This window comes from Aegilops tauschii, chromosome 5 (genome assembly GCF_002575655.3).
Source record: "Aegilops tauschii subsp. strangulata cultivar AL8/78 chromosome 5, Aet v6.0, whole genome shotgun sequence".
Taxonomy (NCBI): domain Eukaryota; kingdom Viridiplantae; phylum Streptophyta; class Magnoliopsida; order Poales; family Poaceae; genus Aegilops; species Aegilops tauschii.
Window position 1 is genome coordinate 500,257,474 of NC_053039.3, and position 144,179 is coordinate 500,401,652.

Here is a 144,179-nt window from a genome sequence, read left to right on the forward strand (position 1 = left end):
GAAAAATTCTTCTATGATTTAAGACACTACTTTTGGGATGACCCACATCTTTATAATGAAGGAGTAGATGGTATTATTAGACATTGTGTACCTGAGCATGAACAGGGACAAATCCTACGGAAATGTCACTCCGAAGCTTATGGAGGGCATCATGTTGGAGACAGAACTGCTCACAAGATATTGCAATCTGGATTTTATTAGCCTACTCTCCTCAAGGATGCCCGTAAGTTCGTCTTATCTTGTGATGAATGCCAAAGAATAGGTAATATCAGTAAGCATCAAGAAATGCCTATGAATTATTCACTTGTTGTTGAACCATTTGATGTTTGGGGATTTGATTACATGGGACTTTTTCCTTCCTCTAATGGGTATACACATATTTTGGTTGCTGTTGATTATGTTGCTAAATGGGTAGAAGCTATTCCAACCAGTAGTGTTGATCACAACACCTATATTAAAATGCTTCAGGAAGTTATTTTTCCTAGGTTTGGAGTCCCTAGATATTTATTGACTGATGGTGGTTCACACTTTATTCATGGTGCTTTCCGCAAAATGCTTGCCAAGTATGATGTTAACCATTTGCATCACCTTATCATCCTCAGTCTAGTGGTCAAGTTGAACTTAGCAATAGAGAAATAAAATTAACTTTGCAAAATATGTTAATAGGTCCTGGAAGAATTGGCCTAAGAAATTAGATGATGCACTTTGGGCTTATAGAACAGCATATAAAAATCCTATGGGTATGTCTCCTTATAAAATGTTTTATGGAAAGGCTTGTCATTTACCTCTTGAGTTAGAACATAAAGCATATTGGGCAATTAAAGAACTCAACTATGATTTTAAACTTGCCGATGAAAAGAGGTTATTTGATATTAGCAAATTAGATGAATGGAGAACCCAAGCTTATGAAAATGCCAAATTATTTACAGAAAAAGTTAAAAGATGGTATGATAAAAGAATTCAAAAGCATGAGTTTAAAGTCGGAGAATATGTTCTTTTGTACAACTCTCGTTTGAGGTTCTTTGCAGGAAAACTCCTCTCCAAATGGGAAGGACCCTATCTTATCGAGGAGGTCCATCGGTCTGGGGCCATCAAAATAAATAATGCCGAAGTGACTAACCCGAAGGTTGTTAATGGGCAATGAATAAAACATTATTTCTCAGGTATGCCCATTAATGTTGAAAGCAATATTATCCAAACTTTGACACCGGAAGAACACATAAAAGAGTCCTTCCGGAACACACCAGAATCGTGAAAATAAGGAGGTACGTGATACGGTAAGTAAACGGACTCCGAAAAATCCGCAAAAATATTTTTTGTTAGTTTTGGAATATTTAGAAAATTAGGAAAATAAGAAACTTCCAGGAAGCGTACCCTGGTGGGCACAAGACACCAGGGCGCGCCTGGCTGGTGGGTTGTGCCCACCTGGGGCACCTTCCGGACTCCATTTTCTTTCGTTTGCTTGTTTCCAAGATAAAAAATCTTTATATACCTCCCAAACCTATTGACCACCGTATCGCGGAGAAATCTTCTGTTCTCTTTTCTTGCTATTTTTTGTCAAATCTGTTAAGCCAAGCATCATGTCTTTCCCCTCTTCCAACAATGGAGAAGACGATGCAGGGTTAATGCAGGAGGAGCTAGAGGGCGAGGAAGTTCAGGAAGTTACCATGGAGGAAGATGAAGGGGATTCACTACAAAAAAATACACTTCCGTGATGATACGTGTTTGTCACAGTAGGTCACGTTTTCTGTCATGCATGTACATCCATGACAAATTTATGACAGAATCAAGATAGTCATACCTGTGCTGTCGTAGAAGTGTTCCATGACATTACCAAAATTATCATCACGGAAGTGTCCACTTCCATGACGATAAATCGCGCGTCACAGAAGTGCTTTTGTCAAGGGTGACCGGCACATGGCATCCACCGTAACAGAACGCCGTTAAGCTATCGGGTCCGGTTTTGGATCCGATAACCCGTTAATAGCCCGGACCAATGGGGATTTTCCACGTGTAAAACCATCATTGGCCGGAGCAAACACGTGTTGCCTCACCGTTGGGACATATGTCATCCACTCATTGGACAGGAGGCGCCTATGATAGGTCGACACATGGCACGGCCCAACAGTGGCCCATTCCGGTGATAAAGGCCAGCCCATATAAGGCCTACTTGTGTCAGGTCCATTTAAGCCCACGGCCCATACGAGATGTGCCAATTCGGCCCGTCAACGGCCCGTTACAGACTTGACACCATTGCAGCCCATCGTCAATTCGAGCCCATTAACAGCCCGCTATATATATGGGCTGAATATCGGCCCGATGAGATTTCGGCCTGTTAACGGCCCATTCAGTGGATGGGCCAATTTTCATGATGTACATCTTTTGGCCTTTTAGCGACCCATTTAAATGTTGGGCTAATTTCCGGCCCGGTGTGTCTTTCAGCCTGTTGACGACCCATAAATCAGTTGGGCCATTTGTAGTCGGACCTGAGTTTCTGCCTTTTAGCGACCCATTTAAGTGTTGGGCCAATTTCCGGCCCGGTGTGTCTTTCAGCCTGGTGACGGCCCATATATCTGTTGGGCCATTTGTAGTCGGACCTGAATTTTGGCCTTTTAGCGACCCATTTAAGTGTTGGGCCAATTCCCGGCCCTGTGTGCCTTTCAGCCTGTTAACGGACCATAAATGAGTTGGGCCATTTGTAGTCGGAGCTGAGTTTTGGCCTTTTAACGGCCCATGCCCTTCATGGTCCAATACCAGCCCGGTTTCTCTTTCGGCCTGCTAAAGGCCCACAACACAGTTGGGCCATTTACAATACGACCCGACTTTCGGCCTCTTAGCGGCCCATGCTCTTCATGGTCCTGTACAAGCCCGATGTCTCTTTCGGCCTGCTAAAGGCCCACAGTATAGTTGGGCCATATGTACCCCGAACTTAGTAACGGCATGTTAACGGCCCGTGAAATCAATTGGGCCCACCTGTTTCCCGCTTCGATGTCAGCCTGTTAACGACCCGGGAGTTAAGAGGGCCGACCATTAACTTTCGGCCTGGTAACGACCCATGAACTTAATGGGCCCACTAAAGTTCGTACATGTCTTTAGGCCAAATTAGATAATTTGAGCCCATTACGACGAGCAATTATGCACAGGACCAAAACCGATCAAGCAAAGGTACGGCATACAGGGAAAAACATTGCACATCCAGCATATATTATAGGAAATTACATCCACTGGGCAATCAAAGATCAATGCCAGTGCAAATAAATGAACAGAACCTAACGATCTACAACGTCACAATCTGCAACCTCAGCACGGATGACGCCCATAAGCATGTGGGCAAGTTCTTGCTGCTATGCTACACTGTCTCTGTAAACATTGATCAGTTGTTGTGTCGCATGACTCTGCACCTCTGATTCCTCCACCATTCCCATCATTCCTTCAGCCATTAATTGGTTCACAAACATACATTTTTTCCTGTTGCATTCGAGACAGAGGACACTGAACAGATTCAGATGGCGATTTTGGTAGGCTTGTATTATTGATAGTGGAGAGTGTCTCGACCACTGCATCATAACATAAACTAGGAGGGGAACCAAACAGATTAATCATGAGTTGTTGGCATATTACCTGGCCTAGATTTATTGGAAAGAAACAATGGGGTTGCCTTGCTGTTTTCAGAGTTTGTCTTCTTATCTTCAGCAGCCTGCACCAAATTAAGACACTAGCATTGCTACCATTGGCCAAGTCAGATAATACGAAAGCAACATTGGCACAACGAACGTTTGGGCAACTAGCCAACACCAAATTAACACAATATGGCACAACTATCATCAGCCAGGTAAGGTAATACGAAAGCAACATTGACACAATGAATGAATGGGCAACCGGAGCAACACTACAATTTAGTAATGTGCATGATATGAGATAGTACACTCATGCAGCTCGGTATGCAAAGCTACCAGGCAGTTTTCTTTACAAAAATCAACATTGGCGCCTTTAACATTTTGCTACAACTAATTTTAGATCAGATAAAGGTTGGATTCACGCCGATTAACAAAATACATGCTGATGTAAAAATATAGTGATATACAACAGGTACTTACATCAGCATTGGAGCACAGAGAATTCCCGCAAGATATTTTCCTCGGATACAATCCCAATGAAGGAAGTCTTCTATCATTTAACCTTATTTTCTAAAAGAGAGATGGGTAAGAAACATGTAGAAAATATGATCAGAATGCTATAAAATTTCATGATGCGAGGATACGCACACGCTTCTTAGAATGGAGTTGACATTCTTTTGCTGGACTGGAGCGGACTAGTTCTTTGGCCACTGGAATCTGCTTATTATCAGTGGGAGTTGGGTTTCTCTGTGCTGGAGCAGTATCTATGAAAAATGGAGTTGGTTTATTATCTCTTGGCGTTTGGATCTTTTGCAAAGACCTGGTTTGTTACCCTTCAGATTCTAACATAGTCGTCTTCCCCTTGCATTCCTTATATAGAAGAATGGTGCTTTAATTATAAAACATGCTACAGCAGAGATGGAATAGGTACTGAAGAATAGAAAGGCATGACATATTGACATGTATTCCCTCCATTCAGAAATAAATGGATGGGTCTAGGCGTATTTCAGTTCTAGATACATCCAGTTTTATCCATTTCTGTGACATGTAATCCGGACGGAGGGAGTATGATGTAAGAGCTAGGGATACGACAGGAAAACACAGTAAAAAAACACTGAAACCCCACTGCAGAACCAAAGTAATCAAACCCACTGATATGAGATAGTACACTCATGCAGCTCAGGATGCAAAACTACCAGGAAGTTTTCCTTACAAAAATCAACATTATGGCCTTTAATCATACATTTTGCTACAACTAAATTTAGATCAGATAAAGGTTGGATTCACGCCAATTAACAAAATACATGCTGATGTAAAAATATAGTGATATACAACAGGTACTTACATCTGCATTGGAGTACAGAGAATTCCTGCAAGAATCTTTCCTCACAGACGATACCAGTGCAGAAATTCTTCTATCTGTTAAGCTTATTTTCTAAAAGAGAGATGCGTAAGAAACATGTAGAAAATATGACCAGCATGCTATAAAATTTCATGATGCAAGGATACGCACACGCTTCTTAGAACGGAGTTGACATATTTTTGCTGGACTGGAGCAGACTAGTTCTTTGGCCACCGGAATCTGCTTATTATCAGTAGGAGTTGGGTTTGTTTGTGCTGGAGCAGTATCTATAAAAACTGGAGTTGGTTTATTATCTCCTGGCATTTGGATCTTTTGCAAAGACCTAGTTTGTAACCCTTCAGATTCTAACATAGTCGTCTTCCCCTTGCATGCCTTGTATAGAAGAATGGTGCTTCAATTATAAAACATGCTACAACAGAGAGATGGAATAGGTACTGAAGAATATAAAGGCATGACATATTGACATGTATTCCCTCCATCCAGAAAAAAATGGATGGGTCTAGGCGTATTTCAGTTCTAGATACATCCTTTTTTATCCATTTCGGCAACATGTAATCCGGACGGAGGGAGTATGGTGTAAGAGCTAGGGATACGACAAGACAACACAGTAAAAAAACACTAGTTGAATGTAAAACTGTATGCTAGCGGAATACGTACAGAAAAAACTAAGGCAACATACACGTGTATGATTGGGAAACTAAGATGGCATTGCAACAGAGCACTAGAACAGCACTTCAATGTAAAAAAACATGGTATGGTAGACAGATGAAGTACATATTGATGAATAACAATGCATAAGATATTCAGAAGCATGATGTCCAAATTAAGCAGATGGCATTGCGATAGAGTAGAATGACAGTACTTGAATTTGAAAACATGTTATCATGAATGGAATAGGTACTGAAAAACAGGAAGGCATGACATATTTACATGCATGATCAGCATGCTAAGCACATGGCATTGCAACAGAGTAGATACACTCCAGGACATTATATGCATGTTGTACCCATATCACGGGCCAAGTTAGAGCAAGGACCTTATGGGGTGAAGAGGATTCAACATCTTTCTGCAAGTCTTCAGAAGAACCGCCTTTACATGTTCCATCATATTGGGTATCATTGACATCAAGTTTATTGGCCTTTACATTGCTCCGTGAGGTTCTTGTGGATATATCAGTGTGTGCAATTATATCTGACATGCATGGAAGACAACTAGTAGTTAGATTTATGTAATGAGTGCCTGTAGGAGACAACATAAATAGTAGGACCGGGGTTAACTAGCAGCAACAGGTCTCAAAAACTAAAGGGAGAACACAGATGAAAGCTACAGAATATGTATCGTTTGTACTCGAGATTAACTGGATGGCACACAAAAGTATTAAAGAACAACATAGGTAATACTAGAAGTGGTATAATACTATAATCACCAGCCTGTGGGATAGCATTGGCTGATGGATGATAACTATGGAACAGCGTTACCTAAAGAACAAGTATCTTAGCTGAACTATGGAACAACGTTAACTCCTGAACAAGACTCATAAGAGATCAGCATGAATATACAGTGAAATGTGATAATCTATTTTCCATGCTTAGATGAATAACAAAGCCATAAATGTTGCACACAAGTAAGATGAGGGTACAACCTATCTGGCTGCCATCCATAGGAGTGAGCATCATGTGCTGACTTGTCGATGGCCCTGCAGTTGTTGTGGCTGTCCATGTCGGGCACGCGCATTCGATGCAAGGAACTGTTGAGTGGGGACTATAGATCCCTTCTGGTGTATGCTTCCCTTGTTGGAGCAGCTGCGGTGAGTCGGAAGACGGTGTGACTTGCGGCCCCGCACCCTTACATTAGACACCAGCCAACCGGCAGCCTAGGATCTCCGCCGCCTCGAGGGGTGCTGCTTCCCATTGGGAATCGATTGGCCCAGAATAAAAATTCAGACAATTGACGCCTAAATAAAGTGATTTGAGATGAGGGTGTGACCTATGTGGCGGCATGGTGAAGTAGGCAGGTCCAGCTGCCGAGTCGGTGAGGCCGGCGCGGTTGCGGTGGCCACCGGCGGCAGGGAAACAACGATGTCGCGATGGTCGACAGCTACGGGGAAGCAGTGTCGGGACTCTGGACGGATCCGAAGTTGGAGCCGCTCCGGCGCCGTGAACAGCGGCCGGGGTGAATCGGCTCCGGTACGGTTCACGCGGCCGTCGTCGAGGCAGCTCCAGCAGCACGGAGTAAGAGGCACACGACCCAGTGCATGACGGCAAATGGACAGTGTCTCCGGCATTAGGGAGGAGGGCAGCTGTGAAATTGGTGTGGTGGGGGCGCCATGGAGGAGGGGCTGAGGTTTCGCGGCTCGGGAGAAGGGAGCTTCTGGGGAGAAGGTGATTTGGCGCCCACGAGGTATGTATGGGGGGGGATTGGGAGGGGAGTGGAACCATGTTTTAGGGACGCATTTGTCTGAAATGTGAGGGGGAGTTATAGTTCTACCCCTACCTTTAGGCTTCTCGGCTTGGGTCTGTGTACTGAGGGTCGGGGATAGTAGAGTAACTTTGCTTCTCCCCAAATAGTGGGCGGGAGCTATTTCGGGCGAGGAGGGCGTGTTTTGAAATATAGTGGGCGCGAGCGATTTCGGGCGAGGAGAGCGTGTTTTGAAATAGTGGGCGCGAGCTGTTTCGGGCGAGGAGAGCGTGTTTTGCCGACCATGGTTTATGAATTATTCGGCACATGTCATTATGGCCGAGGAGAAGGCGCGCTTGGATGAAGTTACGAACCTACCCTCGATGTACAACGGGCCAATTAATGCGTCTCCCACATAGGACGGTAATTTCGTGTCTCCCATTTATTTGCTCGGGCGAATTCCACCGAGCAGAGGATGTTTAACAGTTTGTTCAAAAATTGGGAGAACGAGCAACCACGTCTACCTTACCAAGTCGATTCGAATCAAATTTTGAAATATTAGCTTGCCACTTCTTTTTTAGATGGAGAGATGATGCTCGGGAGTAATGTGTTTTTACATGCTCGTTGCTAGCGATTTACTATATGACAAATAGTTGACCCACTCAAAAACGGGAATTAAACCCAAAATGAAATATCTCGATTCAATGAAATAGGTCGTTCACCAGGTCAAAATAGTGAACTAAATCCAAGATTGAACACCTCAATCGAATAGCATGTTGTACAGTATTATAGTACTCCATGAACATGTTGAAAGTCAAATTAATGAACTTGTTTGATATACTCATATATCCGTTCATGTGTGGATTGCAGACAACATGTTCTCCAATTTAAATATTTGAATGCAAGTTTATATCGAAACATGGTTTATATCAGTCTTTGATGCATAAAACGCGACCTCCCCCTCTCCCGGACTCCTGCTCTCTCTCTCTCTCTCTCTCTCTCTCTCTCTCTCTCTCTCTCGCCGACAATCTTCAATTCTGTCGCACGCATCCAACACACAAACCTTGTTGGTCCCTCTTGCTTTCTCTCCATCTCTCTCTCTCTCTTTGTGTGTGTGCGTGGGAGGGGGTCTTTCTAGTTCGCATGCATATATACTCCATCTATAGGTCTCTCTCGCACACTATGTATGATTCTCTAGTCCAAGCTAGATATCTTGGGTGCACTCATCGTACGCACACAAATTCCACTGCTCGTTGCCCGTAACTCTCTCACGCACCACTCTGTCGTCTCTGAGCTCTTCCCCCTCTCTCTCAAACTCTCCATCTACTTGGGTCACACATACACATGCATATCTCACTCGCACTCGGTAGGCCCATCTAAAACTCTATCTCTCTCCCTCGTTCTCTCTCCATCTCACACGCACACACACAATCTCATGCCTAGATAGCCAAGTATGATGGTCTCTCACTCAATTGTAGGCACACGCAGTCCCCCCTATATGTATATGACTAGCTAAACTTAGTCTCCATCACAAACATGTGCATGGTCTATCTCGATTTCTCTCGGGGCATCTTTCTATCGCGCACGCACCTCCCTCGATCTCCCACCCATATAGTCCCCTCACGATCTCGAGGGGGTCTCTCTATCACAAACACACTCTCTCGCCCTTCCCATGCGTCCATGTTCTCCATGTGTCCCTCTCGACCTTTGTTCCTTGTTGGCCAGACCTCTATTGGACATGTGCTATAGGGGTGTCTCTCTCCGTTGCAAACAATCACACACTAGCTATCTTCGTGTATCTCCTCGCCAGCTACCTCTTGAGCACTGCGTTGGTTTTCCCTTGAAGAGGAAAGGGTGATGCAGCAAAGTAGCGTAAGTATTTCCCTCAGTTTTTGAGAACCAAGGTATCAATCTAGTAGGAGGCTACACACGAGTCCCTCGCACCTACACAAACAAATAAATCCTCGCAACCAACGCGATAAGGGGTTGTCAATCCCTACACGGTCACTTACGAGAGTGAGATCTGATAGATATGATAAGACAATATTTTTGGTATTTTTATGATAAAGATGCAAAGTAAAGAAAGTAAAATAAAAACGGCGCCAGAAATAGCTTGTTGTCGGAAGATTAATATGATTGAAAATAGACCCGGGGGCCATAGGTTTCACTAGTGGCTTCTCTCGAGAGCATAAGTATTTACGGTGGGTGAACAAATTACTGTTGAGCAATTGACAGAATTGAGCATAGTTATGAGAATATCTAGGCATGATCATGTATATAGGCATCACGTCCGAAACAAGTAGACCGACTCCTGCCGGCATCTACTACTATTACTCCACACATCGACCGCTATCCAGCGTGCATCTAGAGTATTAAGTTCATAAGAACAGAGTAACGCTTTAAGCAAGATGACATGATGTAGAGGGATAAACTCATGAAATATGATATAAACCCCATCTTGTTATCCTCGATGGCAACAATACAATACGTGCCTTGCTGCCCCTACTGTCACTGGGAAAGGACACCGCAAGATTGAACCCAAAGCTAAGCACTTCTCCCATTGCAAGAAAGATCAATCTAGTAGGCCAAACCAAACTGATAATTCAAAGAGACTTGCAAAGATAACCAATCATACATAAAAGAATTCAGAAGATTCAAATATTGTTCATAGATAAACTTGATCATAAACCCACAATTCATCGGTCTCAACAAATACACCGCAAAAGAAGATTACATCGAATAGATCTCCACAAGAGAGGGGGAGAACAATGTATTGAGATCCAAAAAGAGAGAGAAAGCCATCTAGCTAATAACTATGGACCCAAAGGTCTGAGGTAAACTACTCACACTTCATCAAAGAGGCTATGGTGTTGATGTAGAAGCCCTCCGTGATCGATGCCCCCTTCGGCGGAGCTCCGGAACAGGCCCCAAGATGGGATCTCACGGGTACAGAAGGTTGCGGCGGTGGAATTAGGTTTTTGGCTCCATATCTGGTAGTTTGGGGGTACGTAGGTATATATAGCAGGAAGGAGTACGTCAGTGGAGCAACGTGGGGCCCACGAGGGGTAGGCGCGCCCCCCTACCTCGTGGCTTCCTGGTAGCTTTCTTGACGTAGGGTCCAAGTCCTCTGGATCATGTTCGTTCCGAAAATCACGTTCCCGAAGGTTTCATTCCGTTTGGACTCCGTTTGATATTCTTTTTCTGCGAAACTCTGAAATAGGCAAAAAACAGCAATTCTGGGCTAGGCCTCCGGTTAATAGGTTAGTCCCAAAAATAATATAAAAGTGTATAATAAAGCCCAATAATGTCCAAAACAGAAGATAATATAGCATGGAGCAATCAAAAATTATAGATACGTTGGAGACGTATCAAGCATCCCCAAGCTTAATTCCTGCTCGTCCTCGAGTAGGTAAATGATAAAAACAGAATTTTTGATGTGGAATGCTATTTGGCATAATTTCAATGTAATTCTTCTTAATTGTGGTATGAATATTCAGATCCGAAAGATTTAAGATAAAAGTTCAATATTGACAGAAAAATAATAATACTTCAAGCATACTAACTAAGCAAGTATGTCCTCTCAAAATAACATGGCCAAAGAAAGTTCATCCCTACAAAATCATATAGTTTAGTCATGCTCCATTTTCGTCACACAAGAATGCTCTCATCATGCACAACCCCGATGACAAGCCAAGCAATTGTTTCATACTTTAGTAATCTCAAACTTTTTCAACCTTCACGCAATACATGAGCGTGAGCCATGGACATAGCACTATGGGTGGAATAGAATATGATGATGGGGGTTATGTGGAGAAGACAAAAAAGGAGAAAGTCTCACATCAACGAGGCTAATCAATGAGCTATGGAGATGCCCATCGATTGATGTTAATGCAAGGAGTAGGGATTGCCATGCAACAGATGCACTAGAGCTATAAATATATGAAATCTCAACAAAAGAAACTAAGTGGGTGTGCATCCAACTTGCTTGCTCACGAAGACCTAGGGCACTTGAGGAGGCCCATTGTTGGAATATACAAGCCAAGTTCTATAATGAAAAATTCCCACTAGTATATGAAAGTGACAAAACAAGAGACTCTTTATTATGAAGATCATGGTGCTACTTTGAAGCACAAGTGTGGTAAAAGGATAGTAACATTGTCCCTTCTCTCTTTTTCTCTCATTTTTTTTGGGCCTTCTCTTTTTATTATGGCCTTTCTCTTCTTTTTTATTCCTCACTTGGGACAATGCTCTAGAAAATGATGATCATCACACTTCTATTTATTTACAACTCAATGATTACAACTCGATACTAGAACAAAGAATGACTCTATATGAATGCCTCCCGCGGTGTACCGGGATATGCAATGAACCAAGAGTGACATGTATGAAAGAATTATGAACGGTGGCTTTGCCACAAATACTATGTCAACTACATGATCATGCAAAGCAATATGAACGTGTCATGATAAATGGAACGGTGGAAAGTTGCATGGCAATATATCTCGGAATAGCTATGGAAATGCCATAATAGGTAGGTATGGTGGCTGTTTTGAGGAAGATATAAGGAGGTTTATGTGTGAAAGAGCGTATCATATCACGGGGTTTGGATGCACCGGCGAAGTTTGCACCAACTCTCAATGTGAGAAAGGGCAATGCACGGTACCGAAGAGGCTAGCAATGGTGGAAAGGTGAGAGTGCGTATAATCCATGGACTCAACATTAGTCATAAAGAACTCACATACTTATTGCAAAGATCTACAAGTCATCAAAAACCAAGCACTACGCGCATGCTCCTAGGGGGATAGATTGGTAGGAAAATATCATCGCTCGTCCCCAACCGCCACTCATAAGGAGGACAATCAAAGAACACCTCATGTTTCAAATTTGTTACATAACGTTTACCATACGTGCATGCTATGGGACTTGCAAACTTCAACACAAGTATTTCTCAAATTCACAACTACTCAACTGGCACAACTTTAATATCACTACCTCCATGTCTCAAAACAATCATCAAGCATCAAGCTTCTCTTAGTATTCAACGCACTCATAAGAAAGTTTTTACTATTCTTGAATACCTAGCACATTAGGATTTCTTAAGAAAATTACCATGCTATTTAAGACTCTCAAAATAATCTAAGTGAAGCATGAGAGATCAATAGTTTCAAATCCACCACCGTGCTCTAAAAGATATAAGTGAAGTACTAGAGCAAAAACTATATAACTCAAAAGATATAAGTGAAGCACATAAAGTATTCTAATAATTTCCGAATCATGTGTGTCTCTCTCAAAAGGTGTGTACAGCAAATATGATTGTGGTAAACTAAAAAGCAAAGACTCAAATCATACAAGACACTCCAAGCAAAACACATATCATGTGGTGAATAAAAATATAGCTCCAAGTAAAGTTACCGATGGAAGTAGACGAAAGAGGGGATGCCTTCCGGGGCATCCCCAAGCTTTGGCTTTTAGGTGTCCTTAGATTATCTTGGGGGTGCCATGGGCATCCCCAAGCTTAGGCTCTTGCCACTCCTTTTCCATAATCCATCAAATCTTTCACCCAAAACTTGAAAACTTCACAACACAAAACTCAGCAGAAAATCTCGTGAGCTCCGTTAGCGAAAGAAAACAAAAGACCACTTCAAGGTACTGTAATGAACTCATTCTTTATTTATATTGGTGTTAAACCTACTGTATTCCAACTTCTCTATGGTTTATAAAATCTTTTACTAGCCATAGATTCATCAAAATAAGCAAACAACACACGAAAAACAGAATCTGTCAAAAACAGAACAGTCTGTAGTAATCTGTAACTAACGCAAACTTATGGAACTCCAAAAAATCATCCAAAATAGGAAGACCTAGAAAATTTGTTTATTGAACAGCAGCAATTGGAATCAATATTTTATCATGTTGTGGTGATTTTTAACAATTATTTTCGTGAACAGAAAGTTTCTGGAATTTTCTGCAAGATCAAATAACTATCATCCAAGAAGATCCTATAGGTTTAACTTGGCACAAACACTAATTAAAACATAAAAACACAGCTAACCAGAGTCTAGAACAAATATTTATTCCTAAGCAGAAGCAAAAAGCAAAAAACTGAAAATAAAATTGGGTTGCCTCCCAACAAGCGCTATCGTTTAACGCCCCTAGCTAGGCATAATAGCAAGGATAGATCTAGGTATTGCCATCTTTGGTAGGCAATTCTTCAATGAGGCATCTATCATCCTTGGGAAATTCTTTCTTTTTGTTAATTAACAAACTTTTAGGCACAAGATCGAAAAATTCATTTATAGCAAATGGTTCCTTAATGATAGCAAAAAGATCGGGATGAATACTTATAGATTTGAGATCCGCAGTTTCCTTACTAGAGGGTTCACCCTTATTTTTAGGAACATACATAAGCTTGGAAATTTTTGTTGGAGGACTAGGAGTATTTTTTTACGGAAGAAAAAGCGGTTCCCAAGTTGGTAATGATACCCTCAAGTTTATCGATTCTAGTAGAATCCTGATTTATTCTTTCATTAACTATGGGTTCCTTCTCCTTAATGTTTTTCAAAGTGACTCCTACTTTAGATCCGTATTGGGTAATTTGGTTGTGGATCTTTTTATCCAAATTTTCAATTAGTTCTACGGTAGCAACTTTATTTTCAATAATTTCAAGTCTTTGCATTACATGCTCCAAAGTTAAAATAGTTCCATTAACCAAAAGAGGTGGTGAGCCGAACAAATCTATCATAGCATTATAAGAGTCAAAAGTATGGCTACCCAAGAAATTCCCTCCGGTAATGGTGTCAAGAATATATCTATACCAAGTATTAGCACCTACATAAAAATTGCTGAGAAGAACGGAAGTAGATTGCTTCCTGGTAGATCTATTTTGAGCATTGCAAATTCTATACCAAGCGTCTTTTAGATTTTCTCCCTCCCTTTGTTTAAAATTGAGAACTTCATTTTCGGGAGACAACGGAGAAGATAAGGGACTAGCCATGACGACAAGGCAAGCAAGAAAGCGACGAACGGAAAGAGAGGGCAAATAAAACGGCAAGGGTGAAGTGGGGGAGAGGAAAACGGGAGGCAAATGGCGAATAATGTAATGCGGGAGATAAGGGTTTGTGATGGGTACTTGGTATGTTGACTTTTGCGTAGACCTCCCCGGCAACGGCGCCAGAAATCCTTCTTGCTACCTCTTGAGCACTGCGTTGGTTTTCCCTTGAAGAGGAAAGGGTGATGCAGCAAAGTAGCGTAAGTATTTCCCTCAGTTTTTGAGAACCAAGGTATCAATCCAGTAGGAGGCTACACACGAGTCCCTCGCACCTACACAAACAAATAAATCCTCGCAACCAACGCGATAAGGGGTTGTCAATCCCTACATGGTCACTTACGAGAGTGAGATCTGATAGATATGATAATATAATATTTTTGGTATTTTTATGATAAAGATGCAAAGTAAAGAAAGTAAAATAAAAACGGCGCCAGAAATAGCTTGTTGTCGGAAGATTAATATGATGGAAAATAGACCCGGGGGCCATAGGTTTCACTAGTGGCTTCTCCCAAGAGCATAAGTACTTACGGTGGGTGAACAAATTACTATTGAGGAATTGACAGAATTGAGCATAGTTATGAGAATAGCTAGGCATGATCATGTATATAGGCATCACGTCCGAAACAAGTAGACCGACTCCTGCCTGCATCTACTACTATTACTCCACACATCGACTGCTATCCAGCATGCATCTAGAGTATTAAGTTCATAAGAACAGAGTAACGCTTTAAGCAAGATGACATGATGTATAGGGATAAACTCATGCAATATGATATAAACCCCATCTTGTTATCCTCGATGGCAACAATACAATATGTGCCTTGTTGCCCCTACTGTCACTGGGAAAGGACACCGCAAGATTGAACCCAAAGCTAAGCACTTCTCCCATTGCAAGAAAGATCAATCTAGTAGGCCAAACCAAACTGATAATTCGAAGAGACTTGCAAAGATAACCAATCATACATATAAGAACTCAGAAGATTCAAATTATTGTTCATAGATAAACTTGATCATAAACCCACAATTCATCGGTCTCAACAAACACACCGCAAAAGAAGATTACATCGAATAGATCTCCACACGAGAGGGGGAGAACATTGTATTGAGAGCCAAAAAGAGAGAGAAAGCCATCTAGCTAATAACTATGGACCCGAAGGTCTAAGGTAAACTACTCACACTTCATCGGAGAGGCTATGGTGTTGATGTAGAAGCCCTCCGTGATCGATGCCCCCTCCGGCGGAGCTCCGGAACAGGCCCCAAGATGGGATCTCACGGGTACCGAAGGTTGCGGCGGTGGAATTAGGTTTTTGGCTCCGTATCTGGTAGTTTGGGGTACGTAGGTATATATAGGAGGAAGGAGTACGTCGGTGGAGCAGCATGGGGCCCACGAGGGTGGAGGGCGTGCCCAGGGGGGTAGGCGCGCCCCCCTACCTCGTGGCTTCCTGGTAGCTTTCTTGACGTAGGGTCCAAGTCCTCTAGATCACGTTCGTTCCGAAAATCACGTTCCAGAAGGTTTCATTCCGTTTGGACTCTGTTTGATATTCTTTTTCTGCGAAACTCTGAAATAGGCAAAAAACAACAATTCTGGGATGGGCCTCCGATTAATAGGTTAGTCCCAAAAATAATATAGAAGTGTATAATAAAGCCCAATAATGTCCAAAACAGAAGATAATATAGCATGGAGCAATCAAAAATTATAGATACGTTGGCGACGTATCATCGCCTCGCTTTTCTATCTTGAAGATGCATGTGTGATATGTTCACCTAAGAAACGAAAAAACACACTCTCTCTCTAATTTATAGGTTGTTGTCACTTTATCTTTCACACACATACTCTTTTTGCACATTTACTCATTCTCCTTCACACGCACTTGATCCCTCTCGACTTAGGCACTCTCCTCGGTCCATAGCATATTGATTTATTGAAAAGTCAAACATCACAAAGTTTGACCATGTACGTGGAGAAAAACAATTACATCTAGAACGGCAAACAAATACCATTAGATTCACCATGAGATGTAGTTTCATATGATGTATCTTTGGTATTGAAGATATAAATACCATTTGTGTAAACCTGATCAAAGTTTCCAAGGTTTGACTTCTAAAAAAATTACATGCACTGCATTATCGAGCGGATGGAATATCTCTTTCCCCCTCTCAGCTATCTGACGCACCACTCAGCCTTATCGGGGCTCCTTAATCTCTCTCAAACTTTATATCTCCCTGGTTCACACATACACATGTCTCGCTCGCGCTATACATATAGACCCATCCAACACTCTCCGCCCTTGTTCTCTCTCTATGTGAAACGCACCCCCCTAATAAGTACCATAATCCCTCACTCCATCATAGGCGCAAGCACTCCCCTCCTAAGTATGATTATCTCTCACTAGCCATCAGGAACACACGTATTGTCTCCTTCCATCCATACGTCTATCTCGATATCTCTCGGGGTATCTTCTATCGCGCACACACCTTGTCACTCGATCTCCCACCCATGTAGTCCCATCACGATCTCCAGGGGATCTCTCTATGACAAACATACACTCTCTCCTTCCCATGTCTGCATTTTCTCCTTACGTCTCTCTCGACCTCTCTCCCTTGTTTGTCAGACCCCTCTTGGCCACGTGCTAGGGGTCTTGCTCTCTCGGTTGCAAACAACCACACACTATCTCCTCGCCTTGCTTCCGCTGTCGAAGATGCATGTGTGATATGTTTGCATAAGACACACACGTTTTTTCTCGACTTTTATCGAGTGCTGTCCATGTCTCTTTCACACACGCACACACATTTTTTCACTCACTCTTTCTATTTCTCTCTCTCTCTCTCTCTCTCTCTCTAGTTAGGGACTCTCTCACGTCCATAAGCATATGGATGTTTTGAAAAGTCAAACCTCAGAAAAGTTTGACCAGGTATATGTGGAGAAAAACATTTACATCTGGAAAGATCATTAGATTCATCACAACATGTACTTACTTCATACTATCATTTATCTTTGGTATTGTAGATATACGTAATTTATTTATGAACTTGGTCAAAGTTTCAAAAGTTTGACTTTTAAAAAAATGTTGGAACTACATTATCAAACGGAGGGTGTAGCTTTCTCTCTCTCTCTACTATCTCTCACGGGCATCCCCTCTCACACGAACACTCTATACCGACGGATTATATGCTCACTGTGTCAGCGTATAGCTCCGTATATTGTTTAGTTGATCGGTCAACCAGTCCAGATGCTGCCTTGTCAGCTCGTGTTCTGTATCTTCGTGTGCTGGCCCATGTGGCAGTGGGTGAAAATAAGTAAACTAGAGGCCCATCTGACATGCGGTGAAGTAAACAAAGTTGAAACCACTCGGGGTAGCACCCCGCACGCTAGTAAATTGAGGGCGCATTGAGGACACACTTCTTCCGCGTGGAGGATGCACTCGCGCACAATTCACCACTGCACGGTGGCATGCACAGAAGGACGCACTCGCGCACACCCAGCACACAACACACACCAGCACACGTGTACACCGGCGTCGCCGCCGGTTGAGATGGACGGCGAGGCAGCCAACAAGCGGAGGCGGCTCGAGCCAAAACCGCATCCGGCGAGCCTGGACTTCATCAGCAGCCTCCCCGACGACATGCTACTCGTCATCATCGGCCTCCTCCCCACCAAATCTATCGTGCGGACCGCCCTGCTCTCCCGGCGGTGGCGCCCCCTCTGGCACCGCGTCCCCCTCAACCTCACCGTCGACAGCTGCCTCTGCGACGGGGATTGCAAACGCATGGCCGCAGTCTCCAAGATCCTTTCATCCCACCTTGGGCCAGCCAGACGCCTTGACATCCGCATGTTTAGTACCAACTGCAAGGTCCAACCCAAGTTCGACGAGTGGTTCTTATCCCCCGCCCTAGATCAGCTCGAGGAGCTCAGCTTTGAAGCTGGACGATGTCGCTCTCTGTCACCGTCCGTGCTCCGCTCGCGCCAACGCTGCGCTGCGCCAGCTTCAGCACCTGCTATCTTCCCCAGATTAATGACGCGCCCGCCCTTCTTCTCCCTCAACTCAAGCAGCTCGACCTCTTCGACGTTGTCATCTCGAAGAAGGCTATGGAGCACCTGCTCCGCAGCTGTACTGCGCTCGAGTACCTTCGTCTTGAGCAGATCCACGGGTTCATTGGCCTCCACATCGCCTCGACGAATCTCCGATGGATTTATATGTCTTGCTGGCCCCGCAACAAGACATCAATTGGGAAGAGATCACTCCAGCTGTTCCACGTTATGGTCATTGAGAATGCGCCTTTCCTTGAGAGATTGCTTGTATCGGATCTAGAAGGTCCAACAAAAATCAGGGTCATTGACGCGCCAAAATTGACAGCGTTGCTGCACTCGTCTCCCAAATTCTCCGAACTCTTTATTGGATCCGTAATCGTTCAGGTACAGCACTCATCTTCTTCTCCGTCTTCTTGAAATTCACATTTTTTAATTTCTTCTTGATGTATTTACGACCGTCTTCCAGAAAATGATTCCCACAAGCTTGACCCAGTTTATGCGCACAGTGAAGATCTTGGCAATAAAATCTATCGGCCCCAATCTGGATCAAGTTGTTGGATTCCTTACATGCTTTCCGTGCACGGAGAAGCTACTCATCAAGGTGAAACTTTTCTTTCCTATTAGTAAACGGTAATCACAACGTAGCTCAATTTTTTCGTAATTTTCCCAAAGTGTAGTGTTCAAAACTGCATCTACGCACTACACCGAAAGAAATGTTTTTAGTATTTTTTCTCACGTGATCACCTGCATCATTTTTTTTGTTGTACTACTATAGTAGCCTAGGCTAGTCATAGTGGAAAGTAACTTAGACTACTCTAGTAACTCTATGGTTACCCTAAGAGCAAGTACTACCTCCGTCCTGGTTTACTCTTCCTATTTTGTAGTATCAAAATTTGACCATAGATTTAACTGACAAAATGTTAATGCATGTCACTAAGAACTATATTGTTGGATTCGTATTTGAACATAATTTCAAATGGTGTAATTTTTAGTGACATGCATTGGCATTTTCTTACATTAATATATGGTCAAAATTTTATACTAAATAAGAGGTAGTACAGAAGTGGGCTATAACGGCCCTCCACTATGTAGGCCAAAACACGTGCCAAATTCACTTGTGATGCATTTGGCATCGATGCCCCTCCATTGCTCACCTGATGCCCCAATCTGGATCACCTACTTTGCTCCGGTGCCAAATTAACTCACGCAATGAAAAAACACTTGCGTGGGAGAGAGAGAGGACTGAGGCAATAAAAAACACTTGTTTGGGAGAGGGAGAGGCTGGTGTAGTTGGTTTGATTGATTTGTTTATACATGTGGGTCTGTGTGCACAGCGGTGCCAACTCTCTCACATCGCGAGAGCGGTGCCAAAATCTTTTGATTTGACATCGATGCGTATTATGTGGCATACTTTTGCGAAATATGGCATCAGCCACATAGTGGAAGGCAACAAATGCCCAAGCTCTTCACATACTCCTAGGTAAATGAGAGGAAAGAGAAAGAGAGAGAGAGTGAAAAAATATCACTAGCCAACCAACCCTATCGTATGAGCGAATGATATTGGTACCTCTTGATGACACGGCAATCTTATACAGCCAGCTGCTCTAATATGTTCTCTTCTTTTGCAGATAAAAAAAGACCCGAAAGTGAAAAATGTGCTGCACTATAACAATCTCATCGAATGCCTTGATCTCCATCTTACATAAATTGATTTGATCGAGTACCGAGGCAGCACATCTGAGATTAAATTGGCCAGGTTCTTTGTTCTGGAGGCAAGAGTGCTCAAGGTAATGAGGTTTGGCGTTCTCTGGCGCAACAATGAATGGCGTGCTGACCACCGCAAGCGTCTAAGCCTAAATGACAAAGTCTCTGCAGAAGCTGAATTTGTTTTTGAAACATCAAGTGGCCAGAGACTCGAAAACTTATTTGCCCATTAGTGACTTGTCAGGGCGGTGGATTTTAGTTTGTACGATAATGCTGCATCCACCTAAAGTAACAAAAGTTCTTACGTAAACTTCCTAGTAATTCCCTCTTCGTATGTGCAGCATTACTCCTAACATTTGTAATATCAGTTTGAAACTTGTAATGTTGCCGTGTCCTATTCCTGCGTTTTCAAAATCCCGCGAATCAAACAGGTCCTGAGTTGGTGATGATGTTGTGCCTGCCATCTTTCACCAATAGCCGTCGGATCTAGATCTGACGCATACAAACCAAACTTCTCCAGTTTTGCAAAAAGATGCCCGCACTTGTTCCCTATTTAAAAACAACTCCTTGTCTCTCACAATTAGCCTAATCTCCTCCCCACCACATCTAGAAGGCCATGGAAAAATCTGGCGCGATGGCCGCTGTCGGCGCCGTCCACCCCCAATCTTGGTGTTCCGTGCAATGCACGGGCATCTACGCACGGGAAATTATGTCGAACACGGATAGTTGTAAGTAGGCTAGGTCTACAGCCATGATGATAGTGACTGCAGACGGTGAGGCTGACTATGGTATGCCGAACATGGCGCCTATACTCAGGTGTCATCTCTGGCGTAGGGTCTTGTCACTTCATTGTGAGGAGCAGCACGTAATAATTTGACCAACGGGTAGTACAGTGCTACTACATTGGTAGTACTACTACTAGTAGTACTAGCACCACCGTCTGGATTTAGTAGTACTACCACGTCCATCTGGATTTAGTATTTGACTAGCAATATCTAGTAATGCATGTCACAAAAAATGTACTACTCCCTCTGTAAATAAATACGTGGTGTATTGTTTTATTCCTATCGGCGAGATAACTTAATGCCTTTTTGCTACTTAATAGGATTACATGCAATGAACTAACCACTGCATGTGATGTTTGGTAGTCTCAAGTCATTGAAAGCATGCACAGGCACGGAGGGGGACGCAGCTTCATTGACTTACTGCACCTGCCTTTGGGTGTATGACACGTGGGCCCAACGGGTGGCTGGCCAACCTGTCATACTGCCAAAGGCAGGTGCAGTAGAGGGGCGAGGAGTAGATGACCAACACGCATGTGAATTCAACGCAGTCTGCACTTCTCATATAAAGGCTCCCGCCAGTCCAATCTACGAAATCCTATGCACCTATGCACCCAAGGGCAAGAGTGATCACTCCAATCGCAAGATCAGTTGACTAGAAGCTAGACCCATGGAGGCGATGAGCGCGAGCATCAGCCAGTTGTGCCAGATGGTCCACGATGCGGCCCGACACCGAGGAACGTCTCCAGGTAGTGCTTGAGGCCGCCAGGGCGAGGGGCCGCTTGGACGACAGCTTCATCTCCTTGTTCGACGAGGTCCTCGTTGGCTTCCTCGACAAGTTCACCGTCGTCAAGAAGCTCGCAGACGACCTTGACGTATGCCTCCAGCCCAGGCTCTGCGATGACTGACACCCTCAACGGCCTCTATGGTGACAACCTCTTCGACGCACTGGTGGCCCATCGACTGCCCGCCATCGCGTCGGAGAATGTCCACCTCGAGGTCGCGCTCGCCGCGCAGCGCCTGGCGCAGCAAGACACCATCGACATAATCACCCACGTCTACGCGCAAATCGTCCACGAGGACTACTACATGCAAGTGGAGGACGATAGGACGCTGGCCTTCTTGGACCGCAAGGCAACCTTGGACGGCATTGTTCAGAAGCACGTTGAGCTTGCCGCCAACGCCGCTGCTCCTCACACGTCGGTTGGTGACCCGGTGCACTAGGGCGTGAGGATGTCGTTGATGGATCCGTATGTACCTTTATCTTTCCGTCAAATCCATGTAGTAGTATATGGTACTACTAGTAATTATCTTAGCTTTCACATCAACTTCATAATTTTCCTACGTACTCCATGCATGAACCGCGCCAGAACCAAACTTCTCATTACTCTAGGGAAAATCGTTATTTCTATCTATTGGTCATGCCATGGAGCAGAACCAAATTTTACAAGTTACAAGTTCAAAAGGAAAAGCCTGCCGTGTTCGCGTCGCACCCCCACACGGTTGGTCCGGCACGCCGCTCAAGGGGGAATGCGTGTTGTGTTGCATTTTCACTTACAAGTGGGACCGTAGTTGATCAAACCGACTATCGGCAAACCCCCACCCCGCCCACCGCGTGATGGCTGAGAAAACAGGAGGGAGAAGAGATGGTTGTAGCATGGACTCCAAGAAAATTGGTGTCGGATGGGACTCGTGTGGGTGGCGTGTGCCGTACTGCTAGACATGAATGCTAGTTATGGCCCATGCCACCCCACTATATCGAGGTGTTGGTTACATAGAACAAATTTCCTGGAGTCTGTGCCCAGCCCTCCTCTATCTCTCTTCTCAGCCAACCAGCAGATGCGCGGAGCCCATCGTCTGTTTGCTCATATGCGGTCCCACATGTAAGTGAAAACGCAAGAGGACCCACTGAACCTGCACATCTTTCACCTCGACGTGCTGGTGATGAAAAACCAATCCAATAAAGATCTTCGGTGGCCGCTTTTGGAGTTACTAAAGAGTCGTAAGATTCTATTTACAGTTTAACCCAAGATGCACATCACGTGGCTTCAACTACCACTCTATTTTCTTGCATGACACGACCTGGATGCTGGATGCCCCACGTGTCGGCAAAAGGAGGAAGAACTCGACCAAATCTTCGGTTGTGCTCTCGGATTAGACTAGTTGTGCTAACTTAAAATTTTATTGTGTAGAATGGATGCAAGTTTTGGTATGGGAAGAAGAGTACAACGATATATTGATAGAGTGCAATTTAGTAGATGTTCTAGCACTTTTAGCTAGCATTGAGGCTAGAAATGAGACTAGTGCACTTGTTGATAGAATAGAGGCTAGACACGTCTACTTCTTTACACTCGAAGAAGAAAGAAGCACGCAAGATCAAGCCTCCGCAGATCAACAATGAATGCATCGAGAAGGCACTAATCCAACTTACAGGAGCAGTTATGGAAGTTGGATATCTTCTAAAATGTATTCTTGTGGTTCTTGTTTTCTTTGGTCTTGCTTTTCTAGTCAAAATTTTGGTCATGTATTTCCATGTACCAAAAAATCAATGATGAAAAAAAGATATGTGTTTGCAAAGAAAAATGTACGCGGCCGGGATGCGTCCGCACGTTCGGCGCACGGCCACCGCATCCGAGAAATGGCCCGGACACGACCCCATTGCCCTACCCAAACGGACAGAATCCGGGCAAAACGGAGGTCTGTTTGGGGTCGTGCGTTGGAGTTGGCCTTACAAGTGGGACCGCAGTTGAGGAAACCGACTATCGGCAAACCCCCACCTCGCCTGCCGCGCGATGGCTGAGTTAGAGAAACGACGAGGTTGAAGAGATTGCTGTAGCACAGACTCCAAGAAATATGGTGTCAGATGGAAGTCGTGCTGGTGGTGTGTGACGTACTCCTGGACGTGAATGCTTGTTCTGGCCCATGCCACCCTACTCCTACTACTTATAGTAGTAGTATCGAGGATTCGAGGTGCTGGTTACGTACAGCGAACACATTAACATATGGCCCACCTCACACTGTGGCCAAATTTCTTGGAGTCTGTGCTAGGTTAAAAAGTGTTCTTTGTGAGGATGGGTGGCTGGTCTCAAATGTAAAACTTGTTGTATTACGTACGTAGACGTAGAGATAGTGCAGCATGTGAAGCTAGTACAAATAGTGTAATATTGTTGATTGGCCTCATCCGATAACCTGTTGCAATGCACGTACAATTATGTATTCGGAAAATATATTTTTCCTCGTCGCAGCACCCACTCAGAAAAGCGACTCGAAAGCCATTCATAAATTTAGTAAGTTTATCACAGGCATATTATTTTATTACATACAACAGGTCATCAACCCACAACGACAACGAGGATACATTATAAATACTAAAGTTTTCATCACACAACAAATAACAAGCAATGAAATGAACTTCAACTCAACCAATCCTCGGCGTTGGAAACGCTTGCTTTGAACCACAAGTGATTCTCTGGGAAGGGCCAGCTACTGTAAATCTCGAGACCAACGCAGGACTGATCATCCAGGCTGAAGCGGCCTACTATATCACGACCAGGGTAGGGAACCACCGCAATGTCCGATGTATAGATACAATTGCTTCTCATAAATGGTAGTAATGTTGTGTCAACAACAGTTGGATCGCCTTTCACCATCATTGGATAGTTTTGTCCAAGGAAGAGCGAGTTTGCTCCAAGACTATCAATACTGTACCAGGGAGAAGGTGTTGGCGCTAGCACACTAGTATCCATCCAGAATACCATGCAACGGGTGTTGGAATAGGTCCGGAGAGTGCGACCATGGGAGACAACACCTGCTCCCTCAGTAGTAACATCAGCAGTGGGCTGTATACATACAAGAAGTGGTGATCCATTGGAATTAGTTGCCAGCCGCCAGTGAGCATATGGGACCTGCTCGTCCTCATGCTCGTGATCATCACCATCGTCATCTCCCCCTTGGTTATAAAAATTTTCAAGTATAGGTGGTGGAATGTTCACAGGACCTTGGAAACACAAGAAGAAGGTTAATTAGTAGAGAAGGGAAACTTGCTAACTCGCATGCATGTGGATGAAACAATTATAATTACGGTGGAAGACAAACGTACCGAAACTACGAGGATCCCATGCAAAAACAGTGCCACGAGTGGTGGCAGCAAACACAAGACCCTCGTATTCAATTGCATCACAGTACACATCCGTGTATAGAAACTGTTTTTTGAGCAATATCCATCTAGTCGAACCATGAAGGACGGCAACAAACTTGTCGAAGATAGCAACAACTTGATAGTTCTTGTAATTCCAAGAGTGGTTGGGAACTCGAGAAATTGCTATCTTCCATAGACGACAGTCACCATGATCATATTTGAACGTACGTAGATCATCTGTGTGCTCAACCTCAAGGCACTCGGAGATTTTTGGAAGTGGAATCCGCTGACGAGTGTACACATTCACAAGTTCCCACTCGCAATTGTACCCAATATAAACAACCCAATCTCCATTTGCGCCTGCCCAAGCCTTGCCCTCAAGCGATGGCATCTTAACATTATACGTATCATTATCAAGCGGCATCAAATTGCACAAGGCGAGGCTTCCCTCGTCCCCGCGCCAATCAGCAGGGTCACGGCGAAGAAGATAGGGGAGATCAAACCGCTCCTGGAGCCTTGGGTTCCTTGTAATGATGTTATTAGTTGAGTCGAGAATGGTCTTGAATGAACCTGCCATGCTAGCCGAGGTGATGACGTCGCACCGATCAATGAGTTCCCCCACCACGTCATCTTTCAGATCGGGGCAAGAATAACGGGGTCGTTTCTGGCTTGTTCCCTCCATGGAGAAGATGATCGAACAATGGCAGAAGGAAGGGTGAAGGAAAATGGAGGAGGGAGGAAGAGCGTGCAACAGCGGTTCCAAATCGAGAGGGAAAGGCGAAGAGTCGGTGGACGGTTGCCAGTTTGCCACGGTACATGAAGAGGCGCCCCGGCCTACACGTCCTTTCATAAATTGTACAAAAGGACTCGCCGTCGTCTCACTGACATGTTGGAACGGGACCACATGTCAACGAAACATGGTGTGTAATTTCTCATGCAAAATGCGATCTGGCTGCGTTGGCGCGAGGTGCCGCATTAGTTATCGACCTTTATTTTTTAACATACAATCTGAGTTCCTGTGGTCATCACACGTGAGCGGATATATAGGTGGGCTAGGTGGGCAGGCGGCAACAATCTAAGTTCTAAAAGAGTTGATCCAATGCTTGGTTTTGTTTGGATTTTCCAACTATGACCATTGGATAGAGTGAATCAATGGCTTACGTTCAAAGTTATTCTCATACTATAGAATGGTATAGGAACGTGGAGAGATTTGGTTGATTTTATATCGCTGAATAATATAAAATATTATGAGTGCAGACGCTCCACCCCGAGGTTTGTAGCTCCTTCTCGGTTGTCGGGAATCTATGTTCTTCCACTCTTTCGTTTAAGACATGAGCTTTGTTCATCCTGTTGCCGACACGCGGGACATCTATATGCCTCCATTTTACGAAATCATACTATATGCCTCCATGACACGCGGGACATCTAGCATCAAGGTGGCGTGTCATGCAAGAAAATGGAGATATGCAGTGCGTAAGTGAGTCGTGCACTTCGATGGCACCTAGTACTACGCAATAATTTTTCTCCTCGATGGCACGTGAATAGTGCACGTACACAATGACAGAGCACGGGATGGTAGCCATGGACATGGCCGGCCCTTTTTGAAGAGAGTACTAATAAATACGTAACTTTCATGTGTCCCATCAACTCGCAGAACGACGAGAATAAATACTGAAGTTTTCATCACACAACAAATAACAAGCAATGAAATGAACTTCAACTCAACCAATCCTTGGCGTTGGAAACGCTTGCTTTGAACCATAGGTGCTCTGGGAAGGGCCAGCTATTGTCAATATCGAGAGCAACGCAGGACTGATCATCCAGGCTGAAGCGGCATATATCGGGAGCAGGGTAGGGAACCACCGCAATGTCCGAGGTATAGATACAGTTGCTTCTCATAAATGGTAGTAACGTTGTGTCAACAGCAGCTGGATCGCCTTTAACCATCGTTGGATAGTTTGGTCCAAGGAAGAGCGAGTTTGCTCCAAGACTACCAATACTGTACCAGGGAGAAGGTGTTGGCGCTAGCACACTAGTATCCATCCCGAATACCCTACAACGGGTGTTCGAATAGGTCCGGAGAGGGCGACCATGGGAGACAACACCTGCTACCTCAGTAGCAACAATCATAGTGCACTGTATACAGACAAGAAGAGGTGATCCATCGGAATTAGTTGCCAGGCGCCACTGAGTATATAAGTTCTGCTCGTCCTCATGCTCGTGATCATCACCATCGTCATCTCCCCCTTGGTTATAAAAAATTTCAAGTATAGGTGGTGGAATGTTCACAGGACCTTGGAAACACAAGAAGAAGGTTAATTAGTAAAGGGAAACTTGCTAACCTGCATGCATGTGGCTGAAACAATTATAATTACGGTGGAAGACAAACGTACCGAAACTACAAGGATCCCATGCAAAAACAGTGCCACGAGTGGTGGCAGCAAACACAAGATCCTCGTATTCAATTGCATCACAGTACTCATCCGTGTACAGAAACTGATTTTTGAGCAATATCCATGGACGAACCGTGGAATCAGTAACGACGGCAACAAGCTTGTCGAAGATAGCAACAACTTGATAGTTCTCGTAATTCCAAGAGCGGTTGGGAACTCGAGAAATTGCTATCTTCCATAGACGATAGTCACCATGATCGTATTTGAACGTACGTACATCATCTGTGTGCTCAACCTCAGGGCACTCGGAGATTTTTGGAAGTGGAATCCGCTGACGAGTGTACACATTCACAAGTTCCCACTCGCAATTGTACCCAATATAAACAACCCAATCTCCATTTGTGCTAGCCCAGGCCTTACCCTGAAGCGATGGCATCTTGACATCACACGTATCATTATCAAGCGGCATCAACTTGCACAAGGCGAGGCCTCCGTCATCCGCGCGCAAGCGAACAGACTTATAGCGAAGAAGATAAGGGAGATCAAACCGCTCCTGGACCCTTGGGTTCCTTGTAATGATGTTATTAGTCGAGTCGAGAATGGTCTTGAACGAACCTTCAATGCTAGCCGAGGTGATGATGTCGCACTGATCAATGAGTTCCCCCACCACGTCATCTTTCAGATCGGGGCAAGAATAACGGGGTCGTTTCCGGATTGTTCCCTCCATGGAGAAGACGATCGAACAATGGCAGAAGGAAGGGTGAAGGCAAATGGAGGAGGGAGGAAGAGCGTGCGAAAGCAGTTCCAAATCGAGAGGGAAAGGCGAAGAGTCGGTGGACGGTTGCCAGTTTGCCACGGTACATGAAGAGGCGTCCCGGCCTACACGTCCTTTCAGAAATTGTACAAAAGGACTCGTCGTCGTCTCACTGACATGTTGGAACGGGACCACATGTCAACGAAACATGGTGTGTAATTTCTCGTGCAAAATGCGATCTGGCCGCGTTGGCCCGAGGTGCCGCATTAGTTATCAACCTTTATTTTTTTAATGGCATGCCGTTCAGTTTTGAAGCACGACTAACTGGTACTGTTTGCAGAGAAAATATAAACTACTCTACCACTACTCCACCTCTAGTACTAGTAGTATAAAAAAGATATATAGGCTGGAGCTTCAGAGCTTTCTTGCTAAGGGCTGCCCACTTGCTTCTCACACTATCACCCTCTCTCCAGATCTAAAAAGACGGCCTCTCTCTCTCCCTCCTCAACGGTGGTCACAGATCCGCCGGGGAACAAAAGGACGTGCAGCGTTGACGCACTCGTCGTCGGCGAGCGAGGTCACGCACTGACGACAAGGCCGTTCTCTCAGACCTAGCGCCCACGCAGGATGGCCTCCGTCCCCAAGCTCGTTGTCGTAGTGCGTGCGGAGGACGACGACCAAGAGCGAAGCCACTTCCCGCCGACCCTCAGGTATGCTACCTCCTTTCGAACCATACCCTTGTTCTATTCCCCCATCTGCCACGTCGTTGCATGTGGATCTTTTTCCACTCCACCATCTTCCCAATTTGCTATCCTATGCTCTCCTGGTCACGCAGACGAAAACCTTAATTTGAACTATTAAAGGAAACCCTACTTCATGCAGACTAATCCATGTCTGGGTTGAATAAGGAAAGGAAGGGAGACTGTACTGTCCAAGAGAGTAGGCATCGAACCCGCATCTAGGTTGAAAAGGGGAAAATCAGTAGCTAAGGAACGAGTCTCGTGTCTCTTGGTTGAAGAAGGGTAGAAAGGCATGACAATGCAATAGAGAATGACCAGGTCGGTCGGTTTGTTGTCCTCACATAGGAAAAAGGTGGCTAAACAGAACAAAAATGGGACGTAATCCACATATGCTGCCTGGATATTTGTTGCTCTGGGCAACCATACCTCCCTCACCACTCTATGCGTCCGTGGAGTTACATCGTACTGGTGCGCCCATTGTCCGTATGGCCTCCCATACTCTTATTGTCACTTTTTTGCTATTAGTATAACGCCAGTAGTCAAGTCAAGTAATGCTACTACTAAAGTGATGCCACATTTAACTAATGCCGCACTCAGTCTAATGCCACCGATAAATTTAAGCAATGCCATTTAATGTCACTGGATTATTTCAGGGTTAGCTGTTGATTGTGGATGTATTAAAGATTTTTCAGCTAAGGCATCTAATGTTGTTGCACAGCTAGTATACCAACGATGAAACTTGTTACTACCTTCAGATTTTTGCACTGTTAATGCTTATAGATTACATACCTCACTTCCATGAGATAAGTTAATTTTTTTGTACAGTGTCACCAAAATGCCAAGGCGCTGATGTCATTTTATTTTGGTTAAACTGCACAAAAATTATGAAGACAAGAGGAAAGGTCAAGAGTGGGCACCTCCTCCTCCGGCTGTTCTCTTGATTCATTCGATCAAGTTTTTATGTTTGATCGATTATCAAGATTGGGATAGCAATTTTTAAGGTCCCCCGAGTTCGAAATGATATTTACCTTGGAGGTAGATGGTTTGCAAATTTTTTATACTGTCATTAGTTAATAATGCTAGTTACCTTCACACTTCTGTATTTGGTTTAATGCTCATGCACAGCTAGTATACCAATGCTGAAACGTGTTACCTTTACATTTTGTATTGTTCATTCTTATAGAAATCTTCTAGTGCTAGAGTTTATTGAAATATGTTCAGTAAAACCATTGTACTGTACCCTGTAATAAAATAACTACTCTACTGTTGCACTAGCCACTGGATTAGTGTATATTTGTAGTATTCGAAATTTCGAATGGTGTTGCATTAGCGTATGGACATAAATAAAGTGTGGCAAGCTTTCCCAGATATGTGCTCAAGAAAACTACTACCTGTTTTTCTAAATACTAGACGTTTGGGTACTTTAAATTGAACCGCGAAAACGTCTTATATTAAGGAACAGAGGGTGTAGAGTTCACTCAAATTATCCCGGTAAAGCTAGTCACACCTTTGTTAAAATTAATATCATTATGTTATCGGAGGAGGTCTGTAAGTTTGTCTCTAATGCCTGTCGACTACACACCTGACATCATGATGTAATGTTAAGTCATTTCCTTTTGTACAGTGTCACTGAATTGTCAAGGCGGTGATGGCATTTTATTTTAGTTGAACTGCACAAAATATGCTTAAAAGAAGAGGAAAGGTCAGGAATCGATCATTCTTTCAGAAAGAACTATATATGCCTTTCTGACATCAGCCGTTGTTGCCTTATTTATTCCTTCAAACAGGTGGTTAGAAAGAGTCTTGCTACCTTTTCCCATTAAGAAATTGGAATGCTTATATTTGTGAGTCTATGCTTCAACTAGTGCCACTTTTATAGTAATCACACTTTCAATATCTATGCAAACAGGGATGCTCGATTTTAGTGGAACTGCACAAAAAGTCCAACTGGTTCAACATTAGGAGCATGTTTTCTTCCAAACCTTTATATCCAATTGGTGGCACTATGAGCTGTTCATTATGAAGGTACATGGTTTGCTACTATCTTGCTACTCTTTTTGTACTGTCATTAGATAGTAATACTAGTGGTTTGCATGTAAATTTATTGGCAGGGTGGACCTACATTGGAGGTGCAGGACAGGATTCAATGATTGGATGCTCAATTTCGGTTGTATCGATTTCACCTCTTCCATCACTACGAACATGGATATCCATGGTCTGATGAAGAATAGGCGCTATATTTCTGCTCTGAACTAGCAAATCAATTCAGTATGAAATTTTCCAGGGCAAAACATGACTGTATCAAATTGTCCAGTGCAAAACATGACAGATGCTAAGCGGAAGAGACATGTTTAAACCGAAAATACAAGGTGGGCTATATGTTTACTAGCTGCTTGATATTTGTGCAGACAGAGATGTCTGCCCGTTGCTATTTGGCAAACACACGAAGTGACCGCGATTTTCGTTAAACTGCACAAGAGAATAGTATAGTCACTGCATGCAGTGCCATTTGAAAATAGACACAGAAAGATTGGATAGTCACTTCATGGACTGCAGAAAAGTAGTACTGTACTATTTATTGGCCAACACTAGGTGCTTCATTGCTTTGGTCTAATTATACAATGGGCACCATTTTGCCTAAGTTAAAGTTTGTATTCTGAAAATAGTCTCGCCGCGTGATCGATAGAAGACCAAATCATATTGCAGTGGATGTTCCTCCATCATGTGTGGTTCATTCTCATGGTTCCAGCTGTTGGTGAAACCACTTACGTTTGCAAGAGGAATTGTAGACTTCACAAACAAATTTGTCTTTCAGTCTGTACTGAATGTGCCAAGAGAAGCATCCATGTTAGTAGGCAGAACAGATGTTTTTTCTAGATCTTTGCTTTTGGAGCCACATATTTGTATATGATCTGTGAATCATTGAGATGCATTAACATGTTGATCTTATGTATGGGAATCATACTAGTTGGTTTTAGTTGCGACGCAAGATCCGAAGTGGCTGATCTTTGCTTTTGGAGCTACATATTTGTATATGATCTGTGAATCATTGAGATGCATTAACAGTTCCTTATTTCTGTTCGCTCAATGTTTACAAGTTACTGATCGATCACTAGCTAGCCTACTAATGCGCTCCTGGCAGTTTTAATTGCGACGCAAGATCCGAAGTGGCAGTTTTTTGAATAAAAATGCCTGCCTATGAAGAAACTGACAAGCTGCTCTGAAGAAAATGCCATGGGAATCTGAAGAAACTGCCAGCGAAAACATTCGCAAATGCCTTATCTCCCAGCTAAAGTTCATCAACTAATGCCCTCGGCTGCGACTCGTTGCATGCTGCTCCGCGTACTGGCTGCGAGCGATTTTGAGTGCCTGCATGCAGCCGGCCGTAATTAAGGCAGCTAACTGATGCGAAAAAAGATGCGCTTTAATTGTTGCGGGCCTTTTAAATCCGTGGAATCATTATTGACAAGGAGGGAGATGATTCGAGTGCACTCGTTTGACCGTCATGCCGGCGTGCGACCCAGCACGGACGGGACGGGAAGGCACAGTCATAATTTCAGTTTCTCTAGTTTTCCACGGCAAGCTAGCGCGCTAAGCCATGCCTGCTTAATTATGCATTGAATTCTGATGACCGTCGCGCTACCTTCTGCCTATAAGTACTGTTTCCCGGCCTTCTATGGTGGCACCGTGACCCAACTCGCCCTATCCTCATAAGCCCCCACCGGCCCGACGTCGCTCGCCACTTATCCCCGCTCTTGCCACGTCCGCCATGCCCCAGCCCGTCCGCGATACGCCAGGCCGGAGGCGGTCACCGCCGGAACTAGTGTTCGGTTTTTCACAGGAAGGCAGACGGAGGGAGGAGGCATTCTATTGGTCTTTAGATGGCAATGCGGAGATCGAGGACTTGTTGGAGCGCGACCGCCTGACGGAGGAGCAGGAGTTGTTGGAGCGCGACCGCTTGGCGGAGGAGCAGCGTATCGCCGATTTGCGCCGCCAGCGGGACATGGAGCAGCAGCGCACCGACGCTCTGAGTCGCGAGCAGAGCGCCCGCAACTGGGCCGACTACGCGGAGGTCGGCGCCCGGCAAATAGACCTGGAGGCTGTCGGGCACGCACGCGTTTGCGACGCCGATTTTTACTACCAGCTCGTCAAGTGGGTTTCCCGCTTAGAAGTCGAAGCTTCTGTGGACCACGCCGGCATGGAAAGGGCCAACACGCACGAGCAACGCACCCTATCACACCTCTGGCAAGTCCGAGGCGAGGCGGAGGACGTCGGTGTCGGCGTTTAGCGTGTACCACAGATGGCGGCCGGCATCGTCTAGTTAGCTAAGAGTAAGTTAGTACTTGTACGCTACTAGAGTATTAGTGGGAGTAGATAGTTAACTTGGCTATGATGGTTGTCAACGTGGAAGTTCAGTACTCTATATGTGGATCAGACCTGTTACTTTGCTCTGAATGTTGAACTTTCCGTTTGAACGTATGAAATGAGCTGTTATTTTTTTAAATGGGTTGTATTTGTCCTCCACGGGTTTAGAGGCTGCCTTGTGGGCCTACCAAGTTGACGCGTACACAATCAGGAGATGATTGTACGTGGAGAGGATGACAACAGGGACCCGCCAAGGTCATGGCAGTACGCAAGCAAGTGCCTCCTTATTTCAAGCCAATAAAAAATGGCTCGTCCTAATGGATTTCTGACATCTGGGTCCCATGCCATTGTCAATGTAGTCAATAAACGAGAGAATTGCACAACAAGCGGCTGACACCAGGGACCCAGCAGCTCGCCCAGTTATTTTTGTTTTGGGTTAATTTGATAAATGCCACTCCAAATCTGGTGTTTCTGAGAAATACCACTGCAATTTCCAAACTTTGAAAAATGCCATTTCATGCCATTTCCAGTGGCATTTTTCAAAGTCTGGAGTGGCGTTTTTCAAAGTTTGCAAATTGCAGTGGCATTTTCCAAAGTTTGCAAAAATTGCAGTGGCATTTTTTAAAGTTTGGAAATTACAATGGCATTTTTATGAATCGCCATAATTGGAGTGGCATTTATCTAATTTGTTTTTGAGACGGAAGCAGGGTGTCAACTGGGCTGTGCGGGGCACTCTGGCCTGTCTAGACAGCCTTCTCTTTTATGTTTACCACAGACCAGCCCAGTAGTTTTTTTTCTTTCTGAAAATGGCTAGCCCAGTTTTTTAGTGATTTGCCAAGTAAGTCGCTAGGCCTGTTGGGCTGCAAATATTTCAAGACGAGGAGAGCTTCATTTGACTGGCCGAGAAAATGGCCTATCAGTAATGAGAAATGGGTTGTACATTTTTAAAACACATCAAACCGGCAATTAGTTTCAAATTTCTTTTTTTCATTTTGAGATTTTAAATTGCATTAATTTTTATGCGTTGACAATTTTTCGGATTTTATATTGATATACATTTATTTTTAAAATCAGTTTGAATGTGACTCAAAATTTCAGGATTAAAAACAGTTCGGACCGCACCGAAATATGCAAAATTTCGTATAATTTTTTAACCGTGGCCACAATATGGGTTGTAATGCTAACAAAAAGAATATGGGCTCCAAAAAAACCTTAAGAATTAGCAAATGGGCTGTAAATTATTAGAAATAATGGCAGATGGGTTGTATGCTGTTTTCCACAGATTTGAGGCTTTCCTAAAAAAAAGGTTGGCGCACAAGCAGTGACTGTTGGATGTCCATCCAACGGCCGTCGTGCTTCTTCAATCTCTGCTCTTCCTGCTCCAGCCGCTCAAACAAGTGCCGGCGGGACTGTCTGCTCCCTCCTCCCTGCGGCCGGCTGTGCTACCGCGCAGGTCTCACCGCCCCACCGTACTCCCATCGCTGGCCTAGCCATCCCTCTACTCACCCACACATGCTGTTATTCTCCGGCGACGGCAGACGAACCAGTAAACCCTCGTACAGTCGTACCCCCCTCCGCGTGGGAAACAACTGCCGAGTCTTCCCTACCTCTGTGTCGTTCCCTTCCTAGGCCTCGCCGTCGTCCACCGCCCTAGTGCTCTCGGCGCGGCTTGGTCAACATGGTCAACGACCGACATGCATCTGAAGTGGACTGTACATGGAGAGGCTGATAGCTGGGTCCATGGCCGCACGCAAGGAAATGCCTCCTTATTACGCGCAAAATAATGATTCCTCCACCTGACATCTGGGACCCACCAAAAGGGCCTCTGTATTTCGTGAAAAAATGTTACCGCCGCTGACAGCTCGGACCCACCAGCTATATCTTCGCATGCAAGGAAGTGCCTCCTTATTATGCACAAAAAAATGAATACTCCCCTTGCTAGCTGGGACCCAGTATAGTGGCAGGCTGACTTGTGGGCCTACTAAGTTGACGGGGACGGAGAGCTTTGTCAACTTAGTCAATATGAACGATTCTAGCTCCCGTGACCGTACGATGTCCATCCAACTGCCGTAGTGCTTCTTCAACCTCTGGTCTTCTTGCTCCAGCCGCCCAAACCAGCGTCGGTGGTGCCTCGTGCTCCGGCCTCCCGTGGCCGGCTGTGATGCGGCGGAGGCCACACCGCCCCCTACTACTCCCACCGCTGGCCAGGACATCCCTCTACTCACCCACACCCCCTGTTATTCTGCGGCGACAGCAGCCTCACACCGCAGCGAACCAGTGAACCCTCATACTCCTCTACACGTGGGCATCCACTGCCGCATCTTCCCCGGCTCCGCTTCGTCCCCTTCCTAGGCCTCGCCGTCGTCCACCGCCCTGGTGCTCTCGGCGCGGCGTGGTCAACGTGGTCAAGGAACGACTTCCATCGGAAGAGTACTGTACGTGGAGAGGCTGACAGCTGGGTCCACGGCAGCTGCAAGGAAGTGCCTCCTTATTACGTGGAAAATAATTATTCCTCCGACTGACAGCAGGGACCCACCGGACGGGCCATCGTATTTGGCGGAAAAATACATTTCCCCTCTGACTGCTGGGACCCACCGGACGGGCCACCGTATTTCGCGAAAAAACGTTCCCCCCCGCTATCAGCTCGGACCCACCGGAAGTGCCTCCTTATTACGCACAAAAAATGAATACTCCCCCTGCTAATTGGGACCCACCTTGGTGGGTGGTTGACTTGTGGGCCTACTAAGTTGACGGGGATGGAGTGCTTTGTCAACTTAGTCAATATGAACGATTCTAGCTCCAGTGACCGTACGATATCCATCCAACGGCCGTAGTGCTTCTTCAACCTGTGGTCTTCTTGCTCCAGCCGCCCAAAGCAGCGCCGGTCGTGCCGCATGCTCCTGCCTCCCATGGCCGGCTATGCTGCCGCGGAGGCCTCACCGCCCCCTACTATTCCCACCGCTGGCCAGGCCCTGCAGCGATGGCAGCCTCAGACCGCAGCCGAACCAGTGAACCCTTGTACTCCTCTCCGCGCGGGCTTCCACTGCCGCGTCTTCCCCGGCTCCGCATCGTCCCCTTTCTAGGCCTCGCCGTCGTCCACCACCCTGGTGCTCTCGGCGCGGCGTGGTCAACATGGTCAAGGAACGACTTCCATCGAAAGAGTACTGTACGTGGAGAGGCTGACAGCTGGGTCCACGGCCGCAGCAAGGAAGTGCCTCCTTATTACGCGCAAAATAATTATTCCTCCACCTGACAGTGGGGACCCACCGGACGGGCCATCGTATTTAGCAAAAAAACATTTCCCCCTGACTGCTAGGACCCACCAGCTACATCTTCGCACGCAAGGAAGTGCCTGACAGTCGGGACCCACCTGGTCGAAGCGTACGTAGCATTGTCATTCTGGTCGCGAACGTGTACGTACATACTGGTCGATGTAGAGGCGCGCACGTGTCGTAGTAGAGGCGCACACGTAGCATGTACATGTACGTACAGCGGCCAGTGTGCAAGAAAGAAAATACGGCCACATACGTACATACGGGCAGGGTCTCGAACGCCTACTCGCGCATACGTACGGCCAGGGCTCGTGTACATGGCTGGGTCGGAACGGAGAAACTGCGTCGTTGTCGTGTTCATGGGGAGCCAACCGGCTGGGTCGGAACGGAATGCATCGTCGTGTTCATCGGGAGGGCTTGGACGGAACAGCCGATGGAAACGAGGCCTGGCGTACCGCAGAACGGAGGAAACGGCCTTGTGTTCGACCGGCCACGTTCGAAACGGGATCCTGTTCATTGGGAGGGGTCTGGCGTACCGCAAAACGGAGGAAACAGACCTCCTACGGTCGAAACGGGGGTCCTGTTGATCGGGAGGGGTGTGGCGTACCGCAAAACGGAGAAAACGGACTTGTGTTGGAGCGCTACGGTCGAAACGGGGGTCATGTTCATCGGGAGGGGTGTGGCGTACCGCAAAACGGGACTCCACGGGATACTGTTCATCTCCACCGTCGACCCCCTCCAGCCTCCACGGGCTATTGTTCATCCACCGTCGACCTCCTCCATCCTCCACCTGCGACTGTTCATCCACGGGCTCCTGTTCATCCAGCCTCCATCGCCCGCTACTCCACCGGCTACTGTTCAACCAGCCCTCTCCACGGGTTCCTGTTCAACCACCCCTCCACGGGCTACTATTCATCCAGCCCTCCACCGTGTACTGTTCATCCAGCCCTCCACGGGGTGGTCCTGTTCATCCAGCCCTCCACGGGGTCCTTTTCATCCAGCCCCAACCGGCTCGATCGATCGGGGTCCTGTTCATCCAGAGGCAACACCACGGGGTCCTGTTCATCCACCCCCACCGGGAACTGTTCATCCAACCCCCCCCAGCAACGCTCACTGTTCATCCAGAGGCAGCATCGATCGGCTTCAGTTAGCAGCAGTAGCGAAGGAATCGCTCGATCGGGTTCAGTTAACAGCCATCGATCGATCGCTCGGGTTCAGTAACGCGTTGCCTGCAGTGCAATCGCTCGGGTTTAGTTAGAGCCCAACGCCTCACTAGGGTTCAGTTAGAGCCCAGCGCCTCGCACCCACGCGCGTGCGTGTACGAGAGAAACGCGCATCGCTCGGCCCCGACCACCCACCGTAACCGGGAACACCCCGATATTTTCCTCGCCCTCGCTTCTACCACGGTTTTTTCCGTCATGGTCGGCCCAAAGAATGTCATGCAGCTGCGTCTCCGGCCCGCCCAGGACGAAAAGCCCATTTTCTGTCATGATTTTTTGTCATAGAAGTAGGACCCAACCACCTCTATGATGATACCAGGCTTTGTCACAATTATCGTCATAGAAGTGTCATAAGTATGACGAAAAAAAATCGTTCGGCCCAAAATGTCACGGATGTGTCTTTTTTTGTAGTGATTCCTTTGGAGTATGCCCCCCGGCTTACGAAACAGGGACACTGGCTGGTATCTCTACTCGTCCTAGCCCTCATCAAGCCATGAGATCTTCAAACAATCAAGCAAGCTTGGAAGTGCAAGAAGAACTCCCACCAAGGAGGCCTTTACACAGGTTACATCATAACAATTTTCACAACTTGATTCACAATTATGGGTTCGAAAATACTCCTCATATGCACATACCATCCAATTGGGACATATCCCATCCAAGAGAAAGTGATTCAGGAGCAAGTTCTTGGGGGCCGGAGAATAAGTATATCATGGCTGAGGTGAGGAAAAATGTTGAGTTGCTTCATAAAGCTCTTCGTGAGATTGAGGGCATAAAGGAGACACTCATGGAAATATTGGGAGTTGTATCACCATCACCTTGTTCTTCATCACCAAAAGAAAATTGAGTATCGGGTAAGGGCACTCCCTTGGCTTCCGCCAAGCTTGGGGGAGGTGCCCCGGTATCGTATCACCCCACTATCTTTTGCCTTTACTTAATTTAGTTCGATCTTTTTCTTTAGATGAATAAAAGTTTAGTTCGATCCTTTCTTTTCGAGGGTTTGCTTAGTGATTTATCCTTGTAATCGTGTGCAAGATATATAATAAAGTTTAGTTTGAGTTTTTGCTTTCTTTACTTTCATGTTGCAATAAAAAGAAAGGAAATAAATTAAAAATATCATATGTTAATCTTATGGTAGGTGATGACACCACATAAGGAAAAGTATAAGTAGGAAATTTTATTAGAGATTGACAAACATAGCATTGGTCAATGATGCAACTCATGAAAGAAATAATAAGGGAAGAGAAGATTCGCATATAAATACACTATCCTAGAGATCTTTTGTGATTGTGAGCCCCCATCAAAATATTATATGCCAAAATTGTTGACGTTGGACAAGGAAGACAACGTAATGATTTATGTTTGTTCATATTCACATAGAAGTTATATTGTCATAGATCCTTCAACATGTGGTGCTTGCCCCCTATCTTTGCTAGCCAAAAATTCCGCACTAAGTAGAGATACTACTTGTGCATCCAAAAACCCTTCAACCCAAATCTTATTTTCAAGAGTCCACCATACCTACCTAGGGATTGAGCAAGATCCCTCAAGTAAGTTGTCATCGGTGCAATAAGGCAATAAAAATTGCTTCTAAAAGTGTGAGATCATTTAGTGTAAGAGAAAATTGAGCGTTGTACCAACTTGTGATGGTGAAGAATAAAAGCGACAGACTGCATAATAAAGGTTGCCATCACAAGGGGCAATACAATGTGACTTTGTTTTGCACCTAGGGGTTGAGCATACAAACAAATAAACACATGGCAACCTCCGCTTCCCTCTGCGAAGGGCCTATCTTTTACTTTTATGAAAAGAGTCAAAGTTTTTCTCTCTATTCCTTTTTATTTTTCTCCTTTGGCAAGCATCATGTGGTGAGGAAAGATCTAGGCACATATGTCCAGTTGAATATGGGTGGCATGAGTTATTATTGTTGACATCACCCTTGAGGTGAATACGTTGGGAGGCGAAACTATAAGCCCCTATCTTTCTATGTGTCTGGTTGAAACGTTTTGCTCATGTGTATGCAGTGAGTGTTAGCAATCATAGAAGACTATATGATGGTTGAGTATGTGGACTTGCCTAAAGGCTCCGATACGTGACCCTTCCTAAAAATATGATGAATTGTAGTTGCAAAGTTGACTGAGAACATAGTTTGTTGGTTTCTAATAGAGTATATGCTTTATACTTCAATTATGTGATGAATTGTCACTTATTCATGGGAAGTCTATGATAAAAGTTCTATGATAAAAGTCTTATGTTTAAATTTGTTGCTGCTATAATAATCTACATGATGCTTCTATGTCCGTATTTTGTTTTTATCGACACCTCTCTCTCTCTAAGCATGTGGACATGTTTTTCGATTTTGGTTTTCGCTTGAGGACAAGCGAGGTCTAAGCTTGGGGGAGTTGATACGTCCATTTTGCATCATGTTTTCCTACTGTTATTTATGATGTTTTTATGCATAATAAAGATTTTTGGAGTAATTCTAATGCTTTTCTCTCATAATATGCAAGGTACACTCAAAGAGGGAGAATTCCGGCAGTTGGAAATCTGGACCTGGAAAAGCTACGTCACGCCACCTATTCTGCACAACTCCAAACAAGCTGAAACTTTACGGAGATTTTTTATGGAATATTTGAGGAATATTGGAGCCAATAAGTACCAAAGGGGGCCCACCAGGTGGGCACAACCCACCTGGCAGCGCCAAGGAGCCCAGGCGCGCCCTGGTGGGTTGTGCTCACCCAGGCCCACCTCCGGTGCCCATCTTCTGGTATATAAGTCATTTTGACCTAGAAAAAATAAGGGGAGTACTTTCGGGACGGAGCGCCACCGTCTCGAGGCGGAACTTGGGCAGGAGCACTTTTGCCCTCCGGCGGAGCAATTCCGCCGGGGGAACTTCCCTCCCAGAGGGGGAAATCATCGTCATCATCATCACCAACAACTCTCCCATCTTGGGGAGGGCAATCTCCATCAACATCTTCAATAGCACCATCTCCTCTCAAACCCTAGTTCATCTCTTGTGTTCAATCTTTGTACCGGAACTATAGAATGGTGCTTGTGGGTGACTAGTAGTGTTCAACTATATGGTTTATTTGATGGAAGATTATATGTTCAGATCCAATATGCTATTTAATAGCCCTATGATCTTGAGCATGATTATCATTTGTGAGTAGTTACTTTTGTTCTTGAGATATGTGTTCGATATTTTGATAGTATGTATGTTGTGATTCCCTTAGTGGTGTCATGTGAACGTCAACTACATGACACTTCACCATATTTGGGCCTAAGGGAATGCATTGTGGAGTAGTTATTAGATGATGGGTTGCGAAGTGACTGAAGCTTAAACCCTAGTTTATGCGCTATTCCGTAAGGGGCCGGTTGGATCCAAAAGTTTAATGCTATGGTTAGAATTTATTCTTAATACTTTTCTCGTAGTTGCGGATGCTTGCGAGGGGGTTAATCATAAGTAGGAGGTTTGTTCAAGTAAGAACAACACCTAAGCACCGGTCCACCCACATATCAAATCATCAAAGTAGCGAACACAAATCGAATCAACATGGTGAAAGTGACTAGATGAAATTCCCGTGTACCCTCAAGAACGCTTTGCTTACTATAAGAGACCGTTTTGGCCTGTCCTTTGCCTCAAAAGGATTGGGCTACCTTGCTGCACTTTTGTTACTACTATCATTACTTGCTCGTTACAAATTATCTGGCTATCAAACTACTCTGTTACCTACAATTTCAACACTTGCAGACATTACCTTGCTGAAAATCGCTTGTCATTTCCTTTTGCTCCTCATTGGGTTCGACACTCTTACTTATCGAAAAGAGCTACAATTGATCCCCTATACTTGTGGGTCATCAGACAGCAGCTTCAGCCTAGGATAGAAATTGATGCATACGGGATTGAGGGGGGACCAATATATCTTAATGCTATGGTTGGGTTTTACCTTAATGAACGTTAGTAGTTGCGGATGCTTGCTAATAATTCCAATCATAAGTGCATAGAATTTCAAGTAAGAGATGACATGTTAGCAGTGGCCTCTCCCACATAAAAACTTGCTATCGGTCTAGTAATGTAGTCAATTGCTTAGGGACAATTTCGCAGCTCCTACCACCACTTTTCCACACTCGCTATACTAACTTAATTGTTTATTTATCTAAACAACCCCTAGTTTTTATTTACGTGCTCTTTATTATCTTGCAAACATATCCCACAACACCTACAAAGTACTTCTAGTTTCATACTTGTTCTAGGTAAAGCGAACGTCAAGCGTGCGTAGAGTTGTATCGGTGGTCGATAGAACTTGAGGGAATATTTGTTCTACCTTTAGCTCCTCGTTGCGTTTGACACTCTTATCAAAAGAGGCTACAAGTGATCCCCTATACTTGTGGGTTATCACTAGGCTATCCCGTTGGTCCCAATGGTTGACCACACCTACCCTAGGTTTGCGGTAGTCGTTCCGCCTCGTCATGGATGAGAAGCACCTCGTGGCAGAGGTGGAGCTTGAGGCAGAACGAGCAGGCGCTATCGCTCTCACCAAGCTCTGCGTCGACCCGGTCTTCATTGCGGAAAATCGCGCCATCTCGAGTCCATTAAGGATGAACAGGTGGTGTCAGGCTATCAATGAACCGCTGCACGATCTTCATCCATGACGGAGAGCAATAAGAGACCTTTGTGGATGAGGATGAGGACGACGAGGGAGAGCAGTTGCCTCCCACCACTGAGAAATTATGTAGGGCCTACTTTCTCTGCATGTTCCCTAGTCCCTACCCTCCCCCACTGCCCAAGTACAACATGCTAGCCAATGAATCTTGTTTGACGCCTTACATGTGTGATGTGTCAAAAAAAGATTGTCGTGACGTGCACAATGACTGAATAATGTCAATAAACATAATGACATGCCCCATCTCTTGCCAAGCTGTTGTTGTGCCACTGGTAGTGTCAATAAATGCATCTAGAAAGAAAAATGCAGTTGCCCCCGTGTCGCCTCCCAGGGGCGACACGGCAGATCCCCAGTCTCGCCGCCACCGACCCCTCCTCCTTCGCCCCTTCCCTCGCCACCGCCGGTAGTCCCTCCCGGACGAAGCCCTGACGTGGGTTGGCAGCGGTGAGGCCGCCCCACCTCTCCTTCCCCTTCCTCGCTCCCCATGCTGCTCCTCTCGAACCCCAGCGCCTCAGACGCGCCATCATCAGTTATCCCTGCTCTCCATCGTCCAGCTCGGGTGGCCGGCCTGGAGTTTGCTGTTAGCGGCGAGGTAGGCTTGCATCTGGCCACGCCCGTGGTGCGGGGTTACCATCCCTCGAGATCGTATTTGCCCATATCCAACTGGAGGTCGGGTCGTTGATCCAAAGAGGCTACGGCTAGGGGGTTGGCTGGTACTTCCCGTCCAGGGGGATGGGCCTGGTTGTCGGGGGGATGTCATGTCTCCTAATATAAATCGGCCAGGCGGTGGCCCTCGTGCTCTTCGCGTGAAGTCCCCATTCTACATGTGATCAATCCTCTTTGATCTGGCCATCAATGAGTTCCGGACATCTCCTTCGAAGGAAAACAAGGACTAGCATATATGACACTTTTTTGGACAGCTTGATTGGATAAGGGCCCGTCGTGTGCACCCGCAATATCAGTATAACCAACTTCACTAGGGTATCACGAAGCTCTGTTTTTGTTGACACCTTGGGACATGTCTTCTCCAAGATTTCCAAGGGATCGACACATGATGAGAATGCCATGGCGTGATTGGAGGACCTGCAAGTTGCGAAGGCGGGATCTTGGATGCGATGAAGACTTTGCTTCATAGACAGTTGTTTAGAATTGGCTTGCGGGGTATGTTCTCACCCATGCCGGGCACGAGTTTCTGTGAGCCCGGTGGTAAGTGACTTGTAGTAGTAGCCTCCGCGAGTGGGGGCGGCAACATTGGAGGACTTCTTTGTTGGTGGTGCTCTTTTGAGTACCGAGTCATGATTTCCAGGGTGAAAACCCAAGGTCTAGCCTTTATTAGTTGTGCCTGATAGTGGCCTTGTTGAAGTCATTGTTTTGGTAACGCGGTCTTTCTCCAGGGTGAAAACCTATGATCATTGATCGGGCAACGACAACACTTGTGCATTGTTCCCTTCCTGGAGGCGTTGCTTTTGAAGAACCTTCTTTCTAGTTTGGGTGTTGTCTTTGGTGGTGTTAAGAGTGCTGCTACTGCGGGTGATTGATCACCATGACATGTTTTTTTCTCTTATTATTTTCTTTTTTGGCCGTGTGCATCCTGGATGTTCTTACGCGTCTTGTTGGTGCATAGGCTGGGCGTAATTGGTATCTACTTGATATTAATATATTCCTCTTTAAAAAAATCTTTATCCATTAGGCTTAATAAGCTATAATAACATATACAAGCAAAATTAGTAACAACTAGGAACTAGTTGGGAGATTAGCACATCTGGAACTGTACAACTAGGAAGAAATAGGCAAAGTGCCACAATATGAAAGTAATACGAATGTTACTTTAATTCGTGCTTATGTTTAAGAAAACATACATGTCCTTTCGGTGCATGTTACAGGGCAAAAATAGGAACAAAAATACGATTTCTTGCACCTGCCATCTAAACACTTACATGCAATACATAGATCCTCAACTTTAATTAATTGGTCTCCTTGATAATAGTATCTCCATCCAGCTATCTCTCACGTAGCCATGCACATGAAAGTTTTCATAGTTTACTTATTGTACTCTTTCCTCCAAACATGTATGTGTAGAGCCTTAGCTTCTTCACAAGGATTAGTGTTGTTACTCGTTTGTTTATCTCCTGAAATAAATGCACCAGTCTCTCTTTGACCCGCGCGCTTTGTATTATGAACAACAAAAACTAGCTGTTCATCATTGTAGCTTGGCCGCACGTACTCTAATGTATATGCAGCATATTTTCGGACAACACCAACTTCAGGCGAAACATTAACTTGACTGCCATCCTCATGTGAAGTCAATTAAAAAGATTCCTTCCATTTTTTTCAGCCCATGTGTATTTTATGTGAATAACAATTCCATGTAGAATCAAACTTATTTAATTCTGGATAGGCAAACTATTTTCAATAGCACTGCCAATGATATAATTCACATATCTGAATAGTCTGCACTATCTTAGTTAACTGCTCCAAATTCCGTGCATTAGAAGAATGGGAGAATCCCTGACCAAACTGCGTGCAAGGGTGAACTGATTGTTATCTTCAGCGGAGCATCCAGCATCTTCACAAATTGTGTGTGATCAGTTTTGTTAAATGAACAAACAAAAAGCAATAATAATAAAGAAAATAAGGACATGTCCTGCAATCTAGTATTTGGCAGACGAAGTGACAAGATTGTGACAATGTGATGAATCTTTGCAACAAAAGGGAGTACTTATATATGCATTTGACATTCAAGAATATGAGCTATTAAACCAAAAATGGAATAGTAAAGTTAAAAGACTAAGGGCCAGTTCGCTGTGGAAATAAGTTGCCCCCTCCTTACTTATAGTAGGCTTATAAAATGAAATTTTAGGTTAAGCTTCTAGAATAGCTAGGAAAGGGGCAGCTTATTTCCACACCCTGCCATAGGCCAAAAAAAACTAGCCCTAAGCATGTTCCCTGAGAAATGCTTCAATCGTCCACATGGGTGTAATAGAATGGATTAAATCAGACTCATCGTCTGTGAAATAGCAGCAAATTTAGAGAAGCTGAAAATGACAATAACTTTGCCATCAGTTCTTGGAGCCATGATGTTCATCAGTTAGTGTTTTATTCAAACCGACCACCATTGTTGATCTCCTCCAATTCATTCCCATGTCTAAGATCAAATTACCGCATGGTGCTTAAGCAATAAAATCAAGATCAGTTGTTTAACTGAGGCTCCAATTCACTGGCAGCTACCAATGCTGGAAGTGTCACTGCAGAGAAAAGGAGCTGCATCACACTGCAAACAGATAAAATAACTGACAACAAATGCAGGGCCAAAAGGCACAATTCAGAGTACCTCAAAGATAATAGGTGCATAAAATTCAGTCACAAACACATATAATCCTCACATTACATAAAACTCAGTCCTGGAACATAGCCAGACTAGTATTAAACAGCTAAACACAGGTAAAGCAACTTCCACAGCCACAACCGCAAAACAAATCAGGAATCACTCGGACAATGCCATCATCCCTCAGAGTTCCGCTGCCTGGATGTAAGATGATGCTTCCCCTCCCTCCAAGGCACCTACTTGGATCGCTGCCTCATCTTTCGGCGCTTCCTCTTGAGCCTCCTCATCCTCTTCTTCTTCCACTGCACATTATCACAAAAATGCAGATCATCAGTACAAATTGCATAGTGCTAGATGCGCAGGAACATGAGATAATTCCACATGAAAAGAGAAAGTAGTATGTGATTTAGAATCAGAAGATTGAGTGTTTCACTGGATATCATCACATGATTCTCAGAAACACGGACCAATTGTTCTTCATCATGTTCCAAAACTGCCAATTTGGCATGGCGAAAAGAGAACTACTAAAGAAGGTCATACCTATCTACAAACTAGATCTGCAGTCGGGTTGACATTCAGAATGAGTAGGAGGATTTTATCATCAAATAGATCAGACGCCATTTGTCTTCCTCATCATGGCAACCGACGCAACTGATCTAAAGAAAGAACAAATCTAGGAAAAACACTGGCAAAGAAAACACAGTTCTCTCAGACAAATGCCTCGATTGTCCACATGGTGTAATAGAATGGATTACATCAGACTCGTCATCTGTTTTCATCATCACAGAGAACTATGCACAAATGAAAACAGCAAAAAAAACGCATAAATCTGGCTAACATAACTAGAAGCAGTAATTATATATCATAGAGCAAGCAAATCTGGTCGAAATAGCAACGGTTCTCTCAGACAAATGCCTCATATTGTCCCCACGGTTGAATGGAATGGATTGAATCGGACATCTAATCAGTGTTGATCATCACAGAGAACCACTACCTACGCAAGCGAGCGGCAGCAACAGCAAGAACGAACGCTCGGTAAGCACTAGCACATGTCTAGATCTACCACGGTCGGGACGCAGATAACAGCAGGCGAGGTAGAAGACGGGCGGCAGTACGAACCTTGGCCCTCATCGCGGCGGCGGTGTCGGCCTCGCTCTCCGGTTCGCGGGGATGGCGGCGGCGGGAGTGTGTGGACGAACACCCTAGCGGCGGGGGCTCTCGTTAGATTGTTGGCGGCGGGGGCTCTCGCCTCGTACTTATACGGGCTGGGTGCTGAAGAGGGGGGAAACCCTAGCGGGGTTGGACGGGTGGACGGCTGGGATCAGCCAATGAACGGCGTTCTTATCCGATTAGTTGCTCTGGTATGGGCCTGTTGGGCCTCCAAACAACGCCTAGGCCCACGCTAACATTTGACTGGACTTGATTTCCTAAAGGGAGGAAAAAGAAACTTGACCAGTCTTTACTTTATTCTCTTGTTTTTTTATTTTACTACTAGAACAATGCCCGTGCGTTGCAACGGGATATAAATATTCTAGCACGTTAGCTTGTGATTTACCTGTCAATAATAATGTGATTGTGTAAATAAATGTTCATAAAATTCTGACCATGAATTACCTTATATTTTGATTAGAAGATTGGTAAATAAATTAAAGTGGAGTTGATTCAGAAGGTAAGTAAATTAAGGTGATTGATTATCATATACATGGAAGACTGGACGAAGGGTTGGTGGAAAGAAATATGAAATGTGAACCTTACGTTCTTTTTAAGTACTAGTAGAGATTTAAAAAAAAAGAATAGCATTCCTTTTCCTGCCAGGCGGAGTGATTCGTCCAACATTCCCTTTTTCTAATGATCATTCCTTGAAAACCGTCTTAATCGTCTCATCTTTTATTGACTTGTCAAATAAATTTTATTTTCTTTGGTAAGTCAATAAGTGATTACAAAATAAAATCACGGGCAAGATTTGTTAAATATTTATTTACACAATCACATAATATGAAGATGTAAATTATGAGATAATGTATTGTAATATAATATTTATGCCCCGTAGCGACGCACGGGGAAATATCTAATTTTACTAGAAAAAAGACTAATACATTGTGATGGCGCTGGTGCGCAACTGTTGGTGCAGCACGATTCAGGATTAATTATACTATTTTTAACACAATATAGACGCAAGCGCTCATATATATACGCGCATATACTCACCCCTATGAATGCACACACGTATACCTTTTTTTTTGCGACAACATAGAGCACCTCCGAAAGATTGAGTCGGCATACTATCTACATTTTACAAAGTCACCATTGGCGCCTATCCAGGATATATATGCGAGCAGCAAGACTTGAACCCTGCTGGGTTAGGGATATCACTGTCCTCCTAACCATCCAACCACATGTTGGTTCGCCACGACTAATCATACTGGTGTAGCCAAGTCTTATTTAAAAACTAGGGAGGAAACTTTGTCCTAGTTGAACAACACGTTGCTGCGGTCTGATGTAGTTGCTACTCGTTTGTTTCTAAAGTACCTTGTAATCAAACTACTTGTGATGAGAACAAATCGATAAAGTATCTTGTAATCAAACTACTGAGATAATTTGTACCTTCTCTCCATACCCATGTATCATCAAGTAGCCTCTTAATGTAGTTTCCCTTTTCCCGCTTTGAAGCAAGTCTACGAAAAAATGATGTATTCCGATCTCCATGAAGCAACCAATTAGCTCGTCCTCTCTATAACCAAATCAATTCTTCTTGGTACAGAAGATTTTCAATATCTAGCCTACAAAAAAGAAGATTCTCAATATTTGAAAATCTTTTTTATCCCTAATCTCCCTGTCGAATCACTTTGTCTCCATTTTAAGGTCTTTTTTTAGCTTCGATATCCTCTTATTTGGGCCTTTCAGAACCTCCCGATCCCTCTGGTGTAGATCTTTATGAACAGCCTTGGTACGATCAGACAAGGATGGCCCCACACTAGCTAGCTTGCTCTCTCCCAAGCCAATTGGACTACCGCATTAACGGTTTCTTCACACAGCCAACGGGCTTCAAACTGTTTTCGGGCCTTCGGTTGTTGAGAAAAACAGATTTAGAATAATTCTTATGAAGGAGAATAGGTCAATGGTTTGAATGGACATGGTGCTCATGAACCAATGCATATGGCAATTTATCTGCACACGCCTCATTACTTAGTGATACCTTGGCTCCAGGTGAACTGGTCACCAATAACAGTGGTCTATTGAAGTCCACACAACCTCTGAAATTATGCATCAACTGTTGAGGTCGAACATTACCACCCTCCTTCTCACTTGCCACCAATCTCTGATTAAAATCACAAAAACTAACCATGGACCAGCCACATTACATTCCACAAGTATGTCCAGGACAGGTGCTTCCGATCCCAAGTTGGTTGTCCATAAAATCCTCAAGCGCCATGAAGCATTATTTCCACCCATAACAATTCCATCAATAAAGTGTTTAGAAGAATAATTCAACATCACTTCATTAGACTGGTTATAGAACAGGACAAGGTTCCCCGAGCAACCATCACTCTCAACAATATGAGTAAAATCAACCCTAGTTTAACTCTCAAATCAATTGCACTCGCTTTGTTCATATGTGATTTATATAAGAAAATCACATATGCTCTCACACTCCCTTGGAGGTCCAAGAGCTCTCAAACTGTCGTGGATGAAAGCATCCCACGACAGTTCCAATCTAAGGTTTTCATTGTGCCTGGCTGTCCTTCTCACCTGAGGCCACCAATCCATCATTAGCATTGCAGTCAATTTCCGTCCATCACTTCCCTTTAGTTTAATTTTGTTTGCATTTTTCCGAGGCCCACAAACCTTTTGTCTAGTACGTTTGAACCAAAAAAGAGTTAAAATACATGGTTTAGTCCACACTACGAGAAAGTGGCCGAACCAAAATAAGCCACCTGATTTTGAAAATTCGACAAGTGCTTTAAGGTGACTTTGGTGTCCTTCCAACACCATCCTTCGCGTCGTATTGTCCATGAATCTTGCTTCCATGATGTACATATCCTCTTCTCCAATCTCCACAACCTTCAGTCCTGTGGATTTAATTGTTGTGTACGAGCTTGCGTCATTGATCCTTGTGGGATTACGGTCGTAGGTGTAGCAGGGGCTGTAATGGTAGAAGAGGTGTCCCCATCACTTAGTTTGGGGCAGGTGTTGGTGCTTTTTTAACACAGTACACATGCATGCGCTTATATATATACGCATACACTCATCCCTATAAACATATACACGCATACCTTACTCCTATGAGCATCTCGGAGAGACTAAGCCGGCATATCATCTTGAGATTGACGAAGTTACCAAAGGCGCCTCGTAGTTGACTGAAACGTCTCTTCCTACTGAATGTGCATCACCAAAAATCCTGAAATAAATTCAAGAATAAATGCGAGCACCAGGACTTCAACCCTGCGGGCCTGGGGATACCATTGTTCACCTAACAATCCAACCACAGGTAATTGGTGTTACTATGTACAGATTTGGGGTCATGATGTCCGGATAGCAGATTGTGGAGCCTGTATTTTTTGTTTCTATAATAGCCGTGGGACCTCAAAGGTTTATTTCCATCCGGGGCAATCGCCGTGTCAGTTAATGAGGGGGGGGGGGGGGTAGGGGAGAGAGATGAATTGGTCACAGGTCAATGGTTTTAACTTTCTACCTCATGTTCAAATAGGGGAAATTCTTCACCCGGCCTATCCAGCATGTGGCATCCGCCGCCTCTAGCGTGCGGACGCATGTCATGTGTGGACCCTCCACACCGCTCTGTCTTTTTTCTTATTCCCACACATGGTCGACCTTTGTTGAGAAAAAAAACTACAACAAGACCTCTGTTGCAAAAGTTTATGCTCACGACCTCTATTTTTGCAAAAAAAGAGCTTCTACAACATGACCTATGTTGCAATGATAGACAATAGAAAAAAAGAAAAATGAAGAGGCCAAGCACAACAAGGCTCATGTTGCATAGATAGGAGGAAGAAAAACATGGGTTGAGGCTTTTTGCAATTAGTCCGTAGTTCGAGGCCTTTTGCAACAGGTCCTCTGTTCTAGAGAGACGGGTGCAACTACATGCTTGTTGCAACTTCCTTTGCTCACGTGAAGAAGATGTAGTGACTTTCTTTGTCTTAGTCCGACGGCTATGGATGTGGACAATCTTTTCCATTGCTTAAACCGGCCAACGCCTAGCATGGCCCATAAAATAATTCCCGGTGCCTTTCAAGCCTATGCAACTCGTATGGAACACACTTTCTACTCTTTTGACGTATGGATTGTCTCATTGTTTCTAGAGGAAATGAATTTGGAATTGAGAGGCATGGAAGAGATTGATATTTCTCAGTTGAGAATTGATGACATGAAGGTACCCTGCTGCCCACCGCATTGCATGGTTTTGTGTGGGCCCATAATATTTCAGCACCTATAAATGAGCTTAGTTTGGGCATCATGACATTTATGTGGGGCAAAACAACTTATTTGTCGCGTCATAGGCTCTCACCGGTTCCACGCCTCCCAACTATAACCATTCACAAAGAATTAAGCATACAACCAACCTATTATATCAAGTTGTGCTGAGAGCAGAGCATCTCCAATAACTGCCCTATAATAGGGCACCAAAATTTGCTTGAGGTGGGATACAAAAAGGTGTATTTTAGGGCACGAGAAAATGAGTGTTTCCAAAAGTTACCCTAAAATGGGGCACTAAATAGGACACCATTGCTCCAACAGCGGCCATAAAAATAGGGCAGCCGCACCACATCTTTCTTCTCCACATATGGATAGAATTTAAACTTTGCAAGATTTCCTTGAGTGTTTTCTCCACCAACAGCTGATCACAAAATTCAACTACTAAATTTGAGTGTCTTCTCCACCAACGGCTGCTCACAAAATTCCACTACTAAATCCAAATTTAAAGGGATGACCGATAAAATCAAAGTAGATACTAAATTTGAATGTCTTCTTTTAATTTCTTTGTATTGCACACAACTACACACCAAACTGACCTGGGATACAATCTCAGCGAATAACAAACGAAATTGACAAGTTCCTTTGTAACTTTCTTCAGAAAAAGGAACACTGAAAGTCTGAAGTTTCTGAAAACTAACACTGCATCTTGGCCTCGTACACTTTCTTCACAAAAAGGAACGCTGAAAAACCGAACTTTACTGATGAATTCAATCGGGGAAAGCAGCGGCGCATTCCAGCAGCACCTCCACGACCCGTACAAACTCCAGCAACACATTCTGCAGCACCACCACACAAACCACTAACTAGCCACCAGGCTTCCATTTAGCTTTGTACTCCCTCTGTAAACTAATACAAAATCATTTAGATCACTAGAGGGAATATATGCCAAAGGAGTTTGGAAGAGGGCTAACTTGTTTTTATTTGGAAACGCAAAGGTGAATCTAACTTCCTTTTTTTTTTGGCAAAACAAAATAACTACACTATCGTGCTGCAATCAGCAACAAAATTGGTCCTACACAGACAATTCAGCTCAATTCACTCCATTAAAGAATTTCAAGTCATAGTACTGAGAAATTTCCACTTTAAAGGAACCGAAACATCCCCACCATGCAACCCGGTAGAAATGCATTTCTACTACTCCCTCTGTTCCTAAATATAAGTCTTTTTAGAGATTTCAATGCAGACTATATACGGAGTAAAATGAGTGAATCTACATTCTAAAATATGTCCATATACATTTGTATGTAGTTCGTATTGGAATCTCTAAAAGGACTTATATTTAGGAACGGAGGGAGTATATGAAACGATCCTACATGCTCAGCCCACAACAACGGGAAGCGCCGATCCGCACTAGCCCGGGGTCACCACAATTGCATTCGAGAACTTAGCCTCTGGCCTCGACGACGATATTGGAGAAGGCGTCGGAGCGTAAGCCCTTTGTCTGGATGTCCTGGCAAAGCTCCGCCACCACATGGAGCTCGCTCAGCTTGGCCATGGTGTGGCCGGAGCCGAATCTTGCAGGGACAAAGACCAAATCGGACTCAGGTAAGAGGGGACGGGATGAGGGGCGTCAGAGTTGGGGAGGCATCAGCCGGCGGTGATGCTCGCAGGAGCAGAGGCAGGAAGGGCGCGTGGGAAACACCCAACCGACGGTTTTGCCACAGCAGCCCAAGTGTAGAGTTGGGGGAGGCATCAGCCGGCGATGATGCTCGCAGGTACAGAGGCTGGAAGGGCGCATGGGAAATGCCCATAGCAGCCCAAGTCTCAAATCTGCAGTACTGTTTTATATTTTTGGGCAGCCCTGAAAAATTTGGAGCAAATTTTACATTAAGGGCAGCTATTGGAGCATCCTTTTTTGCCTAATGCTCCAAGTTGATGGTGAGTATAGGTGTTTACACAAATCATCGTTTCAATACGGATGCAAGTCTTACAACAATAGTTTCAAGCACAATTGAAAAATCTGTCAGGCAGATTAACTGTCCTACACAATCAGAAGCAATTTGCTTGGCTTTATCATTTCTAATACATGCATTGTAATATTTCAACCATTCAGAAGGCATAACAGATATTAATCATCTAAAATTTTAGAAACATATAGCATCATCGCATCACAAAAAAGATGAGACGCCGCAAAATTAATAGGTGCATAAAATTCAGTCACAAACACATATAATCCCCACATTACATAAAACTCTGTCTTGGAACATAACCAGACTAGAATTAAACAGCTAAATTGGACATAACACAGGTTAAACAGCTTCCACAGCCATAGCAGCAAACACGCCAGGAATCACTAGACCATGCCGTCATCCCTCGGTGCCTGGCAGCCTGGATGTAGGATGATGCTTCCGCTGCTCCAAGGCGCCTACTTGGATCGCTGCCTCATCTTTCGGCGCTTCCTCTTGAGCCTCCTCATCCTCTTCTTCTTCCACTGCAAATTACAGTAACCATGCCGATCATGAGCATAAATTGCATAGGTGCTCTATAGGAGATGCAAAAGGAACACAGAAAGTACAACTTGTTCTGGAATCAGAAGATTGAGTGTTTCATTGGATATCATCACGTGATTTTCAGAAACACGGACCAATTGCTCTTCATCATTTCCCAAACTGAAGTCAATTTCAAAGGCAAACAGGAAAAAAACGATGATAAGATATCTAAAGAACTAGCTAAGCAAAGTATAGATCTGCAGTGGGTTTGACATTCAGAATGAGTAGGAGGATTTTATCATCAAATAGATCAGACGCCAATTGTCTTCCTCATCACGCCAACCGACGCAGTTGAACGAAAGAAAGAACAAATCTAGGAAAAACACTGGCAAAGAAAACACTGTTCTCTCAGACAAATGCCTCGATTGTCCACATGGTTTTATAGAATGGATTACATCGGACTCGTCATCTGTTTTCATCATCACAGAGAACCACAAACAAACACGCGCAAAAAATATCAATTCAGTCAACAGAAACTACATCCTAGTATCTCTCAGAATAAGCAAATCGAACTAGAATAGCAGGTTCTCTCGGACAAATTTGCCTCATTTTTGTCCCCACGGTTGAATGGAATGGATTGGATCGGACATCTAATCAGTGTTAATCATCACCGAGAACCACTAATTACGCGAGCGAGCGGCAGAAACAGCAGGAACGAACGCTCGATAAACACTAGCACATGCCCAGATCTACCGCAGTCGCGAAGCAGCTAACATCAGGGGAGGTGGACGAGAGGCAGTACGAACCTTGGCCCTCATCGCGGCGGCGGAGTCGGCCTCGCTCTCCTTTTCGCGTCGTCGGCGGCGGCGGCGGAAGTGTGTGGACGAACCCGATCTCCGTAGATTGTTGGCGGCGGGGGCTCTCACCTCCTACTTTATAGGGGGGTAGGGTGCTGGGAAGGGGAAACCCTAGCGGGTGGACGGCTCGGATCAGCCACGGGACGGCGTTCTGATCCGATTCGGTTGGGCTCTGGTTCGTAGGCATAATTGGGCCTCCAAACCAACGCCTCGGCCCACGCTCACGTACAAAGATGATGAGTCTTCTGACACTCAAAAAAATAATTAGTAGATAATGAGTATTCTCACCCCTAAAAAAAAATTAAAAAGATAATGAGTATTCTCTTCACCTTTTTAAACAAAAACTGGATATTCTCGCCTGATCAGTTCTGCTAAAACGATTGTCTCAAAAAATAGTTCAGCTAAAAGGAAAAAAGAATTTATCAAAAAAAAAAAAGATGATGAAAAGCACTCATTGCTCGACTGATTGATATCTCCATGTGTTGATGTAGTTTTGTCACACTTCATGAGAAGATCTTATTATAGCTATTTGTCTGAACCATTTTTTACTTTACTTGGACACGGTTTGCCTGAACCTTAAGGGGTTGAATTTTGCACCAGCATATGGCCCTCCATATTGACCAGATCGCAACAAATCGTTTACAGCGACAAGGTGGAGATAAAGGAATTGATGAGAACGCAGAAACATATATGTAACAACAACATAAAAAGACAATCACAGCCCTCAGAATTCATAATTGCATAAGATTCACTCATGCGAACATATATAGACATAAAACTCGCCAGAGAAAACCTCATACATCAGAAACAGCCCATAAGACAGCAAGCATAGACCTCACTTAGATTCATTCCCTCGGGATTAATCACAAACCATCTCACTGACACTGTCCACACTTAGGCATTTTACCAGTCCTGCCTAGATAAGTTATCATATCTGTCCACCAACAGCATATAAACAGCAGCAGCGAAGGTCAAATTATACCAATCGGTGCACAGGACATTCATGTCAACAGTATGGCAGCACCTCAGATTAAAAGGGGATTCAAGCCACAAAAGATCATTTTGCCAAGTCGGTCCTTGCTCAAATGCCAGATAAAGGGGTTTGGATACATTAGAAGGTCTGGTCAATTCAACTCATAACATCAAAAACATCAAGACAAGTAGTAATAGTTCTTGACCACAACGACTCCAGATAGGTGAAAGCAATCTAGAAGAGAGACGTTCCCTTGCCCTTCTTGTCTCCACCGATCTCAAAATGCTTGCACCGCTGCACATAGGAATAAAGACAGACTGAGCAAAGCACAATGGAATGAAAACAAATGTTCAGTCAGTTCATCAGGAAAGGAACAAACCTTGATGGCGCGCTGGGAGTAGTGCTTGCAGCTCTGGCACTGCAGCTTCAGCACAATCTTCTTGGTGGTTTTTGCCTGAAGAAAAAGGTCACAAAATCATCATTGCACAACTGGCTTTAATCTCTATCTGATTTTACACTAAACAGACACACCATAAGTAGATGGCAATAAAATTGATAGACAAATCAGATCGATTGACAATCACACGCAAAGATGTTGCCGTACCTTCTTGTGGAAAACGGGCTTGGTCTGACCACCGTATCCCGACTGCTTCCTGTCATAACGACGCTTTCCCTGGGCAGACAGGCTGTCCTTACCCTTCTTGTATTGAGTGACCTTGTGAAGCGTGTGCTTCTTGCACTCCTTGTTTTTGCAGTAGGTTTTCTTGGTCTTCGGAACGTTCACCTATTTAGCATTCGCAACAAAACTAATGTTAAAACAGGGTTTGTGTGAAACTGCATACAGTTTCAGATGACACTGCAATAGCTAAAAAGTAGCTCTAGAAACAAGTTCAGTAAATGTTCAAGAAATACTCAGAAAGCCACTAGTACAATAAACAATTAGGTCCTCAGAAACATGCTTATGGTTGTCATCACAAGGATAATCAGGTCTCAAATATTTCATGCCATCATAGGACCCCTTAATTAAAATAGCAAACATTAAACAGTAAGAATTGAAATTGCAGCATTACTTGCATAACAAAAATAATATTATCACGTGGTAAGAAAGAAGTAATTAATGGTAGATGGTCTGCTCGGGGCAATACATGCAAATAATGGCTGTAAGTTTAGTTTTAGGTTAGCTAAGTACACAAAAAGTTCGGATGTCAAACACACCAAACAAAATCACTAATATTCCACAATATGGCCAACCGCAGTGGGTTTTAGATGTATCATGTAATATGAAGTTGCATGAAGCACGTTCACAATATTACAGAATGAAAGATGCATAAATACAAACTATAGTCGATCTAAACACAAAATAAAAACTAGATTAGACTTGTTTCTGACACGACGAGCTATCCATTTCATCTTTGGAAAAAGGCCAGCTGCCTGATATAAACTAGTACACCAGTTTACATATTTAAAGCACATCTCATACACAGTAACTAGAAACCTAGAGCAGTACTAAATTAAGGTAAAATACAGCTCATCGGTGCACAAAAATGCAGTGTGCACATAGAGAATATAATTCAATTCTGTGCTTTTAGAAATCAGAAGCATCGAGTGTTTTATTGGACATCATCACATGGTTTTCAGAAACATGGACCAATTGTTCTTTATCATTTCATTTTCCAAACTGAAGTTAATTTCATAGGCAAAGAGGAAACAACTATTCTATGGTATCTACACAACTAGTTCAGCAAAGCAGATCTGCAGTCGGTTTGACCGTTTGACATTTAGTATGAGTAGGACGATTCATCATCAAATAGATCAGACAACAATTTCCTTCCTCATCATGCCGGCGACACAATTATACAAAAAAACAGTGGAGAAAATGTGCTAAGGAAATGGCTAAGCAAACAATGTTCCCTCAGACAAATGCCTCGATAGTCCACATGGGTAACTGAATGGATTACATCAGACTCGTCATCTGTGTTCATCATCACAGAGAACTACCAAAAAAAGCGCTCTAATCTCACATAATAAGCACATGGTAGAATTCAAGCAGCAGCAGCAGCAGCAGCAGCATGACAAGGCAAAAGCATAACACAGCCAGTGTTCTCTCAGACAAATGCCTCGTTTTGTCCCCATGTTTTAGTGGAATGGATTGGGTCGGACACCTAATCGGTGGTGATCATCACGGAGAACCCACAAGCACCAGCGCGTGAGCCGCAGAGAAAAATAGGCAACAATTGGTAAACACGAGCGCATCTACCGCAGTCGCAAAGTGATCCTCTAGCAGGAAATCGCATCCTAAGGTAGGTGGACGGGGGAGGAGCACAGGCGGGGTACAAACCATGGCGGCGGCGGCGGCGGTGCGGTGCTCGCGCTCGGTCGGTTAGCGTCGTCGTCGTCGTCGTCGGCGGCGGAAGCGTGTGGAAGATTGGCGGCGGAGGCTCTCGCCTCCTTCTTATAGGGTTTGGGTGCTGCGGAGGTGGACGGCTCAGATCAGATCGGCCGCTGCACGCAGTGATCCGGTCGCGTCTCTGGTTGGTGGGCCTAATGGGCCGTCAAACCGACTCCTAGGCCCATGCTCACATAGGATGAGATGACGGGTCGGCAGCTCTGTTCTGAACTTCTCATCGGTTTTCCAGAGGAGTTCGCTGGGCGAGATGACCTGCGGCGGCCTCCCCGGCTCGCCGGCGCCGGCGCCGATGCCGGCGGTGGCGGCCCCGCTGGAGGACGAGAACCTCCTCCCGGAGATCCTCGTCCGCCTAGCCCCACTCCCATCCGCCCTCCCGCGCGCCTCCCTCGTCTGCAAGCGCTGGCGCCGCCTCGTCACCGACCGCCGCTTCGTGCGCCGCTTCCGCGCGCACCACCTCGGCGGCCCGCCTCCGCTGATCGGCTTCTTCGAGGAGGTCACCCGCAAGCCCGACCCCCACAACCCCGCCCCGGGCGACCCCAACGTCCTCTCCTTCACCCCTATCCTGGATCACCCCGACCGCGTCCCGGTCGGGCGCTTCTCCCTGCACCTACACGACGGCCACGGCCGCTCGAACATCGGCTGCCGCGACGGCCTCGTGCTCCTCATCTACCCGGCGGGCTTCGACATCGAGGTCCTCGTGTGGGACCCCGTCACCGGCGACCAGCACCGCTTCCTCATCCCCTGGGTGATCGACGACGGCCAGGGCACCGAGATCTTAAACGGGGCGGTCCTTCGCACCGCCGGAATCCTCGACGATCGCCCCTTCCGGTTCCAGGCGGTCTTGACCGGCGTCGACGGGCAGAACAAGCGGCTGTTCGCCTGCGTTTACTCGTCCGAGACCGGCAAATGGGGCGATCCAATCTGGGTATCCGCGGATTTTACGAGCGGCGTAACCACCATGATTGAGATGCGTGTTTCCAGTACCATGGTTGGGAATTCCCTCTACTGGTCCCTTTGCTCAATTGGTTGGGAGGTAGCTGCCATCCTTCAGTTTGATTTGGATACACAACACCTGGCTGTCATACACTTACCCTGCTTGGGTAAGTGTAGTAGGAATGGCAGCCGGACCTTCCGGGCTGTGCCCGTGGACGGCGGTGAGCTTGGCGTCCTTGAGCTGTTTGACGCCAACCTCCAGTTGTGGAAAAGGAAGATCGACCGTGACGGTGTTGTTTCATGGGTGCTGGAGAAGACTATTGGATTGGAGGAACTTCTTTATATAGATAAAAGGAAAATGGGCCCAATGATGCTCGGGTATTGCGAGGACAATAATGTGGTGTTTATATGGACATATCACGGTATTTTCATGGTCCAGCTTGAGTCACTGGAAGTGTACAAGCCTCCCATACAGACATTTTACTGTTTGGTTCATCCATTCACAAGTGTCTACACTGCAGGTAATAACTAAGTAATTTTCTATAATTGATTGATGAAAAGTTTTTCACATCCTTGTTGTTAGACTAATAATACAAACTAAATGTCTGTCAACTGTTTTTTTGCTGCTCAATGGGCTATTTGAATACATAACCATATTGTTCATGATAGTATTATTATTATGATTGTCTAACTATGTGGTTCATGTCAGAGGTAGCAAGCATTTTGTGTTAAGTCTATTTGATGAAAAAAATATTGTTATGCAAAAGCCATATGATGCCAGTGATTTACTTTCCCTCGAGATTAATACCAGCTGGAAACAGGAAAACTAAGCTTGAACCAGCTGCGACAGTGAAATGCCCAATTGGGTAGCTCAATTGTCACATCTAAAGGCTTAAAACTAGGGATCCCTTAAAACTAGTTATATCCTTTGGTCCATTTTTTGTTTATAGTGATCTTGCTAACCTAAATCCATAATAAAAGCTTGGTTTGGTCTTGACAAGATAATAGTTCATTTTTATCACTTATTGAAGATTCGCAAGCGTCAGAGTCTATTTGTACCAGAGGATAAATGAATTGAGTCTGTTTTATCTTTTCAAGCTAAAGTTATTTAAATATGAATTGTCGTTATTTCTTTGTTCTTAAAATTTATTGGTTTGAATACATTATACATTGTCAACTTCAGATAACACAGGGCAAGCTTAAGAATAACTCTTTCTGATCAGCTAATATTATGGGCATGCCATTGCGTTTTAGGAGGTTACTTAGTATATATACCGTTCTCAGAAATATTCTTTGCAAGGCAATAGATGTGCTTTTGTGTTTATCTGTTCCAATGTTGAAAAATGTGTTTTTCCTCTTTCAATTTTGTCTTGTGTAAATATCTCATTGTTATCCCATCATATCTTTGGTCTAAATATCATTGGTTATTTGGCTTATGCTTGTAGACATGGGCATTGGTGGTGAGCCTGATGAAGACAAACTTCTGTGCAATGCAATGCATAAGGTGACTTTATAACATTGGTTTACAGGTAATGTAAGCTTATCTTCGTATTTTTAGTTGAGGGATCATAACTGTTACTTTTTGTTTTTGTTACGGAAACGTCCCCTTTCCATCCAGCGGCCTTGCTACCAGTTTGTCTCCTCCCTAGTGCTACTGCTCTAATGTTTGGTTGTTTCCTCCCTATAGATTCTCGTATGACTGATGACTTTGGAAATTTCCATTCCCGTCGGGTCCTATTGTGATTCGAAAGTTGTCACCTTAATGTAAATATTTGATGAGTAGCAATACCAAGCATTTGGCTTCAAAGTTCAAACTTCCTTTATGTATACACACTTATAACTACGCCCTTTCACATCGATGCTCATTTTGAAAGGCTACCATACATGCCTATTCGTGGACTAGTGATTGCTATGAGAGCATGTGGTCATTTAATCTTATACTAGTATGTGTCTTGTTGTTTGCACTTGTAGTTTACGGACATAAGTGTTCTGTTTAGATATTATTTTGGTATATATCCATGTCGATCTCACTTGCATTTGTAATGCTGCAAGTGGACGATGGCTCCCCAATGTTGGACTCGCTCCCCACGCTCCTCTCCCACCCATCCCCGCGCGCCAACTGCTCGCTCCGACGGCCGGCGGCCACTCTCCCGTGCGCAGGCTGCTCGACGGCCGGCGGTCACCCTTCCCCAGCCCCACCTGACGGCTGACAGCCAGAGAAAGCCTCTCAACTCCCCTGCGCTGGCTCCAGTCCGCTACCCGGCAGATCCCGTCCGGCCTCAGAGGATCTCGAGCCGGTTGAAGATGGATGGACGCACGCGGCAGCTCACTCACTCCAACTCTCCCACCCAGCGTTCAGCCTCTAATGCGGCCCCTAAGCACCACAGGATTCCCTGGTAGCTGGTGGGTAGATGCTTCTGGTGCCTTTCCGTCAGGCACGTTAAAGCTGGATGCACGGGCAAGATTTGCTGCAACCATTGTTGGCTTCCTAGTCACATCACTTCCAAGTGCCCAACTCGCGAAAGCTCTTCCCTAGTGGACGCCTCATGAGCTGCGCATCCCTGCCGAGCTCACACTCGCAATTCTCCCTCCAGCCGGCAGCGCAGCCACCCCCATGGCGCACTTCCCTCCGCATGCCAGCACGTGCTTCCCTGGCGAAATCGAGTCATATCCGACTAGGGGGCGCTGCGTGGTCTCGCGCACTGTCGTCATGGAAACCCTGGAGGCTGACTTCAAGGGCCGTGCTCTTCTCGCCTCGGTCCACGGTGCTCGCCCCGCTGTGTTCCCTGAGACCGTCGTGCAGGCCCTCGACCAGTAGTGTGGGGGTGTCGAGGCAGTTTGTGCGGGTGGAGGTCAATCCATTCGGCGGATTTCTGCATCACATTCGCTTCGGTGGCGCTTTGCGACTCCGCCTTCCGCTAGTCCGGGTAACTCTGCTGCAAAGGGGCGCGCTTGGGTTTCAGGCGTTGGCATCGCAATGCTCAGGCCTCCAGCTCCAATCTCGAGTTCCTCTGCAAGGTGGGCATCGAGGGCCTCCCCGCCAATGCTTGGGAATGGGGGGCGGTGAGCCAGCTCATGAACCACCTCGGGGGTCAACTGGTGGAGATATTGCCCGTGCAGGACCGCTGACAACTGGATGTCACTGCCTGGCTGCACAACCCCGTGTTTAGGAGTATGACTTTGAGGTGCCGGAGCCGGTAGGGCTGCCCAACACCGCCGACCCAGATGATTCCTCCATGTCGACGTTCCCTGCTCGTCCCATGGAGCGGCCCACGCTGGTCCACCCGCTTGTTCTCCATGTCCTGGAGGTCATTGACCGCACGCCGCTCCGCACTGACGTGCGCCCGAGGATCCAACCGAGGGATGACAGATATCTCACACGCCGGCATGACTACAGCAGAGAGATATGGAGGGGTCACGTGGACGACGCCGATCGGGGTCACGCTCCTTGCTCTGGCGGTCATCTCTTTGCTGCGAGGGCTGTATCGGCATAGCGGGCGATTGGGGCCGCCAGCGGGCGTCAGGCGCACTCCGTTCGGCAGGTGGCATACCGTGCAGTGACAACCGATGACCCACACCGTGACTCAGCTTGTGCTCGCTGTCGCCCATGGACGGCTACACGCGCTCTACTCTCGACCGGTCTCAGCCTACGCTCAGCGTGCCGGTGGCTGCCAAGCCCCTGCTGGTGTACTCGCGAAGGCTCAAATCTGCGCAAACAATGGATAAGGCCACGGGCTCGGCCAGATCGCTGGGGCCTCTTTCAGCACCTGGGTCGCTGCTCTCCAGTTTATGTCTCTCACCCAAGGCTTCCATTCTTGGGCAGAGACCTGTAGCCACGGCGCCCTGCCGCTGCCGGAAGGAGTTGCCGACGGGGTTCACTCCTCGATGCAGCACACGCCTGTCTGCCAAGGATGATGGCACTTCCAAGGGCCCGTATCACCGCGCGCAATCAGTGCCCCTCAAGTGCCTCGGCATCATTGTCCAGGAGTAATCAATCACACCTTCCGCTATGGATGAATACCTACGCCTCTTCTCCAAGCCCCTGGCGCCGCAACACATCAAGGCCTTGGTTGCCCTCTTTGATCCGGATGGGGCATCATTGGAAGAACCTCCTTCGCTGGGCTTTTTGGCGCTGGTCATCCCAGAAGTGGAGCTGGGCACGACGTAGGCGTGTCGACCGCTCAACAACTGCATCTCACTTTGGTTTCCATGGCTGCCGACCTGAAGGTGCTTGTGTGAATGTCAGGGGGCTGAATAACCCCGCCTGTAGGAATGCATCCGTATGTTTGTGCAATCGTTGAATGTGGCATGTGTGTGTTTCCAAGAATCCAAATTGGTGGTGGTTGATCACTCGGTCGTTGCTCACTCCCTGGGTAGGGAATTCGATGCCTTCTTCTATCTTCCTGCGATAGGCACTCGGGTGGCACCATCATTGCTTGGCGCTCGGACAGGATGCACATCTCTGATCCCATTCTTGGCGAGTTTTGCATCACTGTCAAGACGCGCTCTTTGGCGGACAACAAGACCTAGCCGACCACGGCGGTTTACGGTCCCCAGCTCAGCCCTGACAAAGAGAGGTTTCTGTTTGAGTTAAGCCAACTGGGGTCCTCGATCCACTTGCCGTGGATTGTATGTTGTGATTTTAATCTGGTCACTGAGGCGATGGACAACAACCGTGGCAGGACGAACCGCAGGACATGCCACTGCAAGGGAGGCGCTACACGTGGTCCAGTGAGTAGGAGGATCCCACTCTTGTTAAGCTCGATCGGCTGTTCTTCTCTCCGGAGTGGGAGGACCTCTTCCCCGTCAGCAATCTTGTGGCACTGAGCTTCTCCGTCTTTGATCATTGTCCCCTGCTCTTCGTCAACCCCTCGCTCCAATCGCTTTCAATTCGAGCACTTTTGGACTCGGATCCCTGGGTTCATGGAGGAAGTGGCCAAGGCCTTGCAGGCTAAGATTCATGCCGCCGACCCACTCTTGGTGTTGGATTTGAAGCTCAGAAATACAGCGAAGGCGCTAAGGAGTTGGGGCCAGCGGAAACAGAGTGCGCTCTTGCAGCTTCTCCAGGTGGCCCATGAAATTATCCTTCGGTTCGACTACGTGCAGGAGGCGCGGGCTCTTTCCCTGGATGAACGGCGGCTGCGTGCGTTTCTCAAAGGTCGCCGCTTGGCTCTTGCCTCTTTGGAATGTGTCTGGCTGCGGCAGCGCTCTCGTGTGCATGACCTGAGGGAGGGTGATGCCAATTCCAAGTACTTCCATATGAAGGCCAATGGAAGGAGGCGCAAGCAACTCGTCCCCGTGCTTCGAAATGGTGGCAGGGTGGCTTCCTCTGGCCAGGACAAGCTAGAGCACTTCTCAACACCATGGGCATGCAGGGAGCCCACACCAGGCGCATGGCGGTCGATCGGCTTCCCCTGCGTCGTCTCTCTCGATAGGAGGATGCGGCACTGGAGCAGCCTTTCTCGGCTGATGAGATCCGCTCGACGATCATGGACATGCCTTCAGACCGCGCGCCCGGGCCGGATGGCTTTGCGGACCTGTTCTTAAGTTTGCTGGGAGTTGATCGTGGGCGATGTCATCCGCGCGATTCACTGCTTACACCAAGGGTTCAACCAAAACATGGGATGTCTCAGTTCGTCCATCATTGTGCTTCTGCCTAAGGTTTCAACCACGACGGACATCAAGGACTTCTGCCTGATTTGTCTCATTCACGCCTTCGCCAAAATATGGGCCAAGCTGCTCGCTGGTCGCCTCGCGCCGCTAATGCCGGAACTAATCTCCCCGGCACAAAGTGCTTTCACCAGGATCCGGACATTCCATGAGAACTTCAAGCTAGTCAGGAATTCCATCTGATTTCTGCACCGCAAGAAGTCATCGGCCATCCTACTGAAGATTGATATCTCCAAGGCTTTTGACACCCTATCCTCGAAATTCCTCCTGGACATGCTTGCTTGCGGAGGCTTTGGCGCTGGATGGAGATCGTGGATTTGCAACCTGCTGTGCTCAGCCTCGTCTTCGGTCGCTATCAATGGGTCTAGGAGTGACTCTATCGGCATCGCACAAGGCGCCAGGCAGGGTGATCCCCTGTCGCCGACGCTTTTCATCCTGGCCATGGATGCTTTACATGGTGCCATACAGTGTGCCAAGGAGCACGTCCTTTTGGGTGACCTTGGCCTCCATGTGAAGGTTCCACGGGCCTCTTATCTTGGCTGATGATGCGGTGGTCCTCCTCAAGCCCACGGCGATGGATTGGCAGGTGATCTCTACGCTCCTGCAGCTCCTCGGCGACGCCTCAGGTTTGAAGATCAACCTGAACAAGAGCACTATCTCTGGGATCCACTGCAACGAGGAGTAGGAACACTTGGTGAACACTATTCTCCACTGCAGTCGGAAGCCCTTCCCGGTCGTGTACCTTGGGCTTCCCTTGTCCACTGGCAAACTGCGCCGGGCCGACTACCTGCCGATCATCGACAAATTCATTAAGAAGATGGGTGGCTGGCAACCTCACCTCCTGGCATCGAGCGGTCGGCTGGCACTGACGCCCTCTATGCCGAGGGTGCTCCCAGTCCACCTCCTCTCGGTGCTGCCCCTCCTAGCTTGGGTGCTCAAAATCCTCGATAGAAAATGTCGGGGCTTCCTGTGGAAGGGCAAGGAGGAGATCAGTGGCGGCCATTGTCTCCTGTCATGGTCCCGGTCTGCATGTCCACAGACAAGGGGGGGGGGGGTCCTGAACCTGCTTCGCTGCCGCTGGCCATGGCAGCGTTGGTCTGATTCTTCGCGGCCTTGGTGCCTTGTTCAGGACCTTGATGATACTGAGGCCACGGCTGTTTTCCACGCCGGGGCGTAGATTGTTCTCGGCCGCTGTGACAAGGCCCTCTTCTGGCATGACCACTAGCTACCAGGTGGGCTCTCGGTGCCAGATGTTGTCACAGTCCTTGCTTCCTTCGCCCGCCGATCCAACATCACCGTCAAGGAGGCCTTGCAGAACCACCGATGGGCGCAAGACCTACAGGGTGGTCTTTCTACGCTAGCGTTGGTGTAGTATCTCCGGCTTTGGGATATGGCTGCAGCCACCATGCTGGACGATGCACATCAGGACGTTGTCGTCTGGCGCTTCGAGACAGGAGTCATGTTCTCCACCAGCTCTGCGTACAGACTCTTCTTCATGGCTAATATGGACTTCGGTTTCGCGTCGGCGATCTGGAAATCCATGGCCCCGCCGCGACTTAAGTTCTTTATGTGGCTCGCTGTCCATGGCCGCTGCCTGACCGTCGACAACCTCGAGCGTCGAGGCTGGCCGAATCAGGGTGCCTGTGTTCTATGCGGTTATGCACAGGAAACTTGCATCCATCTGTTCGTGCATTGCAACTTTGCGAGAGGTTTGGACGCGCTTCAGAGCCTGGGCGGGAGCTTCTTTCCCGGTCCCTCATGGCGACGACAAGAGCATGGAGGACTGGTGGCTGCGCGCACAGAAAGCAGCTCCGAAACAGCTGAGGAGGGACTTTGATGCGGTGGCGATCATGGTTCACTGGTGCATTTGGAAGGAGTGCAATGCTCGAATTTTCGAGGCATTGCCATGGACCCAGCTGGAGTGGTGAGCATGATCATTGAGGACCTGAGAGCCTGGCGGGAGGCGGGCTGCTTCGCCACCATCGTGACTTTTTAGTTGGCTTGCAGGTGACGCCTGTCTGTGCTGGGCTTGTCACTGGCTCGGCTGGTGCCTTGCCTATATTTGGTTTATGGTGCTCTGTGGTCTTGTACTCTTTGCGACCTTCGTCGTGATGTATTATCTTACTAAAGATCGGCTTCGGCCTTTCGTCAATTTGCCATCAGTCTGTACTATAGTTTGGTTATGTATTCTGAAATACAAATAACTTGTTTTGTATTTGTGTGCACTATGCATCGTTTGGCCGTGATGATCGACATGCATGTGTTTCCATGCATTTGATGTTTTGAAAGTCAAATGTGGTCATAATAAGGGCTGGCGGGTCACTGTCCGCAGATGCTGTTGGTTTATCGACGAGTGAAATCATTTGTTAAGTTGTAGGCTGGAATTGTCCGAAGGCAGGCAGCCATATATAGTCCATAGGCACAACTGGTGATGCAAGCGAGTGCAAACACCAACCAATTATGTAGCAAACGGCACACACGCTACTTGCCCACTCCAGCAATTTGTTTGCCGGGCTTAAGCAAGTCGCCACCCAATATTTTCTGTAGCCAGTACACAGCAACGACCGCCGCAGACACTCTGCAATTGTTCAAACTTGTTCCCTCTCCATGGCTCTTCCAACTTTGCAGGCGCTCCACATCTTCAATCTTTAGGCACAGCCAATGGTTATCAAGTGCCTTTTCAAGTCTCGAGCAGTAGAGTTCGCAAAAAGGCTAAATACACTTCAAGATTACTTACCCCAAACTGTCACCATCGATAAATGAAGATACATAGCTCCACGTACAGAGGACCTTTTGGCAGTTGTCATAGCTTTAATGCTGTAGAGTGTTCGAAAAAGTAGTGTCTATTTTGGACCGAAGGAAGTATCTGTTTATATACAATGCACGCTCCCTTGCTCGAGGCTTCTACTGCATGATTTGGTTGATTTAGACTTGTTAATTAGTAGCTGGCTATTTCTTACAGTTCCGCCTTTGGGCCAGAAGGCAGCTGTATCTGCTTTCAACTCCATGAATCCATCGTATAGTCATATGCCCATGAGGCAGTTTTTTCTTTTCCTCCTTTTTGAACCTTCTCTGATTTAGTGCTGGTTTTGATTCCACTTTTGGAGGTTTGATATAAGCTCCGCAAGCAATACAAACTTTGACTTTTAATGGCTTTTGCATCATCAACCAGTGGTACAAAATTCGCTTGACAAGTGACTGTTCCGCAGGTATCTAGAGCTCTCATCCAGTTTCTGATTTTGATGCCTGCTTGTAATGATGAAGTTGATGTCTAGCAATGCAAGCGCTTTGACATAGTATAACTTTAATGGCTTTTGCCTAATCAAAATCAGTGGCACAATTGGTTTGACAAATGACACTGTTCTGCAGGTATCTAGAGTTCCTATTCGGGTTGCTGGGCAGCGGAATGGCTTACCGGTGCGGTGCAGGCTCCGTCCGTCTTCTAGTAGGCAGCAAGCATGTTCTGGTTAACTGCGAAGTAGACTTGTAGGATTGGTTGATTTATTTGTCCAGTTTGGTAACTTCCTTGCATACCTGAATAATTGTAGGACAAGCAGCAACTTGCTTGGACTCATGAATAAGGCAGTGGCATAGACTGTCAGCTCATGATCATGCATTCAACTGATTGGTCTCTTGGGTAACATTTGTGCTTATGCTCTGTGTTTGCATGTTGTATGCTGTGTGGAGACTTTGATCTCGAATCTCTGCTGGTGGTGGTACCAAAATGTTGTTGGATTGATTGGCTTAGGACGAGCTTCGAAATGTCTTCTTGTACAGCAACCCACAGCAGCGGCCACCGCCTTTTGCTGCCAGGTAGCGGCGGCGGCTGCCGTTCTAAGCATTGACATCCACTCCTATCAGCAGCTGAATGGCGTCCGGCTCCGGTTGTGGGACGATTGGTGGTTCAGTAGTTGGTGAGCCTTCGGCCCGTGCTTGGAAAATGGATTTTTTTTTCATTCAGCAGCACTGTTTATGTATTTGGTTCAGTTTGTCTCAAAAAAATGTATTTGGTTCAATGAATTGAGCAAAGAAAAGGTGGAGGGAATTCCATTTAATCTCACTTTTAAAGAAAAAAACTTTACCATCCACTTGGACCACTTTTTTGCAATGTTTGACAAGAATCTAGTTGCAATTTCATGTGTTTTGACTTTGACTTGAATGTGTTTTTTATATTCCTTTCAAAAACAAAAACAAAAACAAAGTCAAAATGAGTGTGTTGAACCACATCTGCCTCCCAAGCTTGCAGGTCTAGTATTTTGGGTCAAGGTGGTCCAATCCACGATACATAAAATTCCCACAAAAATAACATGCCAACATACAAGTGTAGAATTCATCAGAAGCATAGAACATTTATTGGATTTATTGCATGGGTAGCATGATTGATTGTCCAAACCCTCCCCTTACATGTAACAGCTGAGGCAAATGACAAGACACTTCAGAGCAAACACATTACGAAGATAGGAGGGGATTGACCACATGACCGATGAATAGAACCACACCGGAAGTGTCTTCCCGGATAAGGAAGAGGAAAGGGTGATCCACGATGAAATCCAAGACCGAGGGCGGCGGTGCTTGTCGCAGGACTACTTTAGCAATAGTTGTTGCTGCAGCCTCAGTTCCTGTTTCATTCACTTCGACAAATGCTTTGTGAAAAATGGATGAGATGTAGAGGTTCTGTGCCATTGGGGAATCCACCATCTCCGAAAGATCTGCTTCAGCACCGAATGGAAGTTGCAGACCCAAACCTTTGAGCAAATCAGATGCTTCAATTCCCAAGGATATCTTGAACTTGGGGAGCTTGAATTGCCTGAGTGCAACCTTCTGCCTTGGGATATGCTGCTCCAGGAACTCTGGTTCGGCACTCAACTTTTCTGCCAAGCTCCAGAGACCACTTAGTGCTTCTGGGAGAAGGATGTACATGGAGAACTGCCTCTTGTCCCCACCTTGCTTGTAAGGAAGCTTAAGCACCTTCAAGCCATCAGAAGAAGAAATGTATTGTTCTTCTGAGCTGTACATGAATGGTGTTTGAATTGAGCTCCCATCAAGAAGGTAGAAGTCGTCGCTTTGTGTTGCACGTGGATCAAACTGATCTGTCCAAGCTCCTTTGAAATAAAGGGCATTGCCAAGAACAAGTCTAGTGGTATTGTCAATAGATCCGGCGGGGAGAATATCTTTGATGAGACCGGTTGTGACTTTCTCTACCCATGAGTTCACTTGAGCAGTAACTTCCGCGGCCTAGACCAAGTCAAAATAAAGAAAGGTCAATTATGTTATGTGAATACATTGAAAGTACTATTGTGTCACCAATGTTTTAAAAAAAATCCTCTCAAAGTATTAAATATTATACTTGTGCTGAGAATACAAAGCAGAATACTAAGGTTTTTGCAAAGCATTTGTATATGTAGTAAGGTTTCACACACATAGTAAAATCATGACATACAACGACGGATGACAGAAAAGAATCATATGTGCATACGAAAATGATTAAATGGTCATCACAACATCTCGAAGCAATATTATGCAATACCTACGGGAGTTCAGCACATACAGATTGGTTATACATATTCCTATACGTACGCTACTCTAAGTACAACAAGCAACATGCCAGCACAACGATGAATGTTACCAAAGTATCGTAAATTTACGTAAACAACAACTAAAATTCAATAATTAAGTTGGACAAAAATGACAAGGGATTAATAAGTACTCCATGCATATTACAAGTTTGAGCTAGACAAAAATAAATTGTACAAGCAGCCTAAACGGTTTAAAGTATGATATATTAAGTCGAACCTATTTTATTTTACCCAACCAACCGAAATACTATATGTATGTACCTATAGAAAGTTGTAAATTGTTCTAAAACATCTAGTGTTAAAAACAGTGGTACAGAAATACCCACTAAATTTCAATGGAAAAGGACTGTAACAAATTTTGGAGGCTTAGTTAAATGTCAACATAAACACAGTACCTCTATATTACATCAGCACAAAACAAGCACTTTGAGAGAAACAATGGCATGCCATACTTCAGCCTCAACATAATTATGCCATAGATAACGGACAAATTCTTTTACTCTGTATTTGTTTGCTGGTAAAAACCTTGCCGTCATTTTGAGAAGGAGCAAGACAAGGAAGGGGGATCACCTTAGTTTGGAAGTCCACGGACTGGGCCTCGGCCTTGTACTTGCACACTGCGAGCTCCTGGAAGGATGGCTTGAGCTGCAGCGACGCGTCCACGAAGACGCCGTTGGCGAAGGCGACGCGCGGGCCGCCGATGTTGGACGCGTCGGCGAGGACGAACTGCACCACCTGCTCGGCGAGTGCGTGGAGTCCCTCAACCTCGCCTTCCCCCAGTGTAGCGGCGAGTTGGTTGCGGGTGGCGCCCCCCGCGCCAGCGGTGATGAGGCTTAGCGCGACATGGAGGGAGACTGGAGAGAATGCGGCATTGTTGACAGTAGACTCGGGGTTGGATGAGATAGCGGAGGCGAGGCGGAAGGCAAAGCGGGTCTGGTGCGCAATGGAGAGGCGAACGTCAGTGGCGAGGGTGGTTGCCATGGCTAGGATGGAGGTTCGTTGGGCTTTTGTTAGAGTTGAGAAAAAAAGGGATGAATGGGAAGTGTTGTTTTCATGGGTGAATTGTGGCTATTTAACAGGAGCCACATGCAAAGGTTCGAAGCATCTGCGTCATAAAGCAAGATAAGTGGTTTGTTGTCTCTTGTTTAATTAGTCATCGTTGTGTCATTTCGTATATATGTAAGAAACCTGAGCTTATCCTTTCTCAAGTTAGTGTGGCGCTTTCGGTCTGATCTTCCCGTACGTCTGAGTTCTGTAGAACATCGGATTTGTGGGAGATCACTACGCGCCTCGTAACCTTTTAACTGATCGTTTTAGAAGCATTGATCGTTTTCTTAAAATCACACAACTGATTAGCAATACTGAATTCCAAGCTTGAGATAGCGGTGCCAACCTGTAAAGTTGTAACTAGTAAAGAAGATGTGCATGGCATAGCATAATTAGGATTTGCGCCACACAGCTGGTTCGTAGTACTAAATTCCAAGCTTGAGATAGCTATACCCGTGTGTAAAGTCCTAACTAGAAAAGAGGATTTGCACAATATTGCATGACAAAGCCTAATTGGGATTTGCATGACTTGCCGTGGGGTGTGGGCTTAACTTGTCGTCAAATTAATGTTTATGATCCAACGGACGACACTGCTGTATATCCAACGCTATCCCTAGAAGATGACAAAACTGATAATACGTGCTTTTCATCACTTTTGCTAGTTACCCTAGAACATTTGATTTATGTGGAGTTTGCTACACGCCTTTGTTGGGGAACACAGTAATTTCAAAAACAATTCCTACAATCACACAAGATCTATCTACACTACTAGGGAAAACCCTAGCAGTAGCGCGGGAATAATGCCTATCAGTAGCGCTGGGTACGGCGCTACTAGTAAGGCGCTACAGCTAAAGGTTAGCAGTAGCGTCTGTTAATCCACGCTACTGCTATATCGACTTAGTAGTAGCGCTTTCACTAAAGAGCGCTACTGGTAATTAATAGTAGCGCTTTTCTCAGCCCGCGCTACTACTATTATTTCGTATTTCACTTTTATTTCATGTTATATTCATACACCTTTATACAAGTTTTTGTACAACAGCAATTTAGAGATTGTTTTTACATCATAATGAATTATTACATCATAGGATGAAAGAACCGTGGACTAGTTTCAAGTGGATGGACATACACTTGAAACTAATCCGCGGTTCTTTCACCCATAATATAGTAAAAATCATCATCATCATATCATTAACAACTTATCATCATAATACATCATTGTCATATAAAACCTCCTCATGATCATCGTTTTCATCAATGAGACATCACATAGCAAGTTGGTCACTAGTCATAATCACAACTACTCCTCATCATCAACTCTAACACATTGTACCACATAATAAACATGTTGTACCTCATAGGACCTACTACATTCTCTTAGGACCTACTATATTCTCTAAGGTAAAATAGCAAAAAACAAGATAGCCCCTGACTCTTCATTATGGAGAATGGAGATTATCCTGTCTCTAATTCTTGCCTTTTGCTTAATGTTGCTTCCAAGAACCTCCTTACGACTGTCCAAACATTTTTTTTCATTCTTTGATTAGCATGTGTTCACCGGTTTTAGAAATCCGATATGCACAGGTGAGATCCGTAGGATGACTTGGCTGTATGTTCAGAACATCAAGGCGACTATTCTGATACATCAGATGAGGCACACAATCCATCGGGATTTTCTGTTGAAAAATATAGTAATAACTTCGTAGTTAGCAATGATGTACTAGTTTTAGAAGTATGCAAAAGATGCACGGATGTCGTAATAGTAAAAAATCTTACCAGGGTATCTCCATAGAAGTTACCGTGGTTCAACACGTGCACTAGTGGCACGTATTCACCATAATTTGGAGGAGTTCGATAATAGGTATTGTAATTCTCAAGATCAATACAAAATGCGATCAGATGATTTTTTTCCTTATAAGTTAATTCGGAGCCATCGGTGTAGTGAGTTTTGTCTAACATCTTCCGCACATTCTTTGAAGAATGAAAATAAGCTGTCAATGGAAATAAGCTGTCAACTATTTTGAAATAAACAATATAAATTAGTTAATAACTATGTTTGAGAAACTCACATAGCGGTAGAATCGGAAGCATATCAACAAGGACCCAAATGTCCATATTGTCTTGCTCGATGTCAGGATCACCAAGATCCATGGTGATAATCATATCCTCATAAAAACCATACATTTTGTAAAGTGCTTCCCAATTTTGGCAACCAAAATGGGTTACGCTCTGAGAATTGTACATATTTACTTCAAAATCCATATCATGATGGGTCCTTAGGTGTATTTTCTTTGTTTCAAAATTTTCATGGTCTTCAAAATCCATCCTCTCCAAGACATAGCGTTCTCCAAGACATAGCGTCTTGCATGGCATGAGATAAGCTAGTCGAATTGTAAAAGATGAAAATTAGACGTTGAAATAGTTGAAGTCGTGCTTAATTACCAAAAAAACACTTGTCGTCGCTGCGTACCGTTTCAACATCGAAGGTCTCCTTGAGCTTAATGCTGAAGCGCCGATCTTCGTCCAGGTGAGGCCTGTCGCACAGACCTCGATCGTCGTGGCACCAGCTGCACTCCCCCGGGAGACTTTCGTCGTCCGAGTACGACATTTCCTACGTTCATAATTCAAAGATTAAAATTTTACAATTAAATATATGTACTAAAAAAACCTAAATTAGATCATTATTATTCATCACGGGTTGACTATCGGTCTGTCAAAATGTCGTTTAATTATTTTTCGAGAAAATCCAGGCCACTCGATATTTCCTACATATTCTAGCACAAGTCATGCTAGAATTCACGGAAAAATTCGGCATGACCTTTGCTAAAAAGGACATATCGAGCGCCTGAAATTTGCCGGAACGGAAATTAATCAACACTCCGGCAAAACATAGGCCACTCGGAGGTGTAACCTGAACATGACCGACCACTTGGGCAACCAGATATCCTATTGGAGCAACACAAGTACATGTTTTTATCTACATCATATCTTATAGGACTCATATTGACATGGAGATTTGGCTGGTCTCACCTCGAGGTCGGAGGGGGTCCGTGACGGGGACGACGGCGGGGATGATGGAGGGGCTCCTTGATTTCTGCAAAACAAAAACCCTATAAGTTATCACTAATACATCCCGAATAATTGCTTAAACTAAAAAAATAACAACAAATATGACATGTTCAACTAGTTCTATTAATTCAACTAGTTCTTACTAAATATAAACTTACTATAAATAGAAAAAAACTAGTTCTTTCTAAAAATAAAGTAGTTCAACTAGTTATATTAATTTTCTTACTAAAAATACATTAGTTCTATTAATTCAACTAGTTTATTAATTTACTTACTAAACTGGTTCAACTAAAACTAAACTAGTTCAACTAGTTTATTAATTTACTTACTAATTATTTTAAACACTTACTAAAAACAGTAAAAAAACTACATTATACAATAGTAAAAAACATCTACTATTAACCATACTGCCCTAGTTAACTAGTACCATCACTACTACTAATTAACATCTACTACTACTAAAAAACATCTACTAACTAAGCAGAGAGGGGGGGTGGGGGAGGGGTGGGGGGCTTACAGAGAGGGGAGAGACGGTGGCGGGGAGGTGCTCGGCGACGGAGGTAGGGGCGGCGAGGGCGGGCTCGGGATCGGGAGGCGGCGGTCCTGGGCGGGCTCGGGCGGCGGCGGTGAGGTCGAGGGCGGCGACGGTGAGGTTGAGGGCGGCCTCGGGCTGCGGCGGTGAGGGCAGGCTTGGGCTCGGGCGGCGGCGACAGAGGAGTAGGGAAACAGGGGGAAAAGAGGACTTAGCAAAATTTTGAGCCCGCGAGTGGTTAAGTCGAACTAGCAGTAGCGCTCTTAAGGAAATGCGCTATAGCTAATTTAGCTATAGCGCATTTTAGAAAAAAACGCTACTGCTAAAGGAAGCAGTTATTTCTTTTGTTTATCCCAATATCAGTAGCGCTTTGTCCTGGAAAAACGCTATAAGTCTAAGCATGTAAAAACATCAAAAATATACATTGGTCATCATTGATCTTTTTTTATAGAATCTAAATAGTCAACATGAATCTTCACCGTACCTGTATAGGCACAGGCGAAGATTCATATTGCAGCCACAAATCCTACACATAGTTCAATGAAGACCAAGTGCTCGAGATAGTTTGAGAAGTAACATATTTAAGGTGGTAAACACCTTGTTCGCTTAGCAGTATGGGACTAAACTTAATTAGTTGCGGTGATACTTAGCACCAGCGAGTTTTGAAGAAAAACGCTGCTACTGAGTACTTTAGCAGTAGCGCGTCCAGGAGAAGGGCACTACTACTATATCTATCCTGGAGGCAACGCCGTGGCAATTATAGTAGTAGCGCTTGTTTCACCTAGAGCGCTACTGCTATCGGGATGTTAGTAGCGCGGTTTCCTGGAGCTCGCTACTGCTAATTAGCAGTAGCGTTTGTTTTTAAACCATGCTGCTGCGGTTTTCCCTAGTAGTGGTAGGAGATGCATAGCAACGAGAGGGGAGAGTGTGTCCACGTACCCTCGTAGACCGAAAGCGGAAGCGTTTAGTAACGCGGTTGATGTAGTCGAACGTCTTCGCGATCCAACCGATCCAAGCACCGAACGTACGGCACCTCCGCGTTCAGCACACGTTCAGCTCGATGACGTCCCTTGAGCTCTTGATCCAGTTGAGGCTGAGGGAGAGTTCCGTTAGCACGATGGCGTGGTGACGGTGATGATGAAGTTACCGGCGCAGGGCTTCGCCTAAGCAGTACGACGATATGACCAAGGTGTGTAACTGTGGAGGGGGCACCGCACACGGCTAAGACAAAATATTGAGTGCCTTTGGGGTGCTCCCCTCCCCCGTATATAAAGGAGGGAGGGAGGAGGCGGACGGCCTAGGGGCGCGCCAAGCATAGGGAGTCCTACTAGGACTCCCAAGTCCTAGTAGGATTCCCTTTCCTATTCAGAGTAGGAGAGAAGGAAAGAGAGAGGAAGAGGGAGAAGGAAAGGGGGGCCGCGCCCCCACCCCTTGTCCAATTCGGTTTGGGCAGGGGAGGCGCGTGCCACCTCTTGGCCCTTCTCCCCTCTCTCCACTAAAGCCCAATAAGGCCCATTACTTCTCCCGGCGAATTCCCGTAACTCCCCGATACTCCGAAAAATACCCGAATCACTCGGAACCTTTCTGATGTCCGAATATAGCCTTCCAATATATGAATCTTTACCTCTCGACCATTTCAAGAATCCTCGTCATGTCCGTGATCTCATCCGGGACTCCGAACAAACTTCGGTCATTAAATCACATAACTCATAATACAAATCGTCATCGAACGTTAAGCGTGCGGACCCTACGGGTTCGAGAACTATGTAGACATGACCGAGACACATCTCTGGTCAATAACCAACAGCGCAACCTGGATGCTCATATTGGCTCCTACATATTCTACGAAGATCTTTATCGGTCAAACCGCATAACAACATACGTTGTTCCCTTTGTCATCGGTATGTTACTTGCCCGAGATTCGATCGTTGGTATCCTTATACCTAGTTCAATCTCATTACTGGCAAGTCTCTTTACTCATTCCGTAATGCATCATCCCGTAACTAACTCATTAGTCACATTGCTTGCAAGGCTTATAGTGATGTGCATTACCGAGAGGGCCCAGAGATACCTCTCCGATTCACGGAGTGACAAATCCTAATCTTGATCTATGCCAACCCAACAAACACCTTCGGAGACACCTGTAGAGCATCTTTATAATCACCCAGTTATGTTGTGACGTTTGATAGCACACAAGATGTTCCTCCGGTATTCGGGAGTTGCATAATCTCATAGTTAGAGGAACATGTATAAGTCATGAAGAAAGCAATAGCAATATATAAAACTAAACGATCATCTATGCTAAGCTAACGGATGGGTCTTGTCCATCACATCATTCTCCTAATGGTGTGACCTCGTTCATCAAATGACAACACATGTCTATGGTCAGGAGACTTAACCATGTTTGATTAACGAGCTAGTCTAGTAGAGGCATATTAGGGACACTTTGTTTTGTCTATGTATTCACACATGTATCAAGTTTCCGGTTAATACAATTCTAGCATGAATAATAAGCATTTATCATGATATAAGGAAATAAAATAATTACTTTATTATTGCCTCTAGGGCATATTTCCTTCAGTCTCCCACTTGTACTAGAGTCAATAATCTAGTTCACATCGCCATGTGATTTAACACCAATAGTTCACATCACCATGTGATTAACACCCATAGTTTACATCGCCATGTGACCAACACTCAAAGGGTTTACTAGAGTCAATAATCTAGTTCACGTCGCTATGTGATTAACACCCAAGAGCACTAAGGTGTGATCATGTTTTGCTTGTGAGATAAATTTAGTCAACGGATCTGCCACATTCAGAGCTGTATGTATTTTGCGAATTTCTATGTTTACAATGCTCTGCACGAAGCTACTCTAGCTAATTGCTCCCACTTTCAATATGTATCTAGATCGAGACTCAGAGTCATCTAGATCGGTGTCAAAGCTTGCATCGACGTAGCTCTTTACGACGAACTCTTTATCTCCTCCATAACCGAGAAACATATCCTTATTCCACTAAGGATAATTTTGACCGCTGTCCAGTGATCCACTCCTGGATCACTATTGTACCCTCTTGCCAAACTTATGGCGGGGTACACAATAGGTCTGGTACATAGCATACCATACTTTATAGAACCTATGACTGAGGCATAGGGAATGACTTTCATTATCTTTCTATTTTCTATCGTGGTCGGGTTTTGAGTCTTACTCAACTTCACACCTTGCAACACAGGCAAGAACTCCTTCTTTGACTGTTCTATTTTGAACTACAAAATCTTGTGAAGGTATATATTCATTGAAAAATCTTATCAAGCGTCTTGATCTATCTCTATAGATCTAGATGCTCAATATTTAAGCAGCTTCACCGAGGTCTTTCTTTGAAAAACTCCTTTCAAACACTCCTTTATGCTTTCCAGAAAATTCTACATCATTTCCGATCAACAATATGTCATTCACGTATACTTATCAGAAAGGCTGTAGTGCTCCCACTCACTTTCTTGTAAATACAGACTTCACCACAAGTCTGTATAAAACCATATGCTTTGATCACACTATCAAAGCGTATATTCCAACTCTGAGAGGCTTGCACTAGTCCATAAATGGATCGCTGGAGCTTGCACACTTTTTTAGCACCTTTAGGATCGACAAAACCTTCTGGTTGCATCATATACAACTCTTCTTTGAGATATCCATTAAGGAATGCACTTTTGACATCCATCTGCCAAATTTCATAAAATGCGGCAATTGCTAACATGATTCGGACAGACTCTAAGCATCGATATGAGTGAGAAAATCTCATCATAGTCAACACCTTGAACTTGTCGAAAACCTTTTGCGACAATTCGAGCTTTGTAGATAGTAACACTACTATCAGCCTCCGACTTCCTCTTGAAGATCCATTTATTCTCAATGGCTCACCGATCATCGGGCAAGTCAATCAAAGTCCATACTTTGTTCTCATACATGGATCCCATCTCAGATTTCATGGCCTCAAACCATTTCGTGGAATCTGGGCTCATCATCGCTTCCTCATAGTTCGTAGGTTTGTCATGGTCTAGTAACATGATTCCCAGAATAGGATTACCGTACCACTCTGGTGCGGAACATATTCTGTTTGACCTACGAGGTTCGGTAGTAATTAACTTGATCTGAAGTTTCATGATCATCATCATTAGCTTCCTCACTAATTAGTGTAGGAATCATAGGAACTAGTTTCTGTGAAGAACTACTTTCCAATTCAGGAGCAGGTACAATTACCTCATCAAGTTCTACTTTCCTCCAACTCACTTCTTTCGATAGAAACTCCTTTTCTAGAAAGGATCCATTCTTAGCAACGAATATCTTGCCTCCAGATCTGTGATAGAAGGTGGACCCAATAGTCTCCTTTGGGTATCCTATGAAGACACATTTCTCCGATTTGGGTTCGAGCTTATCAGGTTGAAGCTATTTCACATAAGCATCACAACCCCAAACTTTAAGAAACGACAGCTTAGGTTTCTTGCCAAACCACAGTTCATTTGGTGTCGTCTAAACGGATTTAGATGGTGCCCTATTTAACGTGAATGCAACTATCTCTAATGCATAACCCCAAAACGATAGTGGTAAATCGGTAAGAGACATCATAGATCGCACTATATCTAATAAAGTACGGTTACGACGTTCAGACACACCATTATGCTGTGGTGTTCCAGGCAGCGTGAGTTGCCAAACTATTCCACATTGTTTCAAATGAAGACCAAACTCGTAACTCAAATATTCGTCTCCGCGATCAGATCATAGAAACTTTATTTCTTGTTACGATGATTTTCCACTTCACTCTGAAATTCTCTCAACTTTTCAAATGTTTCAGACTTATGTTTCATCAAGTAGATATACCCATATATGCTCAAATCATCTGTGAAGGTCAGAAAATAACGATACCCGCCACGAGCCTCAATATTCATCGGACCGCATACATCAGTATGTATTATTTCCAATAAGTCAGTTGCTCGCTCCATTGTTCCGGAGAACGGAGTCTTAGTCATCTTGCCCATGAGGCATGGTTCGCAAGCATCAAGTGATTCATAATCAAGTGATTCCAAAAGTCCATCAGCAAGGAGTTTCTTCACGTGCTTTACACCAATATGACCTAAACGGCAGTGCCTCATCTAAGTTGCACTATCATTATTAACTTTGCATCTTTTGGCTTCAATATTATGAATATGTGTATCACTACGATCGAGATTCAATAAACCATTTATATTGAGTGTATGACCATAGAAGGTTTTATTCATGTAAATAGAACAACAATTATTCTTTGACTTAAATGAATAATCGTATTGCAATAAACATGATCCAATCATATTCATGCTCAACGCAAACAGCAAATAACATTTATTTTAGGTTCAACATTAATCCCGAAGGTAAAGGGAGTGTGTGATGGTGATCTTATCATCCTTGGAATTACTTCCAACTCACATCATCACCTCGCCCTCAACCAGTCTCTGTTTATTTTGTAACTCTCATTTCGAGTTACTACTCTTAGCAACTGAACCAGTATCAAATACCGAGGGGTTGCTATAAACCCTAGTAAAGTAAAGTACACATCAATAACATGTATATCAAATATACCTTTGTTCACTTTGCCATCCTTCTTATCCGCCAAGTATCTAGGGCAGTTCCACTTCCAGTGACCATTTCCTTTGCAGTAGAAGCACTCAGTTCAGGCTTGGGTCTAGCTTTGGGCTTCTTCATGGGAGTGGCAACTTGCTTGCCATTCTTCTTGAAGTTCCCTTTCTTTCCCTTGCCCTTTTACTTGAAACTAGTGGTCTTGTCAACCATCAACACTTGATGCTTTTCTTGATTTCTACCTTCGCTGATTTCAGCATCACGAAGAGCTCGGGAATCGTTTTCGTCATCCCTTGCATATTATAGTTCATCTCGAAGTTCCAGTAACTTGGTGACAGTGACTAGAGAACTTTGTCAATCACTATCTTATCTGGAAGATTAACTCCCACTTGATTCAAGCGATTGTAGTACTCAGACATTCTGAGCACATGCTCACTGGTTGAGCTATTCTCCTCCATTTTGTAGGCAAAGTACTTGTCAGAGGTCTCATACCTCTCGACTCGGGCATGAGTCTGAAATACCAATTCCAGCTCTTGGAACATCTCATATGCGCCATGGTGCTCAAAACGTTTTTGAAATCCCGGTTCTAAGCCATAAAGCATGGTGCACTAAACTATCAAGTAGTCATCATACCGAGCTTTGTCAAACGTTCATAACGTCTGCATCTTCTCCTGCAATAGGTCCGTCACCTAGCGGTGCATCAAGGACATAATTCTTCTGTGCAGCAATGAGGATAATCCTCAGATCATGGAGCTAGTCCGCATCATTGCTACTAACGTCTTTCAACTTACTTTTCTCTAGGAACATATCATAAATAAAATGGGGAAGCTATACGCGAGCAATTGATCTACAACATAGATATGCAAATACTATCAGGACTAAGTTCATGATAAATTTAAGTTTAATTAATCATATTACTTAAGAACTCCCACTTAGATAGACATCCCTCTAGTCATCTAAATGATCACGTGATCCATATCAACTAAAGCATGTCCGATCATCACGTGAGATGGAGTAGCTTTCAATGGTGAACATCACTATGTTGATCATATCTACTGTATGATTCACGCTCGACCTTTCGGTCTCAGTGTTCCGAGGCCATATCTGCATATGCTAGGCTCGTCAAGTTTAACCCTTGTATTCTGCGTGTGTAAAACTAGCTTGGACCCGTTGTCGGTGTCAAAACCGGCGGATCTCGGGTAGGGGGTCCCGAACTATGCGTCTAAGGATGATGGTAACAGGAGACGGGGGACACAATGTTTACCCAGGTTCGGGCCCTCTCTATGGAGGTAATACCCTACTTCCTGCTTGATTGATCTTGATGAATATGAGTATTACAAGAGTTGATCTACCACGTGATCGTAGTGGCTAAACCCTAAAGGTCTAGCATGTATGACTATGGTTGTCCTTCTCCTCCGGACTAAGTCCTCCGGTTTATATAGACACCGGGAGGATCTAGGGTTACACAAAGGTCGGTTACAGAGAAAGGAATCTACATATTTGATCGCCAAGCTTGCCTTCCACGCCAAGGAGAGTCCCATCCGGACACGGGTAGAGTCTTCAGTCTTTGTATCTTCACAGCCCATCAGTCCGGCCCACGACTAACAGGCCGGATGCTCGAGGACCCCTTAGTCCAGGACTCCCTCAGTAGCCCCTGAACCAGGCTTCAATGACGAGGTGTCCGGCGCGCAGATTGTCTTTGACATTGCAAGGCGGGTTCTCCCTTCCGAACACTCCAAGATAGTCTTCGGCTGCAACGAACGTGTCCAGATCTGCAACACAAGTACCATACACATAGCCGTAGAGAGTATAATATTTCACGAGTCCAATCCGGCGACAACTTTTTGTAACGTGACATCACACTTGCCCGGTCATTATTTCGGACCGTTTCCTGTCCCACCGTTCCACGTTTCGAGGCATGGTTTTTATTGGCACGTCTTGTCGAGGCAGAGATCGTGTCCCCTTATTGCGGGATTCTCATCAATACGGGCGTGGGTAATCCAACCGTTCCATTGGAAAGATTCCTTAAGGATAGGCAGGCTTTCAGGCTCAGGAGGAGGCGTTCGATACTCGTTGCCTTTATAAAGGAACCAAGGGCCGTTTTTATTTACGCCAAACCTCTCCTCAGCCTTCCCAACCTCGAGTTCTAGCACCCAAGGTTCGACTTCATTGCTTCAAGCTTCCCAGTCATGTCCGGACCCAGCCCGCAGGGCCGATGGGTGGCTTCCTCTGTTACCGAGGAGGACATTGCAAAGCTTCGGGCGGCCAGTACCTGACCGCGGAGATTCCCCACAGGCTTCCTGCTCAAGGACAGGTTATTCCGACTCCCAGATCCGGCGAGAGGGTCGTATTCATCTCTCACTTCCTTCGAGGGCTAGGGTTCGCTCTTCACCCCTTTGTCCGGGGCTCATGTTTTATTACGGACTAGATTTTCACGATCTAGCCCCAGACTCTTTCCTCCATGTCTTGGCGTTTATCATTACGTGTGAGGCCTTCCTCCGAATTCCCCCACACTTTGGCTTATGGCTCAAGACCTTTAGTGTGATGCCGACGGTGGTTGATGGGAAACAAATGGAGTGCAGCGGTGCTGCAGTAAGTAAGCTTACCAATACTTACTGGCCAAAAGGCTCCTTCACCGAAACTTCCAACCAATGGCAGCGGGAGTGGTTTTACATCACAGAACCCCGCGGTACCAAGTGGACAGCTACACCCGCGTCCCGTTCTGGCCCTCCATTACAGCTTGCATCATGGATCAATAAGGGGCCGGACTAGGGATCAGCTGATGAAGTGCAGACTCTTCAGAGCCGCATCCGAACCCTCCTTGAGAGGGACATCAATCTTGTCAACGTGATTCAAGTAATGCTAATCCGCCGAACCCTGCCATGCCAGCGTAGGCCTCTCCGCATGTGGGAGTTTAATCCGGAAGGGCCATGAACCCTCCAACACTTCTTCGGAACCACGCACCAAGGAATGTGGAAATTGTTTTTTGGGAAACGAAAACAGTGGCCGGACACCACCGAGGACCTTGGCCTCGACAGCAACCATCCAGATACCTCGGTAAGTGCTCAACTTTCAAACACTTTGTAGTTAGGTATACATTACTAAACAGACTATCTTCCTCCAGGGCTGGATAAAGAAAGCGGAGCGTATTAGGTGTTCGACCCCCCTTCCCGAAGACTCGGTGGATCCCGTACTAACGAGGATGCTGGCCCTGGCGCCGTACCAGGTGCCTGCGAAGGAAGACAAGGCGGAGAGCGGGAAGGCCAAAGGTGGCCTCTCTTCCGAGGGTACATCAGACACCGCGTCCGGGAGATAAAGATTCCCCCGCCCGAAGGCCAAAGTGAAGGAGAAGCCAATATTCCTTCTCCCCATGGTAAGAAAAGGGCCGCCTCCGAAGGTTGGGAGGAAACGGCTCCTAAGCGAGGCAAGATGCCCCCGTTGGGTGCCCCGGGCTTGGAGGGCGATGTCATCGCGAGATCCCACAGAGAGGTCAAGCCTTCAGGCAAACTGTAAGTGAACAAGGTTGTTTTAAACATATCCCGTCCCTTTCTTGTGATCGAGGTAACATCTAGAATATATGTTTTTTATAGTTCGGCGAACAGTCTTCAGCAATCCTCTTCTTCGGGGGACCTTCTCCCAGAGATGATGAAAAGCAAGACGCCTCCACCAGTCTCCTCGCCCAATAGGGCGGACAACTTTGAGGTGTCGTCACGGAGGGTCTCTCCTGATCAACAAGTGGTGAAAGGGATGGCGAAGACACAACCCGAAGGTAACACTTCGGTAGCCCAGAGTCCGGGGGTCGACAACAAAGGCCCCGAGCTGTCCGGCCTACGGCCGGAGACAGTCATAGGGACGAATGAACGGATCTCTTCAAAGGGAGGCCGTACTCCTGCGGCCGCTTCCGGAAACCTTGAAGCGCCGGATGAATTGACGAACATGCTGCAAAAGGCGTTCGTCTCAGAGGAACATCGTACTTTGATGGGTACGGTGATTGAAAGGGTGCTATCCGCGAAAAGCGGATTGAATGAAGCCGTCATGAGCCTACTAAGAGGCTTCGAGGTTTGTAATGTAATATTTTAATTGTGCTTGACTCACACACTGCACCTGTGTATAGGTAGTAGCCCCTGAGACTCGGATTGGCTTCCCGAGGGAGGTGATCAGAGGATCAAAAAGGATGTTTCCACGAAATAATATGATTAATTGAAATGCAGGCCGTCGCTTCCCGGGCTTCCGCCCGGACTACAGAAGTTGTCGATCTAGAGCGGAAGCTTGATATGGCGGAAGATGACCTTATGCTTGTCAACAAGCGCCTTGACAAGTCACAAGGTATGTTTTTGGGGCAGTCCTTACAAGCGCGTGCTGTGTAATGTAAGCATCACGCGAAATATTGTATACTGAGATATGCATTAATGCAGATGGTGCCGCCGCAGTCGAGATTCTTCGAGCTGAGCTGGCCCAGGCCAAAGAGCAGGCCCGGATTAATAATGCGGCTGCCGAGAAGGCATCTGCCGAGTTAAAGGCCGAACAGGCTGCTCGGCACCAATGCGAGGAGAGAATATCCACGATGACGCGTGAGCCAAAGGGTGCTGCTAGCCAGTGTGAAATCCTCGAGAAGGATAATAAAGCCAAAATGGCTGATCTTAACAAGGCCTTACGAGAGGCGAAAGAAGCGCGGTACGAATCTAGAGCGGCCCAGGAGGAGATTCAACAAGCTAGGGAGATCGCGACTGGTAAGCCCTTTTTATTGCGAATTAAGTTCGGCGATCCAAATTATGCTCCACTTGATCAAGTGTGGAGTTCTCCAGACGCGTTATTGGACCTGCCGAAGAGTGCTTCTGATGCGGCGCAGTTTTACCAAGCGCAAGAAGGGTGTGCAATAGAGAAGCTTTTCTGGTCGCAGTTCGGTGCGTCAAAACGTCCACTGTTGCTGAACGAACATATGACCTAATGGGCCGAGCTCCATAGGCTATCTGGTTCTGCCATGAGGGACGCCGTGATCGGGCTGTGGCCGAACGAGCCAATTCTGGATAGTTATTTTGGTCTGGTGCGGCGACTTGCTGATGCGGTGCCGCGTATCGACGTCGTGAAGCGGTCATCGTGCATTGAAGGTGCACGGATGGCCTTTGCCAGTGTCAAGACATACTGGGAAAAGAGGAAGGCCACAGATGTTGCCACGAAGGGTCCACCCAAAGGCAAGGACCATTACGCACCAGAGCACTATTTCGAGGATGTCCTGGAGGGTGCCCGCTTGATAGAGGGTCAATGCTCAAAAAACATGATATTCGAGTGAAATGTATGGGTAGATGTAAAAGACAATGTTATGATAAGGCTATATATGTTAGTTTCGCCTAGAATTTTTGTTCCTCCTGTGCGGCCGTTTTTGTATTAATCCGAAAGTTTTCCAGTCGTCGGCTTCAGCCCCCACGTATAAAAAATGGGGGTGTTCGGAAAGGCATGTGATCACTCTTAACCCAACGTCTTGGTCCATTAAGGAGGTGTCAATGCGGTGAACTAGGCAATCGGACTATAGGGCGTTAACACTTTCACTTAGCCATAGGAGTTTTATAGGAGGGGGCTACGATATAGCCCCTGGTATGTGTACGGCTTATCCCAATATGGTGCGTCGCATATATGACCTGAAAAAAGGTCCTTCATATAATACGGAGGGAATCGCGAAAGATTCCGATAAGTCATCGAGTGGTTGACCAGCTCTCGCCGCATCATGACAGTCAGTTTTCGGCTTTCTCTACTGAGGTGCTTGACCAGATGAACCGGAAGCACAATTGCAGTAGTTCTCCCTTTACTACCCTAGCCGATAGAGCGGAACGTAAGGTAGCAAGCACAGGAGCCGGGCAACCCAACTATTGACCCAAGACATGATTCAGAGCTGATGGATATAAGGCCAAACTCGCGATGCTGAAGTACGCTATAAAGCTGTTCGGACTTGTCGGCAACTCATTTGTTCCCGTACCGAGCCCCTGGCAAGTTATGCCGAGGTATGTGTGTGAAACAACCATAGGAGCCAAATTCATTTTTTGGAAAAAAACGAATGCTGAATGCGGATTATGTTTACTGGGACCTGAGTGATATGCCAATGGTTATTTTATAGATAAAAAGGCTACAACCCCAGCTATTTTACATGCCTGGGGTCGAAGGCGGAGGAAAAAGGCATAGTACAGGCTCGGAATAAAGGTGCGGTCTACAAAAAGCTATTTTGGACCTCCTGTCGCACGTCTGCGCCGCCTGTCCTCGGCGAGGGGATTCCTTGACTGAAGTAGCCCCCTAGGTGAGTGTACGGATCCGGACTCCAGTAGAGTCAGTTAGATGTTTGTCCTTTGCGTCGCCTGTTTTTAAAAGATAATGAAGAAAGAAAGAGTAATTTAGAGGAAAAAAAGATGTTACAGAGATGCTTGCAGGCTTGTCCGTATTGTGCTTCTGCCGATGCCCAGGGTATCTTAAGTGCATAGTTATGTATGCGCGATACAAATTTCGCAGGTATATGAGGTGGACGGCGGAAGCCGAACCGCTATTTCTGCTCCTGGATCTGTCGATCCTTGGCTTAATGGCCGACAAGGTATGCGGTTTAATAAGATCGTTTCGTACTGAAGTTGCCTCAGTATGATCTTTAGTCCAAACGGTGTGCTTCACGTGCTCCGTTGTAGAAGTGTGTGTCGCGTATGCCATGTTCACTGTTTTTACTTCGGCGGGAAATTGCTTCTGACCCCCGATATTTGGTTGGTGAGTCTCTTCGTCATTGCAATCACCAGGCGGCCTCCTCCCCTTGTGTTCGGTGTTAAGCTTGCCGGCCTGCTTGAAGACCCAACAGTTTCTGTTGGTATGATTAGCTGGTTTGTCGGGGTGGCCGTGAATCTGGCAGGGTCGATCCAATATCCTGTTTAAAGTGGATGGTCCATCTCTGTTCACCGTAAATGACTTTTTCCGTTGACCGGGTTTAGGACCGCTGAATCCAGCGTTGACCGCTGTATCGCGCGCTCTTTCATTATCATTGCGGCGCTCGTGCTCGCTGCGTCGTGGCTTGCCATTACCATCTCGGACTTCGGAAGTGCCCAGATCACTGGCGTTGTTGCTTCTACGAGCGAGCTAGTTGTCTTCTCCCGCGCAAAAGCGAGTCATTAAAGCGGTAAGGGCTATCATGGATTTTGGTTTTTCTTGACCGAGGTGGCGGGCGAGCCATTCATCCCGGACGCTGTGTTTGAAGGCCGCTAGGGCTTCCGCGTCCGGACAGTCGATGATTTGGTTCTTTTTAACTAAAAACCTAGTCCAGAGCGTCCTGGCAGACTCTCCGGGCTGCTGGACAATGTGACTTAAGTCATCGGCATCCGGTGGCCGGACATATGTTCCTTGGAAATTGTCGCGGAAGGCGTCTTCCAAGTCCTCCCAACTGCCAATAGAGTTTTCCGGTACACTGTTTAACCAGTACCGAGCTGGTCCTTTGAGTTTTAGTGGTAGGTATTTGATGGCATGAAGGTCATCTCCGCGGGCCATGTGGATATGGAGGAGGAAATCCTCGATCCATACTGCGGGGTCAGTTGTGCCGCCGTATGATTCGATATTCATGGGCTTAAACCCATCTGGGAATTTGTGCTCCATTACTTCGTCTGTGAAGCAAAGAGGATGTGTGGCGCCTCTATATTGGGCCACACTGTGACGTAGGTCGGATGGAGTCCGTCTGTGGTCTTTGGCCCGGGCATGACTATGCTTGTCGCGTTCGGGTAGATAGTTGTCACCGCGCGTCGGGGCACGTCCTTGTGATCCGTAGATCGATCTAGTATGTCTTGCTCTGCTGTTCAGGCCCTGCCGAAGGTCATATGTATAACCCTGAGCTGTTTTATCTCTGCCTTTATGGTGAGGTGGGGCGGGCTGGTGTTCAGCTTGAGTTGCCGCTCTGTCCTGACTGTGTTGTGGTCGATTAGCCGCATTGAGTGACGATGGTATGGGCTCCAGCGCCTCTTCGCCGAACCGAGGTAGAAATTTGTGCTTCGGGTAATTTTTGGCTGGGCCACTAAGGCCGTATTCCTCGGCGGCCAGGACTTCGGTCCATCTATCATTGAGCAGATCTTGGTCAGCTTGAAGCTGCTGCTGCTTCTTTTTCAGGCTCCTTGCAGTGGCTATTAGCCGGCGTTTAAAGCGCTCCTGCTTGAGAGGTTCCTCAGGCACGATGAAATCATCGTTGCCGAGGCTCTCCTCCTCCTCGGAGAGCGGAAGATAATTACTGTCCTCCGAGTCTTCGTGTGTGGCCTGTTCATCAGGGCTAACGCGCCCGTCTTCCCATTCAGTCTGTTCGGAGATTGCCCCGACAGGGTCTTGATTGTCTTCGGCATCGTCCGGAGTATTGTTTTCTCCGATGCCGGTGTTGTTGTCTTTTGCACGATGTGACTTAGAGCGGCGCCGCTGATGCCGGTGTCTGGGCTGTGTCTCAGGAGGTTTATCCTCAACTGGATCCTCTTTGTCATTGTTTTTATTTTCCTTAGGTGTGACCACCATGTATACGTCGTACGAAGAAGTGGTCGTCCAGCGTCCGGTAAACGGCGGGTTTTGGCCCTGCTCTTCATCGGCATCGTCGTCCATACTGTCGATGTCTTCGGAGTCGTAATCAAGCATGTTAGTTAAGTCCTCGACAATGGCTATGTAGTGGGTGGCGGGTGGGAAACGAAATTCCCCGTCATCAGCCTCCAGTTCAAGCCGAACATAGTTCGGCCGTGAGTCTCCCGCCTAGGACAGATTTCTTAATGAGTTTAGTGAAGGAAATATGCCCTAGAGGCAATAATAAAGTATTATATATTTCCTTATGTCATGATAAATTTTTATTATTCATGCTAGAATTGTATTAACCGGAAACATAATACATGTGTGAATACATAGACAAATAGAGTGTCACTAGTATGCCTCTACTTGACTAGCTCGTTAATCAAAGATGGTTATGTTTCCTAGCCATAGACATGAGTTGTCATTTGATTAATGGGATCACCTCATTAGGAGAATGACGTGATTGACATGACCCATTCCGTTAGCTTAGCACCCGATCGTTTAGTATGTTGCTATTGCTTTCTTCATGACTTATACATGTTCCTATGACTATGAGATTATGCAACTCCCGTTTACCGGAGGAACACTTTGTGTGCTACCAAACGTCACAACGTAAATGGGTGATTATAAAGGTGCTCTACAGGTGTCTCCAAAGGTACTTGTTGGGTTGGCGTATTTCGAGATTAGGATTTGTCACTCCAATTGTCGGAGAGGTATCTCTAGGCCCACTCGGTAATGCACATCACTATAAGCCTTGCAAGCATTGTGACTAATGAGTTAGTTGCGGGATGATGTGTTACGGAACGAGTAAAGAGACTTGCCGGTAACGAGATTGAACTGGGTATCGAGATACCGACGATCAAATCTCGGGCAAGTAACATACCGGTGACAAAGGGAACAACGTATGTTGTTATGCGGTCTGACCGATAAAGATCTTCGTAGAATATGTGGGAGCCAATATGGGCATCCAGGTCCCGCTATTAGTTATTGACCGGAGACGTGTCTCGGTCATGTCTACATAGTTCTCGAACCCGTAGGGTCCGCACGCTTAAAGTTAGGATGACAGTTTTATTATGAGTTTATGTATGTTGATGTACCGAAGGAGTTCGGAGTCCCGGATGAGATCGGGGACATGACGAGGAGTCTCGAAATGGTCGAGACGTAAAGATCGATATATTGGACGACTATATTCGGACTTCGGAAAGGTTCCGAGTGATTCGGGTATTTTTCGGAGTACCGGAGAGTTACAGGAATACGTATTGGGCCTTATTGGGCCATACGGGAAAGAAGGAAAAGGGCCTCAAGGGTGGCCGCACCCCTCCCCTTGGTCTGGTCCGAATTGGACTAGGGAAGGGGGGCGCCCCCTTCCTTCCTTCTCTTTTTCCCTTCCTCTTTTCCTATTCCATATGGGAGGTGGAATCCTACTAGGACTAGGGAGTCCTAGTAGGACTCCACACTTGGTGCGCCCCCTCCTAGGGCCGGCCTCCTCCTCCCTTGCTCCTTTATATACGGGGGCAGGGGGGCACCCCAGGGACACAACAATTGATCCTTGAGATCTCTTAGCCGTGTGCGGTGCCCCCCTCCACCATATTACACCTCGATAATACCGTTGCGGAGCTTAGGCGAAGCCCTGTGTCGGTGGAACATCATCATCGTCACCACGCCGTCGTGCTGACAAAACTCTCCCTCAACACTCGGCTGGATCGGAGTTCGACGGACGTCATCGAGCTGAACGTGTGCAGAACTCGGAGGTGCCGTGCGTTCGGTACTTGATCGGTCGGATCGTGAAGACGTACGACTACATCAACCGCGTTGTGATAACGCTTCCGCTATCGGTCTACGAGGGTACGTGGACAACACTCTCCCCTCTCATTGCTATGCATCACCATGATCTTGCGTGTGCGTAGGAATTTTTTTGAAATTACTACGTTCCCCAACAGTGGCATCCGAGCCTGGTTTTATGCGTTGATGCTATGCACGAGTAGAACACAAGTGAGTTGTGTGCGATATAAGTCATACTGCTTACCAGCATGTCATACTTTGGTTCAGCGGTATTGTGAGATGAAGCGGCCCGGACCGACATTACGCGTACGCTTACGCAAGACTGGTTTCACCGTTGCGAGCACTCGTTGCTTAAAGGTGACCGGCGGGTGTCTGTCTCTCTCACTTTAGTTGAACCGAGTGTGGCTACGCCCGGTCCTTGCGAAGGTTAAAACAGCACCAACTTGACAAACTATCGTTGTGGTTTTGATGCGTAGGTAAGAACGGTTCTTGCTAAGCCCGTAGCAGCCACGTAAAACTTGCAACAACAAAGTAGAGGATGTCTAACTTGTTTTTGCAGGGCATGTTGTGATGTGATATGGTCAAGACATGATGTGATATAATTTGTTGTATGAGATAATCATGTTTTGTAACTGAGTTATCGGCAACTGGCAGGAGCCATATGGTTGTCGCTTTATTGTATGAAATGCAATCGCCATGTAATAGTTTACTTTATCACTAAGCGGTAGCGATAGTCGTAAAAGCAATTAGTTGGCAAGACGACAACGATACTATGATGGAGATCAAGGTGTCGCGCCGGTGACGATGGTGATCATGACGGTGCTTCGGAGATGGAGATCACAAGCACGGTGCTTCGGAGATGGAGATCACAAGCACAAGATGATGATGGCCATATCATATCACTTATATTGATTGCATGTGATGTTAATCCTTTATGCATCTTATCTTGCTTTGTTTGACGGTAGCATTATAAGATGGCCCTTCACTAAATTATCAAAGTATAAGTGTTCTCCCTGAGTATGGACCGTTGCAAAAGTTCTTCGTGCTGAGACACCACGTGATGATCGGGTGTGATAGGCTCTACGTTCAAATACAACGGGTGCAAAACAGTTGCACACGCGGAATACTCAGGTTAAACTTGACGAGCCTAGCATATAACAGATATGGCCTCGGAACACGGAGACCGAAAGGTTGAGCGTGAATCATATAGTAGATATGATCAACATAGTGATGTTCACCATTGAAACTACTCCATCTCACGTGATGATCGGACATGGTTTAGTTGATATGGATCACGTGATCACTTAGAGGATTAGAGGGATGTCTATCTAAGTGGGAGTTCTTAAGTAATATGATTAATTGAACTTAAATTTATCATGAACTTAGTCCTGATAGTATTTTGCAAATTATGTTGTAGATCAATAGCTCGCGTTGTTGCTTCCCTGTGTTTATTTTTGATATGTTCCTAGAGAAAAATTATGTTGAAAGATGTTAGTAGCAAAGATGCGGATTGGATCCGTGATCTGAGGATTATCCTCATTGCTGCACAGAAAAATTATGTCCTTGATGCACCGCTAGGTGACAGACCTATTGCAGGAGCAGATGCAGACGTTATGAACGTTTGGCTACCTCAATATGATGACTACTTGATAGTTTAGTGCACCATGCTTAACGGCTTAGAATCGGGACTTCAAAGACGTTTTGAACGTCATGGACCATATGAGATGTTCCAGGAGTTGAAGTTAATATTTCAAGCAAATACCCGAGTTGAGAGATACGAAGTCTCCAACAAGTTCTATAGCTAAAAGATGGAGGAGAATCGCTCAACTAGTGAGCATGTGCTCAGATTGTCTGGGCACTACAATCGCTTGAATCAAGTGGGAGTTAATCTTCCAGATAAAATAGTGATTGACAGAATTCTCTAGTCACCATCACCAAGTTAGTAGAACTTCGTGATGAACTATAGTATGTAAGGGATGACGAAAGTAACTCCCGAGCTCTTCGCGATGCTGAAATCGACGAAGGTAGAAATCAAGAAAGAGCATCAAGTGTTGATGGTTAACAAGACCACTAGTTTCAAGAAAAGGGCAAAGGGATAGAAGGGGAACTTCAAGAAGAACGGCAAGCAAGTTGCCGCTCAAGTGAAGAAGCCTAAGTCTGGTCCTAAGCCTGAGACTAAGTGCTTCTACTGCAAAGGGACTGGTCACTGGAAGCGGAACTACCCCAACTATTTGGTGGATAAGAAGGATGGCAAAGTGAACAAAGGTATATTTGATATACAGATTATTGATGTGTACTTTACTAGTGTTTATAGCAACCCCTCGGTAATTGATACTGGTTCAATTGCAAAGAGTAGTAACTCGAAAAACGGGAGTTGCAGAATAAACAGAGACTAGTAAAAGGCGAGGTGACGATGTGTTGTGGAAGTAGTTCCAAGATTGATATGATCATCATCGCACACTCCCTGTACTTTCGGGATTAGTGTTGAAACTAAATAAGTGTTATTTGGTGTTTGCGTTGAGCATGAATATGATTTGATCATGTTTATTGCAATACGGTTATTCATTTAAATTAGAGAACAATTGTTGTTCTGTTTACATGAATAAAACCTTCTATGGTCATACACACCAACGAAAATGGTTTGTTGGATCTCGATCGTAGTGATACACATATTCATAATATTGAAGCCAAAAGATGCAAAGTTAATAATGATAGTGCAACTTATTTGTGGCACTGCCGTTTAGGTCATATTGGTGTAAAGCGCATGAAGAAACTCCATACTGATGGGATTTTGGAATCACTTGATTATGAATCACTTGATGCTTGCGAACCGTGCCTCATGGGCAAGATGACTAAAACGCCGTTCTCCGGAACTAAGGAGAGAGCAACAGATTTATGGAAATCATACATACAGATGTATGTGGTCCGATGAATATTGAGGCTCGTAGCAGGTATCATTATTTTCTGACCTTCACAGTTGATTTGAGCAGATATGGGTATATCTACTTAATGAAACAGAAGTCTGAAACATTTGAAAAGTTCATATAATTTCAGAGTGAAGTGGAAAATCATCGTAACAAGAAAATAAAGTTTCTACGATCTGATCGTGGAGAAGAGTATTTGAGTTACGAGTTTGGCCTTCAGTGAAAACAATGTGAAATAGTTTCACTACTCACGCCACCTGGAACACCACAGTGTAATGGTGTGTCCGAACGTCATAACCGTACTTTATTGGGTATAGTGCAATCTATGATGTCTCTTACCAATTTACCACTAATCGTTTTGGGGTTATGCATTAGAGACAGCTACATTCACGTTAAATAGGGCACCATCAAAATCCGTTGAGACGACGCCTTATGAACTGTGGTTTGGCAAGAAACCAAAGTTGTCGTTTCTTAAAATTTTGGGGTTGCGATGCTTATGTGAAAAAGTTTCATCCTGATAAGCTCAAACCCAAATCGGAGAAATGTGTCTTCATAGGATACCCAAAGGAGACAGTTGGGTACACCTTCTATCACAGATCCGAAGGCAAGACATTCGTTGCTAAGTATGGATCCTTTCTAGAGAAGGAGTTTCTCTCGAAAGAAGAGAGTGGGAGGAAAGTAGAACTTGATGAGGTAACTATACCTGCTCCCTTATCGGAAAGTAGTTCATCACAGAAACCAGTTTCTGAGACACCTACACCAATTAGTGAGGAAGTTAATGATGATGATCATGAAACTTCAGATCAAGTTATTACTGAACCTCGTAGATCAACCAGAGTAAGATCTGCACCAGAGTGGTACGGTAATCCTATTCTGGAAGTTATGTTACTAGACCATGACGAACCTACGAACTATGAAGAAGCGATGGTGAGCCCAGATTCCGCAAAATGGCTTGAGGCCATGAAATCTGAGATGGGATCCATGTATGAGAACAAAGTATGGACTTTGATTGACTTGCCCAATGATCGGCAAGCCATTGAGATTAAATGGATCTTCAAGAGGAAGACGGACGCTGATAGTAGTGTCACTATCTACAAAGCTAGAATTGTCGCAAAAAGGTTTTCGACAAGTTCAAGATGTTGACTACGATGAGAGTTTCTCACTCGTATCTATGCTTAAGTCTGTCCGAATCATGTTAGCAATTGCCGCATTTTATGAAATCTGGTAAATGGATAAACAAAACTGCATTCCTTAATGGATTTATTAAAGAAGAGTTGTATATGATGCAACCAGGAGGTTTTGTCAATCCTAAAAGTGCTAACAAAAATATGCAAGCTCCAGCGATCCATCTATGGACTGGTGCAAGCATTTCGGAGTTGGAATATACACTTTGATAAGTTGATCAAAGGATATAGTTTTATACAGACTTGCGGTGAAGCCTGTATTTACAAGAAAGTGAGTGGGAGCACTACAACATTTCTGATAAGTATATGTGAATGACATATTGTTGATCGGAAATAATGTAGAATTATTCTACAAAGCATAAAGGAGTGTTTGAAAGAAGTTTTTTCAAAGAAAGACCTCGGTGAAGCTGCTTACATATTGAGCATCAAGATCTATAGAGATAGATCAAGACGCTTGATAAGTTTTTTCAATGAGTACATACCTTAACAAGATTTTGAAGTAGTTCAAAATAGAACAGTCAAAGAAAGAGTTCTTGCCTGTGTTACAAGGTGTGAAATTGAGTAAGACTCAAAGCCCGACCACGGCAGAAGATAGAAAGAGAATGAAAGTCATTCCCTATGCCTTGGCCATAGGTTCTATAAAATATGCCATGCTGTGTACCAGATCTATTGTATACCCTACACTGATTTTGGCAAGGGAGTACAATAGTGATCTAGGAGTAGATCACTGGACAGCAGTCAAAATTATCCTTACTGGAATAAGGATATGTTTCTCGATTATGGAAGTGACAAAAGGCTCATCGTAAAAGGTTACGTCGATGCAAGTTTTGACACTAATCTAGACGACTCTAAGTCTCGGTCTAGATACATATTGAAAGTGGGAGCAATTAGCTAGAGTAGCTCCATGCAAAGCATTGTAGACATAGAAATTTGCAAAATACTTACGGATCTGAATGTGACAGACCCGTTGACCAAAATTATCTCAAAAACAAAACATGATCACACCTTACTACTCTTTGGGTGTTAATCACATAGCGATGTGAACTAGATTATTGACTCTCGTAAACCCTTTGAGTGTTGGTCACATAGAGATGTGAACTATGGGTGTTAATCACATGGTGATGTGAATTATTGATGTTAAATCACATGGCGATGTGGACTAGATTATTGACTCTAGTGCAAGTGGGAGACTGAAGGAAATATGCCCTAGAGACAATAATAAAGTATTATATATTTCCTTATATCATGATAAATGTTTATTATTCATGCTAGAATTGTATTAACTGGAAACATAATACATGTGTGAATACATAGACAAATAGAGTGTCACTAGTATGCCTCTACTTGACTAGCTCGTTAATCAAAGATGGTTATGTTTCCTAGCCATAGACATGAGTTGTCATTTGATTAATGGGATCACCTCATTAGGAGAATGACGTGATTGACATGACCCATTCCGTTAGCTTAGCACCCGATCGTTTAGTATGTTGCTATTGCTTTCTTCATGACTTATACATGTTCCTATGACTATGAGATTATGCAACTCCCGTTTACCGGAGGAACACTTTGTGTGCTACCAAACGTCACAACGTAAATGGGTGATTATAAAGGTGCTCTACAGGTGTCTCCAAAGGTACTTGTTGGGTTGGCGTATTTCGAGATTAGGATTTGTCACTCCAATTGTCGGAGAGGTATCTCTGGGCCCACTCGGTAATGCACATCACTATAAGCCTTGCAAGCATTGTGACTAATGAGTTAGTTGCGGGATGATGTGTTACGGAACGAGTAAAGAGACTCGCCGGTAACGAGATTGAACTAGGTATCGAGATACCGACGATCAAATCTCGGGCAAGTAACATACCGGTGACAAAGGGAACAACGTATGTTGTTATGCGGTCTGACCGATAAAGATCTTCGTAGAATATGTGGGAGCCAATATGGGCATCCAGGTCCCGCTATTAGTTATTGACCGGAGACGTGTCTCGGTCATGTCTACATAGTTCTCGAACCCGTAGGGTCCGCACGCTTAAAGTTGCGATGACAGTTTTATTATGAGTTTATGTATGTTGATGTACCGAAGGAGTTCGGAGTCCCGGATGAGATCGGGGACATGACGAGGAGTCTCGAAATGGTCGAGACGTAAAGATCGATATATTGGACGACTATATTCGGACTTCGGAAAGGTTCCGAGTGATTCGGGTATTTTTCGGAGTACCGGAGAGTTACGGGAATACGTATTGGGCCTTATTGGGCCATACGGGAAAGAAGGAAAAGGGCCTAAAGGGTGGCCGCACCCCTCCCCTTGGTCTGGTCCGAATTGGACTAGGGAAGGGGGCGCCCCCTTCCTTCCTTCTCTTTTTCCCTTCCTCTTTTCCTATTCCATATGGGAGGTGGAATCCTACTAGGACTAGGGAGTCCTAGTAGGACTCCACACTTGGTGCGCCCCCTCCTAGGGCCGGCCTCCTCCTCCCTTGCTCCTTTATATACGGGGGCAGGGGGGCACCCCAGGGACACAACAATTGATCCTTGAGATCTCTTAGCCGTGTGCGGTGCCCCCCTCCACCATATTACACCTCGATAATACCGTTGCGGAGCTTAGGCGAAGCCCTGTGTCGGTGGAACATCATCATCGTCACCACGCCGTCGTGCTGACAAAACTCTCCCTCAACACTCGGCTGGATCGGAGTTCGAGGGACGTCATCGAGCTGAACGTGTGCAGAACTCGGAGGTGCCGTGCGTTCAGTACTTGATCGGTCGGATCGTGAAGACGTACGACTACATCAACCGCGTTGTGATAACGCATCCGCTATCGGTCTACGAGGGTACGTGGACAACACTCTCCCCTCTTGTTGCTATGCATCACCATGATCTTGCGTGTGCGTAGGAATTTTTTTGAAATTACTACGTTCCCCAGCATTTAGCACATCGCCAAAAGGCGAGTGTCGGAAGATATATGCGGCGCTGAATTCGAAGATCGATAACTGATCAAGCTCGGCGTCCGCGGACGCGCATGGTTCGGAGCTTATCACCGAAGTCGGGTCCGGAGTTCTGATGACGCAGATATCATATGAGGTTAAGTCTGTGTGCGGTTCCAATGCCGCGGAATCTGCGGCCTCCAGGGCGGGGTTGAGCTTCCCGCCCTTGGACGACGCGATTTGCTTCGGATCTAGGGCCAAAGTAGTCACATGTGCAACTTCCTGAGTATTGATCGACGACAGATCTAAGTCATGTTCACCGTGGGGACATGGAGTGGCTGCCGTGGTCTCAAAGCCGTCGAAGATCAAGTCTCCACGGATATCCGCGACGTAATTCAAGCTCCCAAATCTGACCTGATGGCCAGGGGTGTAGCTATCGATCTGCTCCAGATGGCCAAGCGAGTTGGCCCGCAGTGCGAAGCCGCCAAACACGAAGATTTGTCCGGGGAGGAAGGTTTCCCCTTGGACAACATCGTTGTTAATGATTGAAGGAGCCATCGAGCCTTCTGAGGACGGCACAGTGGAACTCTCAATGAAAGCACCAACGTCGCTGTCAAAACCGGCGGATCTCGGGTAGGGGGTCCCGAACTTTGCGTCTAAGGATGATGGTAACATGAGACGGGGGACACAATGTTTACACAGGTTCGGGCCCTCTCTATGGAGGTAATACCCTACTTCCTGCTTGATTGATCTTGATGAATATGAGTATTACAAGAGTTGATCTACCACGAGATCGTAGTGGCTAAACCCTAAAGGTCTAGCCTGTATGACTATGGTTGTCCTTCTCCTCCGGGCTAAGTCCTCCGGTTTATATAGACACCGAGAGGATCTAGGGTTACACAAAGGTCAGTTACAAAGAAAGGAATCTACATATTTGATTGCCAAGCTTACCTTCCACGCCAATAAGAGTCCCATCCGGACACGGGTAGAGTCTTCAGTCTTTGTATCTTCACAGGCCATCAATCCGGCCCACGACTAACAGGCCGGACGCCCGAGGACCCCGTAGTCCAGGACTCCCTCACCCGTTGTATGTGAACGTAGAGCTTATCACACCCGATCATCACGTGGTGTCTCGGCACGACGAACTGTCACAACTGTGCATACTCAGGGAGAACACTTATACCTTGAAATTTAGTGAGAGATCATCTTATAATGCTACCGCCGTACTAAGCAAAATAAGATGCATAAAAGATAAACATCACATGCAATCAAAATAAGTGATATGATATGGCCATGATCATCTTGTGCCTTTGATCTCCATCTCCAAAGCACCGTCATGATCACCATCGTCACCGGCTTGACACCTTGATCTCCATCGAAGCCTCATTGTCGTCTCGCCAACTATTGCTTCTACGACTATCGCTACCGCTTAGTGATAAAGTAAAGCAATTACATGGCGATTGCATTTCATACAATAAAGCGACAACCATATGGCTCCTGCCAGTTGCCGATAACTGTTACAAAACATGATCATCTCATACAACAATTTATATATCATCACGTCTTGACCATATCACATCACAGCAAGCCCTGCAAAAACAAGTTAGACGTCCTCTAATTTGTTGTTGCAAGTTTTACGTGGCTGCTACGGGCTTAGCAAGAACCGTTCTTACCTACGCATCAAAACCACAATGATTTTTCGTCAAGTGTGTTGTTTTAAGCTTCAACAAGGACCGGGCGTAGTCACACTCGATTCAACTAAAGTTGGAGAAACAGACACCCACTAGCCACCTGTGTGTGAAGCACGGCGGTAGAACCAGTCTCATGAACGCGGTCATGTAATGTCGGTCTGGGTCGCTTCATCCAACAATACAGCCGAATCAAAGTATGACATGCTAGTAAGCAGTATGACTATTATCACCCACAACTCTTTGTGTTCTACTCGTGCATATAACATCTACTCATAGACCTAGCTCTGATACCACTGTTGGGGAACGCAGTAATTTTAAAAAAAATCCTACAATCACGCAAGATCTATCTAGGAGATGCATAGCAACGAGAGGGGAGAGTGTGTCCACGTACCCTCGTAGACCGAAAGCGGAAGCGTTTATTAATGCGGTTGATGTAGTCGAACGTCTTCGCGATCCAACCGATCCAAGCACCAAACGTACGGCACCTCAGCGTTCAGCACACGTTTAGCTCGATGACGTCCCTCGAGCTCTTGATCCAGTTGAGGCCGAGGGAGAGTTCCGTCAGCACGACGGCGTGGTGACGGTGATGATGAAGTTACCGGCGCAGGGCTTCGCCTAAGCACTACGACGATATGACCGAGGTGTGTAACTGTGGAGGGGGCACCGCACACGGCTAAGACAAATCTTGAGTGCCTTTGGGGTGCTCCCCTCTCCCGTATATAAAGGAGGGAGGGAGGAGGTGAAGGAAATATGCCCTAGAGGCAATAATAAAGTTGTTATTTATATTTCCTTATATCATGATAAATGTTTATTATTCATGCTAGAGTTGTATTAACCGGAAACTTGATACATGTGTGAATACATAGACAAAACAGAGTGTCCCTAGTATGCCTCTACTTGACTAGCTCGTTAATCAAAGATGGTTCAGTTTCCTAGCCATAGACATGTGTTGTCATTTGATGAGCGGGATCACATCATTAGAGAATGATGTGATGGACAAGACCCATCCCTTAGCTTAGCATAATGATCGTTTAGTTTTATTGCTATTGCTTTCTTCATGACTTATACATGTTCCTCTAACTATGAGATTATGCAACTCCTGAATACCGGAGGAACACCTTGTGTGCTATCAAATGTCAGAACGTAACTGGGTGATTTTAAAGATGCTCTACAGGTGTCTCCGATGGTGTTTGTTGAGTTGGCATAGATCGAGATTAGGATTTGTCACTCCGAGTATCGGAGAGGTATCTCTGGGCCCTCTCGGTAATGATCATCACTATAAGCCTTGCAAGCAATGTGACTAATGAGTTAGTTGCGAGATGATGCATTACGGAACGAGTAAAGAGACTTGTCGGTAACGAGATTGAACTAGGTATGATGACACCGACGATCGAATCTCGGGCAAGTAACATACCGATGACAAAGGGAACAACGTATATTGTTATGCGGTTTGACTGATAAAGATCTTCGTAGAATATGTGGGAGCCAATATGAGCATCCAGGTTCCGCTATTGGTTATTGACCGGAGATGAGTCTCGGTCATGTCTACATAGTTCTCGAACCCGTAGGGTCCACACGCTTAACGTTCGATGACAATCGGTATTATGAATTTATGTGTTTTCATGTGCCGAATGTAGTTCGGAGTCCCGGATGTGATCACGGACATGACGAGGAGTCTCGAAATGGTCGAGACATAAATATTGATATGTTGGACGATGTTATTCGAACACCGGATGAGTTCCGGGGGTCACCGGATAAATATCGGAGTGCCGGGGGGTTATCGGAAACCCCGGGGGAACTAATGGGCCACTATGGGCCTTAGTGGGAAGAGAGGAACGGCCAGGAGGGGCTGGCCGTGCGCCCCCCTTGGGAATTGGACTAGGGGAAGGGGGCGGCGCCCCCCCTTTTCCTTCCCTGCCCCCTCTTCCTTTTCTTCCCCCTCTCTCCCTCTTGGTGGATTCCTACTAGGACTTGGAGTCCTAGTAGGATTCCCCTCTTGGGGGCGCGCCCTAAGGGGCCTACCAGCCTGCCCTTGCTGCTGGGGAACGTAGTAATTTCAAAAAAATTCTACGCACACGCAAGATCATGGTGATGCATAGCAACGAGAGGGGAGAGCGTTGTCTACGTACCCTTGTAGACTGTAAGCGGAAGCGTTATGAAAACACGGTTGATGTAGTCGTTCGTCTTCACGATCGACCGATCCTAGTATCGAAGGTACGACACCTCCGCGATCTGCACACGTTCGGCTCGGTGGCGTCCCACGAACTCACGATCCAGTAGAGTGTCGGGGAAGAGCTTCATCCGCACGACGGCGTGATGACGGTGACGATGAAGCTACCGGCGCAGGGCTTCGCCTAAGCACTACGACGATATGACCGAGGTGGATTATGGTGGAGGGGGGCACCGCACACGGCTAAGAGATCAAGGATCAACTTGTGTGTCTATGGGGTGCCCCCTGGCCACGTATATAAAGGATGGAGGGAGGAGGAGGCTGGCCCTCATAGGGGTGCGCCCAAAGTGTGGAGTCCTACTAGGACTCCCTAGCCCTAGTAGGATTCCACCTCCCACATGGAATAGGAAAAAGGGAAGGGAGAAGGAGAAGGAAGGAAGGGGGTGCCCCCTTTCCCTAGTCCAATTCGGACCAGTCCATGGGGAAGGGGTGCGTCCACCCTTGAGGCCTTTCTCTCCTTTCCCGTATGGCCCATTAAGGCCCAATACGAATTACCGTAACTCTACGGTACTCCAAAAAATACCCGAATCACTGGGAACCTTTCCGATGTCCGAATATAGCCTTCCAATATATCGATCTTTACGTCTCGACCATTTTGAGACTCCTTGTCATGTCCCCAATCTCATCCGGGACTCCGAACAAACTTCGGTCATCAAATCACATAACTCATAATACAAATCATCACAGAATGTTAAGCGCGCGGACCCTACGGGTTCGAGAACTATGTAGACATGACCGAGACACATCTCCGGTCAATAACCAATAGCGGAACCTGGATGCTCATATTGGCTCCTACATATTCTACGAAGATCTTTATCGGTCAAACCGCATAACAACATACGTTGTTCCCTTTGTCATCGATATGTTACTTGCCTGAGATTCGATCGTCGGTATCACCATACCTAGTTCAATCTCGTTACCGGCAAGTCTCTTTACTCGTTTCGTAATGCATCATCCCGCAACTAACTCATCAGTCACATTGCTTGCAAGGCTTATAGTGATGTGCATTACCGAGAGGGCCTAGAGATACCTCTCCGACAATCGGAGTGACAAATCCTAATCTTGATCTATGCCAACTCAACAAACACCATTGGAGACACCTGTAGAGCATCTTTATGATCACCCAGTTACGTTGTGACTTTTGATAGCACACAAAGTGTTCCTCCGGTATTCGGGAGTTGCATAATCTCATAGTCATAGGAACATGTATAAGTCATGAAGAAAGTAATAGCAACATACTAAACGATCAAGTGCTAAGCTAACGGAATGGGTCAAGTCAATCACATCATTCTCTAATGATGTGATCCTGTTAATCAAATGACAACTCATGTCTATGGCTAGGAAACTTAACCATCTTTGATTAACGAGCTAGTCAAGTAGAGGCATACTAGTGACACTGAGTTTGTCTATGTATTCACACATGTACAAAGTTTCCGGGTAATACAATTCTAGCATGAATGATAAACATTTATCATGATATAAGGAAATAAATAATAACTTTATTATTGCCTCTAGGGCATATTTCCTTCAGCCTCCCACATGCACTAGAGTCAATAATCTAGATCACATCACCATGTGATTAACACCAATAGTTCACATCACCATGTGATTAACACCCATAGTTCACATCGCCATGTGACCAACACTCAAAGGGTTTACTAGAGTCAATAATCTTAGTTCACATCACCATGTGATTAATCACCCAAAGAGTACTAAGGTGTGATCATGTTTTGCTTGTGAGAGAAGTTTAGTCAACGGGTCTGCCACATTCAGATCCGTATGTATTTTGCAAATTTCTATGTCTGCAATGCTCTGCACGGAGCTACTTTAGCTAATTGCTCCCACTTTCAATATGTATCCGGATTGAGACGTAGAGTCATCCAGATCGGTGTCAAAGCTTGCATCGACGTAACCCTTTACGACGAACCTTTTGTCACCTCCATAATCGAGAAACATATCCTTATTCCACAAAGGATAATTTTGACCGCTGTCCAGTGAACTACTCCTAGATCACTATTGTACTCCCTTGCCAAACTCAGTGTAGAGTATACAATAGATCTGGTACACAGCATGGCATACTTTATAGAACCTATGGCTGAGGCATAGGGAATGACTTTCATTCTCTTTCTATCTTCTGACGTGGTCGGGCTTTGAGTCTTACTCAATTTCACACCTTGCAATACAGGCAAGAACTCCTTCTTTGACTGTTCCATTTTGAACTACTTCAAAAATTTGTCAAGGTATGTACTCATTGAAAAACCTTATCAAGCGTCTTGATCTATCTCTATAGATCTTGATGCTCAATATGTAAGCAGCTTCATCGAGGTCTTTCTTTGAAAAACTCTTTTCAAATGCTCCTTTATGCTTTCCAGAAAATTCTACATTATTTCCGATGAACAATATGTCATACACATATACTTATCAGAAATGCTGTAGTGCTCCCACTCACTTTCTTGTAAATACAGGCTTCACCGCAAGTCTGTATAAAACTATATGCTTTGATCAACTCATCAAAGCGTATATTCCAACTCCGAGATGCTTGCACCAGTACATAGATGGATCGCTTGAGCTTGCAGATTTTGTTAGCACTTTTAGGATCGACAAAACCTTCTGGTTGCATCATATACAACTCTTCTTTAAGAAATCCATTAAGGAATGTAGTTTTGACATCCATTTGCCAGATTTAATAAAATGTGGCAATTGCTAAGATGATTCGGACAGACTTAAGCATTGCTACGAGTGAGAAAATCTCATCGTAGTCAACACCTTGAACTTTGTCAAAAACCTTTTTCGACAAGTCTAGATTAGTAGATAGTAACACTACTATCAACGTCCGTCTTCCTCTTGAAGATCCATTTATTTTCTATGGCTTGCCGATCATCGGGCAAGTCAACCAAAGTGCACACTTTGTTCTCATACATGGATCCAATCTCAGATTTCATGGCCTCAACCCATTTCGCGGAATCTGGGCTCATCATCGCTTCCTCATAGTTCGAAGATTCGTCATGGTCAAGTAACATGACCTCCAGAACAGGATTATCGTACCACTCTGGTGCAGATCTCACACTGGTTGACCTATGAGGTTCAGTAGTAACTTGATCTGAAGTTACATGATCATCATCATTAGCTTCCTCACTAATTGGTGTAGGAGTCACAGGAACAGGTTTCTGTGATGAACTACTTTCCAATAAGGGAGCACGTACAGTTACCTCATCAAGTTCTACTCTCCTCCCACTCACTTCTTTCGAGAGAAAATCCTTCTCCAGAAAGGATCCATTCTTAGCAACAAAGATCTTGCCTTCGGATTGTGATAGAAGGTGTACCAAACAGTCTCTTTTGGGTATCCTATGAAGACACATTTCTCCGATTTGGGTTCGAGCTTATTAGGTTGAAGCTTTTTCACATAAGCATCGCAGCCTCAAACTTTAAGAAACAACAACTTGGGTTTCTTGCCAAACCACAGTTCATAAGGTGTCATCTCAACAGATTTAGATGGTGCCCTATTTAACGTGAATGCAACTGTCTCTAATGCATAACCCCAAAACGATAGTGGTAAATCGGTAAGAGACATCATAGATTGCACTATATCCAATAAAGTACGATTATGACGTTCGGACACACCATTATGCTGTGGTGTTCCAGGTGGCATGAGTTTGTGAAACTATTCCACATTGTTTTAATTGAAGGACAAACTCGTAACTCAAATATTTGCCTCTACGATAAGATTGTAGAAACTTTATTTTTCCTGTTACAATGATTCTCTACTCTACCCCGAAAATCTTTGAACTTTTCAAGTGTTTCAGACTTGTGTTTCATCAAGTAGATATACACATATATGCTCAAATCATCTGTGAAGGTCAGAAAACAATGATACCCGCCTTGAGCCTCAACACTCATTGGACCGCATACATCGGTATGTATTATTTCCAATAAGTCAGTGGTTCACTCCATTGTTCCGAAGAATGGAGTCTTAGTCATCTTGCCCATGAGGCATGGTTTGCAAGCATCAAATGATTCATAATCAAGTGATTCCAAAAGTCCATCGGCATGGAGTTTCTTCATGCGCTTTACACCAATATGACCTAAACGGCAGTGCCACAAATAAGTTGCACTATCATTATTAACTTTGCATCTTTTGGCTTCAATATTTATGAATATGTGTATCACTACGATCGAGATTCAATAAACCATTTACATTGAGTGTATGACCATAAAAGGTTTTTATTCATGTAAATAGAACAACAATTATTCTTTGACTTAAATGAATAACCGTATTATAATAAACATGATCCAATCATATTCATTCTTAACGCAAACACCAAATAACATTTATTTTAGGTTCAACACTAATCCCGAAGGTGAAAGGAGTGTGCGATGGTGATCTTATCAACCTTGGAATCATTCCCAACACACATCATCACCTTGCCCTTAACTAGTCTCTGTTTATTTTGCAACTCCCGTTTCGAGTTACTACTCTTAGCAACTGAACTAGTATCAAATACCGAGGGGTTGCCATAAACACTAGTAAAGTACACATCAATAACATGTATATCAAATATACCTTTGTTCATTTTGCCATCCTTCTTATCCGCCAAGTATCTAGGGGCAGTTCCACTTCCAGTGATCATTTCCTTTGTAGTAGAAGCACTCAGTTTCAGGATTGAGTCTAGCTTTGGGTTTCTTCACGGGAGTGACAACTTGTTTTTCATTCTTCTTGAAGTTCCCTTTCTATCATTTTGCCATTTTTCTTGAAACTAGTGGTCTTGTAAACCATCAACACTTGATGCTCTTTCTAGATTTCTACCTTCGCCAATTTCAACATCGCGAAGAGCTCGGGAATTACTTTCGTCATCCCTATATTATAGTTCATCACAAAGTTCTAGTAACTTGGTGATAGTGACTAAAGAACTTTGTCAATTACTTTATAGTTCATCACAAAGTTCTAGTAACTTGGTGATAGTGACTAAAGAACTTTGTCAATTACTATCTTATCTGGAAGATTAATACCCACTTGATTCAAGCAATTGTACTACCCAGAAAATCCGAGCACATGCTCACTGGTTGAGCCATTCTTCTCCATCTCATACCTCTCGACACGGGCATGAGTATGAAATACCAATTTCAACTCTTGGAACATCTTATATGCTCCATGGCGTTCAAAACATTTTTGAAGTCCCGGTTCTAAGCCGTAAAGCATGGTGCACTAAACTATCAAGTAGTCATCATACCGAGCTTTGTCAAACGTTCATAACATCTGTATCTGCTCCTGCAATAGGTCTGTCATCTAGCGGTGCATCAAGGACATAATTCTTCTGTGCAGCAATGAGGATAATCCTCAGATCATGGACCAAGTCCGCATCATTGCTACTATCATCTTTCAACTTAGTTTTCTCTAGGAACATATCATAAATAAAACGGGGAAGCTATTTGCGAGCTATTGATCTACAACACAGATATGCAAATACTATCAGGACTAAGTTCATGATAAATTTAAGTTCAATTAATCATATTACTTAAGAACTCCCACTTAGATAGACATCCCTCGAGTCATCTAAATGATCACGTGATCCATATCAACTAAACCATGTCCGATCATCACGTGAGATGGAGTAGTTTTCAATGGTGAACATCACTATGTTGATCATATCTACTATATGATTCACGTTCGACCTTTCGGTCTCCAGTGTTACGAGGCCATATCTGTATATGCTAGGCTCGTCAAGTTTAACCCGAGTATTCTGCATGTGCAAAACAGGTTTCTGTGATGAACTACTTTCCAATAAGGGAGCAGGTACAGTTACCTCATCAAGTTCTACTCTCCTCCCACTCACTTCTTTCGAGAAAAAATCCTTCTCCAGAAAGGATCCATTCTTAGCAACAAAGATCTTGCCTTCGGATTGTGATAGAAGGTGTACCCAACAGTCTCTTTTGGGTATCCTATGAAGACACATTTCTCCGATTTGGGTTCGAGCTTATTAGGTTGAAGCTTTTTCACATAAGCATCGCAGCCTCAAACTTTAAGAAACAACAACTTGGGTTTCTTGCCAAACCACAGTTCATAAGGTGTCGTCTCAACAGATTTAGGTGGTGCCCTATTTAACGTGAATGCAGCTGTCTCTAATGCATAACCCCAAAACGGTAGTGGTAAATCGGTAAGAGACATCATAGATTGCACTATATCCAATAAAGTATGGTTATGACGTTCGGACACACCATTATGCTGTGGTGTTCCAGGTGGCATGAGTTTGTGAAACTATTCCACATTGTTTTAATTGAAGGCCAAACTCGTAACTCAAATATTTGCCTCTATGATCAGATTGTAGAAACTTTATTTTTCCTGTTACAATGATTCTCTACTTCACTCCGAAAATCTTTGAACTTTTCAAGTGTTTCAGACTTGTGTTTCATCAAGTAGATATAAACATATCTGCTCAAATCATCTGTGAAGGTCAGAAAACAATGATACCCGCCGTGAGCCTCAACACTCATTGGACCGCATACATCGATATGTATTATTTCCAATAAGTCAGTGGTTCACTCCATTGTTCCGAAGAATGGAGTCTTAGTCATCTTGCCCACGAGGCATGGTTTGCAAGCATCAAATGATTCATAATCAAGTGATTCCAAAAGTCCATCGGCATGGAGTTTCTTCATGCGCTTTACACCAATATGACCTAAACGGCAGTGCCACAAATAAGTTGCACTATCATTATTAACTTTGCATCTTTTGGCTTCAATATTTATGAATATGTGTATCACTACGATCGAGATTTAATAAACCATTTACATTGAGTGTATGACCATAAAAGGTTTTTATTCATGTAAATAGAACAACAATTATTCTTTGACTTAAATGAATAATTGTATTATAATAAACATGATCCAATCATATTCATGCTTAACGCAAACACCAAATAACATTTATTTTAGGTTCAACACTAATCCCGAAGGTAAAAGGAGTGTGCGATGGTGATCTTATCAACCTTGGAATCATTTCCAACACACATCGTCACCTTGCCCTTAACTAGTCTCTGTTTATTTTGCAACTCCCGTTTCGAGTTACTACTCTTAGCAACTGAACTAGTATCAAATACCGAGGGGTTGCTATAAACACTAGTAAAGTACACATCAATAACATGTATATCAAATATACCTTTGTTCATTTTGCCATCCTTCTTATCCGCCAAGTATCTAGGGCAGTTCCACTTCCAGTGACCATTTCCTTTGTAGTAGAAGCACTCAGTTTCAGGCTTGAGTCTAGCTTTGGGTTTCTTCACGGGAGTGACAACTTGTTTGTCATTCTTCTTGAAGTTCCCTTACTATTATTTTGCCATTTTTCTTGAAACTAGTGGTCTTGTAAACCATCAACACTTGATGCTCTTTCTTGATTTCTACCTTCGCCAATTTCAACATCGCGAAGAGCTCGGGAATTACTTTCGTCATCCCTATATTATAGTTCATCACAAAGTTCTAGTAACTTGGTGATAGTGACTAAAGAACTTTGTCAATTACTTTAAGTTCATCACAAAGTTCTAGTAACTTGGTGATAATGACTAAAGAACTTTGTCAATTACTATCTTATCTGGAAGATTAATACCCACTTGATTCAAGCAATTGTAGTACCCAGACAATGTGAGCACATGCTCACTGGTTGAGCCATTCTTCTCCATTTTGTAGGAAAAGTACTGTCAGAGGTCTCATACCTCTCGACACGGGCATGAGTATGAAATACCAATTTCAACTCTTGGAACATCTTATATGCTCCATGGCGTTCAAAACATTTTTGAAGTCCCGGTTCTAAGCCATAAAGCATGGTGCACTAAACTATCAAGTAGTCATCATACCGAGCTTTGTCAAACGTTCATAACATCTGTATCTGCTCCTGCAATAGGTCTGTCATCTAGCGGTGCATCAAGGACATAATTTTTCTGTGCAGCAATGAGGATAATCCTCAGATCATGGACCAAGTCCGCATCATTGCTACTATCATCTTTCAACTTAGTTTTCTCTAGGAACATATCATAAATAAAACGGGGAAGCTATTTGCGAGCTATTGATCTACAACATAGATATGCAAATACTATCAGGACTAAGTTCATGATAAATTTAAGTTCAATTAATCATATTACTTAAGAACTCCCACTTAGATAGACATCCCTCGAGTCATCTAAATGATCACGTGATCCATATCAACTAAACCATGTCCGATCATCACGTGAGATGGAGTAGTTTTCAATGGTGAACATCACTATGTTGATCATATCTACTATATGATTCACGTTCGACCTTTCGGTCTCCAGTGTTACGAGGCCATATCTGCATATGCTAGGCTCGTCAAGTTTAACCCGAGTATTCTGCATGTGCAAAACTGGCTTGCACCCGTTGTATGTGAACGCAGAGCTTATCACACCCGATCATCACGTGGTGTCTCAGCACGAAGAACTTTCGCAACGGTGCATACTCAGGGAGAACACTTATACCTTGAAATTTTAGTAAGGGATCATCTTATAAAGCTAACGCCGAACCAAGCAAAATAAGATGTATAAAAGATAAACATCACATGCAATCAAAATATGTGACATGATATGGCCATCATCATCTTGTGCCTTTGATCTCCATCTCCAAAGTACCGTCATGATTTCTATCGTCACCGGCATGACACCATGATATCTATCATCTTGGTCTCTATCAACGTGTCGTCATATGCTCGTCTCGCCAACTATTGCTTTTGCAACTATTGCTATCGCATAGCGATAAAGTAAAGCAATTACATGGCACTTGCATATTATGCAATAAAGAGACAACCATAAGGCTCCTGCCAGTTGCCAATAATTTCAAAAACATGATCATCTCATACAACAATTTATATCTTATCACGTCTTGACCATATCATATCACAACATGCCCTGCAAAAACAAGTTAGACGTCCTCTACTTTGTTGTTGCAAGCTTTACGTGGCTGCTACGGGCTGAGCAAGAACCGTTCTTACCTACGCATCAAAACCACAATGATTTTTCATCAAGTATGTGCTGTTTTAACCTTCAACAAGGACCGGGCGTAGCCACACTCGATTCAACTAAAGTTGGAGAAACTGTCACCCGCTGGCCACCTGTGTGCGAAGCACGTCGGTAGAACCAGTCTCGCGTAAGCGTACGCGTAATGTCGGTCCGGGCCGTTTCTTCCAACAATACCGCCAAATCAAAGTATGACATGTGTAACATCCCAAAATTCTAAATTTTGGAATGTTATATTAAATAGATAGTTTTGATTGATTGTTTGATTGTTGTGTGATTGATTGTGTGAAATTGAGTGAAATTCGAAACTTTTGAAAGTTAAATGAGAGCGAATAAAAGGACTTTCCCAAACTTTCATTTTTTGCTTTTATGATCTCCGTGAATTCAAATTCTTTTCACCACAAAACCTTGGAGAGAAGATGACATGACTTCTTCCATTTATTTAAATGACAAGGGGTGTTGAAAATATTTGAATTTCATTTGAGAATATTTCCAATTCTGAAACTTTATGCAACTCAATGATTTTCACGAGCGAAGATAAAATGACTTCTTCAAAACATATGAAATATGAGTTGGGAGTTTCAAAGGATCAAATTCAAAGTCCTTTTGGAAATTATTTTTAATTTGGAGTTATTTGGGTTTTATTCAAATTATTTTTCTCCAAAAATAAAATACATGGAAAAGGGTAACATGATTCCCTACAATAGAAAATTGGAGAGAAATAAATTTGAATTCATTTTGGTATTTTTAAAATAATTTTTATTGGGTTTTATTACAACAGCAGTACTCTTTGCTTTATTTAAAATTGTGTGGATTTTATTTGACGCTAGGAAAATGTTCATGCTGTAGGAAATCTTTTTCTGAAAATTTTGATATATTATATGCCTATATTTTTTTTTTCTGTTTTATTGTTCTTATTTATTTTCATTTGTCTGGGTTTTTTTTAAAAAAAACCTCCCCCGAACTGGGCCGGCCCAGCTAGCCACCAGGCCAGCCCAGCGCCAGGCCAGCCGCAACGCAGCAGCTCCCTCGCCCGAATCAGATTCGCTCCGCTCGCCCGCTCTGCCAACCGATCGGCCGCGCCTCTCTGTGTCGCCGACAGGTGGACCCCACCTAACGGGTTCTTCTTCTTCATGCCATGGCGGAGTCCCGCTGCTGCACGCCGTCGCCGGCCACTGCCGAGCTCGACCCGGACTCCTCCCTCGCCCTGCCCCTCGCCCAAGCCACTGCCTCGCACCCTTCATTAAATACCGAGGCCCCGGCCCCGTTTTCCCCCACGCCGCAGTAGCCCCGCACACCCTCGCCGGAGTTGCAAACTCCGACGAGATCCGCTGCCGTCGCCCGCTCCGCTGCTGTCGCCCTCGACCCCCGGCAACGCCACCATCGTCCTTGCCTCGCCAAGCCGCTCCTCGCCGAGCCCTTCGCCGCTCTCCTCGATGATCATCATCATTAGCTTCCTCACTAATTGGTGTAGGAGTCACAGCAACAGGTTTCTGTGATGAACTACTTTCCAATAAGGGAGCAGGTACAGTTACCTCATCAAGTTCTACTCTCCTCCCACTCACTTCTTTCGAGAAAAAATCCTTCTCCAGAAAGGATCCATTCTTAGCAACAAAGATCTTGCCTTCGAATTGTGATAGAAGGTGTACCCAACAGTCTCTTTTGGGTATCCTATGAAGACACATTTCTCCGATTTGGGTTCGAGCTTATTAGGTTGAAGCTTTTTCACATAAGCATCGCAGCCTCAAACTTTAAGAAACAACAACTTGGGTTTCTTGCCAAACCACAGTTCATAAGGTGTCGTCTCAACAGATTTAGGTGGTGCCCTATTTAACGTGAATGCAGCTGTCTCTAATGCATAACCCCAAAACGGTAGTGGTAAATCGGTAAGAGACATCATAGATTGCACTATATCCAATAAAGTATGGTTATGACGTTCGGACACACCATTATGCTGTGGTGTTCCAGGTGGCATGAGTTTGTGAAACTATTCCACATTGTTTTAATTGAAGGCCAAACTCGTAACTCAAATATTTGCCTCTATGATCAGATTGTAGAAACTTTATTTTTCCTGTTACAATGATTCTCTACTTCACTCCGAAAATCTTTGAACTTTTCAAGTGTTTCAGACTTGTGTTTCATCAAGTAGATATACACATATCTGCTCAAATCATCTGTGAAGGTCAGAAAACAATGATACCCGCCGTGAGCCTCAACACTCATTGGACCGCATACATCGATATGTATTATTTCCAATAAGTCAGTGGTTCACTCCATTGTTCCGAAGAATGGAGTCTTAGTCATCTTGCCCACGAGGCATGGTTTGCAAGCATCAAATGATTCATAATCAAGTGATTCCAAAAGTCCATCGGCATGGAGTTTCTTCATGCGCTTTACACCAATATGACCTAAACGGCAGTGCCACAAATAAGTTGCACTATCATTATTAACTTTGCATCTTTTGGCTTCAATATTTATGAATATGTGTATCACTACGATCGAGATTTAATAAACCATTTACATTGAGTGTATGACCATAAAAGGTTTTTATTCATGTAAATAGAACAACAATTATTCTTTGACTTAAATGAATAATTGTATTATAATAAACATGATCCAATCATATTCATGCTTAACGCAAACACCAAATAACATTTATTTTAGGTTCAACACTAATCCCGAAGGTAAAAGGAGTGTGCGATGGTGATCTTATCAACCTTGGAATCATTTCCAACACACATCGTCACCTTGCCCTTAACTAGTCTCTGTTTATTTTGCAACTCCCGTTTCGAGTTACTACTCTTAGCAACTGAACTAGTATCAAATACCGAGGGGTTGCTATAAACACTAGTAAAGTACACATCAATAACATGTATATCAAATATACCTTTGTTCATTTTGCCATCCTTCTTATCCGCCAAGTATCTAGGGCAGTTCCACTTCCAGTGACCATTTCCTTTGTAGTAGAAGCACTCAGTTTCAGGCTTGAGTCTAGCTTTGGGTTTCTTCACGGGAGTGACAACTTGTTTGTCATTCTTCTTGAAGTTCCCTTACTATTATTTTGCCATTTTTCTTGAAACTAGTGGTCTTGTAAACCATCAACACTTGATGCTCTTTCTTGATTTCTACCTTCGCCAATTTCAACATCGCGAAGAGCTCGGGAATTACTTTCGTCATCCCTATATTATAGTTCATCACAAAGTTCTAGTAACTTGGTGATAGTGACTAAAGAACTTTGTCAATTACTTTAAGTTCATCACAAAGTTCTAGTAACTTGGTGATAGTGACTAAAGAACTTTGTCAATTACTATCTTATCTGGAAGATTAATACCCACTTGATTCAAGCAATTGTAGTACCCAGACAATGTGAGCACATGCTCACTGGTTGAGCCATTCTTCTCCATTTTGTAGGAAAAGTACTGTCAGAGGTCTCATACCTCTCGACACGGGCATGAGTATGAAATACCAATTTCAACTCTTGGAACATCTTATATGCTCCATGGCGTTCAAAACATTTTTGAAGTCCCGGTTCTAAGCCATAAAGCATGGTGCACTAAACTATCAAGTAGTCATCATACCGAGCTTTGTCAAACGTTCATAACATCTGTATCTGCTCCTGCAATAGGTCTGTCATCTAGCGGTGCATCAAGGACATAATTTTTCTGTGCAGCAATGAGGATAATCCTCAGATCATGGACCAAGTCCGCATCATTGCTACTATCATCTTTCAACTTAGTTTTCTCTAGGAACATATCATAAATAAAACGGGGAAGCTATTTGCGAGCTATTGATCTACAACATAGATATGCAAATACTATCAGGACTAAGTTCATGATAAATTTAAGTTCAATTAATCATATTACTTAAGAACTCCCACTTAGATAGACATCCCTCGAGTCATCTAAATGATCACGTGATCCATATCAACTAAACCATGTCCGATCATCACGTGAGATGGAGTAGTTTTCAATGGTGAACATCACTATGTTGATCATATCTACTATATGATTCACGTTCGACCTTTCGGTCTCCAGTGTTACGAGGCCATATCTGCATATGCTAGGCTCGTCAAGTTTAACCCGAGTATTCTGCATGTGCAAAACTGGCTTGCACCCGTTGTATGTGAACGCAGAGCTTATCACACCCGATCATCACGTGGTGTCTCAGCACGAAGAACTTTCGCAACGGTGCATACTCAGGGAGAACACTTATACCTTGAAATTTTAGTAAGGGATCATCTTATAAAGCTAACGCCGAACCAAGCAAAATAAGATGTATAAAAGATAAACATCACATGCAATCAAAATATGTGACATGATATGGCCATCATCATCTTGTGCCTTTGATCTCCATCTCCAAAGTACCGTCATGATTTCTATCGTCACCGGCATGACACCATGATATCTATCATCTTGGTCTCTATCAACGTGTCGTCATATGCTCGTCTCGCCAACTATTGCTTTTGCAACTATTGCTATCGCATAGCGATAAAGTAAAGCAATTACATGGCACTTGCATATTATGCAATAAAGAGACAACCATAAGGCTCCTGCCAGTTGCCAATAATTTCAAAAACATGATCATCTCATACAACAATTTATATCTTATCACGTCTTGACCATATCATATCACAACATGCCCTGCAAAAACAAGTTAGACGTCCTCTACTTTGTTGTTGCAAGCTTTACGTGGCTGCTACGGGCTGAGCAAGAACCGTTCTTACCTACGCATCAAAACCACAATGATTTTTCATCAAGTATGTGCTGTTTTAACCTTCAACAAGGACCGGGCGTAGCCACACTCGATTCAACTAAAGTTGGAGAAACTGTCACCCGTTGGCCACCTGTGTGCGAAGCACGTCGGTAGAACCAGTCTCGCGTAAGCGTACGCGTAATGTCGGTCCGGGCCGTTTCTTCCAACAATACCGCCAAATCAAAGTATGACATGTGTAACATCCCAAAATTCTAAATTTTGGAATGTTATATTAAATAGATAGTTTTGATTGATTGTTTGATTGTTGTGTGATTGATTGTGTGAAATTGAGTGAAATTCGAAACTTTTGAAAGTTAAATGAGAGCGAATAAAAGGACTTTCCATAACTTTCATTTTTTGCTTTTATGATCTCCGTGAATTCAAATTCTTTTCACCACAAAACCTTGGAGAGAAGATGACATGACTTCTTCCATTTATTTAAATGACAAGGGGTGTTGAAAATATTTGAATTTCATTTGAGAATATTTCCAATTCTGAAACTTTATGCAACTCAATGATTTTCACGAGCGAAGATAAAATGACTTCTTCAAAACATATGAAATATGAGTTGGGAGTTTCAAAGGATCAAATTCAAAGTCCTTTTGGAAATTATTTTTAATTTGGAGTTATTTGGGTTTTATTCAAATTATTTTTCTCCAAAAATAAAATACATGGAAAAGGGTAACATGATTCCCTACAATAGAAAATTGGAGAGAAATAAATTTGAATTCATTTTGGTATTTTTAAAATAATTTTTATTGGGTTTTATTACAACAGCAGCACTCTTTGCTTTATTTAAAATTGTGTGGATTTTATTTGACGCTAGGAAAATGTTCATGCTGTAGGAAATCTTTTTCTGAAAATTTTGATATATTATATGCCTATATTTTTTTTTCTGTTTTATTGTTCTTATTTATTTTCATTTGTCTGGGTTTTTTTTTAAAAAAAACCTCCCCCGAACTGGGCCGGCCCAGCTAGCCACCAGGCCAGCCGCAACGCAGCAGCTCCCTCGCCCGAATCAGATTCGCTCCGCTCGCCCGCTCTGCCAACCGATCGGCCGCGCCTCTCTGTGTCGCCGACAGGTGGACCCCACCTAACGGGTTCTTCTTCTTCATGCCATGGCGGAGTCCCGCTGCTGCACGCCGTCGCCGGCCACTGCCGAGCTCGACCCGGACTCCTCCCTCGCCCTGCCCCTCGCCCAAGCCACTGCCTCGCACCCTTCATTAAATACCGAGGCCCCGGCCCCGTTTTCCCCCACGCCGCAGTAGCCCCGCACACCCTCGCCGGAGTTGCAAACTCCGACGAGATCCGCTGCCGTCGCCCGCTCCGCTGCTGTCGCCCTCGACCCCCGCCAACGCCACCATCGTCCTTGCCTCGCCAAGCCGCTCCTCGCCGAGCCCTTCGCCGCTCTCCTCGATGATCATCATCATTAGCTTCCTCACTAATTGGTGTAGGAGTCACAGGAACAGGTTTCTGTGATGAACTACTTTCCAATAAGGGAGCAGGTACAGTTACCTCATCAAGTTCTACTCTCCTCCCACTCACTTCTTTCGAGAAAAAATCCTTCTCCAGAAAGGATCCATTCTTAGCAACAAAGATCTTGCCTTCGGATTGTGATAGAAGGTGTACCCAACAGTCTCTTTTGGGTATCCTATGAAGACACATTTCTCCGATTTGGGTTCGAGCTTATTAGGTTGAAGCTTTTTCACATAAGCATCGCAGCCTCAAACTTTAAGAAACAACAACTTGGGTTTCTTGCCAAACCACAGTTCATAAGGTGTCGTCTCAACAGATTTAGGTGGTGCCCTATTTAACGTGAATGCAGCTGTCTCTAATGCATAACCCCAAAACGGTAGTGGTAAATCGGTAAGAGACATCATAGATTGCACTATATCCAATAAAGTATGGTTATGACGTTCGGACACACCATTATGCTGTGGTGTTCCAGGTGGCATGAGTTTGTGAAACTATTCCACATTGTTTTAATTGAAGGCCAAACTCGTAACTCAAATATTTGCCTCTATGATCAGATTGTAGAAACTTTATTTTTCCTGTTACAATGATTCTCTACTTCACTCCGAAAATCTTTGAACTTTTCAAGTGTTTCAGACTTGTGTTTCATCAAGTAGATATACACATATCTGCTCAAATCATCTGTGAAGGTCAGAAAACAATGATACCCGCCGTGAGCCTCAACACTCATTGGACCGCATACATCGATATGTATTATTTCCAATAAGTCAGTGGTTCACTCCATTGTTCCGAAGAATGGAGTCTTAGTCATCTTGCCCACGAGGCATGGTTTGCAAGCATCAAATGATTCATAATCAAGTGATTCCAAAAGTCCATCGGCATGGAGTTTCTTCATGCGCTTTACACCAATATGACCTAAACGGCAGTGCCACAAATAAGTTGCACTATCATTATTAACTTTGCATCTTTTGGCTTCAATATTTATGAATATGTGTATCACTACGATCGAGATTTAATAAACCATTTACATTGAGTGTATGACCATAAAAGGTTTTTATTCATGTAAATAGAACAACAATTATTCTTTGACTTAAATGAATAATTGTATTATAATAAACATGATCCAATCATATTCATGCTTAACGCAAACACCAAATAACATTTATTTTAGGTTCAACACTAATCCCGAAGGTAAAAGGAGTGTGCGATGGTGATCTTATCAACCTTGGAATCATTTCCAACACACATCGTCACCTTGCCCTTAACTAGTCTCTGTTTATTTTGCAACTCCCGTTTCGAGTTACTACTCTTAGCAACTGAACTAGTATCAAATACCGAGGGGTTGCTATAAACACTAGTAAAGTACACATCAATAACATGTATATCAAATATACCTTTGTTCATTTTGCCATCCTTCTTATCCGCCAAGTATCTAGGGCAGTTCCACTTCCAGTGACCATTTCCTTTGTAGTAGAAGCACTCAGTTTCAGGCTTGAGTCTAGCTTTGGGTTTCTTCACGGGAGTGACAACTTGTTTGTCATTCTTCTTGAAGTTCCCTTACTATTATTTTGCCATTTTTCTTGAAACTAGTGGTCTTGTAAACCATCAACACTTGATGCTCTTTCTTGATTTCTACCTTCGCCAATTTCAACATCGTGAAGAGCTCGGGAATTACTTTCGTCATCCCTATATTATAGTTCATCACAAAGTTCTAGTAACTTGGTGATAGTGACTAAAGAACTTTGTCAATTACTTTAAGTTCATCACAAAGTTCTAGTAACTTGGTGATAGTGACTAAAGAACTTTGTCAATTACTATCTTATCTGGAAGATTAATACCCACTTGATTCAAGCAATTGTAGTACCCAGACAATGTGAGCACATGCCCACTGGTTGAGCCATTCTTCTCCATTTTGTAGGAAAAGTACTGTCAGAGGTCTCATACCTCTCGACACGGGCATGAGTATGAAATACCAATTTCAACTCTTGGAACATCTTATATGCTCCATGGCGTTCAAAACATTTTTGAAGTCCCGGTTCTAAGCCATAAAGCATGGTGCACTAAACTATCAAGTAGTCATCATACCGAGCTTTGTCAAACGTTCATAACATCTGTATCTGCTCCTGCAATAGGTCTGTCATCTAGCGGTGCATCAAGGACATAATTTTTCTGTGCAGCAATGAGGATAATCCTCAGATCATGGACCAAGTCCGCATCATTGCTACTATCATCTTTCAACTTAGTTTTCTCTAGGAACATATCATAAATAAAACGGGGAAGCTATTTGCGAGCTATTGATCTACAACATAGATATGCAAATACTATCAGGACTAAGTTCATGATAAATTTAAGTTCAATTAATCATATTACTTAAGAACTCCCACTTAGATAGACATCCCTCGAGTCATCTAAATGATCACGTGATCCATATCAACTAAACCATGTCCGATCATCACGTGAGATGGAGTAGTTTTCAATGGTGAACATCACTATGTTGATCATATCTACTATATGATTCACGTTCGACCTTTCGGTCTCCAGTGTTACGAGGCCATATCTGCATATGCTAGGCTCGTCAAGTTTAACCCGAGTATTCTGCATGTGCAAAACTGGCTTGCACCCGTTGTATGTGAACGCAGAGCTTATCACACCCGATCATCACGTGGTGTCTCAGCACGAAGAACTTTCGCAACGGTGCATACTCAGGGAGAACACTTATACCTTGAAATTTTAGTAAGGGATCATCTTATAAAGCTAACGCCGAACCAAGCAAAATAAGATGTATAAAAGATAAACATCACATGCAATCAAAATATGTGACATGATATGGCCATCATCATCTTGTGCCTTTGATCTCCATCTCCAAAGTACCGTCATGATTTCTATCGTCACCGGCATGACACCATGATATCTATCATCTTGGTCTCTATCAACGTGTCGTCATATGCTCGTCTCGCCAACTATTGCTTTTGCAACTATTGCTATCGCATAGCGATAAAGTAAAGCAATTACATGGCACTTGCATATTATGCAATAAAGAGACAACCATAAGGCTCCTGCCAGTTGCCAATAATTTCAAAAACATGATCATCTCATACAACAATTTATATCTTATCACGTCTTGACCATATCATATCACAACATGCCCTGCAAAAACAAGTTAGACGTCCTCTACTTTGTTGTTGCAAGCTTTACGTGGCTGCTACGGGCTGAGCAAGAACCGTTCTTACCTACGCATCAAAACCACAATGATTTTTCATCAAGTATGTGCTGTTTTAACCTTCAACAAGGACCGGGCGTAGCCACACTCGATTCAACTAAAGTTGGAGAAACTGTCACCCGCTGGCCACCTGTGTGCGAAGCACGTCGGTAGAACCAGTCTCGCGTAAGCGTACGCGTAATGTCGGTCCGGGCCGTTTCTTCCAACAATACCGCCAAATCAAAGTATGACATGTGTAACATCCCAAAATTCTAAATTTTGGAATGTTATATTAAATAGATAGTTTTGATTGATTGTTTGATTGTTGTGTGATTGATTGTGTGAAATTGAGTGAAATTCGAAACTTTTGAAAGTTAAATGAGAGCGAATAAAAGGACTTTCCCAAACTTTCATTTTTTGCTTTTATGATCTCCGTGAATTCAAATTCTTTTCACCACAAAACCTTGGAGAGAAGATGACATGACTTCTTCCATTTATTTAAATGACAAGGGGTGTTGAAAATATTTGAATTTCATTTGAGAATATTTCCAATTCTGAAACTTTATGCAACTCAATGATTTTCACGAGCGAAGATAAAATGACTTCTTCAAAACATATGAAATATGAGTTGGGAGTTTCAAAGGATCAAATTCAAAGTCCTTTTGGAAATTATTTTTAATTTGGAGTTATTTGGGTTTTATTCAAATTATTTTTCTCCAAAAATAAAATACATGGAAAAGGGTAACATGATTCCCTACAATAGAAAATTGGAGAGAAATAAATTTGAATTCATTTTGGTATTTTTAAAATAATTTTTATTGGGTTTTATTACAACAGCAGCACTCTTTGCTTTATTTAAAATTGTGTGGATTTTATTTGACGCTAGGAAAATGTTCATGCTGTAGGAAATCTTTTTCTGAAAATTCTGATATATTATATGCCTATATTTTTTTTTCTGTTTTATTGTTCTTATTTATTTTCATTTGTCTGGGTTTTTTTTTAAAAAAAACCTCCCCCGAACTGGGCCGGCCCAGCTAGCCACCAGGCCAGCCCAGCGCCAGGCCAGCCGCAACGCAGCAGCTCCCTCGCCCGAATCAGATTCGCTCCGCTCGCCCGCTCTGCCAACCGATCGGCCGCGCCTCTCTGTGTCGCCGACAGGTGGACCCCACCTAACGGGTTCTTCTTCTTCATGCCATGGCGGAGTCCCGCTGCTGCACGCCGTCGCCGGCCACTGCCGAGCTCGACCCGGACTCCTCCCTCGCCCTGCCCCTCGCCCAAGCCACTGCCTCGCACCCTTCATTAAATACCGAGGCCCCGGCCCCGTTTTCCCCCACGCCGCAGTAGCCCCGCACACCCTCGCCGGAGTTGCAAACTCCGACGAGATCCGCTGCCGTCGCCCGCTCCGCTGCTGTCGCCCTCGACCCCCGCCAACGCCACCATCGTCCTTGCCTCGCCAAGCCGCTCCTCGCCGAGCCCTTCGCCGCTCTCCTCGATGATCATCATCATTAGCTTCCTCACTAATTGGTGTAGGAGTCACAGGAACAGGTTTCTGTGATGAACTACTTTCCAATAAGGGAGCAGGTACAGTTACCTCATCAAGTTCTACTCTCCTCCCACTCACTTCTTTCGAGAAAAAATCCTTCTCCAGAAAGGATCCATTCTTAGCAACAAAGATCTTGCCTTCGGATTGTGATAGAAGGTGTACCCAACAGTCTCTTTTGGGTATCCTATGAAGACACATTTCTCCGATTTGGGTTCGAGCTTATTAGGTTGAAGCTTTTTCACATAAGCATCGCAGCCTCAAACTTTAAGAAACAACAACTTGGGTTTCTTGCCAAACCACAGTTCATAAGGTGTCGTCTCAACAGATTTAGGTGGTGCCCTATTTAACGTGAATGCAGCTGTCTCTAATGCATAACCCCAAAACGGTAGTGGTAAATCGGTAAGAGACATCATAGATTGCACTATATCCAATAAAGTATGGTTATGACGTTCGGACACACCATTATGCTGTGGTGTTCCAGGTGGCATGAGTTTGTGAAACTATTCCACATTGTTTTAATTGAAGGCCAAACTCGTAACTCAAATATTTGCCTCTACGATCAGATTGTAGAAACTTTATTTTTCCTGTTACAATGATTCTCTACTTCACTCCGAAAATCTTTGAACTTTTCAAGTGTTTCAGACTTGTGTTTCATCAAGTAGATATACACATATCTGCTCAAATCATCTGTGAAGGTCAGAAAACAATGATACCCGCCGTGAGCCTCAACACTCATTGGACCGCATACATCGATATGTATTATTTCCAATAAGTCAGTGGTTCACTCCATTGTTCCGAAGAATGGAGTCTTAGTCATCTTGCCCACGAGGCATGGTTTGCAAGCATCAAATGATTCATAATCAAGTGATTCCAAAAGTCCATCGGCATGGAGTTTCTTCATGCGCTTTACACCAATATGACCTAAACGGCAGTGCCACAAATAAGTTGCACTATCATTATTAACTTTGCATCTTTTGGCTTCAATATTTATGAATATGTGTATCACTACGATCGAGATTTAATAAACCATTTACATTGAGTGTATGACCATAAAAGGTTTTTATTCATGTAAATAGAACAACAATTATTCTTTGACTTAAATGAATAATTGTATTATAATAAACATGATCCAATCATATTCATGCTTAACGCAAACACCAAATAACATTTATTTTAGGTTCAACACTAATCCCGAAGGTAAAAGGAGTGTGCGATGGTGATCTTATCAACCTTGGAATCATTTCCAACACACATCGTCACCTTGCCCTTAACTAGTCTCTGTTTATTTTGCAACTCCCGTTTCGAGTTACTACTCTTAGCAACTGAACTAGTATCAAATACCAAGGGGTTGCTATAAACACTAGTAAAGTACACATCAATAACATGTATATCAAATATACCTTTGTTCATTTTGCCATCCTTCTTATCCGCCAAGTATCTAGGGGCAGTTCCACTTCCAGTGACCATTTCCTTTGTAGTAGAAGCACTCAGTTTCAGGCTTGAGTCTAGCTTTGGGTTTCTTCACGGGAGTGACAACTTGTTTGTCATTCTTCTTGAAGTTCCCTTACTATTATTTTGCCATTTTTCTTGAAACTAGTGGTCTTGTAAACCATCAACACTTGATGCTCTTTCTTGATTTCTACCTTCGCCAATTTCAACATCGCGAAGAGCTCGGGAATTACTTTCGTCATCCCTATATTATAGTTCATCACAAAGTTCTAGTAACTTGGTGATAGTGACTAAAGAACTTTGTCAATTACTTTAAGTTCATCACAAAGTTCTAGTAACTTGGTGATAGTGACTAAAGAACTTTGTCAATTACTATCTTATCTGGAAGATTAATACCCACTTGATTCAAGCAATTGTAGTACCCAGACAATGTGAGCACATGCTCACTGGTTGAGCCATTCTTCTCCATTTTGTAGGAAAAGTACTGTCAGAGGTCTCATACCTCTCGACACGGGCATGAGTATGAAATACCAATTTCAACTCTTGGAACATCTTATATGCTCCATGGCGTTCAAAACATTTTTGAAGTCCCGGTTCTAAGCCATAAAGCATGGTGCACTAAACTATCAAGTAGTCATCATACCGAGCTTTGTCAAACGTTCATAACATCTGTATCTGCTCCTGCAATAGGTCTGTCATCTAGCGGTGCATCAAGGACATAATTCTTCTGTGCAGCAATGAGGATAATCCTCAGATCATGGACCAAGTCCGCATCATTGCTACTATCATCTTTCAACTTAGTTTTCTCTAGGAACATATCATAAATAAAATGGGGAAGCTATTTGCGAGCTATTGATCTACAACATAGATATGCAAATACTATCAGGACTAAGTTCATGATAAATTTAAGTTCAATTAATCATATTACTTAAGAACTCCCACTTAGATAGACATCCCTCGAGTCATCTAAATGATCACGTGATCCATATCAACTAAACCATGTCCGATCATCACGTGAGATGGAGTAGTTTTCAATGGTGAACATCACTATGTTGATCATATCTACTATATGATTCACGTTCGACCTTTCGGTCTCCAGTGTTACGAGGCCATATCTGCATATGCTAGGCTCGTCAAGTTTAACCCGAGTATTCTGCATGTGCAAAACTGGCTTGCACCCGTTGTATGTGAACGTAGAGCTTATCACACCCGATCATCACGTGGTGTCTCAGCATGAAGAACTTTCGCAACGGTGCATACTCAGGGAGAACACTTATACCTTGAAATTTTAGTAAGGGATCATCTTATAAAGCTAACGCCGAACCAAGCAAAATAAGATGTATAAAAGATAAACATCACATGCAATCAAAATATGTGACATGATATGGCCATCATCATCTTGTGCCTTTGATCTCCATCTCCAAAGTACCGTCATGATTTCTATCGTCACCGGCATGACACCATGATATCTATCATCTTGATCTCTATCAACGTGTCGTCATATGCTCGTCTCGCCAACTATTGCTTTTGCAACTATTGCTATCGCATAGCGATAAAGTAAAGCAATTACATGGCACTTGCATATTATGCAATAAAGAGACAACCATAAGGCTCCTGCCAGTTGCCAATAATTTCAAAAACATGATCATCTCATACAACAATTTATATCTTATCACGTCTTGACCATATCATATCACAACATGCCCTGCAAAAACAAGTTAGACGTCCTCTACTTTGTTGTTGCAAGCTTTACGTGGCTGCTACGGGCTGAGCAAGAACCGTTCTTACCTACGCATCAAAACCACAATGATTTTTCATCAAGTATGTGCTGTTTTAACCTTCAACAAGGACCGGGCGTAGCCACACTCGATTCAACTAAAGTTGGAGAAACTGACACCCGCTGGCCACTTGTGTGCGAAGCACGTCGGTAGAACCAGTCTCGCGTAAGCGTACGCGTAATGTCGGTCCAGGCCGTTTCTTCCAACAATACCGCCAAATCAAAGTATGACATGTGTAACATCCCAAAATTCTAAATTTTGGAATGTTATATTAAATAGATAGTTTTGATTGATTGTTTGATTGTTGTGTGATTGATTGTGTGAGATTGAGTGAAATTTGAAACTTTTGAAAGTTAAATGAGAGCGAATAAAAGGACTTTCCCAAACTTTCATTTTTGCTTTTATGATCTCCGTGAATTCAAATTCTTTTCACCACAAAACCCTGGAGAGAAGATGACATGACTTCTTCCATTTATTTAAATGACAAGGGGTGTTGAAAATATTTGAATTTCATTTGAGAATATTTCCAATTCTGAAACTTTATGCAACTCAATGATTTTCACGAGCGAAGATAAAATGACTTCTTCAAAACATATGAAATATGAGTTGGGAGTTTCAAAGGATCAAATTCAAAGTCCTTTTGGAAATTATTTTTAATTTGGAGTTATTTCTGTTTTATTCAAATTATTTTTCTCCAAAAATAAAATACATGGAAAATAGGGTAACATGATTCCCTACAATAGAAAATTGGAGAGAAATAAATTTGAATTCATTTTGGTATTTTTAAAATAATTTTTATTGGGTTTTATTACAACAGCAGCACTCTTTGCTTTATTTAAAATTGTGTGGATTTTATTTGACGCTAGGAAAATGTTCATGCTGTAGGAAATCTTTTTCTGAAAATTTTGATATATTATATGCATATATTTTTTTTCTGTTTTATTGTTCTTATTTATTTTCATTTGTCTGGGTTTTTTTTTAAAAAAAACCTCCCCCGAACTGGGCCGGCCCAGCTAGCCACCAGGCCAGCCCAGCGCCAGGCCAGCCGCAACGCAGCAGCTCCCTCGCCCGAATCAGATTCGCTCCGCTCGCCCGCTCTGCCAACCGATCGGCCGCGCCTCTCTGTGTCGCCGACAGGTGGACCCCACCTAACGGGTTCTTCTTCTTCATGCCATGGCGGAGTCCCGCTGCTGCACGCCGTCGCCGGCCACTGCCGAGCTCGACCCGGACTCCTCCCTCGCCCTGCCCCTCGCCCAAGCCACTGCCTCGCACCCTTCATTAAATACCGAGGCCCCGGCCCCGTTTTCCCCACGCCGCAGTAGCCCCGCACACCCTCGCCGGAGTTGCAAACTCCGACGAGATCCGCTGCCGTCGCCCGCTCCGCTGCTGTCGCCCTCGACCCCCGCCAACGCCACCATCGTCCTTGCCTCGCCAAGCCGCTCCTCGCCGAGCCCTTCGCCGCTCTCCTCGATGATCATCATCATTAGCTTCCTCACTAATTGGTGTAGGAGTCACAGGAACAGGTTTCTGTGATGAACTACTTTCCAATAAGGGAGCAGGTACAGTTACCTCATCAAGTTCTACTCTCCTCCCACTCACTTCTTTCGAGAAAAAATCCTTCTCCAGAAAGGATCCATTCTTAGCAACAAAGATCTTGCCTTCGGATTGTGATAGAAGGTGTACCCAACAGTCTCTTTTGGGTATCCTATGAAGACACATTTCTCCGATTTGGGTTCGAGCTTATTAGGTTGAAGCTTTTTCACATAAGCATCGCAGCCTCAAACTTTAAGAAACAACAACTTGGGTTTCTTGCCAAACCACAGTTCATAAGGTGTCGTCTCAACAGATTTAGGTGGTGCCCTATTTAACGTGAATGCAGCTGTCTCTAATGCATAACCCCAAAACGGTAGTGGTAAATCGGTAAGAGACATCATAGATTGCACTATATCCAATAAAGTATGGTTATGACGTTCGGACACACCATTATGCTGTGGTGTTCCAGGTGGCATGAGTTTGTGAAACTATTCCACATTGTTTTAATTGAAGGCCAAACTCGTAACTCAAATATTTGCCTCTATGATCAGATTGTAGAAACTTTATTTTTCCTGTTACAATGATTCTCTACTTCACTCCGAAAATCTTTGAACTTTTCAAGTGTTTCAGACTTGTGTTTCATCAAGTAGATATACACATATCTGCTCAAATCATCTGTGAAGGTCAGAAAACAATGATACCCGCCGTGAGCCTCAACACTCATTGGACCGCATACATCGATGTGTATTATTTCCAATAAGTCAGTGGTTCACTCCATTGTTCCGAAGAATGGAGTCTTAGTCATCTTGCCCACGAGGCATGGTTTGCAAGCATCAAATGATTCATAATCAAGTGATTCCAAAAGTCCATCGGCATGGAGTTTCTTCATGCGCTTTACACCAATATGACCTAAACGGCAGTGCCACAAATAAGTTGCACTATCATTATTAACTTTGCATCTTTTGGCTTCAATATTTATGAATATGTGTATCACTACGATCGAGATTTAATAAACCATTTACATTGAGTGTATGACCATAAAAGGTTTTTATTCATGTAAATAGAACAACAATTATTCTTTGACTTAAATGAATAATTGTATTATAATAAACATGATCCAATCATATTCATGCTTAACGCAAACACCAAATAAAATTTATTTTAGGTTCAACACTAATCCCGAAGGTAAAAGGAGTGTGCGATGGTGATCTTATCAACCTTGGAATCATTTCCAACACACATCGTCACCTTGCCCTTAACTAGTCTCTGTTTATTTTGCAACTCCCGTTTCGAGTTACTACTCTTAGCAACTGAACTAGTATCAAATACCGAGGGGTTGCTATAAACACTAGTAAAGTACACATCAATAACATGTATATCAAATATACCTTTGTTCATTTTGCCATCCTTCTTATCCGCCAAGTATCTAGGGCAGTTCCACTTCCAGTGACCATTTCCTTTGTAGTAGAAGCACTCAGTTTCAGGCTTGAGTCTAGCTTTGGGTTTCTTCACGGGAGTGACAACTTGTTTGTCATTCTTCTTGAAGTTCCCTTACTATTATTTTGCCATTTTTCTTGAAACTAGTGGTCTTGTAAACCATCAACACTTGATGCTCTTTCTTGATTTCTACCTTCGCCAATTTCAACATCGCGAAGAGCTCGGGAATTACTTTCGTCATCCCTATATTATAGTTCATCACAAAGTTCTAGTAACTTGGTGATAGTGACTAAAGAACTTTGTCAATTACTTTAAGTTCATCACAAAGTTCTAGTAACTTGGTGATAGTGACTAAAGAACTTTGTCAATTACTATCTTATCTGGAAGATTAATACCCACTTGATTCAAGCAATTGTAGTACCCAGACAATGTGAGCACATGCTCACTGGTTGAGCCATTCTTCTCCATTTTGTAGGAAAAGTACTGTCAGAGGTCTCATACCTCTCGACACGGGCATGAGTATGAAATACCAATTTCAACTCTTGGAACATCTTATATGCTCCATGGCGTTCAAAACATTTTTGAAGTCCCGGTTCTAAGCCATAAAGCATGGTGCACTAAACTATCAAGTAGTCATCATACCGAGCTTTGTCAAACGTTCATAACATCTGTATCTGCTCCTGCAATAGGTCTGTCATCTAGCGGTGCATCAAGGACATAATTTTTCTGTGCAGCAATGAGGATAATCCTCAGATCATGGACCAAGTCCGCATCATTGCTACTATCATCTTTCAACTTAGTTTTCTCTAGGAACATATCATAAATAAAACGGGGAAGCTATTTGCGAGCTATTGATCTACAACATAGATATGCAAATACTATCAGGACTAAGTTCATGATAAATTTAAGTTCAATTAATCATATTACTTAAGAACTCCCACTTAGATAGACATCCCTCGAGTCATCTAAATGATCACGTGATCCATATCAACTAAACCATGTCCGATCATCACGTGAGATGGAGTAGTTTTCAATGGTGAACATCACTATGTTGATCATATCTACTATATGATTCACGTTCGACCTTTCGGTCTCCAGTGTTACGAGGCCATATCTGCATATGCTAGGCTCGTCAAGTTTAACCCGAGTATTCTGCATGTGCAAAACTGGCTTGCACCCGTTGTATGTGAACGCAGAGCTTATCACACCCGATCATCACGTGGTGTCTCAGCACGAAGAACTTTCGCAACGGTGCATACTCAGGGAGAACACTTATACCTTGAAATTTTAGTAAGGGATCATCTTATAAAGCTAACGCCGAACCAAGCAAAATAAGATGTATAAAAGATAAACATCACATGCAATCAAAATATGTGACATGATATGGCCATCATCATCTTGTGCCTTTGATCTCCATCTCCAAAGTACCGTCATGATTTCTATCGTCACCGGCATGACACCATGATATCTATCATCTTGGTCTCTATCAACGTGTCGTCATATGCTCGTCTCGCCAACTATTGCTTTTGCAACTATTGCTATCGCATAGCGATAAAGTAAAGCAATTACATGGCACTTGCATATTATGCAATAAAGAGACAACCATAAGGCTCCTGCCAGTTGCCAATAATTTCAAAAACATGATCATCTCATACAACAATTTATATCTTATCACCTCTTGACCATATCATATCACAACATGCCCTGCAAAAACAAGTTAGACGTCCTCTACTTTGTTGTTGCAAGCTTTACGTGGCTGCTACGGGCTGAGCAAGAACCGTTCTTACCTACGCATCAAAACCACAATGATTTTTCATCAAGTATGTGCTGTTTTAACCTTCAACAAGGACCGGGCGTAGCCACACTCGATTCAACTAAAGTTGGAGAAACTGTCACCCGCTGGCCACCTGTGTGCGAAGCACGTCGGTAGAACCAGTCTCGCGTAAGCGTACGCGTAATGTCGGTCCGGGCCGTTTCTTCCAACAATACCGCCAAATCAAAGTATGACATGTGTAACATCCCAAAATTCTAAATTTTGGAATGTTATATTAAATCGATAGTTTTGATTGATTGTTTGATTGTTGTGTGATTGATTGTGTGAAATTGAGTGAAATTCGAAACTTTTGAAAGTTAAATGAGAGCGAATAAAAGGACTTTCCCAAACTTTCATTTTTTGCTTTTATGATCTCCGTGAATTCAAATTCTTTTCACCACAAAACCTTGGAGAGAAGATGACATGACTTCTTCCATTTATTTAAATGACAAGGGGTGTTGAAAATATTTGAATTTCATTTGAGAATATTTCCAATTCTGAAACTTTATGCAACTCAATGATTTTCACGAGCGAAGATAAAATGACTTCTTCAAAACATATGAAATATGAGTTGGGAGTTTCAAAGGATCAAATTCAAAGTCCTTTTGGAAATTATTTTTAATTTGGAGTTATTTGGGTTTTATTCAAATTATTTTTCTCCAAAAATAAAATACATGGAAAAGGGTAACATGATTCCCTACAATAGAAAATTGGAGAGAAATAAATTTGAATTCATTTTGGTATTTTTAAAATAATTTTTATTGGGTTTTATTACAACAGCAGCACTCTTTGCTTTATTTAAAATTGTGTGGATTTTATTTGACGCTAGGAAAATGTTCATGCTGTAGGAAATCTTTTTCTGAAAATTTTGATATATTATATGCCTATATTTTTTTTCTGTTTTATTGTTCTTATTTATTTTCATTTGTCTGGGTTTTTTTTTAAAAAAACCTCCCCCGAACTGGGCCGGCCCAGCTAGCCACCAGGCCAGCCCAGCGCCAGGCCAGCCGCAACGCAGCAGCTCCCTCGCCCGAATCAGATTCGCTCCGCTCGCCCGCTCTGCCAACCGATCGGCCGCGCCTCTCTGTGTCGCCGACAGGTGGACCCCACCTAACGGGTTCTTCTTCTTCATGCCATGGCGGAGTCCCGCTGCTGCACGCCGTCGCCGGCCACTGCCGAGCTCGACCCGGACTCCTCCCTCGCCCTGCCCCTCGCCCAAGCCACTGCCTCGCACCCTTCATTAAATACCGAGGCCCCGGCCCCGTTTTCCCCCACGCCGCAGTAGCCCCGCACACCCTCGCCGGAGTTGCAAACTCCGACGAGATCCGCTGCCGTCGCCCGCTCCGCTGCTGTCGCCCTCGACCCCCGCCAACGCCACCATCGTCCTTGCCTCGCCAAGCCGCTCCTCGCCGAGCCCTTCGCCGCTCTCCTCGATGATCATCATCATTAGCTTCCTCACTAATTGGTGTAGGAGTCACAGGAACAGGTTTCTGTGATGAACTACTTTCCAATAAGGGAGCAGGTACAGTTACCTCATCAAGTTCTACTCTCCTCCCACTCACTTCTTTCGAGAAAAAATCCTTCTCCAGAAAGGATCCATTCTTAGCAACAAAGATCTTGCCTTCGGATTGTGATAGAAGGTGTACCCAACAGTCTCTTTTGGGTATCCTATGAAGACACATTTCTCCGATTTGGGTTCGAGCTTATTAGGTTGAAGCTTTTTCACATAAGCATCGCAGCCTCAAACTTTAAGAAACAACAACTTGGGTTTCTTGCCAAACCACAGTTCATAAGGTGTCGTCTCAACAGATTTAGGTGGTGCCCTATTTAACGTGAATGCAGCTGTCTCTAATGCATAACCCCAAAACGGTAGTGGTAAATCGGTAAGAGACATCATAGATTGCACTATATCCAATAAAGTATGGTTATGACGTTCGGACACACCATTATGCTGTGGTGTTCCAGGTGGCATGAGTTTGTGAAACTATTCCACATTGTTTTAATTGAAGGCCAAACTCGTAACTCAAATATTTGCCTCTACGATCAGATTGTAGAAACTTTATTTTTCCTGTTACAATGATTCTCTACTTCACTCCGAAAATCTTTGAACTTTTCAAGTGTTTCAGACTTGTGTTTCATCAAGTAGATATACACATATCTGCTCAAATCATCTGTGAAGGTCAGAAAACAATGATACCCGCCGTGAGCCTCAACACTCATTGGACCGCATACATCGATATGTATTATTTCCAATAAGTCAGTGGTTCACTCCATTGTTCCGAAGAATGGAGTCTTAGTCATCTTGCCCACGAGGCATGGTTTGCAAGCATCAAATGATTCATAATCAAGTGATTCCAAAAGTCCATCGGCATGGAGTTTCTTCATGCGCTTTACACCAATATGACCTAAACGGCAGTGCCACAAATAAGTTGCACTATCATTATTAACTTTGCATCTTTTGGCTTCAATATTTATGAATATGTGTATCACTACGATCGAGATTTAATAAACCATTTACATTGAGTGTATGACCATAAAAGGTTTTTATTCATGTAAATAGAACAACAATTATTCTTTGACTTAAATGAATAATTGTATTATAATAAACATGATCCAATCATATTCATGCTTAACGCAAACACCAAATAACATTTATTTTAGGTTCAACACTAATCCCGAAGGTAAAAGGAGTGTGCAATGGTGATCTTATCAACCTTGGAATCATTTCCAACACACATCGTCACCTTGCCCTTAACTAGTCTCTGTTTATTTTGCAACTCCCGTTTCGAGTTACTACTCTTAGCAACTGAACTAGTATCAAATACCGAGGGGTTGCTATAAACACTAGTAAAGTACACATCAATAACATGTATATCAAATATACCTTTGTTCATTTTGCCATCCTTCTTATCCGCCAAGTATCTAGGGCAGTTCCACTTCCAGTGACCATTTCCTTTGTAGTAGAAGCACTCAGTTTCAGGCTTGAGTCTAGCTTTGGGTTTCTTCACGGGAGTGACAACTTGTTTGTCATTCTTCTTGAAGTTCCCTTACTATTATTTTGCCATTTTTCTTGAAACTAGTGGTCTTGTAAACCATCAACACTTGATGCTCTTTCTTGATTTCTACCTTCGCCAATTTCAACATCGCGAAGAGCTCGGGAATTACTTTCGTCATCCCTATATTATAGTTCATCACAAAGTTCTAGTAACTTGGTGATAGTGACTAAAGAACTTTGTCAATTACTTTAAGTTCATCACAAAGTTCTAGTAACTTGGTGATAGTGACTAAAGAACTTTGTCAATTACTATCTTATCTGGAAGATTAATACCCACTTGATTCAAGCAATTGTAGTACCCAGACAATGTGAGCACATGCTCACTGGTTGAGCCATTCTTCTCCATTTTGTAGGAAAAGTACTGTCAGAGGTCTCATACCTCTCGACACGGGCATGAGTATGAAATACCAATTTCAACTCTTGGAACATCTTATATGCTCCATGGCGTTCAAAACATTTTTGAAGTCCCGGTTCTAAGCCATAAAGCATGGTGCACTAAACTATCAAGTAGTCATCATACCGAGCTTTGTCAAACGTTCATAACATCTGTATCTGCTCCTGCAATAGGTCTGTCATCTAGCGGTGCATCAAGGACATAATTCTTCTGTGCAGCAATGAGGATAATCCTCAGATCATGGACCAAGTCCGCATCATTGCTACTATCATCTTTCAACTTAGTTTTCTCTAGGAACATATCATAAATAAAATGGGGAAGCTATTTGCGAGCTATTGATCTACAACATAGATATGCAAATACTATCAGGACTAAGTTCATGATAAATTTAAGTTCAATTAATCATATTACTTAAGAACTCCCACTTAGATAGACATCCCTCGAGTCATCTAAATGATCACGTGATCCATATCAACTAAACCATGTCCGATCATCACGTGAGATGGAGTAGTTTTCAATGGTGAACATCACTATGTTGATCATATCTACTATATGATTCACGTTCGACCTTTCGGTCTCCAGTGTTACGAGGCCATATCTGCATATGCTAGGCTCGTCAAGTTTAACCCGAGTATTCTGCATGTGCAAAACTGGCTTGCACCCGTTGTATGTGAACGTAGAGCTTATCACACCCGATCATCACGTGGTGTCTCAGCATGAAGAACTTTCGCAACGGTGCATACTCAGGGAGAACACTTATACCTTGAAATTTTAGTAAGGGATCATCTTATAAAGCTAACGCCGAACCAAGCAAAATAAGATGTATAAAAGATAAACATCACATGCAATCAAAATATGTGACATGATATGGCCATCATCATCTTGTGCCTTTGATCTCCATCTCCAAAGTACCGTCATGATTTCTATCGTCACCGGCATGACACCATGATATCTATCATCTTGATCTCTATCAACGTGTCATCATATGCTCGTCTCGCCAACTATTGCTTTTGCAACTATTGCTATCGCATAGCGATAAAGTAAAGCAATTACATGGCACTTGCATATTATGCAATAAAGAGACAACCATAAGGCTCCTGCCAGTTGCCAATAATTTCAAAAACATGATCATCTCATACAACAATTTATATCTTATCACGTTTTGACCATATCATATCACAACATGCCCTGCAAAAACAAGTTAGACGTCCTCTACTTTGTTGTTGCAAGCTTTACGTGGCTGCTACGGGCTGAGCAAGAACCGTTCTTACCTACGCATCAAAACCACAATGATTTTTCATCAAGTATGTGCTGTTTTAACCTTCAACAAGGACCGGGCGTAGCCACACTCGATTCAACTAAAGTTGGAGAAACTGACACCCGCTGGCCACTTGTGTGCGAAGCACGTCGGTAGAACCAGTCTCGCGTAAGCGTACGCGTAATGTCGGTCCAGGCCGTTTCTTCCAACAATACCGCCAAATCAAAGTATGACATGTGTAACATCCCAAAATTCTAAATTTTGGAATGTTATATTAAATAGATAGTTTTGATTGATTGTTTGATTGTTGTGTGATTGATTGTGTGAGATTGAGTGAAATTTGAAACTTTTGAAAGTTAAATGAGAGCGAATAAAAGGACTTTCCCAAACTTTCATTTTTGCTTTTATGATCTCCGTGAATTCAAATTCTTTTCACCACAAAACCCTGGAGAGAAGATGACATGACTTCTTCCATTTATTTAAATGACAAGGGGTGTTGAAAATATTTGAATTTCATTTGAGAATATTTCCAATTCTGAAACTTTATGCAACTCAATGATTTTCACGAGCGAAGATAAAATGACTTCTTCAAAACATATGAAATATGAGTTGGGAGTTTCAAAGGATCAAATTCAAAGTCCTTTTGGAAATTATTTTTAATTTGGAGTTATTTCTGTTTTATTCAAATTATTTTTCTCCAAAAATAAAATACATGGAAAATAGGGTAACATGATTCCCTACAATAGAAAATTGGAGAGAAATAAATTTGAATTCATTTTGGTATTTTTAAAATAATTTTTATTGGGTTTTATTACAACAGCAGCACTCTTTGCTTTATTTAAAATTGTGTGGATTTTATTTGACGCTAGGAAAATGTTCATGCTGTAGGAAATCTTTTTCTGAAAATTTTGATATATTATATGCCTATATATTTTTTGTTTTTATTGTTCTTATTTATTTTCATTTGTCTGTGTTTTTTTATAAAAAACCTCCCCCGAACTGGGCCGGCCCAGCTAGCCACCAGGCCAGCCCAGCGCCAGCCCAGCCGCAGCGCAGCAGCTCCCTCGCCCGAATCGGATTCGCTCTGCCAACCGATCGGCCGCGCCTCTCTGTGTCGCCGACAGGTGGACCCCACCTATCGGGTTCTTCTTCTTCACGCCATGGCGGAGTCCCGCTGCTGCACGCCGTCGCCGGCCACTGCCGAGCTCGACCCGGACTCCTCCCTCGCCCTGCCCCTCGCCCAAGCCACCGCCTCGCACCCTTCTTTAAATACCGAGGCCCCGGCCCCGTTTTACCCCACGTCGCAGTAGCCCCGCACACCCTCGCCGGAGTTGCAAACTCCGAAGAGATTCGCTGCTGTCGCCCGCTCCGTTGCTATCGCCCTCGACCCCCGCCAACGCCACCATCGTCCTTGCTTCGCCAAGCCGCTCCTCGCCGAGCCCTTCGCCGCTCTCCTCGATGACCGGAGCCGCCACCCCGACCGAAGCCGAGCCGCCGCCGCCGTCTTCCTCGTCACCGGCGACTTCCACGCCGCGGTAAGCGCCGCCTCTCCCCCTTGTCCGTTAGATCGTAGATCTAGGGCTAGGATTAGGTCATGTTTTTTTCTTTTTCGAACCGTTTTCTGTTATCCAGTGAACGTTCGTCCGTTAGTTCTCCGGAGTGAACGGTTTCATCACTTAGGTTCTGTTAGCGAGCGTTCGCTCGATAGTTTTTTTCTTTTTCTTTTTAATTTCGGCCAGGGACCTATTCATGATAATTTTTCTTCACAGATTAGTCCTTGTACTTCAATCGAGCACTACTTTTCGCTCGTTTATCCAAATCCAACAAAACCAACGCCCACTTCTTCGTCATGATCTCCTGCATCCAGATAACCAACTTAAACATGTTTTTGAAAATTTTAAATTTTAAATTTAAATAGTTTTGTATTTGAACTTCGTTTGATCGTAACTTGAGTTTTATAACTCCGTTTGAGTTGATTCTTTTTGCATATCGAAGCTCTTGACCTAAACTTTCTGATAATGCCAAATTCACATAATTTTGGTACTGTTAGAAATTGTTTTATGTTGCAAGAGTTATTTGCTTGGTTTTAATGTTTTCCGAATTGTCTTCTTCGTTCTTTCCGATCTTTTGAGTGATTGCTTATTTGTGGTTACTATTGCTTGCTTACAATAGATTGACCGGAGTGTGACGAGTAGAACTATCAAGAGTTGAGTGCGAATCATCTTCATCAACAGTACAGGCAAGTAACACTTTGATCATACCTCTTTACCACCCAGTTTTATTGCATTAGATCAACCCTCAAACTATTGCATGGTTAGGAACTGTTTAGTATGTGGGTTTTGGGAAGTAGATGAGGTAGTACCTATTTCCCTGTTTATTATCAAACCATTGGGAGTTACTTCTACGTTTGCTTATATTGCTATGCTATGCTCGTAGACGTGGATTGGGTTTTGAGAGTTTTCCATGACAGATGTGAGATTGTTAATTAATGGTTCAACTTAAGGTGGCTACTTTAATTTACATCTGGGTGGATTGAGGCACCTGGGGAACCCAGTGTTGCCTGTATTTTTGGATATCCCGGAGTACCCGTGAGATTATCCTATGGACCGCCACCCAGGTTCAAAGGGATCATGAGATTATTCATGCTAGAAACTTCCGTGTGCAGCCACAAGCTATTATGGGCTCTAGCATAGTTGAGTAGGTTACATGACCTCTTGAAGAGGTGGGCTAGCAGATGTAGGGGAAAGTAGGTGTAACTGTCCACCCGGAGTAAAGAGTATTGTTTCTGAAAGACTGTGTCTCGGTCATCTGTTTCTCAAACACCATGTAGTGTGAGAAATCAAGCGGAGGCGATCGAGTCTTGTGGGGAAAAGTGCGCAAACCTCTGCAGAGTGTATAATCTAATCATGGTTAGCTGTGTCCCCGGTTATGGACATCTTGAGTATCTAGTTCTTGGATTATCATGTTGATCTCATCATGTTACTTAATTAATTTGTTGGGTTATTAATTACCTTTTAATTGGGATTGAAAAGGGGTTTACCTTCTCAATGTTTTCAACAAACTTTGTAGTTAATTAAAATATATTCCTTTGCAGTAGGGAAAAATTGGCTTTTCGCAAAAACCTTATAACCATAGAGCTTTTCCACCAGCCATATATGCATGTAGTGATAGCCTTTGTTCATCATTTCTCTATGGTGTGAAATTGCCAGTACATTCAATGTACTGACCCTTTGTGGCTGCAACGTCTCATGTTGCAGGATTCTTACGACGAGTAAGTGATACGTTAGGGTTACGATTTCTACACTCAACTTTGCCATTGGTGTTGATGGGAATCCACAACCTTGTATTTACGTTACTTTATACATGTGATTTACCTCTGTTATAAATCCTCGAGTACTGTGTGTGTCAGCATACCGATCCAGGGATGACACTTAAGCACAGAGACTTGACCGTCTGAGGTCGGGTCGCTACAACATGCTGGTAAGCAGTATGACTATTATCGACCACAACTCACTTGTGTTCTACTCGTGCATATAACATCTACGCATAGACGTGGCTCGGATGCCACTATTGGGGAACGTAGTAATTTCAAAAAAATTCCTACGCACACGCAAGATCATGGTGATGCATAGCAACGAGAGGGGAGAGTGTTGTCTACGTACCCTCGTAGACCGTAAGCGAAAGCGTTATGACAACACGGTTGATGTAGTCGTACGTCTTCACGATCGATCGATCCTAGTACTGAAGGTACGACACCTCCGCGATCTGCACACATTCGGCTCGGTGACGTCCCACGAACTCATGATACAGTATAGTGTCGGGGAAGAGCTTCGTCAGCACGACAATGTGATGACGGTGATGATGAAGCTACCGGCGCAGGGCTTCGCCTAAGCACTACGACGATATGACCGAGGTGGATTATGGTGGAGGGGGGCACCGCACACGGCTAAGAGATTAAGGATCAACTTGTGTGTCTATGGGGTGCCCTCTGGCCACGTATATAAAAGATGGAGGGAGGAGGAGGCCGGCCCTCATAGGGTGCGCCCAAAGTGAGGAGTCCTACTAGGACTCCCTAGTCCTAGTAGGATTCCACCTTCCACATGGAATAGGAAAAAGGGAAGGGAGAAGGAGAAGGAAGGAAGGGGGCGCCCCCTTTCCCTGGTCCAATTCAGACCAGTCCATGGGGAAGGGGTGCGGCCACCCTTGAGGCCTCTCTCTCCTTTCCCGTATGGCCCATTAAGGCCCAATACGAATTCCCGTAACTCTCCGGTACTCCGAAAAATACCCGAATCACTCGGAACCTTTCCGATGTCGGAATATAGCCTTCCAATATATAGATCTTTACGTCTCGACCATTTCGAGACTCCTCGTCATGTCGCCGATCTCATCCGGGACTCTGAACAAACTTCGGTCATCAAATCACATAACTCATAATACAAATCGTCACAGAATGTTAAGCGTGCGGACCCTATGGGTTCGAGAACTATGTAGACATGACCGAGACACATCTCCGGTCAATAACCAATAGCGGAACCTGGATGCTCATATTGGCTCCTACATATTCTACGAAGATCTTTATCGGTCAAACCGCATAACAACATACGTTGTTCCCTTTGTCATTGGTATGTTACTTGCCCGAGATTCGATCGTCGGTATCACCATACCTAGTTCAATCTCGTTACCGGCAAGTCTCTTTACTCGTTTCGTAATGCATCATCCCGCAACTAACTCATTAGTCACATTGCTTGCAAGGCTTATAGTGATGTGCATTACCGAGAGGGCCCAGAGATACCTCTCCGACAATCGGAGTGACAAATCCTAATCTTCATCTATGCCAACTCAACAAACACCATCGGAGACACCTGTAGAGCATCTTTATAATCACCCAGTTATGTTGTTACGTTTGATAGCACACAAAGTGTTCCTCCGGTATTCGGGAGTTGCATAATCTCATAGTCATAGGAACATGTATAAGTCATGAAGAAAGCAATAGCAACATACTAAACGATCAAGTGCTAAGCTAACGGAATGGGTCAAGTCAATTACATCATTCTCTAATGATGTGATCCCGTTAATCAAATGACAACTCATGTCTATGGCTAGGAAACTTAACCATCTTTGATTAACGAGCTAGTCAAGTAGAGGCATACTAGTGACACTGAGTTTGTCTATGTATTCACACATGTACTAAGTTTCCGGTTAATACAATTCTAGCATGAATAATAAACATTTATCATGATATAAGGAAATAAATAATAACTTTATTATTGCGTCTAGGGCATATTTCCTTCACTTGCTCCTTTATATACGGGGGCAGGGGGCACCCTAGAACACACAAGTTGATAGTTGTCTTAGCCGTGTGCGGTGCCCCCCTCCATAGATTTCCACCTCGGTCATATCGTTGCAGTGCTTAGGCGAAGCCCTGCGCCGGTAATGTCATCATCACCGTCACCGCGCCGTCATGCTGACGAAACTCTCCCTCGACCTCAACTGGATCTAGAGTTCGTGGGACGTCACCGAGCTGAGCGTGTGCAGATCGCGGAGGTGCCGTACCTTCGGTGCTAGGATCGGTCGGATCATGAAGACGTACGACTACATCAACCGTGTTGTCATAACGCTTCCGCTTTCAGTCTACGAGGGTACGTGGACAACACTGTCCCCTCTCATTGCTATGCATCACTTAGATGGATCTTGCGTGTGCGTAGGAATATTTTTGAAATTACTCTTTCCCCAACAGTGGCATCCGAGCCAGGTCTATGCGTAGATGTTATATGCACAAGTGGAACACAAAGAGTTGTGGGCGATAATTGAAGGAAATATGCCCTAGAGGCAATAATAAAGTTGTTATTTATATTTCCTTATATCATGATAAATGTTTATTATTCATGCTAGAATTATATTAACCAGAAACTTAGTACATGTGTGAATACATAGACAAACAGAGTGTCACTAGTATGCCTCTACTTGACTAGCTCGTTAATCAAAGATGGTTAAGTTTCCTAGCCATAGACATGAGTTGTCAGTTGATTAACAGGATCACATCATTCGAGAAAGATGTGATTGACTTGACCCATCCGTTAGCTTAGCACGATGATCGTTTAGTTTGTTGCTATTGCGTTCTTCATGACTTATACTTGTTCCTATGACTATGAGATTATGCAACTCCCGAGTACCGAAGGAACACTTTGTGTGCTACCAAATGTCACAACGTAACTGGGTGATTATAAAGGTGCTCTATAGGTGTCTCCGATGGTGTTTGTTGAGTTGGCATAGATCTAGATTAGGATTTGTCTCTCCGATTGTCGGAGAGGTGTCTCTGGGCCCTCTCGGTAATGCACATCATTATAAGCCTTGCAAGCAATGTGACTAATGAGTTAGTTGTGGGATGATGCATTACGGAACGAGTAAAGAGACTTGCCGGTAACGAGATTGAACTAGGTGTTGAGATACCTACGATCGAATCTCGGGCAAGTAACATACCGATGACAAAGGGAACAACATATGTTGTTATGTAGTTTGACCGATAAAGATCTTCGTAGAATATGTGGGAGCCAATATGAGCATCCGGGTTCCGCTATTGGTTATTGACCAGAGATGTGTCTCAGTCATGTCTACATAGTTCTCGAACCTGTAGGGTCCGCACGCTTAACGTTCGGTGACGATCGGTATTATGAGTTTATGTGTTTTGATGTACCAAATGTAGTTCGGAGTCCCGGATATGATCACGGACATGACGAGGAGTCTCGAAATGGTCGAGACATAAAGATCGATATATTGGATGACTATGTTTGGACATCGGAATGGTTCCGGGTGAGTTCGGGCATTTACTGGAGTACCGGGAGGTTACCGGAACCCCCCGGGAAGTATATGGGCCTTATTGGGCCATAGTGGGAGAGAGGAGAAGGGAGCCTAGGAGGGGGCGCGTCCCTCCAAGCCCAATCCGAATTGGGTGGGGGCCGGCCCCCGCTTTCCTTCCTCCTTCCTCCCCCTTCCTTCCTCTCCTAGCCCAACTAGGGAAGGGGGGGGATCCTACTCCCGGTGGGAGTAGGACTCCTCCAGGGCGCTCCATAGAGGGCCGGCCCTCCCCCTCCTCCACTCCTTTATATACAAGGGAAGGGGGCACCCCATAGAGACACAAGTTGACATTGTCTTAGCCATGTGCGGTGCCCCCTCCACCATAATCCACCTCGGTCATATCGTTGCAGTGCTTAGGTGAAGCCCTGCGCCGATAACTTCATCATCACCGTCATCATGCCATCGTGCTGACGAAGCTCTCCCTCGACACTCAACTGGATCAAGAGTTCGTGGGACGTCACCGAGCTGAACGAGTGGAGATCGCGGAGGTGCCGTACTTTCAGTACTAGGATCGGCCGGATCGTGAAGACATACGACTACATCAACCGCGTTGTCATAACTCTTCCGCTTTCGGTCTACAAGGGTACGTAGACAACACCGTCCCCTCTCGTTGCTATGCATCACCTAGATGGATCTTGCATGTGCGTAGGATTTTTTTTGAAATTACTATGTTCCCCAACAGTTGCATCCGAGCCAGGTCTATGCGTAGATGTTATATGCACGAGTAGAACACAAAGAGTTGTCAGCGATAATAGTCATACTTCTTACCAGCATGTCATACTTTGATTCGGCGATATTGTTGGATGAAGCGGCCCGAACCAACATTACGCGTACGCTTACGCGAGACTGGTTCTACCGACGTGCTTCGCACATAGGTGGCTGGCGGGTGTCAGTTTCTCCAACTTTAGTTGAATCGAGTGTGGCTACGCCCGGTCCTTGTTGAAGGTTAAAACAACACACTTGACGAAAAATTGTTGTGTTTTTGATGCGTAGGTAAGAACGGTTCTTGCTCAGCCCGTAGCAGCCACGTAAAACTTGCAACAACAAAGTAGAGGACGTCTAACTTGTTTTTGCAGGGCATGTTGTGATGTGATATGGTCAAGACATGATGCTAATTTTTTTTGTATGAGAAGATCATGTTTTGTAACAGAGTTATCGGCAACTGGCAGGAGCCATATGGTTGTCGCTTTATTGTATGAAATTCAATCGCCATGTAATTGCTTTACTTTATCACTAAGCGGTAGTGATAGTCGTAGAAGCAATAGTTGGCGAGGCGACAACGATGCTTCGATGGAGATCAAGGTGTCAAGCCGGTGATGATGGTGATCATGACGGTGCTTTGGAGATGGAGATCAAAGGCACAAGATGATGATGGCCATATCATATCACTTATATTGATTGCATGTGATGTTTATCCTTTATACATCTTATATTGCTTAGTTCGGTGGTAGCATTATAAGATGATCTCTCACTAAATTTCAAGTTACAAGTGTTCTCCCTGAGTATGCACCGTTGCGAAATTTCGTCGTGCCGAGACACCACGTGATGATCGGGTGTGATAAGCTCTACGTTCACATACAACGGGTGCAAGCCAGTTTTGCACACACAGAATACTCGGGTTAAACTTGACGAGCCTGGCATATGCAGATATGGCCTCGGAACACTGAGACCGAAAGGTCGAGCGTGAATCATATAGTAGATATGATCAACATAGTGATGTTCACCATTGAAAACTAGTCCATCTCACGTGATGATCGGACCTGGTTTAGTTGATATGGATCACATGATCACTTAGATGATTAGAGGGATGTCAATCTACATGGGAGTTCTTAAGTAATATGATTAATTGAACTTTAATTTATCATGAACTTAGTACCTGATAGTATTTTGCATGTCTATGTTGTTGTAGATAGATGGCCCGTGCTGTTGTTCCGTTGAATTTTAATGCGTTCCTAGAGAAAGCTAAGTTGAAAGATGATGGTAGAAATTACACGGACTGGGTCAGTAACTTGAGGATTATCCTCATTGCTGCACAGAAGAATTACGTTCTGGAAGCACCGCTAGGTGCCAAACCCGCTGAAGGAGCAACGCCAGATGTTATGAACGTCTGGAAGAGCAAAGCTGATGACTACTCGATAATGCAGTGTGCCATGCTTTACGGCTTAGAACCGGGACTTCAACGACGTTTTGAACATCATGGAGCATATGAGATGTTCCAGGAGTTGAAGTTAATATTTCAAGCAAATGCCCGGATTGAGAGATATGAAGTCTCCAATAAGTTCTACAGCTGCAAAATGAAGGAGAATAGTTCTGTCAGTGAGCATATACTCAAAATGTCTGGGTATAACAATCACTTGATTCAACTGGGAGTTAATCTTCCTGATGATAGTGTCATTGACAGAATTCTTCAATCACTGCCACCAAGCTACAAGAGCTTCGTGATGAACTATAATATGCAAGGGATGGATAAGACAATTCCCGAGCTCTTCGCGATGCTAAAGGTCGCGGAGGTAGAAATCAAGAAGGAGCATCAAGTGTTGATGGTCAACAAGACCACTAGTTTCAAGAAAAAGGGTAAAGGGAAGAGGGAACTTCAAGAAGAACGGCAAGCAAGTTGCTTCTCAATTGAAGAAGCCCAAGTCTGGACCTAAACCCGAGACTGAGTGCTTCTACTGCAAAGGGACTGGTCACTGGAAGCGGAACTGCCCAAAGTATTTGGCGGATAAGAAGGATGCCAAGGTGAACAAAGGTATATGTGATAACCCCGATGACAAGCCAAGCCAAGCAATTGTTTCATACTTTAGTAATCTCAAACCTTTGCAACTTGCACAACCCCGATGACAAGCCAAGCAATTGTTTCATACTTTAGTAATCTCAAACCTTTTCAACTTTCACACAATACATGAGTGTGAGCCATGGATATAGCACTATGGGTGGAATAGAATATAAT

General features: G+C 44.2%; 3 protein-coding genes, 2 long non-coding RNA genes and 12 other non-coding genes across 19 annotated transcripts; 1 reads left to right on the forward strand and 16 right to left on the reverse strand.

The window, feature by feature from the left end:
• Nucleotides 1-45,815: 45,815 nt before the first annotated feature.
• LOC109763811 (uncharacterized) lies at nt 45,816-47,120 on the reverse strand. The gene is made up of 2 exons (XR_002233008.4): nt 46,932-47,120; nt 45,816-46,114 (listed from the first exon to the last, which is right to left on the reverse strand). It is a non-coding gene; the product is annotated as an uncharacterized lncRNA (long non-coding RNA).
• LOC120965622 (small nucleolar RNA SNORD18) lies at nt 46,221-46,301 on the reverse strand. Its single transcript, XR_005758666.1, has one exon. It is a non-coding gene; the product is annotated as a small nucleolar RNA SNORD18 (small nucleolar RNA).
• LOC120965633 (small nucleolar RNA Z105) lies at nt 46,388-46,454 on the reverse strand. Its single transcript, XR_005758677.1, has one exon. It is a non-coding gene; the product is annotated as a small nucleolar RNA Z105 (small nucleolar RNA).
• LOC120965780 (small nucleolar RNA SNOR75) lies at nt 46,516-46,602 on the reverse strand. Its single transcript, XR_005758803.1, has one exon. It is a non-coding gene; the product is annotated as a small nucleolar RNA SNOR75 (small nucleolar RNA).
• Nucleotides 46,711-46,798, reverse strand: LOC120965789 (small nucleolar RNA SNOR75). The gene has a single exon (XR_005758812.1). It is a non-coding gene; the product is annotated as a small nucleolar RNA SNOR75 (small nucleolar RNA).
• Nucleotides 47,121-53,427: 6,307 nt separating the features above from the next.
• Nucleotides 53,428-54,694, reverse strand: LOC141020551 (uncharacterized). The gene is made up of 2 exons (XR_012183200.1): nt 54,541-54,694; nt 53,428-53,736 (listed from the first exon to the last, which is right to left on the reverse strand). It is a non-coding gene; the product is annotated as an uncharacterized lncRNA (long non-coding RNA).
• LOC120965621 (small nucleolar RNA SNORD18) lies at nt 53,831-53,911 on the reverse strand. The gene has a single exon (XR_005758665.1). It is a non-coding gene; the product is annotated as a small nucleolar RNA SNORD18 (small nucleolar RNA).
• LOC120965634 (small nucleolar RNA Z105) lies at nt 54,010-54,076 on the reverse strand. Its single transcript, XR_005758678.1, has one exon. It is a non-coding gene; the product is annotated as a small nucleolar RNA Z105 (small nucleolar RNA).
• On the reverse strand, nt 54,138-54,224 carry LOC120965778 (small nucleolar RNA SNOR75). Its single transcript, XR_005758801.1, has one exon. It is a non-coding gene; the product is annotated as a small nucleolar RNA SNOR75 (small nucleolar RNA).
• LOC120965791 (small nucleolar RNA SNOR75) lies at nt 54,320-54,410 on the reverse strand. The gene has a single exon (XR_005758814.1). It is a non-coding gene; the product is annotated as a small nucleolar RNA SNOR75 (small nucleolar RNA).
• An 897-nt stretch (nt 54,695-55,591) lies between the features above and the next one.
• Nucleotides 55,592-58,041, reverse strand: LOC109763812 (large ribosomal subunit protein eL42z/eL42y). Its single transcript, XM_020322674.4, has 4 exons — nt 57,903-58,041; nt 56,169-56,348; nt 55,944-56,018; nt 55,592-55,858 (listed from the first exon to the last, which is right to left on the reverse strand). Exons 1-4 carry the CDS (start codon nt 57,903-57,905, stop codon nt 55,799-55,801), a joined length of 318 nt encoding a protein of 105 aa, XP_020178263.1. The 5' UTR covers nt 57,906-58,041; the 3' UTR covers nt 55,592-55,798.
• Nucleotides 56,508-56,579, reverse strand: LOC120965662 (small nucleolar RNA R66). The gene has a single exon (XR_005758698.1). It is a non-coding gene; the product is annotated as a small nucleolar RNA R66 (small nucleolar RNA).
• Nucleotides 57,343-57,408, reverse strand: LOC120965637 (small nucleolar RNA Z105). The gene has a single exon (XR_005758681.1). It is a non-coding gene; the product is annotated as a small nucleolar RNA Z105 (small nucleolar RNA).
• On the reverse strand, nt 57,472-57,557 carry LOC120965784 (small nucleolar RNA SNOR75). The gene has a single exon (XR_005758807.1). It is a non-coding gene; the product is annotated as a small nucleolar RNA SNOR75 (small nucleolar RNA).
• Nucleotides 57,665-57,752, reverse strand: LOC120965787 (small nucleolar RNA SNOR75). The gene has a single exon (XR_005758810.1). It is a non-coding gene; the product is annotated as a small nucleolar RNA SNOR75 (small nucleolar RNA).
• A 79-nt stretch (nt 58,042-58,120) lies between the features above and the next one.
• On the forward strand, nt 58,121-68,227 carry LOC109763801 (putative F-box/kelch-repeat protein At3g17280). Of its 3 annotated transcripts, none has more exons than XM_073498256.1 (3): nt 58,121-59,425; nt 60,350-60,433; nt 67,682-67,777. In XM_073498256.1, the coding sequence occupies exons 1-2, from the start codon at nt 58,219-58,221 to the stop codon at nt 60,418-60,420; spliced, it is 1,278 nt and encodes a 425-aa protein (XP_073354357.1). In that variant the 5' UTR covers nt 58,121-58,218; the 3' UTR covers nt 60,421-60,433; nt 67,682-67,777. The 3 variants fall into 3 exon arrangements, with proteins under 3 accessions (XP_073354357.1, XP_020178253.1, XP_020178255.1); XM_020322664.4 differs by lacking the exon at nt 67,682-67,777 and adding an exon at nt 60,592-60,839; XM_020322666.4 differs by lacking the exon at nt 67,682-67,777 and adding an exon at nt 67,944-68,227 and having other exon boundaries at nt 58,123-59,425.
• A 676-nt stretch (nt 68,228-68,903) lies between these two features.
• Nucleotides 68,904-71,205, reverse strand: LOC109763800 (serpin-Z2B). Its single transcript, XM_020322663.4, has 2 exons — nt 70,721-71,205; nt 68,904-69,809 (listed from the first exon to the last, which is right to left on the reverse strand). The coding sequence occupies exons 1-2, from the start codon at nt 71,129-71,131 to the stop codon at nt 69,024-69,026; spliced, it is 1,197 nt and encodes a 398-aa protein (XP_020178252.1). The 5' UTR covers nt 71,132-71,205; the 3' UTR covers nt 68,904-69,023.
• Between the last annotated feature and the right edge of the window lie 72,974 nt (nt 71,206-144,179).

Bases quoted from the DNA above. Each gene is read 5' to 3' on its own strand.
- LOC109763801 (XM_073498256.1), top strand. From the start codon at position 58,219: ATGACCTGCGGCGGCCTCCCCGGCTCGCCGGCGCCGGCGCCGATGCCG. The intron at 59,426-60,349 runs GTAATAACTAAG...TTATGCTTGTAG, and splicing joins CACAAGTGTCTACACTGCAG to ACATGGGCATTGGTGGTGAG.
- LOC109763800 (XM_020322663.4), bottom strand. From the start codon at position 71,131: ATGGCAACCACCCTCGCCACTGACGTTCGCCTCTCCATTGCGCACCAG. The intron at 69,810-70,720 runs GTGATCCCCCTT...GACTTGGTCTAG, and splicing joins CCGTGGACTTCCAAACTAAG to GCCGCGGAAGTTACTGCTCA.
- LOC109763812 (XM_020322674.4), bottom strand. The intron at 56,019-56,168 runs GTACGGCAACAT...CTTTTTCTTCAG, and splicing joins AGCCCGTTTTCCACAAGAAG to GCAAAAACCACCAAGAAGAT. The intron at 55,859-55,943 runs GTTTGTTCCTTT...TCCTATGTGCAG, and splicing joins ACTCCCAGCGCGCCATCAAG to CGGTGCAAGCATTTTGAGAT.